We start from the raw sequence: 124397 nt of genomic DNA on the forward strand, positions 1-124397 counted from the left end.
CAACTGTTTACAACAGCTGTCAAAAGAGTATCATCAACACACAAATGACCCACATGGTTGCACACTATTCCTTCATTTTTTTTATAAATCCCACAATCGCAATCCAGCTGCAGTAAAATGCTCATCATAGCATAAGACATATATTGAAAACAGCTGAAAATAGTCCTAACAAATGTATTTTTTACTCCTCTGAAGTCATGTTTGCCAGAATCTACGGTTCACAGCTGTTCATTTTTGAAAGACTTGTAAAAACGTTTTGAGAGAATAATTAAGACGTTGGGTTTGGTCTTTTTATGGGGTTTGCTGACAATGATAAAAAATACAGAATGACGCCAGCCTTATCTGTGAACAAGACATAATGAGAAAGTGAAAAATTAAAAGCACAGAGTGTCAACAGAAGATAAAAATCATCACACTGAAGAATCAGTGAGTCAGAATGTTAAGAGCCAACCAATCTATCAAACTTAGTAGGACCTGATTTAATGATCACACATTCTCCTGTTTTATCCACTTTAACATCTGAAATTCTTCAACCTGGATTCCCCCCCGACTGCCACCATTTGCCTAGCAGCAGCCTAATGCTAATGAGACAACTATTTTACATTAATATACTGTCACTGTTAACACTGCATTAGTCTGCTATTATTATTCCCAATGGACAGGTCCATCTGGGCCACCATACGGTCTGACAGCATAGAGCATAGAAGAGGAAAGGAGATTTTTAATTTAATTTAATTTATAAAGCATGGGTATTTTCCCCACTTTATTACTTTATTCTCAGCATTGCTTGTCTTCCATCTTAAGAAACATGCTTTCACATCTTCCACAGAAATGTGCAGCTAGAGTTCAATATGTCAAATATGAACCAGCACCCTAATCCTGCATTCAGTGGAAGGTGTTGCAAGGAAACTGTGGTTCAGTCAATTTAAGACACAAGTTTCTAGATTAAAATCTCTGCACGGAGTGCCATGCTTTGTACGGTTTACAGCAGGAGATACAGCTGCTCTGCGAGAAACTTAAACCCTGCACAGAAACTCAAGTTCCCTCTGGTTAAGAGTATCAGCTAAATGAGCAAAAATGCAATTTTACACAAGAGTGAACTCACAATCAGTAGTCATGGGCTAGCAGGCTAGAGATCCCTGCTGCAAAAACACCAACAAAGTTCAACAATGGTAACTGACACATATAGGCAGTAGGTGTGGGTGAACCTTTCCACATTTCACTTTACACAGATACATGGCGACTCTATTCAGCGCTGCAGTGTATGTACAGTAAAAGAGGAAATATAATGTCGGATAGGTTGAGGATGCAGGCATGAATTCTGCATTTATAGATATAATATTTTATTATTTCCTAAAAGTAGCTTACAGCAGAAATTTGTATATTATTATTCTATGTGGAAACAAAGGGGAAACAAAAGGGTAATATATTATTAGCAAGTAAAAACACGAGTAAACACACTAAAAGCTAGAAGGGTACAAAAAGGATCTTGCATGGTATTATCAAGAGAAAAGTCATAAATCTATAATACTACTTATTGAGGCTAAAACCTGGGAATTGTTCAGGATGACAAAATGTTTCCACAGCGTTCAGATACAATAACAAGAGTTTTATGTTTATATTTTATCTGTATAGTTGTTACAAAAATAATCCATCACAGCTTAATGGATTTGCATTGTGATTTGCATTCTTTTCTGTTAATGTAAACCTTGTTTGGATTGTCTTTCTTACAAAACTTCTGAGTGTTGAATCACTAATGGAATGAAAATAAATAGTTCTTTGCAGCTGACAATGTTTATGTGAGATTTCTAAAGTCACAGAGATGAAAAAAGGCTCTGTGACTACTTCTGAATTCAATGTTTCCTTTCAAAAATCTTTCTGCTCAATTCAGCAAATCTTCAGCATTTCTCAAAAGGAATTAATTGGATTTCTGTGATTGAATCTGGACTGTGATGGATTAGAATTAGAATTAATGTAATGACATTGTTCTAATCATTTTACATGCAATCATGTCTGTCTAAACCCTGTAGGTTTTAGTACAGCAGTATCTTCAATTTTCAATTTGTTCAAATATTGAAAACAAAGAGAAGATGAACAGAAAATTGTTGAAAACTGAAATGAGGTTTATGTTTGCATGTAATTTCCCACATTGATAGTATTTGCAACGCTGTTTAACATCTGTCTCTGAACACAACCCTGGATCTATGAGCTAATGTTACTCACCCTTGCTTGGGCTTCGCACTAACATCACAGCAACGCAGCAAACACAACACACAGAACCCCCCAATCATCAGCCAGCATAACAATACAACAACTAAGTCATAAAACAGGAAAACAACAACCCCCCAAAGATCACTGCTGAGATTATCTAAACTGGCAAATGCTGTTGAATGTTTCCAAAATAAAACAAAGATATGCAGGGATTTAAGTATTGCTTTTCCATTTTGTGTGTGAGCGAGTGTGCAAGTGGATGTCTTACCTCCCGATTGTATTAGGCAGTGAGGTCAGCTGGTTGTCATCTACCTTCAGTGTTGTCAGCTTCTTCAACATTCCTACACCACATGCAAATACACACATATTGATAATGACACACAAACAAGCAAAGTTATTCGCTCTTACTGTGTTCTAAGTTTTATTTAAATAAATAAATAAATGCGCACTTTAATTATAGATTTGGAGACATTCTATATTTTTACATTGTTTGAAAAGACAAGAACTGGATACTGCTGGCAAGTATTTTCTGCACACCTCTTTACTTTTGAGCTCCAGCTCCAAAAACCCATCAATGAGCCACATGGTTGCATTGTTGCTTTGTTATGTTCTCTCCATGAACATTATAGTTTATTTTGAGTCAACCCCACCTGCTGTCATAAATATTCATAAGTGTACCAAATGCATGTTAATCAGTCAAAAACAGTCTCAAAACAATGTTGTATAATTTCCTGAAAATTAAAATGACCAGCTGTTTCAGTCATTTATATGTGACCTTTTTTTTTTAAGATTTAAAGATTCCTTACATCTTAAGGAATCACAGAAGTTAGAAAATTGTGTGTGATAAATAGTTTATTTTTTCTTTTCATGGCATTTGTCTCCATGAGGAAAAAAATACAGAATATCACCACCTTTAACCTTTAGTTAAAGGGGACAACTAAAACCTTCCTAGCCCTGGATATACCCACAACAACTAGTGCCTCCTCCACAGCCCCATCAGAAATGACAGGTTTCGCTAAAGCTTCATCAACTTGGGAACAGCCTGTGAGTGTGCCTGTGTGCATGTATGTGTGTGTACCAATAGAGTCAGGGAGGTGCTGCAGCATGTTGGAGGACAGCAGCAGGTCTTCCAAGGCTTCACAGCCTGAGATTTCTGTGTCCAACGTCTCAATACGATTCTTGGCCAAATCCAAGTACCGCAACTGACGAAGTTTCCCTATTGTCTGCAGTGAGGAAAGCAAGAGGAGACAATGTCATTTGAATGCCAGAGAAAAGAGGCATTAAAAAAAATCTCAAATGTGGCTTGTTTTTATCACCATAACAGCATTTCTCACCCCTGGTATAGACTGTAGAGAGTTGTTATCCAGCCACAGCTCCTTTAAGTTGTGGATCTGTTCCAACACCTCTGGCTATAATATACAAAGAGAGAAAACATAGAGATGCATATGAAATAATATAGCTAAACTCATCAGATGTATGACTCAGGGATCCTTGGTTTAGTGCATGAAAAAGACCAAGACTTTAGTAGAAATGAATAAAAAAGGTTGGCAGAGTGCGACTGCTAATGTCTTCTGTCACTTGGTTTAAAGCAGAATTCAGCAAAACTACACTGCTGCTGTCATAGTTGAATTTCTGTTTGACCCTGATTTCATGTCCTCCTCATGTCCTGCCTCCACCCAGCACCCTCTTTCTCCACCATGTCGCTGTTTCCCATTACAGGGTCCAGCTGAACCTGTGCTTCCTGCCTCAAGGCAGTGGTCCCTAAAGTGGGGCAGTATCTGTGTTTCTTTTCTTTTGCTGAGCTATGACATTTCTTTCTTTCTACCTTCTTGTAGGTAATTTTGTTTAAATGGATAAATGATAATATATAACAGCTAAGATATTAATATTATTACTGACACTTCTTAATAAATTATTTATGACTACAAAAAATATTAAAACTCTCTCCAGGCAAAAGGGATATTGTAACTGAAGAGACTTCCTGTTCAAATAAAGGTTTAAAAAAAAAAAAAAATCATTCTCACCAGTTCAGAAAATTCATTGCTACCCAAATCCAACCTCTCCAACTGTGTCAGTCTATGGATGGACCTAACAGGAGAGAATATACTGTTATTACAATTCAGTTTGAAATTACAGGTTAACTAGTTGCTCTGCAGAAATAGGATCTTTTGTCCCTCATTTAACAAATTTTTTTCCATGGCCCTGTTCTTGTTGAAAGTGGAGAGCCTTTAAAGTGCCCAAGGATTAACATGTGTCATAGCACTGTTCATTACACTGGAGTCAGAAAGAGAAATATTTGCTGCATCCTTTCGTGGTGTAATTCCCCTGCATTATTTTAAATCTTAGGTGAAGTAGTAGCGAGCAGTGGTAAATAGTATTGATCATAATGTTACTCTAATTTTAAGGGAAAATTCTTCTATTCGTAATAGCAAAAACTGTATTGTACTGGCATGAGTACAGTATTATCAGTATTTTATCAGTGTACTGTAATCAAAAATGTGTGTTTCTCTTCCAAATGTTACCTTCAGGACTGTTATGGTGGGCAGGTATGAAAACGGTGACTCAGTAGTATAATAGAGAATATGAAACATTTAAAACACATTACTGTTCTAAGAGGCCACACCTGCCACAGACAAATGTACTTTTAATCTGGACCCTTGGGAAAGCTAGAATACACTTTGTAATATCATGTAGTGTCTGTGTGTTTTGTGGAGTGCAGAGATTACAACTCAGACTCTCTTTTTAGCACATTTGTTGCACAAACACCCACAGAGACATATGGTGGCTTGTCTTACTTTGGCATGGTTTTCAGGTGGTTCTCTCTCAGCTCAAGGATCCGTAGTTTGGAGAGTCTGAAAAACAGAAATTACAAAAACCAAAACTCAATTTACTATATTATTTTTCTCTGAAAATGAGAGCACTTTCAAAATGCTTGTGTTTCTCATATTGATTATTCCACACAAAAGCCACATACAAGAACCTTATAAAAGGAACCTGTCCAGTGCAGTGACACACGTGTTCACACACATTCATAAGCGAGGAACAACTAAAGATGACATGTATCGGTTTACCTGCCAAAGTTTGCTGGCAGATACTCTAGGAAGGCATCATTTAAGAAGAGCTGGGTGAGATTCAGGAGCTGTGTAAAACCATCTGGGAGTCTGGAAGATTTAGAGCGAGAGAACACAACAGAGAGAGGCAGAAACACAGAAAGAAACAAAGGCAATAAGAACATATGCTAGAAAAATAAGTTTATATCCTTGAAGGGCCACAGTGGAATAAAAACACGGACAATGTTCTCATAACAACCAGTGTAGAAACAGTTTGCTGCTGTTAGCAGATGACTCATCGCCTGCACACAAACACACACACAAAGTAAAAGAAGCATTTATTGTCTGCAGTGTACTGTGTGATGTGGAGTCTAATTGTGCTTCGTGGACGTTACACCAAAAGGAAAATAGCAATTACTAACATAACACCTGACGCTCCAATAGCTTCATTAGAGAATGGTAAACAATGTCAGCCCTTTACTGTAGTAGTTACATGCAAGCCATCAGCTAACTATAGCTGAGCCAAGAGGAAATAAACACAGGGAAATGTACGACAGCATGGTACTATAGGTTCTGTGGAGCCAACTATTCAGTGTTGGTCTATTGATATTGGGCATCAGAAAAAATCAAATCAAGCAGTCAATTACATCTTGGGTCCAGGCTCACCCAGTCTGTGCCATAAATGTGGGACTGTTCAAAACCTTTGTCTTTTAATTCAATAGAAAATAGCTCACAGTAGTGATACTAAGTGAAGTGTTTAGGCCACGTTTGAATCTAGGATTATATTGCCATATTGTATAGCCCCACACTTCTCACTTTTTAGTTAGTGCTGCTGTATGACAACCAGGTGTTTGCACTGAAGAAACCTCTTCTGCCATCAATCCAGCAGAGCTTCAACTCTGCAGTGATATCAGCGTTGATACAAGACGTGTGTTAGTGTCTTACTTGGTGATAGGGTTGACGCTGGCCTCCACCACAGACAGACCTTTACAGCATTTTATATTGTCTGGGAACTCCTGGATACCTGTCAGTGAGATGTGGAGAGAGGGGAAATTAAATGAGTGATACACTAGAATGTAATTTAGAACTGATTTATCCATTAATAGATCAATAGAACAAATAATAATGAGAACAATGATGAATAAATGCTAAACTTTTTTGCTAATAATAATGATTTGAGTATGACCCTAATTAGGAATATGCAGGTATGAATAATGAATGAATGAATTTGCTTTATCTTATATACTGTATGTCTGGTTTGCTCAGGTTGGATTTTGGCATCTGTGGTATAGAAAGGATTAGGAGCCCACCGTTTTTACTGATGTCCAGCTCTTTGAGGTTAACCAGGCTGGCAATGGTGGTGGGCAGGTTAGACAGGTCATTGTCTGGCATGCTCAGTTTCTTCAAGGCCTGGCAGTTGAAGAGTTGCTTTGTGAACACAGAGGGAAAACAAAGGAATATTATAATTCGTTGGCAAAATCACACGTACCTTTAATAGAAAGGTACAAAAAGAGAGAGCCAGAACGTCAGCTGGAGGCATGCACCGCTTCATGTTGTGGACAAGCAGGAACATTTCAGCCACTTTCTTCCATGAATAATGCAAAATGTAAAATAAATAATCTTCACCATACAGTGGCCCCTCAGGACAAAACACATACTAGTATGGAAGGTTAACCAATCAGAAATGTGCTGTAAATAGAAAAGTACTGCAAATGTATCAACATACATTAAGTGAAAACAAACGCATAGAAAGAAAAATGCTTAGAATACAGAAATACCATAAATACTAACACCCAGACAAAAACACAGAAATGATGTGAAATATTCTCCATATCCAAAGATAAAAACAGTGATGGATCAGTTTATGACACAGCAGGAGCAAAGTTGTTGAGGCTCTCCCATGGAGGCTCATGATTAATAGAATTACAAGCAAGTGGGGGAAGAGAATACACTTTGAATGGACAAAATCTGGTTTAAAAAGTCACTCTTTCTTTATCAGTGTTTACGAATATAATCATCAAGTTTCTTTTATTTTGTGTCGCTTGTGGATAAATTTTAGTTCGCCTACTTGCTATGTTTTTGTTTTTTTTTACTTGCTCGGATGTGAACCACACTCACTCTTTCAAATCTGGCCAGTCCTCTACTATCACTTTCATACACACTCACTCCCGCAGCCTCAGCAACTCTTATACAATCTTGGCACACACACATACACATTATCAAGACTGAGCAGATTTTTTTTTTCCAGTTGAATGCAAGTTTGACCTGCTACTTACACAGCCCTATTAGACTGACTCCATTCAAACAGGCTATATTTAGAAATCCAATTCAACATTTTTGTCATTTAAACTAGGACAGGACATCAATAAAATGAGACAGCCTTCTAATAAACAGCACCTGCAATTCTCCTTGAATATTGGAAGGACGGATTGACTCATCACTACCCACACAGGGGGGTTCTGATAATTTTGGACAGTCTGGGATGCCACTGTGGTGCAGTGGTGTGGACAGGACCTGACCTTCTCTATCAGCTCATGTTTCATGACAACGCCCTCTATTCTTAGACTTTTGGTTTTAGAGGCAAAAACTTCATCTGGTACAAACATCTGGTCCATTTCAGGGAACTTGAGGGTCACTGAGGGTCTGATATGTCCTATAAGCACTTATGATTTAACTGCATGACTTTGTCACCAATCACAGGACTGACTCTGATCACTCATTTCTCCAACTACCAGCAAGAAAACAAATAAGTAAACAAAAGATTAACATATCAACAATTATCACCTTCTGTCGTGTAAGCCAAAGCTGCATTTAGTTTCCTCTTTCCCCTGAGGAACTATGTTAGCATCAGCAGGTAAAATGTCAAATATCTTATTCATATAAACTTATTTTAAAAAGGTGATTTTGTATTTGTTTATTATATTGGTGCAAAAATGTATTTGGTGTGTTTTATGCAATTGGTAATAACAGACATTCAGAATGTCAAGGACAAAAATAAATCTGGATGGGGAAAGAGTCGTGATTGGTCCCTCATTATCATTTATGAGGAGTCAGGTCAAGGTAGAGCTTATTTATTTAGCCCAATATCACAAAACACAATTTTTCCTCAAAGGGCTTTTGAATCTGTATATCAACACCCTGTTTTTAGACCATCAAATCAGATCAAGGCACCCATGGTCAAGGCCCCAACTGCTCCATTTGAGGCAATTATGGTGAATTGATGAAATGATTCAATTTCAGGTGTGAATATGTTAAAGTGTTTGAGTGTAACCAGGGCCCTCCTGATCTGAAAATCTTCATATGAAATGTGTAGGACCAGCAGGTTTGGCTCATGCAAAGATAGTTCAGTATTTGTCGATGTTACAGGTAAAACTTAATGGGACTTAAAAGTTATAAATGATGCAAAACAGGTCATATGATGGAGTCAAAAAGAGAAGGTCAGTAGGAAAAGGCTAGAATATGGTTCGGAGGTACCTTGGGTAGTTCTTCAATCTGGTTGGCGTCTAGATAGAGCTCCTCCAGCGTTCTCTCAAAGCTGAAGATTTCCTTGGGTACCTGCTGCAGGCTGCAGTGGGAATAGTCCAAAACTGAGATCACTTCCTCTTCACCACGGAAACAGCGGCACGGCACCAGCCGGCCAATCAACTTCCGCTTAGTGGTCATTTCCAGACACTGCACTGGAGACACAAAAAGAGGAGGGAGGTTAGCTTAGATTAATGTGGGACGGTCTGTAACTGAACATCAATAGGATGATTAAATCTCTACTGTTTGTTTGATCTCTAAAGGATAACAAATATCAAAACTAGAACTAAATATGTTTTTGTTTCATAAATAAACTATGTACTGTCACTGTTCCACCTGTGCATACTGGCCATGAAGAGATCCTTTATATGCAGTGTAAAATCTAAAAGTTAGCACACAAACTCTACAGTTATCTTTCTGAGTTATCATCTGCAAAAATGCATCCAAGTGAACGTCTGGAGTCGATTCAGGCATATTTGAAGGGTTTGGTATCAGCTAAACTGAAACAGATCACATGCTGATCACTGTGACTGTGGATTTTGTTCCCCATCACTTACACCTGAATTGCACGATGAAGAGATAATCTTATGGCCAGTAAAGACGGGAGAAACCATGACAGCAAACAGAAACTGTTGCAGCCCATGTGGACGTGAGTGCTGTGTAATGACAGAGAGGACCAACATTAGTGTGTGTTTTTATGTACCAGGTAGGTACAAAAGCTGAGGCAGATGGGTAATATAACTGTCCAATGCCAACCAGTGGCTATTCAGCTCACGACAGGCTGAGACTCAAATCTTTCTCCTACACACACACACACACACATACACATACACTCATTCTTTTCAAACAACCAAAGCCAGAGCCATATAATTAGACTGAATCCTTTGTAATTCTGTGATCACTCCATCACTCCATTGCCTGACTCCATTTAAAGCTGAATGGCATAACTAGGCTAACCATGGGTATTAAATCCTTGAGTGAGGATTTATCATTCAGCATTATCACTGCAAGCCCAAATGCTTACTACACTCAATTTACTGACAAATAAAAATGTTTTAATGGGAGCCCTTTCAAACAGAACAAAGAGTGAATTTTCACTTATCGGACTGCCGCCTCAATTTCCTGTTTGATCTGGTTGAGCGAAAAGCAGATGTGATTAGGAGATTAGTAATGGATAAGAGAATATGAGGGGGTGATGAAGAGTTAACAGCGGTATAAAGTGTATGACAAGAGTCAAAAAAGAGACAAGGAGGAGAAAAGGAGGAAGAGAACATGAAAACTGGAAGCTGTAGAGAGCAGAGAGGGGTACACCAGGAGGCTCAGAGATAAGAGCTGCAGCTTTATCTGTCTACTAACACACACCGGTCCAGCTGCACAGCGAAACCAGATGAATTCAGATGAGAGACAGGGTGGTCTTCGGCACTGGGAGGAAACAACCTGATATGATTGAGTTTGTTTGCAAAGCCAATCAAATCTGATAAAAAAGACTGCACATCCTACAGGACTGTTTATCTAGGAGAGCTGGACCATTAAAATCAATAGCTCAAAGCGTAATGAAGCGAGCCAGCATTTACTGTTTATTTACAGTACCTAGAAACCCAGCACTTTTCATGGTGCCCAGTCCTTGCACCACTGCTTGTCTAACCCTTCATGTTTAGAGCTAAGGGTAACCCAGTGTTTGTTCAGCACTGAGAACAGGTGAAGTATTAACCAAGGGTTACACAGTTCAGCTAAATGGGAAAACACAGCATGTTTTTCCCATTTCGAAGACTTTTCCTCCTTAGGTGGCTTAGGTTCTTAGACATCTGCAGGAAGATGCTGCAGGTTTTACCAAACTATGGTAGAAAGTATCCTGTTTTATGCTGCAGTCTGCTGGGGAGGCAGCATAAAGCACAGGGATGCAAGGCGACTGGACAAACTGGTGCAAAAAAGGGGATTGACTGGAACAAAGCTGGACTGTGGTGGAGAGATGCACACAGACCATCCCCTTCACAGCATCCTGATGGATCAGAGAAGCAGCTGCAGTAGACGACTCACCTCACTGCATTGCAGGTCGTAACAATAGTGGAGATCCTTAATCTCTACTGCCATTAGTCTATACACTTTAGCCAGTGGCAGATGACTCATTGCCATGACCTGGACTGTTACTGACTACTTTTACCACTTCGTACTTATTACTCTCCACTACAAGACTGCCTTCAGAAATTAATACAATTTATCTAATCTCATCTAATCTACACTGGCAAACTCTAAAATTTCTATTTTGTATTTTTATCTTCTGTTTCACATTATGCGATGAACCCTAATAATATTCAGTTAATGCTCCATTGAAAAATAGGATATAGATAAAATAAGGATATAGTGCATAAGTGAAAATTTTGTTACAGCATTCTTCTGCTCTTTATGGTCTATTAGATCCTGTATCCAAGATGCTTAAACAAAGCAATGGAAACTCTGAGTTGTGACACTGGACATTATTCTCTATGAGTATTAGTTTAAGGCATGGTACATGTGTTACGTCTCTGGTATGCATCAAACAGTTTATGGTTTCAGCCAACATTAATCTCCCCTTAAATATTTGGTTTCAGCATAGCTGCCCAACCAGCACACTTCAGGTAACATACTCTTTACTGCACCCACTAATCAATCACTTCCCATCGCAGCCAAGAACCAGATGGTCCAGTATAATGTCCCAGATAAACCAGCAATAATGAGTAGGGGCCAGTTTTACAAAGACAGACTTTGGATCTACAGTAACTCACACATTAGATAGACATTAAATGTATTTGTTGAACAAAGCTATTTAGCTCTTGATTATCTCAGGTAGAATTAATTTGCTATGAATTCTGGGTAAATTAAGGCATTTTACAAACATGTATGGCCAGACAACCACATCAAACAACTCAGCTCCCTTATTTTCAGTGGAAATCATATGTTTTTTAAAGTATACTGAAAAAATGGGAAAGAATGTGACAATACAACAATAACGCACTAAAAACCCTTGACCTTCTTACTTCTCATTCCACAGTATTATTAGTGCAATTATTCTACCATAGCACTCATTTCTATTGGCTGATATAGTGATTAGTCACATATAAGCAAAAATATTTCTTTTTGACAGGTAGTGAAGAAATAATTTCAGAATGTCTTTTAACACAGCCAAAATGAACCAATATAAAAACACTGAAAAGTAATTCTGTTGGTTAATGATCTGGCAAAATAAATAGCATAAACATCCGAACACATTCTGCCAAACAATCTGTTTTTATCAGCTACTGATGCTGCAGCTGCTTGATTATGCCCTCACAGTCTATTGTAACAGCTTAAATATTAAAAGACAAAGTAGACTAAAAATAACAGCAAGAGAACAGAGAGAGAGAGAGAGGGGAAGACAGGAGAGCTGTTGTTAGCCATTATTTAGACAAGCATGACAACAGCAAGGACGATGACAAATTTTAGAGTAAATAGGAGATTGTTTATGTAAGCAACAATGAGAGCTGACTGTGGTCACATCTGGGACACAGATTCCTCCAGCGACCAAATTTACACCAGGCAAAAACAAAAATATGGACAAAGATGATGTTGATCACAGCTGCTTAGACTAGTGTTTCCTCAAATCTGTGGATTTGAAGCCAGATAATGATGAGTCAAATGGCAAAACACCAGTAACTGCGCTTTAAAAACTCCATGATCAGCTTATGTTCATTCATTAGTATTGTGTTTCCTGGAGGTGAAGGGACACTAACGAACAAATAAATGTAAGTAAATGTAAAGGGGACACAGAATATTACCAAGCCTGTCCAGACTCCCAGACAGCCAAAGTCCATAGCAAAAGAAAAAAAAAAAAAAAAAAAAAAGCAGGAACAGAGTCAGAGTGATCGGGCACCAATAAGGTGGAACTAGGAAGTGAGCGTGGTTGGCTGTGTTGGCTCTCACTGCTGCTATGGAAACAGCATGACAGAGCAGGCTGACTGTGCAGAGGCAACACTACATGTTCATGTGCAACACACATATAACGATTTGATTTTGTTCAATACAGTGTCAATACAATGAGGATGATGTAAAACAAATATGTGAGTAGTGAGAAATTTTGCAAGAACTGCTGTAACACACACTCGCCCACACATGCTACACACACATGCAGCCACCCACACACATGCATACATTCACATACTGGGTAGCACTGTTGGAATAAGTAGTTAGATTCTCTTTACTCAATATTAGAGTATTGTATTCAAAATAAGACATACAGAACAATTAGGTAAAGATTTGAACAAGCAGTTTCATAGTTCATAGTAACATATACTGTATCATTGGATAATAACTGGTTTATTTATGTGTGAACGTTTTTGCTGTAATTGGTTTGGGTGTGGGATTTAAAGGTACTGTACGTAATTTATTTTCAGCTGCTAGAGGGTCTAGCCAGACTCATGCAGAAACTCCTTCCAGCTCTTTTGCTCTCCCACCTGTTTTTTTTTTTTTTTGTTCTAGCTATGATGTGAATTACAGATACCTGGTTGTGACAAATTGTGCAAAACACAGCCCCCAGTAACGTTAGCAAATAAATTGGGCTACCTAGTAGAAAGCTCTGTATCTTATGTGATAAAAAGCATAAAGTTACACAAAGCTCATATTATGCCCAAATTACAATTATATTAGATCAACACAAAGTTAAAATCATGACAAAGCCAGGTTGCAAACATAACCAAAAAAAAAAAAACTTTAGATACAAACGATCAAGAAGAAAGGACAAATTTGAGTCCACTCTCCATCTCAAAAAGCCAAACTGATGTTGCACCAAATCTTGATGTTTGCACTTTGTCTCATTGAGTAAATGTCATTAGTTACGTTCCAGCACGGCTACAGCAGCTAACAGCCAACATGCTGTCATCATCCTGACTCTCGCCTCTAGTGGTCTCTTTCCCTCTCTTCATTCAACTTTATGTGTGTGTGTGTGTGTGTACGTGTCTCCTCCAGCAGCTTGAGAGGGTGAATTCCCCAGGGTCCCATGCCAGCCATCTCTTCACGTGCAGCCTGGCCGTCGCCATAGTAACCGCTGCCATAGAGACCATCTCCCAGGAGCTGGGTGTATTTTTACTCATTCTCTGTCTCTCTGTGTCATAAAACAGAACATGCTGCACTCAGTGGGCGATCGCTCCACATTTGGCGATGCTTTACATAGACAAGAGCTTTAGAACAGCTTCGCCGTGTTTCTTGCTTTCTTTTTGTAAAGGTGTTAATGCTGTACTCTGCAGAGCTCACAATTAAACAGTCACACACTAACTCTGTAACTCCACTGACACACATTCAGTAAAATTCACACACACCCACACACACACACACACACACGCACACATATCAATCAATGACAACAGACACACATGTGGACCTGTTTAGTTTACCTGCATTACTGACAACAGGAAAAAAGGAAGATTCCAGTGCGCCACATTATGTGTGTGGTGTGTGTATACAGTAAGGCTGTATGTGGGAGGCATTAAGTCAACTAGTAGCCAGGAACAACTTATTCTGCTGCTCTGCATTCATTAAATAACCCCATATAATGGTTACCTGCACCGGGACATGCCAACAAACACACAGTTACATTTCAGCCAGCACCTTAATGCTTTACAAAAATCCAGGCCTTTATTAACTAAAGATCAGCAGAAATATGCTTGTCAGAAATCATTCTGTCATTACAGAAATGACCAGAAAACAATGGTACTGAGGTACAGAAGTACAGATCTATCTATGAGCGGAATGACAGAGCTTGAAAATTGAGGTGAAGTTTTACATTCACTGTTTTTTATGATACACTACTAAAAGTTTGGACACGCTTTCCAGTTTAATTCAGTAGGAAAGTGTGATGTTGTGTATTTCTTAATGTGAAGACGCACTGAACGCAGCATAACATGCAGCCAAATTAGTGCCTGTAATTTCCAATGAGATTAAAGTGAATTGCCTCTCTATGAATGTCACTGAGGCATAGTACATGATCACAAGACTTATCAGTGATGTGAAAAAAGGGACTGGTTAAAAGGTTTACTTTACAATTTAAGAAATTTGTCTGGAAGAGCTATAGTGAGTGAAACATGGAGGAGAAAGTTAATATTGCAGTTTTTATGCAACATTTTTTGTATTTTGATTAATACCAAAATTACAAATGGAAACAAATATGAAGTGCTATTTGGGATAATGTGGATCAATGTGCAGGATGTTTGCTAACAACCAAGCAACTCCATAGAGCACTTGAATGGTCTACTTAGGATGAGGCTGCCCAATTCAAACATTGCTATCAACAACAATAAGGGAGGTGACATTTCATTCAGGAATATCTGAATGAAATGTAGAAACTTATTTGTGGCTTGTGGTTTGTAAAATGTCATGTAAAAGAATTTAAAAAAGACCTATAGTTATAAAATAGATTATACCATAAGTGCTTTCATGGTTTAGTTAAATTAAATTTGATTTATGTAGTTCAGTGTTACACATTTGCCTCAAGATACTTTAGGAAGAGCAACAGAGGCGAGTTCTCTCGTCTTCAGACAGTCTTGCAATAGATGTCATGCAAATGTACAGAATGGACAATCAGAAAGGCAAAATGAACCCTTAATCCTTTGATTAAGGTGTGGTTACATGAGGGAAGAATCCACCTCCAAACTGTTCACTAAGAGCTGTTGCAGATGTAGAAAAATGCCTCAAGGAATAAGAATACAAGGAGTTTTCACACTCTCAGCCAGTCCAATCTGCCTGCCACTGTGGCTCCAGGTGGCATGTCTGTAAAACTCAATGACCCTTACATCAAAGATACTAAAAATAACAATCGACTGACACGAGAAACCACAGAACAGCTGACAATTCACCTGCACCCAAAATGCGGGAATCAGTTATGCTCAGATGCATGACTGAACATAAACACAAATGCACCAAATGGGTCAAACTAGTGTAACCTAAAGAACCACAAATTGACTTGAAAAGATGCTTCTAAATCTCTCTGTACTAGAAAAGTTTGGGACTTCACTGCAATCAGTGACAAATACTGACAAATGACTGAAAGTTAGAGAGAGAAAACACTGGGATATATATAGTATACGCAATAAAGACAGATAAACAAGCAGCCAGACAGAGAAAGCCCTCATGACTGAGAGCCAGAAACAGGAGAAAGGTCTGCTACCAGACAGGAACCTATCTGGGTTACTGCAGTGATTTTCTAACAACAGTTAAAGTCACACAATTCAATTTTTATAATTATATTCGGTTGTCAAGCAGAAATGCTAAAGATTTCTTGTTCTTGTTTCCAAAATGAAATTGAATACCTTTGGGTTCTGGACTGTTGGCATTTATCTGACAATGAAACAGTGAAAATATAAACAGGAAACATGGGGAAGGAGAAGTGCATCCCATGCAACAAAAGGCCCCACCTGAATTGAACCTGCCATCATTATATGGTATGTACTTTAATAACTAGGCCACCAGGACATATATGATGGGCAGCTGTCCCCATTGTACGCCAAATGAAAGACTAAAGCAGTGGCAAATGGCATCTCAATGGACAATTGCACAAACAAACAAACAATTGCACACAGAACGGCAACCAGGTTAAAAACTTTGGTCTGCAAACTGGGATTTGCACTTTAAACAGACTGAGTAATCATTTTACAAAATATCAAATTTTTCCAAGAAAGTTTTGCAAGTGAAGTTAATAACAGACAGTAAACTGGTGCAAACATTTCCAGACCAACATATTTGTTTTTTTTAGCTAAAGGCTTCACTAGTCCAACTGTTCCTCTGTATCTGTGAAGCTCACAGAGAAACGACTTTATGTGAGTCTCTCCTCTCCCTCCTCGCCTTCTGTCATGTAGCACTTTCTCTCTCCCACATGTTTCCAGGCCACTCTTATTTTTTCTCCTCTCTGTTCTTCCAAGGTTGTGCTCAGTGGCCCAGTTCTGCCCGAGACGCCCGAGCACATCTCTTTCTGTCTTCTCCCTTTTCCCTTTCAGGCTTTTCTCTCTTTCGCTCCCTCTCTCTCTCTATGCTCTTCCTCCTTCTGTCTTCTGCCTTATTTTATGTTCTCCTCTCTCTCTTCCTCCATCCCACCCTCTAGCCAAGAGACATAAAAGGAAGCCATCTTAAACCGAGCACAGTACTTTTACAGTAGTTTTCTCTCAAATGTGTGTTAGTGAGCTAATCCATTTTTAAATTCCAGGCGTTGATTCATTGTTTGAGAACTAGGAAAATTTCAACAGTAGATGTTTTCTAGAGGTTGTAAAAAGAGAAAAAGTGAATAAAAATGTTTTGTGCCATTTTGCTAAACTAAAGTTTGACTTTTCACATTGGCTGAACTCCTTAATCAAGCACACAGACATTCATGTCTTGCAGGTAACCTCATTAAGACTCATTAGAATCACCCGTCACTTGTAATGGTCAGGATATGACAGCTTGACAAATTCATACCTTGTTCAGGCTTTTAATACACATGCTCTGACTACAGATTAGCTAAAATAATAATAATAAAATATGTTGGGATGTACTATATGCCACAGATTTAGTTACATTGGCTTTGGCATTTGGATTCATTTGATGTTACAGTTTAATTAATCTGTTTCTCTAATTATACCTTTCCTTTGGATCCTACCAGCAATGCAGAGAGGGGGATCTTGATGTCAGGGCAGCCCAAGTTCTCCATATACTTCGCCAAGACCCATAGCACCCTGGAGAGGACACTCCAGCGTTGTCACAAGACATCAGCACAACACAGGAAGTGGCAGTCACTGGTTATAAGCTCCATCCGATTGGCATAGGAAGGGAGTGCCTGGGGTCACCTCTGATGGTGGGAGGGACCATCGCATCTCATTGGACAGCCACCACCTGCCTAAAGCTTTGCAGCCCCGAGCTAGTAAAGTGTTGTCCCACCACAGCTTGCCTGCTCCTCTGGGTGTGTGGGGCTTAGAGGTGGAATTCGACAAGCAAGCTGTAAATCCTGCACCTGGCAAAACCCGAAGAATTAAGAATGCGAAGACTCCAGCTCTTCGAATAGCAAGCTGGGATGTCTGGACCATGTCCCCTGGACTCACCAATGATCTCCAGCAGATCAACAATGCTCACAAGTTTGCAGTCATCGGCATGGAACTGGCAACACTGAACATCATCATTGCTTGCCTACAGGAGAGCTGCTTAGATGTCAGTGTTTGCTTTAGAGAGTCTGACTAGACCTTCTTTTGACAGGGGTTGTCACAGGACGACCGCAGGCAGCATCCTGCCGGCTTTGCTGTGAAGAACTCGTGCTCTGCAGCCATAGAACACAGAGAGACTCTTCACTCTCGGTATGTCAACATCATCAGGCACCGTTAACTTTCTCAGCATCTACGCCCCAACACTCTGCTCTACCCCCACAGAAGGAAGTTCAGTTCTATAAGGCACTAGAAGAGGCAATATCCAGGACTCCCAGCACTGCAAGGCTGTACTTTTCTTGGAGACTTCAATGTTAAAGGGGCGGCCAATTTTGAAGCCTTGCCACTCTGCTTAGGTCATCATGGCATAGGCAGGATAAATGAGAATGGACAGAGACTGCTAGAAATCTAGAAAGATGCCATCATGCCATCTGTCTGTTACCAATACTTACTGACTAACTTACTAAGTGTAAGGAGCTCCACAAAGTCTCCTGGAGACACCCCTGATCCCACCACTGGCACCAGCTTGACCTGATCATTACCAGGCGTGCGGACCTGAGTAGCGTCCTCAACACTAGCAGTTACCACAGCGCTGACTGCGACACAGACCACTCCCCTGTTGTCAGCAGAGTGAGACTAGTGCCTGAGAAGATCCACCATGCCAGAACCAAGTCTCCTGAACATTAATACCTGCTGCACAAATGACCCTGCAAGATCAAGAGCGTTTGAAGGCACCTTCAGATAGCAGTTGGAGACCTCCAGCACCAGTGACAACGATGTTGCCACCAACAGTGTTTTTGTGTCCACCAAAGGGCAAGCCAAAATTTCAAGTCACGCCTGTATTTATATCCATGCAAAATAGCTTGTATAGATGGGTCACTCTGTCAACATTTATTTTTATTTGCTAAAGCCAAATAAAATTTAATGAACGACTCTATTAATCATGAAAGATCTGACAAATCATTAGAAACTTCAAATCAACACACCCATTTAAACCAGACAGGTCACAACATTAAAGCTTAATGGAACTGAAAAGGGAGAGATGACGTCGCAAAATCACATCTGGTTGTCATTAATTCCCACGGCACACCTGGACTTGCTTCACGGCACGGCACACTCAGGGGGAACTACTGTGTAAGAGTGTATGATTGTCTGTATGGGCATCTGTGTGTTTATTTTTGTGTAATTTATTTAATGTCCCTTTGCCATGTGGGTGTCCCCAAAGCTTGTCCAACACGCCGAGCCACAAGGAGGGAAGACATGCACACATGCTTGCATGTACAGCATCATGTCTTTCCACTTCACACTGTTGACCTAGAAGTTCTGAACTATTCATAGAGCACACTAAGAACAGGGCGACACTTGTTATTAAAAGTTTTAGGTTAATTTGATTTAACACTTTGAAGACTAAATATGCACCCTTTGTCCTCGAAGTACAATGTACCAGTTCATGCACAGTACAGTCTGATCCACATGGATGTGCAGTGTTACCTAAATGTTTTTCCAGCTAACATGTAACACTCCAAGACCAACCATTTTAAGGATGACTTCATTTTTTTAAACCTGCTGTATATCTCCTAAATATCAGTATGGTGGTTCTATAGCTAAAGCTAATTTTGCTATTACTATCTCCACTCCAGAGATTTAGGGAAATGACGATTCACAATGAACAGCAACCATTTCTCATTCTCACTTATCTGAATGCAGGATCTAGCCATCAGAGTAGCCATTACAGACAACAGCATAGTAAACTAAATCTGGGGCAGCTTTCAGACTGACCTGTTGACCACAACACTGACATGCAGCATATAAGGTTGTTATGGTGTGGGTGTAACCCTAACCCTAACCCTAACCTCTGACATACAGAACATTCCTATTAATTAGCTATTTTGTGCTTTTTCTGTCATGGTCACCTAACACAGTCCGAAATCCACTCTCCTCCATAGAGGAGAACTGCAGAGTTGTAATGATAATACAACATTTTAATTCAAAAAACAAGTATTAACACTCAAACAAATGGTTACCTTGTGATTCTTAGTCACAGATGTGTTACTGAGTCCCCATATGTGTTGCTGTGTCAAGTTTTCTTTCCCTACAATATGATACACACAGGAACCCAAATGCAAGAGAGCAGTTCACCTTCACCTGAAAAACGCTCTCTGTACACACTGTGAGACCTGCTGCTATCTGGAACAACCTCTCTATCTTTCTGTCATCTTCCTCTCTCCCTCTCTCTCTCTGGCCAGGAGTCAATTTCTCTTTTTTACTGCGAACTGATAGCAGTGCATGACTATCTGGATCTCTGTTCATGCGTTCCCTCCATCTATCACCTGCTGCTGCCTCTGTCACTCCACTGTCCTCTCCTCTCTGTCTCTCTCTAAATGAAAACAGATAATTATGCCATGGCTTCTCATCTATACATTGATAGATTTCAGCGTTCAGCCTATGCTTTTATCCTTGGAGCGATCTCGACAGATTTACCGATTTGTCCAAGGACACTTCAGCACTGATGCACACTGTCTTGTGGAAACTGAACCTGTGACCTCTCAGTCACAGCATAGTTTCTCCTGGAAAAAGACTTTGCCTGCATGTCTGCAGGGTTTTTAACATTTTCCTCACAGTGCATGACAACACCCATTTGCATAAACACCCTTTAGTAACATTTATCCCTTATCCCTAAAGCTTTCCTTAACAGTCCATGAAAATTGGGCTGTGAGCAGTCGCCATGGCAACTGGGGAACTCAATTGCCCAAAATTACCATAAAACACTAATTAAAAAGCCCTGGCTAAGAGCACCATTTTGACAAGCTTTATGCAACACTGCTGAACCAGTCCCTCAGGTGAGAAAATGATCTGAGAATAAAAATCATTTCAACACCCACTGCATAATGTTTTATAATTCTTTGGACTGAATGTAAACTTAGTGTATCTGAGTGTAGGAATGCAGTTTGTGGCATAAAAAAAACGTCTGAGGATGAATTTTTCTGTGCCAGATTTTGTATGCTGGCTCGTTTTCAATAACTGGAGAATGGAGACACCCTCTACTCAGGTCATTAAATGTAAGCATCTACCGTATATGATAGGATCACTGTAATTACAAGTCAGACTGATTTACACTCATACATCTTGTTAGTCACTTGCCTCATTTTGGACAAAGCATCCTTGTGAAATATGTAGCTACAAAACAAAATGGTTTTAATTTTAAAAACATGAATGAATGGAGATATTAAAGTATTGCTTCAAGTTAATTACAAAATAATGTTCACATGAAGCAACTGTGCATCACAGTTCAAATCTCCTGCTCTCTTACAATAAATTCATTACAGCATGATCAGTAACACTTGTATTCATACTGCAGTCTTCTGTGAGCTGCTGAATACTGCTGAGAAGGACAGACAGAATATTAACTCATTAACTTAGGGTAAACAAGCAGTTTCCATCTGGACCACGTCTTCATGTCCAGTGTTGAAACAATGTGAAGGTAAAATGTAATTATTAACTAAATGATCTGAAGGTGCCTAGAAGTTCTGGCTCCTCATTTGCATCCACCACTGTTGCGAGCTACGCTGACTAACATGGTGTAGCTAATAATAAACAGTGAGACATGACATTAGTTTGTCTTTTTCAAACTCAAAACTTTAGGATTTCTGTTCTGTGCATGCCACAGAGACAGACTGCAGTTATTTAGTTCAAGCATGCACAACTTTACTTACTAATATGTAAAAACTACTGATTGACCTGAGAAGCATTTACAGCTGCACCACTTGTCTCACTCTGATGAAAGCTGGAAAAATCACCATATCCCCACCAGTCACCATCAGTTCTTATCAGAACCCAGCAGGCTCAGCTTGTTGTGGAGCCACTGACGCCTTTCCTGTCTGGACCAGGGAGACAGGAGGAGAGCAGTCAGAGTGAGGAGGCAGCTCCGTGAGAATATCGGTGTGAGGCCCACTAGTCACGACACATTTTCCCAATATGGAAAATGTTTTAACACAACGCCATCGCCATAGCGATGTGGGCATCACAAGGCAAATTCAGGCCAGTCAGTCAAGGGTGACACTTTACTCCCACATACCTGGACACCACTGAACTTAACCATCACGACTTACTGTGCTGGAAATAAACATTGGTACAGATCATGTACTGTCATTTTAGAACACCACACTTAATGAGGAATGAAGTGCAAGTTTTGTTACTGCAGGAAATTTTTACTTCACTCTGAATCTTCACACTTAAGTTGCAACTGTTCTTGTATACAAAGGGGAACGATACGTCAATGCCACAAACACGCTGTGGAAATGCACACACTCTGTACTTGCTATTTGTCACTCCCCTACCCAACTCTTCTCTCCCTGTTTTCTAACTCTAATGGTTTCAAACCGACATCCTTTTCAGTGTTAAGACTTCTACTTCACTGTAGAAAAACAATGACAGAAATGAGGTAACGTAATGTAATGGGACACATCATGTAGTTGCTTAAGCAAGGCACATTCATTCCAAAACATTTAAGTTTATTCAATCTTCTGTCTAAATCTGTATAAAAAAGCTGTGGCCATTTGCCTTTTCTTCTCATTAATCACCCAGATTCAGTTTTAGTGGTAATTCTTTGTTTTACGGTCTTGTCTTTTTGATTCATTTGGTTTGTCTGTCTCAGAAGTAAAGTAATATCTAAAAGGCATCCACTCATTCCCTACTTTATTAGGGACAATGATAATAGCTACAACTACTGCAGACTAGTATGACAACTCTGCAACAAATCTTATCTAAGTAATAATGGTTACTGGAAAAGGAAGGACAAAAATATAAAACTAAAAATAAACAAGTTTGCACATCTCTTTGAAATACGGGATAGTTTTATATCACTCCCCTCACAAGTGAAACAATTAAGAAAGTTTGCTGGGCAAATCATTCTTCAGCCCAATTGCTCATAAAACAGACATATAAACTCTGTGATGGGGCCATGATTGGATACTTCTTCATTTTTAGGTGCTCCCAAAAGGTTACACTGTTCTATATTCTGATATTTTTCCAATGAAGAAACAGTACTCTAAACAATTAATAATGGTCAAATACATCAGATCACTGGTGGGCATTTTTACTGGAACGATGGAATAGCTAATACACCCTGCAAAACATGCTGCCATGGGACCTGTGGAGCCATGATGACCTTAGGGAGCTGGCCTACATACATTCATATACTTCACACTAAACAGGTAGAAACATGGAGTTAATGATGAATAATGGACACAAGCTTAGACTCACATTTGTCTTTCCACACTTATGTGCACCCTTAAGGACACAATGCACTGACACCCATAACCCTAACCTAAACATAAGGTCACCTCCCAATACCCACACTTGTGGTATTTATGAGTAGTCGGGTTTCTACTTGAGAACTCCAACCTGGACAATCACTGAAGTTTTGTCAGACAAGATATAAAACTCAAACTGGTCCTCACAAACATCACCATGTAAGTACACACACACAAACACATCCATACTCTCATGCAGGTCGACACACTTGGTACAATCATACACATGCATGAATGGGCACTCACTAGACTCCAGAGTCACACAGTATACTGCGCGCACACACACACACACACAAACACACACACAGGTCTGAGGTCTCCCCTCAGTCATGTGTAGTGAAGCGGTCTTTTAACATTCTCCACACATTGGTGCCTACAGTGAGCCTTGGGATTCTGCTCATATGTGCAGAAAACACTGAATTGACACAACCATTGGGTAGAACATCACTCAAATACTGAGAGAAAATCATTTCTGTTTTGTTTGCTTATTGCTTGTTTGTTTGTAATACTGTAGTTATTAATGTCTGACATGCTTGCATGGCAGTAGTAAGGTTTACGGGACATTTGTTAATATTTTTTTTTTTTGCTTACAAATGAAGCCAAAGAGCAGTGAGTGGTGCAACTGTGCTGCTAAAAATATTATTAAAATATCAACTATCATTATGTAAAATTATTTAATATAAAATCAAACCAATTTTGACATTAAAACTCAACAATAGACCTTTTTCTAGTAGAAAACCCTGACCTTTCATACTAACAACTTTAATGGTGGCTCTTCTTTTAGGTGGAATTGAGACATCATTAATGTTATTAATCACAGCTTTGTGTTCCTCCAATGATATATCAAAATATCTGCCATGACAAAGGTCTACTGCCATTTGCTTTCAGGACCAGGACTTATTATTCTTGCAGGGATAAGAAGATCATTTTAAATGACAGGGCTTTCCATTTCATGCTCTGTTACACTTCTACACAACTACATTCCAGAAAGAAATACTAGACTTTTTACCCCAGTACATTTATCTGATAACTTGACACCATTACTTCTTCATCAGTAATTCAATCATTTAAATTGACATGAAATTGGGAATACTGCTTAATGCATGAGTGTGTTTAAGTAAAACTGCTGCCTAACTTTATATATGTATTTCTAAACTCTGGTACTGCTGCGTTCACTTCCTAATAAATCTGACCCCTGGATACTCTGACAGTTTTAGCATCATTTTAACTTTACTTTCTATCAACGCATTCATTCATTACTGACTGTTGCTGAAGAGAGGATGGAAAGTCGTTGCCTTCCTCTGAGTCTAAAAGGAAGTGGCATCATGTCAAGTCTCCATTTCCTCTCCTGATGCCCTTTTCATCCTGTGGAACATGCCCCATTCTGGCAGTAGATGAGCTCCTAGTCAAAGTCAGTACTGAAAAGTGGTGGAATACCCCTGCTGGCTAGTCAAAAACTGTTATGGCTATAGTCTGGAGGGATTATACATAGTTTACAAACATAATCTCTACCTTAATGCAAGTTATGGTCACGTACTTTTGACTGATATTCAATATTTTACTTAACTTCAACAAACAGCAATTAGGCATACATCTTTTCTATACAGCCAATGTCCGGTATACGCCACACAGCAGTATTTTTTCCAAAAACTATAAAATAAACATATTAATGAGCCACAGTGATGCACTGGGTTACATGTTTTTTCATTAACAAGAACACACACGCACACTGTAGTTTATTTTTAGTCAGTCCCACATACACCGTCCTGCTGCTGGAAATAGTCACTAGTGCACCAAATCTGCAGCTGAAAACAGTTTCCAACAAACACACCAATTAGTTCTGTTTTGAAGAACATCTTTGCCAAGCTTATTCGGAAAACTAGTAGGCTTTTCGAAGAATGAAAGTTTCTAAATAAATGAATGACCAGTTTATAGAGATGTGTGTGTCGAGTACAGAGGAATGAGTTGGGACTCAGAGAGTGCTGGTTAGAATTGTTAACAATAACATAATACAGAAAAATCGCAGCTTTCTCAAGGAAGAATCTGAACGAAACAACATAAAGAGATTGTGACTACAATGAAAAAAAAAAAAGCATCTTACTGAGATAATAAAATGTCAAAAAGCAGCAAATTTGAGTGAACACCGAGACAAGACATCTCTCAATCTCTTCATGTCTGATAACCAGTGACAGTTGAGTACAGACAGAGCAAGACAGCAGGCAGATGCTGTTGACTTGGAGAGATTATTGGACTGCTCTTGACTTCACACTCCTTCTTCTTTGCCTGTCTGTCTCTCTCTGCACTCTATATTCTGCTCTGCATTTTAATGGTTTCTCTGTTTGTGAAAATGATAAAGAAAACTGAGGATGCAACTACTTCTATTTACTCATTCATTGCACCTGTGTTTTTTAATTAATGGAGATTGTGGTATTTTTATACTAAGGTGCCTGTTATCATTCGACTGAGCAGGTTCAAATTACCTCCATGTTTAATGCTGTGAGTCTGAAATGGATGAGAGGATTTAAAAGAGTAACAGAGAGCCTTCGCTCATACACATCCTGACATACTTGGAGTCATCTGATGAAGAGCTCACACAAGAGGCTGTCCCATTAAGAAGAAAGTCACCCAAGGCAAAACATGAACAAACCAGCACAGGATGCAGTCTCCTTCTCTTCCCCAGTATAAAACAAATTTACTACAGCAAAATGAGCCTGTTTATTGTTTAATGTCTGTGTGACAGGGTTTAGGAAGTGTTACTCTAGATTGAGCCACTTTATCATTTTTTATTTTATTAAAAGCTTTCTTCAATCTGAGTTATTTTGGGAACTAAATTTGCAATCTGTTGTGCTGTAAGATACAAATGTTAAGGTTTCCCTTCCACATAAACCTGAAATAAATAACCAAAGCTAAGTATCCTGGTAGTTCATGTTCATGCTAGACAGTCAACTCAGTCAAGAGTTTATGAGCAGCAATTTGTTGCTGTTTTAACAGTCAGTGTTGTTTTACCAATCAGATGTGGTGCATTCTATGTACAACAGATGTGATTTTTATGAGGAAAGTATATGCAAGGTATGAGGTATCCTGCAGAGCATGGAGCTTGTATTGTGCGTTATAAACCAACCAGCAACAATTAAAAATTAAATTCAAATCTTTAAACTCCGAAAGTTGGAAGCTTCTTAATCTGAAAGATGAGAGAAAGATGAGAGAGTTCTTGCAGTGACCTACAAGCAGAGTGTATTACAGCAGGTTCATGTATGTTTTACAGACAAAGCTATGAAATATGTTCTTTTATAATTTTTCATTTTAGTTTTCCCAATGTAGATAAACACTGGGTGGAAATATCTGTACTCCTCCCATTATCATACTTACTCACAAAAAATACAAAGAATGTCCTACCGATTTCTTATCTGTTGGGGTCATGAGAATTTTAGGAATTAAAAATGAAATCACAGGTAAGAAAAGGTAGAAAAAATATGTTGCAAGGGCAGTTTCCACCAGGCCGTAACTGAGAAAACAGGAAACATGGGAGCCACCATGCAGGCAAATAGAATGGCAGACATACACACAGCAACCCGGCCTTTCTGTGTGGAGTCTGCATGTTCTCCCTGTGCTTGTGTGGGTTTTCTCCAGGTACTCCGGTTTCCTCCCACAGTCCAAAAACATGTATGTCAGGTTGATTGGTGACTCTAAATTGCCCATAGGAGTGAGTGTGAGTGTGTGAGGTTGTTTGTCTTTATGTGTCTCTATGTGGCCCTGTGATGGACTGGGGACCTGTCCAGGGTGAACCCCTGCCTTTCACCCAAAGAGAGCTGGGATAGGCTCCAGCAGATCCCCGTGACCCCGGCTTTCAGGAAAAAGCGGGTATAGAAGATGGATGGATGGATGGATGGATGGATGGATGGATGGATGGATGGATGGATGGATGGATGGATGGATGGATGGATGGATGGACATACACACAGCAGTGTATGCATCACTTCAGAGGACTTTACAATGATTTACTTGTATTTCTTGGAGACTTTCTCTAACCATAATCACAACTTGCCTAACCCGAACCATAAGCCAAGTCTTGACCATATAATGTAATGATTATAATATGGGGATTTGTGACTGTGTAAACACATTTATGTCCCCACAAGCTGTGGACCACAACATGAGCAATACAACTACATAAGAACACATACATAACCCTTACTGGGTTGTGTATGTGTTCTTCAGCAGAAACTCAGGGTCAGACACATTGGACAAGTGTGAAAGACTCAGCTCTCCACACACTTACATGCAGACACACACACACACACAGACGCTGAGCCTGATTATAGTGTGAAACACCTTGCTACAACCCTGCCAGGTTGTTTAACTCATGTTTCCTGCTTTCTCAGCTATGGCCTGGTGGAAACAATATTTTCTATCTTTTCTTACCTGTGATTTCCTTTTTAATGTGTGTACCTATGGCTTTTGCCAAACTATTTATTTGTTCATTATCAATATACTGTACAAGCACAAAACTGCCAATGCCACAAAAATTATTAAACAGTTTCTTGTATTTTCTATGTAAGAAAAAACAACAACAGTGCAGCACATGTATGGCCATGCTATCCAAACATTGTAATATTTGACCCTAAAAAGCTACATTGCTGCAGAATGTACATAACTTTACATGGCTACAATATCCTGACTTGGCTCTGATCTTGTCAGTGACAGGTCACCTTCCTTAGTGTTCTTGTTGCTGTCACAGTGGATAAGAAGAGACTTTTTGTTGAGACAAAAATACCAGATCCTCCACGACTTGCCCTCTTCACTGTACTGCCAGAAACATGCTGCCTGGTGAGCTACAGCTGTGCATCTTAAACCCTGCGGAATCACATGACACTGCTCAAACGGGCATTTTGCACTTGGAGACATAATTTGGGCTAAAACTGAAAACAAAAATAATGACAGTGACAAAGGATGGTTGACTCTGGATTCGTAAAAAAACTCCTGTACAATGCTACAGAAATAAAATATCTGGTTTGTTTTCTGGCTATTCCAAATAAGTTAACTTTTAACTTTTAAGCAGAATAAATTCATTAAAATCCATAGCTGTACAAAATAGGGCAGCATGAAGTGATTATTTTCAGCATCCATATTGATTTGTGGATTTTTTTTAATCAAATGATTATTATTATAATTATTATTTTTACATAAACTATTTTCTGATATTTTATATTTTATCAGAAAATAGTTCATGTAAAAATTACTGTTTAATTTCTTGTTTAATCTTAGCTGCATTGAAGAATCATTCTGTTCACTGATGAACATTTTTTCTCTTATTGCTCAATCTTTTGGTCTATAAACATTCTATAAAAAATAGTCAAAAATATCTACTCAAGACAAACATTTCATCCTGTCATTGACATGAACTCATCTTTTGTCAAATCTCTAATGTAACACATTCATTTTTGTGTGTCTGGACAAGTTGTTCTCTTCCTACACTAGAACAGCACCCCTCTCAAGTACCAAGACTGCTCCATGCAAGCAAATCTGACTCATTCTATTAAAGGACTACTTGACATAAAGTGAAAAAAAAAGAAAAAGAATTACACCACTGATACTAAATCAAGTTAAATATTTCACACCAAATTACATTTCCTTGTTAGACCGCACACCAACAGAATCCACAATCTCTAACTCAAGCCAAAACAAATTATGTCACCCTGGAGAGAACAATGTGTACGATGCAACCACAGCAACTATCACTGAGACTGGAGAAATGGCCGAATGGATGAATGAATCAATGCTCCCATATGAATCTATATTCACAATGAGAAAAAAAAAATCATATTAACAAATGAACAAAATGACTGAGATCATTTTAGCCTTGAAGAAACCAGTTTGGAACGGTTTCATGCAGCCTGTGTGAACCTACAGTACAGAACGTGCTGTGACAAATAGGATAATGTTTCTGTCTGTTCTTCCCTCTCCTACTCTCCTACTCTACTCTCTACTCTCTACTCTCTACTCTCTACTCTCTACTCTCTACTCTCCTCTAAAACCCTACAAAGGCTCCCTATCATGGTTTTTGTAGTTTTAAGAAAATGCAGCAAACTGTAGTGCATGTAGTTTATGCTTAAGCTCGTAAAGTCATACTTCATCTAAGATGTAATGTATATTTACTCCATGTAGATTGGAAAGTTGCCTGTAAACTTTTGCAGCTTTGGTCAGTTTGAGCTCAATGTTACAAACGTTTCATAGGAGAAAAACATAGCAAAGTATCCACTAGGGCTGCAGCTAACAGTAACAATTATTTTCATAATATTTTGATTGTTCTTTTTCACTTTGATTAATTGACTAACTGTGAAATTTGAAAATAACTTTAAATGTTGCCTGAAGACTAATCACATCTTCAAATGCTTTGATTTGCAAACTGCAGTTTGCAAAAAAAAATCCAAACATATTCAATTCATAATGATATAAAAATGCAAAATGCAAAAATGTTCACAGTGGAAAATACATTTTTCTTAATTTTCTCAATAATAAAATACCATAAGTGAATACTTGACCAGCTGACATTTTCTGTGCTAATCTGCTAGTTGTAGCAGTTTAATCCTGCAGCGTTTTGCCTTCTCAACTGATAAACTATAAACTCAGTGTTTCCAAACAGTTTTAATTTTGCACAAAAAATCTAAATACACTGTTTTCATACTGAATTATTGCCTTTTTGAAGTTTCAAAGCTCTGACAAAACATTGTCACATCATGGCTAAAGATGATCTTCTATATAAAGTGGCTAAATAAAGATGTTTCAACTAGACTCTTTATCACTTTCTTGAACATCATCATTGCCATCACCAGAACTGACAACCCCAACGTATAACAATCATGGCCACTGTGGTCATCATTGTCATGAATAATATCACAATTCGTGCTCATCATTATCACACTGCAGATGTATTGGTATCTCTGTCCCCCTTCTCTCACTGGGTCTCTTTCCCTCGGCCCATCACCATGACGATGAGAGCCAGTTCCATAGATACAGTCACTAGGCAACCAGCAGCATCAGCAGCAGCAGCAGGGGGAGGAACAGCAGTGTCCTGTCAGAGCTGTAGTTGAGCAGTGCAGAAAGCCTGAGCCATCTTTCTTCCTCTTAGCTGCACACAAGTTTGCTCTTTGCAGAGAAATTGTAAATGCATTTATCATGTCTTGGATCTGTAGTCTTGTCCATTATGCTCAACACTAGAGCTGCTTAATTTAGAATGGCATGAGTGAGTAGACTGCTTAACTATAGATAGACTAAAAGAGGTCTAGCATGTGTGTAAAATGGAAAACAGTTGATGATAGGATTGTGAAAGGACTCAATTTCAGACTAAAATGACCTGATCAAATATATTTTCTTGTCATTGTACAATGCTTCTAATTTTAGAAGCTAATAGTATGTTTTGTATGGAAAATTAATCTGCAGGATTAATGCCAATGATAATGGAAAACTATGCAATAAATGTGCAATATTTGTCTCTAAAAATAAGCACAATACTAGTTGTCAGCAAGTTCTTAGGTTCATGCCACAACAGCCACTAAAACATATTTCTACCAGGTATTTTAATACTTTTGGTGAAATGCACACTCGAAATGTGATCGAAAAAGACGTTAACCTGTCTTCTATCTCCATGCACCAACAGAAAGACAAGAACATTGAATGCATACACAACGAAAGAGATGGCAAAGCTGTCTTGGAAATGAGGCATGACAAGTATTAGAGCTTACTCTGCATTTACTCTGCCCACTGTGGCCAAATAAAGAGACCAATACTGAAAACACATCATGACATGTTTGCAAAATGATACAAAATAAGGCCTTTAGTAACGGCTGCAAAGCACTGCTAAAAAACTGCATTAATATAACCTCAGTCTTTTGAGCGAAACAGACATGGAAGCTCTGAAATACCTTCCATTGAAGCCTGTAATTACATATTCCCTTTGAATAGAAGTAGCTCTTTTTGCATGTTGCTGTAGTGCCATGCAAGTCAGAAAGATGCTTAAAAAGACGACTGGACAACTTAGGCCCATAACATGAAAAATTATAAACCAGCACATAAAACAATATAACCATAACCAGGTGTACCCCTGCAATAAAGCATTTAGCCCGATGCTCAACAAGCCTGTGTCACTACAACTCTGTAACAAGCATCCCTAATACAGCTTAATAATGGACCAGATATGCCAATAAGTTCCAATACCTCGGGCTGACACATTTAACAGGTGTGTGTGTGTGTGTGTGTGTGTGTGTGTGTGTGTGTGTGTGTGTGAGAGAGATAATGTGTTCTGCTATGATAGCATATACTGCTGGGGACCACATGTCAAGACAGGAGGGTCACTGCATTATATATCATCCAAACACACACACACACACACAGACTCAGACGCAGACACAGACACACACACACACACGCATGCACATGCACATGCACACTTTCTTTAGCTTCCTGCAGTCATGGTTGTTTCATTAGCTCATCACAGAGCCTGAAAGGCCTGTGGATGAAGGGATGAGGGGGTTTTGATTAAAATGATCATATCAGGTTTGCAGTGTCAGGTCTTGTTGCTATGTACTCCCAGTACTGATTATAAGAATAAATAAAGACCAATAAACCTGCCACACGATTCTAGACAAAAAATATGGACAAAATATGAGGAGATCATGGAAGTCCTGTATCAAAATGTATAAGCATATAATGCAGTAGTTCTAAACGACATACTATGGCTTTTTGTGTAATAAGGTGACAGAGATAGTGTAGGAATTATAGTAATTATTCTTTAAGGGACATTACTAGAAATACTGCAGCAGCAATGTGTCCGTGCATGTTGCCTTACGTTGTAAAGTAGAGTAGTTATCCATCTGTCAGGCTGCTGGTGTCGGATCCGCTTTACAAAAATCACTGTGCTGGCCCCTGTGCAGGCTGCACCACAGCACCGGATAGGATCAGTCTACCGGGACGAACCGGGCCGATGTGAAACCAGGACAGGTACCCGCGCTACCAGCCGCATCTCTACTACCCTCGGGGCAAGAAATCGAATGATCTGAGCACATCAACCCGGGCAGCGTGATTCATTTCAGGGTCATTCGGCAACACTTTAAATCCACGTCGGTTACACACACTCACATAACGCAGTCAGGTCTCCTCCTCGGTGCGTGTCTTTACAAGGCGCCTCGCTCTTCCCCCATGTTTTAAAAAAAAGAAAAGCCAAGATGCGGCCACACCGGGGAAGAGAAAGGTCAGTGTGCGGTTATGAAAATCACACTGGAGGATCTGTGACCCACGGAGAGGAGCGGTGTCCCCTTTCTTCTTGTGCTTCTCCGTTACCGTAGATCCCCTGCAGGGAGAACACATTCAGCAGGAGCGTCTCCTCCCATCGATCCCCCGTAGAGAGGGAGAGAGAGAGAGGGAGAGAGAGAGCGAGAGAGAGGGAGGGAGAAGGAGAGAAAGTGTGTGTGTGAGAGAGAGAGAGAGAGGAAGAGAGAGATGGATGAAGAGAGAAAAGGACGCCAGAGTAGGTGCGTTTGCGCGTATGCCTCTGCATGGTGTAAGCCAAATTGCGCATTAATGTGTGTGTGAGTGTGTAAGAGAATGGGATTTTTTTTTAAAAATTCATTTCGTGGAGACTAGTCCCAAACTGATGGGGACCAACATCTGGTCCCAGCCAGGAAGGCGAGTCCCTACAGTGTAAGTGTGTGTTTCAGTGGAGCTTATCACCGAGGCTGTTGCCATGCTGCCGCTGCCTTTTCCTGTGAGAAAATGTTTCTTCTGTGGACAAAAATAGCCCAATGTTGCCAAATGATCATAATCCAGTAAAGAGTTTTGTGTTTATGAGCACTGGATGTTTTGTGTATAGTGGTTTGCAAATATGTGTGCAACCCTGAACAAATGAATTTTGAAGCAACAATAAGTAAATACAATCCCTGCAGTAAACACAACCTATATATAGAAATGAGCCTTTCTTTCACTGTTATTGCACTAGGGCTTTTACTGTTACTGCACTATTAAGCACAGTGGTGGAAATATTCTTTTGGGTTGTGTGGTGGCTAATAGCACTGGAAACACTGCACAGGGTGAATTCAATTAAATGTTAGCAAATCCAGGATGCAAATGCCATGCAGTCAGTCAAATAAATGACACTGTATTCTATAAAAGGACAATGATCCAAATTTGATTTTAAAATCCACCATGAACTACATCACAAAAAAACACAATCTGAATCTTTTGGAATGGCCCCCAAAGTCCTCTGACTTGAACACTGTCAAATATCACTGGTATGGGTGGGGCTAACAACTGACTTAATCAGGAGTCCCAACTTTCGCACATGACAATTACTGTAAAAACACATTATCATTGGAACAGTTTTTTCTGTATATTTGATGCAAAGGCTGCATTGCAGCTACGTGCATGATGTTTACATTAACCAGTAATGGTACTTAGGTCCACAGGGCTAATTTGCATACAATAACACATGGCTAAATAGCAAACCAATACAAAGTCATTTCTATTATAGTCATTATACAATAACACATGCAAAAGCTGGAGTTAACAAATGTAGCTACAATATAAACACTCTTAATAGTAACTTGTTCTAAAGCAAACATTTGGCTCATACACCAGCAGCATCACAGCAGTTAATACACATTCAGTCTTTATGGACTCTGCGTCCTGCTCCATTTACTTTCCGTTAAACAGCTACACTTCAAACTTCTCACAGCAGTTGTCTTCTCCCTGTCTTCAACCACACATCATTTTTACTTCCTTTCTATTCCTCTGATGTATTAGTTCATGTATTTATTTTTCCATATATAGCTTCAGAGAAACACCCTAACACTATGTAATGTGCTAAAACACCATCTGTCTCGTTAGACAACCTGAACTTGAGTGGCCCAGAACTGTCATTTTATTTGTGATAATACAGTATTTGTTATTCAGTGTAATACTGCCTTTTAATTAATGTAAGTATATATATACTGCTTTTACTGGTGAACAAGCAAACAAAGCCCAAACATATTTCCATGGTATAGCTCTGATATTACTAGTAGTTCATTAAAAGTATTCCACAGCAGTGGACCCCTGTTGGTTTTCTAATGGACATAAACGATGTTGCTGTAAGTGAGCAGCTATACTCTGCACTCAGAGTTTAGACTGTGGCAAATTGCTGCACAAAGTTGGTAGCCTTCTAAGTGAGTTGCAATTAAATTCTGTTTCCTTTGGTATTAGTTGGTAAAGCAAAAAAAAAAAAAAAAAAATCAACATAATAGACATAATTTGTTCCGTCTTGGCAAATCGAGTTGGCACTAAATTATTTGCTAATCTTCTTCTTAACTGACAAAATGTAGTGTTTTCATGCAGGTGTGACATGAACTGCCTACTTAATTTCACTATTTACTGTTTCTTATTTTGATTCTTGCCTATGTACTTTGAATTACTCTGTGTATGAATTGTGCTATATAAATAAACTTGCCTTGCCTACTTCCTCAGCTCAGAGGTTTAATCTGATGTGTAATTTGCGTTCAGTTACACATCTAGCAGATACAGTGCAACTTTATACAACTCATTTAGACCCGTGTTTCTGGCCACCTGATGAATGTAAGCCCATGTTCACTCTGTGTCAGCTGTGTTTTAAGGCTTGATCACCTCCCAAGGTAAATATCCAGCTGTTTAGCTGCTAAATGCTCTATTATGTTCACCTTGTCAGTTTGCTGCTGAGCAGGTGGGGTTTTCCCTAAACAACACAACTTCCTGCCCTGGAACTGAGCATTGATGCTGGACATAAATTGCAATTCTCAGGGAAACTGGGGTGAAAAGTAGGTTTGTGGCAGAAATATTTCAATTTTTCTTTTTTAATAAATTTGCAAAAATTTTTACATGTCTGTTTTTTTCTGTCAAGATGGGGTGCTGAGTGTACATTAATGAGAAATAAAATGAACTTTTTTGATTTTGGCAAATGGCTGCAATGACACAAAGAGTGAAAAATTTAAAGGGGTCTGAATACTTTCCATACCCACTGTATGATACAGTATGAGCACTTTAGCTTAGCAAAGCAACCCAAAACAAAGGTAAAGGTCAAAAATAAAACATCGTTAAATAATCATTTAAATCCAATCATTGATTTTATACTGTGATCAGATTTATATTCAGTTTATGAAGTTAGAATCACCGTTGTCCTTTCCAATTAGTGCCTCAGTTAGTGGCCAAAATAAACAAAGAGAGCTCCCTCCAAAAGGGCAGTGTCAGTCAGGATGTGTTTGTCTTGAAATCTCTTCAAATCTCATGATCCAAATCCAAACAGCACAGACAATAAATTATACTGCAGGAAAAGGACTGCCAAGCATGGACCACATTTGGGGACGTCACAGAAACAAAGACCACAATGACATTAATATAGTGTGTATCTAAAACACACAGTGAAGATTTATAGCTCATTGTGACCTTTTCTAGTAAACAAGGTGTGGGTTGTGTCATGACTCTGACATTTGAGAGTGAAAAACAATTCAGGTCTTCAGCTCTACTTCATTCTACTGTACTCTACTCTAACAGATAACACAGGATCCTAAAACCATCTGTGCCAGTTGGCAGTGCCAGAACAAAGCTCCAGTTTAATCCCAGATGGCAGTGCTGGGATTCTCCAGGATTAACTGAGTTTGTGAGAAAACAGTAAGATGGCCAGCCACTTACTGTGTCTGTCATCAAGTCATATTTCTCTTTCCATCATCTCGTTTTCTAGGTCACCTTGAAGTTTGCCTGAACCAATTGCAGTAGATGGTAAACATCAACTTCAACATGGACCTTTCAGGTTTCGCTTCCAGGAAAGAAACCTCTTTTGACTGAATTTCCAGTCTTGTTTAACAGCTGGAATTGCATTTGTTGCCTGGCAACAGCACAAGAAAAAAATATAGAGAGCCTTGAGGTTAATACAAGTTTTGTTACCTACAAAAGATGTCAAAACAATGATAAAGTAGTCTCGGTTTTAAAAAAAATTAATGACAGTACAAATAGAAACATAAAAACGATAACTGGTGAAAGGATGTTAAGTAGCATCTTTTCATGACTTGCATACAAATAGATCTATAGAGCAGAAATTGTGTCTGATGTATCCTCATCTAGAGTTAGTATTGTGTGTAAAATGTTAAGGAGCCATTGAAGACTTGCTATAAAATAATATTAAAGCTTACACCCACAAATACCTACTGTGTGCCGTCAATCCTGCTGTATGTGCTGCAATGTCCGTGTATTTAAGTGGATTGTTTTTGTCAGATTATATGTTGAATTAGCTACAGTATGAGCAGTTTCTGTTTTCAGTGCAAGCATGGATTCAGACATTTAACACTGGATTATTTAGATAATGAAGAAAACTTCGAATACATTCTGAAGCATCTTTGAGGTTTATGATATTTATTTGTGAGACAGAAGTAATGACATCCTTAGGAAGTATACATCAAAACTGAATTTTGTCAGTAGGTGTTTATAATTTAAAGTCCCATAACAGTATTTTTCCCTCATGTCTTCCACACTCACATTTTTATTTTTAACTATAAAAAGTCCAATTACTTCCAAATATCCAAAATTTAATAAAATGTTGCTGACAGGCTCTAAAGTCTGATTAGAACCTTTTTCAAAGCTTTTCCAAACTCAGATGAGTAGCTGCCAAAAAAAGAGAAACAGCACATTTTATACTGTGTAACACTTTTGTGGACCAAACTCATTTTATGAGCGCCAGTTTTGAACCACAGGTGCTATTTCAGGCAGCACAGATTCAGCTGATTTTGCCCACATGCCTCATTTTTGGCAGCCCTGGACCTGCTTTAAAACATAGGTCACACAGCTGCACATTTAAAGAGTTTGCCATTTTTGAGCACCGAATTACATCTCCTTCTCCACACCTCATCGATGTTATATTTCCAGCTAACACTCACACAAGAAATATAACAATGGCGTTCATAAAATCATTGTGGCAGGATTCCCTGTCCTGCAGATACAAATGACCACAGAACTACAGTGTCCAATCTTTAAGCAGAACAGGGTAAATTCTGTACAGGACCAAGTCTGTGGGTGCCTTTCTATCCGCAATCTAGTTATAAAGTGAATACGGGACTAACTGTAATTAATTTGGTGATCCATCAGCTTTTAATGCAGCGCCATGATCAGCTCAAATTTTCACCTAATACCTGCAAAACTAAGTGCTAATTAGCAAATGTGAGCTAAGTAAAATGTGAATATGATACTAAACTTCAGTATATATTAATATTATCACTCTAAGCATATTAGCACACCAATAATAGCATTTAACTAAGCACACTGCTGCGCCTGCGTACCGAGAGCTGCTAGCATCACTGTTTACTTCGTAATGGATTTTGGTTCTCAGAGGACTGTTAAAGGTTTGATTTTAGGGATAAGGTAAAAATTAGGTTAAGGTTAATGCCGTTGTATATAGTCAGTATATGGTCATGTAAAGAATAGATACAGATGTGTGCATGTCTCAGGGAGGGATAGTTGTTGACAGAAGTGTCATACAGAAATCGCTTGAGACACACGCACGCACGAACACACACACACACACACACACACACGCACACACACAATTACATACCAGAGGAACAAAATGCGTATGAGATGGTACCCTTCAGGTAGCAGGATATCATGCAGTGAGGATGCTGGATGCTGGTGCAGACCCAAAAAAAATGAGTTGTGCCATTAAATCACTGAAGCCTCAAAAGTTGCTTCCTGTTAAGATGTTCACTGAGTTAATGTTGCCAAGCAATAAATACAGTTCCAGCCAGGATGGTGTTATAAAAAAAAAAAAAAAAAAAAAAAAAATTCAGAGGGTTCCAAACCTCGCATCAGGTCCAAAATGTTTAACTAAAAGCAAACGCAGAAATATTAAAGGCCATGGCAGACAGAACTCTGACAAACTGCTGCGTACCTGAACGGAGTCAAACTGCTCTCACTTTAAACATATACAATACCATAACCCTGAAAGTGTCTAATATCATCAAGAGAATTACATCAACTGACTACAAAGTATGAATGCATGTTGTTCTGTCACAAGTTGGTTTCAGCTGACAATACACTACAGGAGAGCAGAGCAGAACATAACATTATAGTGGTGTTCAGTAATAAATGGGTAAAATCACCTGGAGCATTAAATATGACAAATAAACTTTAAGCAGTTGCATTTATACACTGCACACATGGCACATGATGGTGCATATAGGTAACAATTGATTGAGGTTTCTATAATTCATAGGTCTATGAATAAGTGATATGTGTAAATGTGATTCATGAAAACACTAAATCAACATTAACCACAGCAGTGAAGGGGCAGTGCCACACACACACACAGCACAAGCATTCCCCTGACAATCTTGAGCCGCTAAAAAAGGAAATATTTCCTTTTGTCCCTGCAAGAAGCACATGCACAAGTACAATTATCTCTGGGTTATATTTGCATAATTGAATTTCTTTTCTCTAACTCTTCACCTCCACTGATGTGATTTAAAACTGTGGGAAACCCACCAATGTGACCACTCCAGTAATAACCCTCCTCGGAAAGGAAAGCGAAGGTTGAAATAAATTGAGTTATTTTGAAAAAACAAAAACCGTTCTCCATTTTTTGGTAAAGCCAAACAAAAACAGTACAAACAAAAACCATTTTGTGTAAATAAATACTCAAATTATAACACAACACATGGCCTGACATCTAAAAGTTGGTAAATGCAAGAAAAGCAAGGACAGAACAGCTTAAGCTGTTTAGCTGCACCAACATACAATAAGCTGCTTTGGAAGCAAAAAAAAATAAAAATAAAAAATAAAAAAGTAAACCCTCAGTAATTTACTTTGAGAAATCACTCTAAAATATTTCTAAATACAGCAACTAAGTTAGAAATAGTAGTGAAGACTATCCCACTGCCGGTTTCTTTAGTTGATTTAAAAAAAAGGTTGTATATGGGATTAACAGTAGAACTGTTTTGAGTGTCCGTACAGTGAAATAAGCCTCAACATGTCTGATTCCTTTGCAATCTAAGAATAAAACAAGAACTGATTAGAGTAAAAGAGAGAAGACAGAGCCGAACATTAGGCAGCTTTGTCCCACAGTGTTCTTCCTGCCAATATGAAATATCCATGGTTACCACGGAAACAGTTTCATGAATCAGTATGTTTTTTTTTGTTTTGTTTTTTTTCTGGGTCCAGAAGTTGCGGTTTATAAAGCTGTCTTGTGCACAGGGCTCATTACTGTCTGTATTGTAAGCCTTAAGATCTGTTAGGTATTAGGTGTGGGAAGAGACCAAGTTTTAGTCTGCTCCCACTGAGATGACTAATTGGCTGGCTGGTTGGCTGGCTGACCAACTCACTGACAGTGGAGAGACATGGTGAGGAAAGACGGGAAATACATGGGATTACATGGTAGGTAGGAGCTTATATTTGGATGACATAGAAAGCTGAAACAGTGCATGACAGATAAAGGAATTTATAGAGAGCAAGAGGATGCAAAATCATCTCGAGCTTAGGAAGGTCTCTGAGGATGCTGGCTGACTGGACTGATGATATGTTAGGGCAACAATCCTGGTACTGGACTGTCTAACTTGTAAAATGACAAGTGAATGGGCCAAACGAACTACAATTTTGCAGTCATCAGTGTTTTAAGTTGCAACCAACCAAGAAACCAGAAACATAGTTGTCTTTCTCATCATCTACTACACCGACCATTTAGGACGTAGTATTTACCTTCAAAAGCCACGTCTACTTAATGTCCCCTCACTTGCCCTTTCTCTCTGAATCAGCCTACATACTGCGCTATGCTTTAAATGATATTTTGTGAATGGGTGTTGCTAGGTAACTGTTGTGCAGTAAAGCATAACATCTTGGTTCTTGTATTGAGGATGATGAGAACAGTTTTAAGCACTGGATCTGTGTACTGTAGCCAACAAGAGGAATTAGAGTTGTAAAAAAAAAAAAAAAGATATGCTCTGTTTATATCTGTTGAGAGCAAAGCAAGATTTTTGTCCAGTCAATCCAGACGAAGATACATGACAGTTGATGTTATTCACTGTTCCGTCAATATGTTGTTTGGTTTGCCAGCGGGTTATCATCAAGAGTTTTTTTTTTTTCCCCAAAATTTTACTAATTTCCAAGCTGCATGGAAAACTACCCCTGTAGTTCTCATTTTATACTTGCAGTTTATGATGAGAATAATATGTTTTTCTCTGTGGTCTTCATTAGGGTCATCTCCCAATAAAAACATGTTTCTTTAGTTATGTCTTTTATAACTAGTTTCTATCCAGTCGTATCAAACTGATAATCATAATTTAATGCATTCAGTTTTTTTAGGGAGCACTTTCACAGCGTTATAAAAATTTAAATATTTACTTGCCACATAAATTATGTCCTGAAACTATTAATGAAGCAACAGTAAACTTCAAATGAAGATTAATCGAATCTTTATACAAAGTGATGACCCCTCACTGTTGGTCAAAAGAACATCTTACCTGAGATGCTGTGTCTCTGTCTCTGCTCCACTACCTGTGTGCTCCTATTAAAATAAAACATGACATTCAGAAACAAAGCTAACAAACACTATTTTTATTTCGTCACTGTTGTGAACAAAAAAAGGTAGCTACTGTTTTTACTTACACTGTTTAACTCTTGACTCTTCAAGAAAAAACTTCACATATCCATCTCCTGTTTTAGAACATATTTCAGTGCTGTAGTGTTTTTCAAAAACACAACTTAGCTTGGTGCTAATGATAAGAAAGGTGAGCCCAGTTTCAGCAGCTTTGACAACTTTAGAAGTTTCTTAAAATCATCCTGTTTCCAGGTTTCAGGTGAACTGAGAGAGGTTATTCATACCTTACACTGTGGTTAGCACAACCAAACATATCTGTCACCTGCTCCACCTAAAACCCTAACCCTGAACCCTGACCTGCACAGGTTAATGAGCATGCTCAGTGCTCTGCAGCTGGAAGGAACCAAATACTCTAAACAGGGGGGGGGGCGAGTCTGTCTGTACCAATCTGAGTTACATCAGAATATATACCTAAAGAAAAACGTCTGTGGCTTTTAAACATTGTTAGTAGCACTAAATAAAACACTTACTGAGAAAAATGTATGTGGCTGGGTTGAATAGGAATCATGCTGCTGATTATTAAATAAAATAATTTGTAGTCTAAGATGCACAGCTGTAATATTTAAAATATGTTCTTCTTTTTCACTGTTGTAAAATAAGACCAGTTTTACCAGTTTTCCTGCACATCAGAGTGAAATAAACATTGTTTTTGAGTTTTAATAAATGCCGTGAACAAGTCCAAATAAACAATAAATAAATAAAAATAAAAAACATAGGCTATATCTTGTCCATACCATCTAGAATGAGTATAGTTAGGAAAACAGCACCTTTAACCAGTAGCACAAACCAGTATTGAAAAATAAATGTTATGATACACTCAAATAACAGGGTTAGGGCCTAAAACGGCTCAGCTTTTGAAAAACATCATTGTTCTCATTGGTTTAATGGACTACTGTGTTAAGGCTGATGGATCCTCAACATTATTGTTTCAATTTTAAACGTGGATAATATTATAGAACAATCTGATTGTCCGATTTAAGCTGAAAATGAACAGCTGTCTCTGGTGGGTCAGAGGTTTTGTCATTAATTACTACAGCCACTAGAGGGATTTCTTTCATGAATGTAAACATGAGCACTTTCTGACATGATTGTCCATCATTTCTGATAAGGCAGTTTTTGTGTGGATACTTTTTGTAGCGCCTGGGCGAAAGACAAATCTCTTGTTAAAAAGTTATGATTGTGGTTATTTTTACCAAAGATTTCAACGTACAATGGTATTTTGGTATCTTGTCAGTACAAGAGCAAACAGAGATCGACACAAAAGAGGGCTGGAGACACTTTGACATAGGCTTGCATGTGGGTATTACTTTAACAACATTATTTTCATTTGCATATGCAGATTGAATTGCCCTTTGATCCTAAATAAATCTTGCAGAAATGAAATGCAGTTAGCATTGCTTCACTGGATGAAAAAAAGATGAGAAACTAATTGATTTTCCCTGTCCTCTTTTCTAAGTCTCTACATCTTTCCAGGACACTATCCTTTCTTCTTTTCTGCCACTCTTTTCTCTCCCTCTCTATCTTCAGGATGTTTAATCAGCTGATGTCACCATTAGCACTCTGGATGGATGGATGGATAAATAGATGGTCGAATTTCTAGATTTCTTTCTCCTCCTCACACTTTATCTCACACATCCTGCCTCTCACTTTCATGCCTCCTCTCACTTGCGTCAGCACTTCTGCCTGTTGATGAATATATGAATGAGATTAAAACAGACACACACACTCATGCGCAAATGCACACTCTCTCCTTCTATAACACGTAGCCTACACCACACGAGCACATAAGCATTTATTATTTCCATTTGGCATTCTGAGTATCCTCTGACTTTTTCAGCTGTATTAAAACCATGTTTGGTAGTTATTTCAGGAGAGATGTTATTAAAATAGAGCACCTATTTTGCATTTAAGAAACTTAGATTGGGCGGATAAAAAGCAGAGCGAAAGCCGTTAAATAGTGAGACAGCTTACCAGCCATGAGACACCCTGCATAGCCACAGCATCCTTAGCAGTATGTAAATAATGCAGTTAACAAGCAGTTTTGACCTTAAGCAAGAAGCCATTCTTCCCTTTTTACAATAGAGGAGGAGTCTTGCTGCATATAGCACACAAACACACAGAGTGGAAAGTGCCATTGTGTGTATCATCAACCATGTTTCCCAGACCCAGAAGGTATAATTGGCCCTTAACTCCAGGACACAGAGGGATAGATGAAGGATTAGAGATAAAGCTGGAGGGATGGAGAGAAGGAACAGATTAAAGCTCCAGGAAAGCCATCTATGTGAAGAAAAAAAAGAGAGAAAACACAAATGTAGAGAGAAAGATAGACACTGTGAGGCAAAGATGGGTGAAGTGCCACTTTCTTCCACTCTTTTCTATTCTTTTCTTTTTATTTCTCACTTCACTGTAGGCTCTCTGTTGCTATGGCAACCGCTCCTACCATCGCAGGGGAAGAAAGGATACCTGGGGAGATGAAGAGGAGGATGGCAGAGGAGCAAATGGAGAGATGAAGATGGATAGAAAAGAGATGGATGAAAACACTTTCATCATTTTAGATGATGTTGATTCATGTGATGCAACATTATCTATTTGAATTAATAAAGTACTGTATGTAGTTTAGCATGAAAGCGAGTATTGTACCAAATTTAGTTATTTGTCTCAAAAATATATAAATCCATGTGTCAAATATTTTCTCTATTGCTGACCCAACTGTTCAGATGGACTTCACCAATGGTTGCACAAGTTCTTACTTGTAAAGTGCAACTTTTCAAATTACACTAGCTGACTATAATCTGCCAAAGAGGGAATTCCCATAAATGATTCAGTTCAGCTAATGAGTGGAAGCAGTCCTGGTTGTTTTTTCCTTCATTACCTTTCCACCTTTGAGTGTTTTTCCACATACATGTAACTCTTGCCTTTTTAATCTTTGAAAGATTCCTGTTCTTCAAATGTCTTTTGACCATACTGTCTCTCAACAATAACAGTAAGTTACTGCAATTATGCTTATGCTTATGCATAATCACATCATAGCCCCAGAGTACGAGAACAATGCCAGATGTATAAAACACAAGATAACTACCACTTACTGTAATAAACCAACACATTTGGAATTATAATTCTATTATATTAATTATAATTTATACATAATTTGGAAATGACATTGAAATCATTTTTCTGAAATAAAGTCTAAGAAATAGCGAAACAGTATCACAAACTGTCTCTGACTCTCTCTGTGTGGGTCTAAGCAGTTATGTTATTATTTCATGGGTATAGTCGCAAAGCCAGAGGAGCTAATGTGCACAACAATGTTGCGTGCAGACCTGTGCATCAACCAAGCTGATTGAGACACACCCACATAAATACCTCAGAACAATCCCATTGCATGTTTATGCTTATAAAGTGTGCATCAGGCCAGAGAAAGATATTTAAGCTTTAAGATGATATGTTCATCGATTCGGTCAAGACAGTCATGAATCACACTATCAGAACAAATTATTTCACAGCTCTGCAGCAAATTGAGGGTGATTTGCAGTTCGTTACATTACAGTACTATTGACAACAGACATGGTACATTCAACAACACTCCCTCTGTCTTGGAAAAACTCTAAATTGCTTTCTTAAGTGGGATTAAAACAGGATTTTCTCATTCGGCTGTTCCTGTAATGTGGCCCCAGGAGTGAGTCACACAGGAGCTGTTCACAAAAGCTATTAACTTTGTTCAGTTCAGTGCAGACTGAAGATTCAGTCCCATGCGATTCATTTGCAATTGCTTCAATTACTATGTACCTGCCAAACTGTTCACTGTTGCTGTACTGTCCTCTTCTATGGAGAAGAAAACGCAATCACAAAAGAGTCGTTACGCCAAATGCATTCACTAAGGAGACATTTAAAAGAGCATTGTGCCCATAAGACCAAAATCCGAACATTTGCAAGCAAAATCTTGTACCAACCATATATTGTGTCTTCAATCTAGGTTTAGTGTAGTAAGTCTGCTTTTATGGTTTAAAAAATACCACAGGTGAAACATGCCAGTTCAAATCACAAGCACAACTGGCCCATAAAGCAAAGACAGTAGCTCAATCAGTTAATTATCTATACTTGGAGTCAGTCAAGAGCAACTGAGTACATTGCTTCAGTTACACTGGTACATTGGTCCATGGCAGTTATTACTCAGCTTGGGTGGTATCTGACCGATTGTGGTGAACCAGTCCAGCCCTGTCTACAGGTTATTTCTTATGCCTACTACTACACCAGGCGGCTTTGCTTTGTTTATTTACTCTAAAATAATACACATGTAGACTACCATCAACACAACTACCATGACAAATTAAGTAAATTAATATCATAAGTAATCAGCCGTATGCTGTTTTTTTTTTATCTTCTGGGAAGGTGCTGATTTCCATTTGGTACAGTTTAATATTAGTGTTTCCTTGAAAGGTGTGCAACACTCAAGACTCAAAAATCTGAAAATGTTAAGGTCCCTGCTGAGTACGTACTGAGGGAAAACAGCACTCAAACATCCCAACACTACTACTACTGTGTTAATTACAGCTCAGTCATGTCGGTGAGTCCCCCACTGAGTCTGAGGGGCACTCTGTGAGAAAAAAAATAGTTCTCAAGGGATGAGGTAATTGTATGCTTATGTATATTTTTATGGTAAGATAAACAAAAAAACAGCACTGTAGCCAATTACACCGTAGCCTGCAGACACAGGGCCTGGCTGGAATACACTGATGTGAGTTAACAAATTTTATCTAGACACCTTTAATTTCACTTGTCTCTGCATGATGTTTAAAGGATTGACTGAAAGCAAACAATACCAGCTAAAGCTCACTAATGGTATACTTTTAAAACATACAGGTAGCTGGTAACTCCAGCTATACTGTATTTATTCGTTCTTTCATCCATCGTCTATACCCACTTATTCCTTAACCAGAGTCACAGGGATCTGCTGGAGCCTATCCCAGGTCTCTTTGGGTGAAAGGCAGGGGTACACCCTGGACAGGTCCCCAGTCCATTACAGGGCTGTACTGTATTTAATCCTCCAAAAGGAGAGTAATATTAATCTTCTCATCTAAAGCTCAACATTTCTGAAAATGTCGAACTATTTATTGTAATTTTCTCTTGCACCAGGGGGTTTGACCACAGACAGTCTTAAGTGTGAGCCAATGAGTTTTACATTATTAAGACACGAGCAGCTTTATTTGATTGAATGGGAAGAATGTCAAGGCTGCTAAAACATGTGTTGGGAGTGGAGCATGAGATGAGTATTTAAGCAACTTTTTTCCTTGGATGATCAAGTTCCCATTTTACCTTTTAACTTCAGATCTTTAAAAATGAAAAAAAGAGGTTCGAATCTCACTAAATCCACCACCTACTTTATATCTGCATATAACAACACCTTGAAGGAGCCCCAGGGTCAAACGAGATATCGGTGAATTGCTACCTAAAGAGGAAGCCTTCCCCCTAAAGAAAGCCAGTCACAGTCTGCACTGACCATGAAAACTGAATGTGGCTCTGTATTTCCACAAACTGCCACAAGCACCTTGATGCTGTTTTGTAAATGAGTCTGAGATGCCACCTAGTGATTGTGGTAGGACAACCCCAGACAACCTACACCCTCCGTTTCCTGACTCAGCGAACAGGGACGAGTAGGATTGGTTTCCATGGCAACAGCAGACAGAGAGAAATGGAGAAAAGGACAGAAAGAAAAAAAAAACACAATGAGGCTGCTACACTTAACTTGGCCTGTGTACGCCTACACAAACACCTACTCAAAAATAAATACTTACACTGTTGGTTTTAGCTATATGAATATTACAGATTAGTGGTTACTCTCCTTTTTAATTCCTTGTTGCGGCATCAAAGATTTCAACAAGACTTTTGCAGGCTGGTTAGCTATTAATGCAAATTGTGCTGAAAGATTTAGAGGAAGCACAATGGGAAATAATCTTTCATTAGTCAGAGATGTAACTCATCTTTGTCTGTGAATCCTGTGACCAATAAACTTTATTCCCAAAGCAGAAACTGGGAACTTGATGAGAAATTCTGTTCACAAGAGTAATATAACCTCGCTTTGGTGTCTGGTTGATTGTATAGGTATTAAAGAATGGAATTCTGTCCTGAATTTCCCCTTGGGGATGAATAAAGTTTATCCTAGCTTATCTTATTTTATCTTATAATTTTTAAATTCTAAAGGCAATGACTCCAGTTGTGCGACTATTACTAAATGTGCACTGGTGAATTTATTTATTAGCCATATTATGATCAACACATTTGACCTCAGGCTCATGGAAACAAGCTGGTCTGGGTGGATCAGCTTCCTGAAATAATTTGCTCTGGTGCCTCTTCAAATGAGACACCAGCTGTACCAACAACTCCTCAAAATGTCTCCATCCTGGAGTAAGTTGGAAAGAGGCCATCGTACAGATATAATTCCTGCACCAACCACTGAAATGCTTTCTCAAGCACCATAAATTCTGTACAGCAGAATCAGCAACAGGTAACTACTCCTTGATGTTGTCTCAGTGTACTTATGAGAGCAATTCTTAAAACTTGCATAACTGAATCACAATTCATGTAAATATATGTGATGCATTGAATTTTCCTTGATGATGTAATTATCAGTCACTGTCATTTACTTCACATCTCTACTAGGTTTACCAGTATATGGTGTACTTTGATTGGTATCAACAATATTATTGTGTTTTTGTTTGTTTCTAACACCTGTCTAATAGAACTGTCAGTTTAACTTGCTACATAGCTGTGCCTCTATATGTATAAGTGCAGAGAAGACATCACATACCACAAATGAAGTGCTTAAATGGAGTCTGAAGTACCAAACCTGTGCACCTTACTGACGTCAGAAATAGCAGGACTGTGTCTGACAGGAATCACTCCCAGCTCGTGCACCAGCTGACCAGAAGCAGATGTGCAAAAGTGAGAAAATATGTAGAATCTGTGTGTACAAACTAATGCAGCACATCCACTTTGTTCTCTTCCCTTAAAATTGACCTTGTTGCCATAAATTGTTAAATCTGTTTAACCCTTCCACTCCTTTTCTATCTTTTCACACTTAATTCTCCTCAGCCCTCACCTCCTTTTTTGCCTCCCTTTCTCTAGCTGCACAGTTAAGGTGATAATTAGAAAAGCTGCTGATATTGACAAACACAACTCTGAGAACTTCAGATACAAAAAGTTCTCCTCCTCTCTCCTCTCCTCTCCTCTCCTCTCCTCTCCTCTCCTCTCTTTCCTACCTGTACTGTGGGCCAATAAGGTTTTAGATGCTGGCGTATTAGGCGGTGGTCCAGCTGTCAGTCACCCTGGAGATCAGTGACGGGTGGAGCTTATATCCCCGGGTGACGGCCTGTGGTTGGTCAGGTTCATCTCTGCCTCCTTGTCACCCTGCCCACTGGGCCTCTGAAAGGCCTTATGGGTACCACACTCTGCTGAACATCTTCGTGTCTGTTCGTTGTTCAGTTAAGCAGTCAGTGGCTGTCTTGTTGAATCTCCTTGCGTCCTCATACAGATTACCTGTGTGAAAAAAAAATTATCATTATGCACCTGTAAATCAATTAACCATTTGCTAAGCCCCACCTCCAGTAGTTACGCTTGCTGCCCCTGTCAGACTTTTATTCTAACACAGCACAGCTTACATTAATTAGAGGATTTACCACTCAAGTTTTGTTGTATTGTAATTCTGTAATAATCACACTAAAGATAACAACAGCAAGCTTCTTATTTTTATGTCAAAGGTTGCTAGTTGATTTTATAGCTAGCTAACTAAATAATGCTAACCTCATATTGGCTGACAGCTCCATCTTCAGCCGATTTTTTTTTTTTTTTTTGTGGCTTATTTTTACTTTATGGCAGAAGTTCCCCATCTCGCTCACTTCCATAGAAGGCATAGAAATGGATTATTAATAATTTTACTCTGCACTCAAAGTTGCATCTCAACTCTCACACAGTAAATTCCCAATTGGGGATTTTTCTAATTTCTAGTTTACTGGTTGGTTAAACATGCTCCTTCTTATGTTGAAACTGATAAGACACATTGTTGTTCTTAATCCATTCACTGTTGTGTTAGTTGTTTTTTTATATTTACAGGGATACATATGATATATTTTATAAACCCCTGAACTACAATAAAACCTTGATGCTGACTCCATTTTTCCTTTGTCACTTAAAATAAAAAAATATGTCAACGCAATCACAGCTAATACATGCATAAAGTCTCAATGTGACAATTTTGGATTGACATTTTGTCACTTCTGCGTAATAACAAAGTGTTTTGGCACTGATGGAAGACAATAGCAAGCTCCAGTAAAGAGTGAAATACTGGTAATTTTCATAATCAGCCTGTTGCCTGCACACTTCTTACAGTATGATAGTTTTCTTTTATCTGACATGAATCACTGCAAACAGATTTTCTGCACTTAAAGTCAATCAAACTAAATGATAATCCATTTATTCCTACCTAAAGTTTCCAAACTTCCCACATTTTAATAACTGAATGCTCTTTGTGTGTTGGATATAACTGGATGTTCATTATTGTTTCTACATGTTGTTATTCAGTTAAATATTTTAAACATTTATGAGTTCATAGAGATTTAAGTAGCCACTTCATTTTGCCTCTCTACCCTGCAGACGTGCACACGCACTGTACATGCACATGGGTTTAACCAGCACATGGCATCCTCTCTTTTAGGAATAAAAACATAAAAAAGATCATTCAAATGTATTTTTAAAAATTGTACTACAATACATTTTTTGTTGCATCTAGTGATTAAATATGAGGCACTGAATGGCTGCTTGTTGCTGCAACAACAACTTGTACCTTATTCCTCCTTTTTTTTTTGAGTCCGTTAATGGCAAACTAAATCTCCTCAGGCCACATATGAAATTAAAATACTGCCCAACAATGCAGAAATAATTTTTTTGTTCATCACGAAATGAACAATAAGTTGAACTAACAAAGAGAAAACAGCAGCAGCCGCTTCCTGAGTGTATGTCACTTTGTCTGTCCAACTAATCCAGATGACATCCAATAATGCGGGGATGCATGTCACCATGGCAACACCTCATGAGTCTTTGCAAGGTTCAAGATGTAGACAAAAGGCCTGTGTTGAACATATGATTATGGTTAGAAACAGAGTGTTAGCCTGGATACCAACACACGCGCATGTGCAAATATTGTACATAAACACAGAGACAATGTACTCTCTGCTTTGTCCCCTCTCTCCAGTATGCTATTCCAAAATTGTCATCATTCTCTTTCTTTCAAAATAAAGGCAGCTTCTGGGGTGAAATTGTCCTATTTATACTTGCACTCTTTCAAGGTTAGTATTTCTCTTACCACTCATGACTTTACAGAAGATTTTTTAAACTTGAGATATGAAAGTTCTGTCTGCTTCCAAATAAAACATTTTAATTCATGCTTTTTAAATTTTCTAAAATGTACTTTAAAGCCTTGTGAGTGCCTTGTACTGTACACGCATGTCTCTTTTATTAATCCGAACTAAGTGTATTTAATTCAAGTTAGTGAGTGGCAGGAAGGATTTCTAAAAACTTCAAAAACAATAAAAATAGATGGGAGAGGATTTCAAGTCTGTAATGTCTTTAAATGTGGAAAAATCACTTTTTGAATCTATTGCCTATGTTATGAGGCAAAAAATATTGAGAAAGATTATGCAAAACCCTGTATTTTTCAAATTCAAACTTCTACAATCTGCAAGCTACAGTTTGGTTAGGGTTAGGAAAAACTCATGATCATGGTTAATAAGGTGAACTTTAAACCTGGAATGAATAATTTTCTGCCCACTTGGTGGAAGCAGAGAGAAGTTGTGAACATAATATGAACATATTATCTTTTAATTTAATATGATGAACTTGTTATCAGTTATTATGGAGTTGTGGTTCATTTGGAGTTGTGGTTTTGGCCATTTTTTGAATATAAAGGCCAATATTCACTATTTTAGCTCTGTTTTTGGTCTCCACCAACTCCTAAGTGAAATGTGCCTTGTTCTTTAGCTACTTATGCTCCACTGTTCATCAGCTAGCTAAAAACATATGTAACACACCTTTTATTGTACTGACACTGAATGTTGGGACATGATGTAAATCATGAAGTTCAGAATCTGGGGTGCGCTGGGTATACGTCCTTAATGGTCATGCACAAGACAAAAATAGTTACATCCCCAGTTTCTCACAGTAATAAATACATACAAATTTTGACAGCGCTAGATCATACCAGTGAAGCACATTATTCTTAACAATGTCATCAAAATCTCAGGTACAGAGTCTATGATTTTACACCAAATGGATGAATACATGAAAAAATGGAAAGAAATTGCTCCTTCTTCCTCCCCTTAGTCCCAAAAAAGCTCACATAGACTACATCTTTTTCTCTCTAAATTCTCTGAATGCTGACTCCCCTGCCCACCCACAGTCTGTTGGCTGCTTCACCCTGTTCTTATCTGTGAAGAAGACAAAAAAAAACCAAAGCCAGTGCCTCCTGTTGGATGAACAGTTTGTCAAGGTGCAGAATAGTGCAGTTTATCAAAGATGAGAGGAATTATCAGACTGCTTTTTAAAATAACCCAAATTTTCAGTGTTGTGAAAGTCAGACACAAAGTAGTGTACACTGTACTTTATGTCTGACATACAGCTCCTGAATATAAGAGCCAGATGGACAACAAAAATAAGTGTTTTCTGTCTGTCTCGACTCAACCAAGTTGTTCCCTTCCTTCTGTTTGTCCTCCCTTTCCTCTTTCACCTTCCACTTTCTCTCTCCCTCCCGTCCAGCCTGGCAAACAGAGAGGGAGCGAAGGGTGAATTAATAAAGGAGTGAAAGTGGAGCACAACTCCCTGAGGTCCATCTTTTCTGGGACACTCAGACAGAGAAAAAGACACATACAGTATACACACAGGCACACACACACCCTCACACACACACACACACACACACACACACACACAATGACAACACAATCTACATAGAGACCCTTTCACATGTTTACATGTGCAAAAAGCCAGATGCATCTGGTCATGCATTACTCTGAAGGTGAGATGAGTAGAGGAAAAGACACAGAAAGGGAAACAATCCATACATCCCATCATCTACAAACTCCTGCCATAGGGTGGGAGGGCCATGAGGAGGGAAGAGAGGGGGAGTGAAGTGAGGGCAAGAGCCACGTGAGGAGGGCTGCATGGAGAGAGTTGCCCAGGGCGGCAAAACTCACAGTGGTCCGAGATTCCTCTTCTCGTCTCTCGTTTTTTCTAATTCCTCTCATCTTCCCATACTTTTATTTCACTTTTGATCTTTCCTTTCCTCTCCTCTTCCATGTCCCTTCTTTTCTTTTCTCCCTTCTTATTTCTTCTTTGCTTACATCTGATAAATGATTTATTTGTCCACAATACTGCATGTAGATTGGTGCAAAAAAGAACTTTATACCTTGGAGTATGATTTCCTCGCTCATTTAGCATTTAGACAGCAAAGGTTAAGTCTTGGTGTTCAGTTTTGGTGGGGTGTTAACACAACAGTACATTAGCACAAATCGAACAGTTAAAGCATTGCACCAAATATGATTTACCTAACTGCATAATACAAGATTTGCATTGACAGATTGCTGTACAGCCAGGAAGGGATGTATTGTTTATTAATGGCCTACACCAATGAAACCTGTTAATAATTAAGCCCTCTTTAGGGAGGAGGGGAAAAAGCATCCCTTAGGAGTTTCATTGTAATTCAAAACATTGTAGTGGGCACAGTCAGGCACTGGGGATCAAGCCAGCAGCTCTTGAACTGCTCACTAGGTTTTCTATCAGATCTGCCAGCCAGCAAGCTTTTCCTCCCTCTGTTCCATTCATCTCTCTCTTCTCTCTGTCACTTTGTTTTTATCTTTTTTCCCCTGCAATCTGCTGACTGAAACAAAGAAGGAAAAAACTGGAAGAAGAGTAAATGAATGAAATCGGTGAGTGAAACTAACTAAATGAACAAAGTTACAAAAGCTACAAAAGTTAATTAATTTTTCTTTTGTTTTTGAACTTTGCGTTGCCAGGAATTGACAGGTGGAGTTTTTCCTTTAACAAACTGCTGTGAAATGTTGGTTGTGTTGTGACACATGCTAATGATGGCAGAGAAAAAAATAGATTAAATAGAGGAAAAACAAGCAGCTCTAATTAGACAGATCAGAACTGCATTCACCTATTAGTTTAATTTGTTCTGAACTGTGACTCACTTAAAACCAGAACCCAGTCCAATTAAAGGGACCGCCCACCTTTTTAATACGTAGACACGTGCAACATCACAAAAGCTGGTTACGTAATGTACAAACTTGTCATTTAGTTACAAAAAGGATTTCATGACTGACACTTTCTGAAACAACAAATAAATAAAACAACTATCAAGCACACTAAGATTGTATTGTTACAAGAGGTTAAATTTAGAGGTGGTTATGGTTAGGACTAAGGTGCCTTTCATGCTGGGACAACCACAGTCTTTTAAATGTTGCACTAGTAATTTTAAATGAGCACCTTTACTGCAGCTCTTATATCAGTTTAAAAGAACCAGCAAGTTGATTTGAAGGGAGAAAAGTGATAAGAGATTAAGAATTGGTTAAACATCCAGGCATGAGATTGAAGAGTCCTTCCCAGAAAACGATGTAAAACTCCACATAGTGGCAGAAAGGGGAACAAAAACAGATGTAACACAGCCACATGAACATGATGAAGGATAACGCTACAAGCATTCAACAGATCATGAGACCTGAGAACAATTCAGGAATAAAACTTATAAAATAAAACACTCATTTAAGTCTTTAAGTCTTTTTCTCACTTTGTCACAGAGGAATTTGAGCATATTTGAAATGATAAAGAAAAAGGCAAGAAAGCAGAGAGAACAAGATGAAATCAGTGAGGAGAAAGAATGCTAAAGTGATAACATTCAGGAACAAAGGCAAAAGAAAGAGGAGTCACAGATAGAAACTGCAAGAGAAAGAAAGAAAGAGAGCCTCTTGTAGAAGCCCAGGGGGTATCCTGCAATCCCAGAATGCTTTGCTCTAACCTACTTTGGTATTTCTGTTTCTGCCTTTGCCTCTGCAGCGATCTGAGTGGGCTAGCTACTTCATGCACACCATATCTGATGAGTTTGTGCATTTGTTTGTTCTTGTGTTTCTATCCTTCTGAGGACCACGTTATTAGGACTACACTGTTCATGTGTTTGTCTGTATGTACCTGGGTTGGAGATATCATGCCAAGCTTCGCATCGCTGATCACACTATTCCTATAGGGGGATCGTGTAGAAGAACACATAAAACCTGCACACACATTCAGAGTTGAAGATGCGTTTCCCTGTGATATAAAAGCCTCAGAACATCAAAGCCCTCGTATGAATGTAGCTGCGTGTGTGTATGTGCATTTCTCTGTATGCAACTGTACCATTAATGTGCCTTGTGTTGTTTGAGTCAGTGCATATTTGCTTATATGTGTGTCTGCGTTAAAGAGTATCTATGAGTGAATGAGTGTATGTTCGTGTTTGAGAGCTGTGCGGCCTGAGTGGGCAGCCTCCGACCAGCTCAGCAACACTCTGTTACCATGGAAACTAATGAGTGGAGCAAGGAAGAGAGGAATTTCATCCATCCACCTATCCATCCATCTATCTATATTTTAATTGAACTCAGTAACCTGCTGTTTTCTCATATTAATATGGAAGACTTTAAATTGGATAATAGTTTATTACAAATTAGAAACTGATACTACAGTACTGGCACAGTTCTAAGATGACATTGTTTTCTGGAACTGAGTTTTTGAAAAGTCAGACTTTCGTATTTAAACAATTATATCTTTTGATGAATGTTGAATTATGAGGTGTTTGTAGTTTTAATGTCACAATAACAAGTGTTTTCAGGTACATTTATAGTGAGTTAGGTAGGGTAGGGTTAAGATTCCTTTATTGACATATAAAGCTCTACATGGTCTTATTCCTGAATACGTTTCTGAATTGCTCTCCTTTATTCTGGTTTTAAGGCCTTTAAGGCTTTCTGATAAATTATTATTACGGTTTTGGTGATCGGGATTTTGCTACAGCTGCCCAACTCTCTGGAACTCTCTCCCACTTTATATAAAGTCCTTGCCCCATCTATCTAATATTTATCTAACATCTAAACATTATTAACATGTCTTCTTAATAATATGTGCTATATAAATGAAATTAGTTCATTGTACATTACATCGATAGGTCAGTAGCATATTATTTAAGATGGAGTTTAGAATAATGTTTGCTTCGGTTGCTTTCATGCTCTTTTAATAAGCTTTTTCCAAGGAAGTAACATACTGTGAATCAGAGCTGAGCTGAAAACAGTGTGCTTAGTCACCAGTGAGAAGCGCCACTGTTACCATCAGTGACAGCAGTGATTCATATCCCTACTCAGTTCTCTATGAAAATGTATTGAAAAGATTTGTTCGTACATGTACTGAACATATCTCAACGCCACCAAAGGATGGCCCTCATGGAGGAGAGGGATGTGATATTGGTTAAAATGCAGATAACTGCATATTTTCAGACAGAATCTTCAGGAAGGCATTCATAGCATTGCACTCGGTTATTTACATGAAAAGTAAAAGAAATAGGTGAATAACAAATGAAAAAAGTGAGAGTAATTAGAAAGTGTTTAATTCATAAACAGCCTGATAATTGGGATTGTTCCTATAAGCTTGGTTGTTCTCATTGTTCTTCCAATAATCATAAAACTGTCTCAGAACATGTTTGTGATGTTCAAGGGTCAATATTCAAGCAGCAGGTCATCTCAGGAAATACAAAAGTGTCTTGGATTATAAACTATAACTGCTGCATAAAAAAACAGAGTTATTACAAAAAACTAACTGCAACCTAAATTTTAGATAATAAATGATCAGATAAAAATATCAATTTGGGATTTTTTCTTTCTTTTGTACTTCTTCATATGTCATTTTACAGGTTCTATTGTTCAGTATGGCTGGGAGAGTGTCTAAACAGCAGTTGGAAGATACTGAATATATAAACAGGTTTTAATCCCTACAGTGTGGGCAATATACACACACATAACTGGCCACTAATCTGTCATAGCGACGCATTAACATACAAACTAATAAGTGTGTTCAAGCTGAATAAAGCTCTCCAAACTATCATCCACATCACTCGTGACTGTGCATACAAATCACGCACGTCTTTTCAGCTCCATGTTCAGAAGCTGCGTTTGTAGCCTGCTGTTAAACCCTACTCCACACATACAAGCACTTTAAACACATCAGTAAGGAAGCAACTGTGTTACGAACTTAGCTGCTCAACTTGATCACACATATTTTCTTTCCACCTGCCCACACCTGTTGCCTTGTTTGTGCTGAACAACTGAACAAAACTCCATTAACTTTCTGACCGACAACAGCCCACGCTGCTTCATAGCCCTTCTCGCATTTGCTGTTAAAACGCCAACAACCGAAACCACCGCTAAGGGCCTTTGTTGCAGTTATTTTGTAAAATATGTATTGAGCTTTTATTGTTCAAATAAATACATGTCTCCAGGACATATCACTGAATTTAGTGATCAAAATATCAATGACTAGAAAAAGTGGTAAAGAAAAATAATAACATGGACTATGTTGCATGTTCTGGTAAGCAAATAATAAGTTCTATTTATTGTGTTTATGAAAATTGTTGTGTGCATTCTTCAGACCTATCCTCCACAGTAAAACCTTAATAAAGACAACTTTTAGATATTTTGAAATCCGCATTATTATTTTGCATCCACAGAGCATAAAACTAAATAGTGACTTCTTTATCAAAAAGATGTTGTGCCAGTAGTTTTAGATATAACTGTGTAACCTGTATGTGTTGTGTAGATAATTATCTAATACTCTTACGTCCTCCAAATCCACATAGATTATTTAATACAGTAAATACTGAATGGAGCAGACAGCAGATGCTTTTCTGAAAGATCACTGGCAACTACAATAGATGGGCTGCCAGAGCAGACTGTCCTCCTCTTTTTTTTACCTCATGTCCTTCCTCTAATCCTCTTCGCTTACCAACCCCATGTTTTTCCTCTTTCTCACTCCAAGTTACAGCATGTTTAACAAAATTTCATGCAGACAAGTATGTTGTTTAACTTATTTCACTATATACATAGAATTATATGAAACATGCTTGAACTTAATAGGATAATTATATATTCTATGTATTTTCCAATCTTGGAATCATCCTATCCATTTTGAGGGACTTGTTAGTTTGCACAATATTGAATTTTGATACATTTACTTCTATTTTGTATACATGACACTAATGTATGGTCTATCCATCCTGAAAAGACAGAATGTGTTTAAGTTATACCTTCCTGAGGTTTCTCCCTATTCTTAATATTTTGTGGAATATTTTTTAATTCAATTCAAGCACACTAAGGATAGAGATTATCGCATGTTATATTGATCGTAAAGCCCTTTATGACATTTCTGATTCCGAGCTATATAAATAAAACTGACCTGAGCTACTTAATCTATGTGTTAAATTTCAGACATATGTAATGCTGTCCACCTAAACTGGCCTATTCATGGAAAAACAGCAGGCGGTAGCCACTGTCAGCCCCTAACCGCCCCATCTAATTGGGTAATGATTGGGAAGTCTCTCCTTCTATCTCTTAAATGCACACACACTCACAAACAACAACACACAAATTCCAGTGGCTGCTCAGCATTTAAACAGAAGCAATCAGGTCATTCAAAGAGACAGAAAGACAACAAAGGAAACACAAGACATCACACACATTAGTGGTGTGTACTAGCTGGCTACCATCAACAACTGGAGGGCCTGAAGGGCCTCAGTCAGAGCCCACTCTCCTCTGTGGATGAGTGTGTATGAGTGTATGTGTGTCCATCGGCATCCTGTGTGTGTGGGTGGACAGTGAATCTGAGTTCTCATGTTGGGCAGAACATATCTGCATATTCATAACCAAACACCTATGCATTCAAGTTTGTGCACACATAGAAACAGAAACACACAGGTGAACAAATTCACAAGTAAACAGTATCAAAAATGATAATGGCATCGTGCTGAGGGGACCTGCAGGAGGCAGAAAGCACAGCGAAAAGGACGAGGTAGATAGAGCGAGTTAAGACACAATGACAGACTGGAAGGAGAGAGAGAGAGGAAGAGAATGAGTGGTAGGCAGGAGACTGTGTGGGTTGACTTTTTCTCTCTCTGGTGCTATGGTAACCTACAGGAGAGGAGAGGAGAGGAGAGGAGAGGAGAGGAGAGGAGAGGAGAGGAGAGGAGAGGAGAGGAGAGGAGAGGAGAGGAGAGGAGAGGAGGGGAGGGGAGGGGAGAGGAGAGGAGAGGAGAGGAGAGGAGAGGAGAGGAGAGGAGAGGAGAGGAGAGGAGAGGAGAGGAGGGGAGAGGAGAGGAGAGGAGAGGAGAGGAGAGGAGAGGAGAGGATACAAAAGAGGTGGCGAGGACACAAGAGAGGAGACAGGAGAGGACAGAGGACATGAAAATTTTGGTACTGACCTTCATGTTCACCTCAGGATGAATTCTAATTGCTAACAAATTTTTTATGAAGCATATTCATCAGGTCAAAATTTGAATTTGTCCAATACTTTGATTTATGTCCAAACACCTAGAAAACTAATGTCATTTCCATCAGCCTCAGCTGTTCTTTGTTTAATGATTATTAGCAAATGTTACAATGCTAATAGGCTAACATGGTTTACATTATAACTGTTTAGCATTACGCTGTTAGCATTTAGCACAAAGCCCTCCTGTCCCTCAATACAGCCTTACACAGATGCTATTTGTCTTGTTCAGTCACACAAGATTCTTCCTCTAATAGCATATTTAATGTTTTCATAATGGAAAAATTAATCATGAACAACACTGGAAGATAAAAGGCTTGATGTTTTATGATTTATCATGATGATCAGTCATTTGCAGTTATTCCATTCTGTCATTAAACTGTAGTCATTATAAGTGGGTTTTGTGTTTTTAGTTGGCAGATGATATTAGCTGCAGAGGCACACATGTCAGGTGGATTGCCTCCCCTGCAGCTATATTTTTAGCTCTTCAGTGAAGTGTTTTGATGGCTTGTCCTGATCTAAAGTGTACTGATTCGTAACAGAAGCAACAGTTAACTGATCATAATAACACACACACACACACATGCACACACACGCACACACACAAATAGTTGTAAGGCACTGAAGCAAAAGAATGGGCCCATTGGTATATTTAACTTCCCTTTTCAATTAAAATAACAATATTTTATTGTAGTTTATGAGCCTGTTTCTCTAATGGTAGGCAGTTAAAAAAAATAGACCAATACAATGTAATGAGGATGCATTAGGATATAATGTAACTACCAATATCTTTGAAAATGTCAGGAGAAATGTATTTTATATATTTTATTTATATTAGAACTTGTACAGTGCAGTAGTAGTATCTGTAGTAATGCTGCATCTCTTAGTGGTTATTTCATCAATTTTTCCAAGAACAAATGTTGCCTATTGCTTCATACAGATACTCTGGTCCTGGGAAATCTTGACCTCTGTCTGGTAGTCTCATTCAATATTCCCTCCATGATAACAACTATCTATCACCTTCTGACTGTGGTCAGGTTTGCAAGGGGCTTTTCAATCTATGACCTCTGGCCTGTAGGGGAAAGATAGGCATACTGTCCTTATTATATTTTTATATATGTAAGATGAAAGCAGAAGAAACAAAATGTTTGTTGCCTATGCCTACAATAGCACAATAAACACAATTCTGGTGGAAACACGTACCAAAATGATCCTGTAGTAAAAAAAAAAAGACAAGCTGATCTTTGCACAGAAGACAAACAGGAGAGAGAAAAGCATCGGTGAGGGCCTAAGGGATGACTGCAAGCTAGAATGATTGTATGCATTTCAGATCCATTGAAAATGAATCAAGAAGTGATAGTAAAAAACATTTCTGTGAAATGAAAAAAGACTTCTCTAACATAGATTCTCAGTGTTGTGAATGCTCTGACTCCATACTGAAGGTTTAATCTGACACATGCTGGTTATCTAAAGCTGTAGGACAACCAGAGACACTGATTATGGGCTGTTGTCAGTTAATCACAGATCAACATGCTTCACATTCAATAATGGACACTGTTTAAAGCTCATTATTTGTGAGTCAGTCTGTTATAATTAAAGTCTCCACAGCTGTGTCACCATTTGATTTGAAAGATTTGAAATTATCACTATTACTATCTATTACCATATTAAATGCACATACTTAGTTGCCATTAATGTGCCACAAAAAATCTGTGGATACCTGGTAATCTACATTTCTTTTATCTGCCCATCTCAGACCTTGTCCTCCTTTGTGTAACTCTTTCAGTCCTCTCACTGCACATTTCTCACAGTTTCATAATCCTGCTGAGAATGATGCAACCATACAGTAACTTTACAGACAGAAAAGACAACAAGCAAACACATATAGTGACACATGCGTACAGTTTTTCTGAAACCAGATTTAAACCAGAATAATTTCATCTACACTGACTTCATTCACAGACAACTTTCAAACTGAAGCATAGTAAAGTCGAGAAGGTCATTTATTAATAATTACTGCTGAAAGCACTGTAACTGTAAGCAGTGGTGGAAGAAGTATAGTACAGTACAGTACAATTATAGCACTGGAAAAAATTATCAGCAAGTAGTATCAAAGGTAAAGTACGCATCCTCCAATACCATATAATTCTACCTGACACACACAGATTTTTAAGTAAAGGTTTAGTGATTCATCACAGTATAAAAGTGTTTTTGCAAGTGCCCCAAAATGATGTCTCAAAGTGCTCTAATAGCTGCACGAACAAAAGAAGTCAGGCCATGCTGTTTAGGAGCAACCAGGTCCACGGAATGAGGAGGTCACTAGAAATAACAAAGTACCCAAATCAAACTCCCCTCAGGTAAATATTGCAAATAGTAGGAAATGCTGCAGACTATTGACACAGGTCAGCATGCCCCCAGCTGATGCTCCACAACTAAATGTTACCAGGCAACAGATACAGTTGCATCCTTAGAGTTTTGGATGATATTGTTTGGAAACTACATTTGTTTGTAGGGTGTTAAAACGGAACCCCATGGTGTTATATGAATGTGATACACTTAGGGCCACAGGGGTGTCATTGTGAACAGATCGCCCATCAGAAAGGCTGTGTAACCTTGAAACCAGACAGGATCATCGTCTGGATACAAATACATGCACACAGAAACAATTCACAGCACATATCCAGGAATCTGCCTATGAGAAAGAATCCTTGCCTCTATCAAACATCAGTTTAACTTCTTCAACTCTAGATTTTGATAGTCACAGACAGTATTTTCTGTATCTTCACGATTAAAATGACAATGCTTTGTTTTTATTGGCTAAATAAAAATATTCTAGATGTCTTGTGCAAGCAACTCCCAATGATGGCTCTCTCCAGAGTGGGGCCTAAATAATGTGTCAGCTCAGCGTCACCCAACACCAGCTACACCTCTTATGTGACTCACTCAATTTCATTGCTCTAAATGTCACAGGAACATAGACGACTAACTCACAGCCAGATAAATTTCAAGTTATACCCAGAATCTGTGGTTTTCACAGTAAAGCTGTTGTTTAGCATGAAAATTCAGACATATTTGCTTGGGATCTTAAATAAAAAGCACTGGGAAATGGATCAACAAAAAACTCAAGTTTATAAAACTGCAGTCACCAGTGAATAAAATAGAGTTAGAAAATACATCAAAGACTACTCACATAAAGGTCTAAATGACACCTGGAAGTCCACACATCAGAAAATAGCCTCTAAGATGAGTGGCAAGACATTTTCAAGACTATAATATAAAGTTAGGTTGCGTTTGACCTAAAAAAGAAGAAGTCTTTCCACAAAAATAACATTTGGTCTTAGAAGTTTTGCAAATAGCAAATAGAGTCCATGCTGTAAAACTGACTGAAAGACAGACAGCATGGACTGACTGAAAGACAGTCCATGCTGTAAAACTTAATCTTACAAACCTAAGAGCAGACTATAAAAGTAACATTTAATATTTAATTATCATTTTTGTCCATATTCATTATATAATTAGAACCAGCTATTTTTGCCCATTGTGAAACTAGCCTAGTAATTAATAAATAATCAGCAGCCAATTTTAGGAAATTATGAGGAAACATTCCAGGAAATAATCTGAAAAATACAGGATCTGTCAAAGTGTTACCAAATATTTCAGTATATTTTCCAGTGTAATTTGGCATTATATTTTCACCTCCTACTGATACACTGTCACTTAGACACTGTCATTCTGTGACTGTACAAGCTTTGCAGAAACATGGTTGAGTTTAGCCAAGCCTGTACCTGTCCGCCTCAACTAGTAGAGATCTGAGGTTCATCAGGGCTCAGGCTATAATCAGGACTGATGATGTATCTCTGAGCTGTGGGGCAGCCCAGTGAATCTGTGGGTTAAAGTGAGAGCCATTTATTGATACTGTAGGCTAAAATGTGGTTCCTGGTTCCTGGACTGTCTAGTCCTCCCTTTCCCTCTCTCTGTCGTTTTCCCTGCCACTGTTCCGCATACACTCTAATGAAGCAGAAACAAATCCCAAAGCTTGAAATCTGCAGAGAGCTCTGAAGATTAGATGTTCCTCCTACGCAGGCAGGCAGACAGGCAGTAGCTCTACAGACCCAAATACCTCCAACTGTAGCTACTGTAGCATTTTGGAATATCTTGATTAACTTTCTCTGCAGCAGCGTCCATCTGAGCTGTTAGCTGAAAGATTTACCTGCAGTGAGGATCTGCAGAGACAGTGGACTGTTCTCAGATCTGAAGTAACAAACAGATGACAGCTTCATGAGTTATACCATGTGCGGTATTACTATAGGTAGTCTATGACCTGTTTGCAAAACCTGCCAGCCTGCCATGTTAGTGCTAGCTGTGCTCCAGTTATCAAGACGGAGCATAGTTTTTATGAGTTAACATCAAGATGGTTGGAATCAAAATGTCTCCATTCAGTAGAAGTAGTACGCTGTCATAGGCAGAGGAAGCAGAACATTAAGCAAATCAATTTAATATATTAACTATTGGTTTGTATATAAAGTCAAATATGAGATTTGAGATTTACAGTTATTTTTATTATTTTTATTTCCAGTATTAAGGTAGTTTCTTGTTTCTGTTAACTGATTTTAAGTACAATTATTTTAGAAATACCAAGGTTCCCTAGAACACGTTTTGGACTACACTCCAACTAAAACAGTTTGGTCTAAGCCTAGACAAACTTTCACATTTCTGTTGTTTTTTCTGGAAAGTGTGTACTCCATCAGATAAACACTTTTTTGTTAAGCATGTAGATTTTTGCCTTAATAACACCTTTTGTCTAAAAAATATTGAAATTAAAACATATGTAATCTGTCACCAAGGACAGCACAGTACAAAAATAAGTTATAGCTATAGTTTATATGTGTTGAAAAATCTGAGCAGGATCAATTGCCTTGGGAACCTTATGCTTCAGACATAGAACCAGATGACTTGTTAAAGCAGATTTCAATTAACAGTTTCTGTATGATTTATTATTTAGCAAGGCTGTTAATTAAAAGATTCCAGTGCACCAGGGCAAAGAGGCTTCCAATAAATAGACCCTGAATATCATATTATGATAAAATGATAAAAAACTACACAGTAATAGAGTATGATGGAGTGCCTTGAGTGCTAAAATGCCACTGAATCTAATCTGTAGATATTGGTACTAGGGGAAACTGTCTCTGATCACTGTGCTCCAACCCGCATCTCATCTCAAACCCAACAAGAGGAAAAAAGCTATGAAAGTGGAAAAAAGATGCCATCTAGATGAAAGTTTTCACACCTCATCTAAAACAGCCTAAAAGTGCCTGTGATGCCTGCAGGTGGTCAGGCAGAGGACATTTGGCAGGGAAGCTGCTAAGCAGAAAAAAAAATCCCACATAGTGGAGAGCTTAGTGTGGAGGGCACAAGGGAACCAGCTGTTGCCTGACCCAAAGTTACTAATGGGAGACTGATAATGGAGATTTTAGGGAATCCTGGTGGCAAAGAGGCCTGGAATGTATGCCATGCAGTTAGTGCTACTCGAACACATAACCTGTGTCTCATTGTCTTTTTATGATAATTGCAAATAAAACATGAAGGATCAAATTTTACTTGCTAACTCACACATCTGTCCATACCAGTGATGTGTGTTTAACCACAAACTGAGATCAGGGTGCTACACAGAAATATATGCAAGCAGATATGTGGATTCCTTTATGCACGAAATTTCCCTTCAAGTTGTGACTACCCCATGAGAGCCAGCTTCTCTGTCTTCTAGGTTATGATAGAAAACAGACCATGCCTCTTTTTCTGGACTAGTGGGACAGCATGATGCTGCACAGCCCTGATCGGGAGTATAGATGGAGCGTTATGTAATTAATACTCCTCCTCCTATGCAGATACAGTAGACAAGCCTAGAAATTCTGGCCTCAGCTTTAACTATAATCCTGAAATGACTGGTACAGCTCTAATATATAGCAGCTTTTTGATCACTGATACATTAGCATATAGACCAGTGGCTCTTGACTCAGCTAAAGCCTTTGCATAACTGATACTGTAAAACCGGCATTCACTGTAATGAAGGTTTCATACAGTAACACCAAACCCCCTTCTACAGTCACGCAGCATACAGACAAGCTGTGTCTCACACACAAACATAACAGCCTGCAGGACTCTGTTTACCTGTTAGCTCATAATTCAGTGTTGGCAAAGCAAAGAGACAAACAAAAGTAGTGTGTGTGAGGATTCTCTTACCAACAAATCCTGCTTCTTCAGGAATCCTTCCTTTCTTCTCCCCTTCAGCTGGCTTCTTCCAGCGCTCCAGTTTTCATCTTTCCAGACAAGAGATCAGGATGAAGAGAGCAAATGACTTTCAATTATTAGCATTCCTCTTGCTCTTGTGTTTTCTCTCTGTCTCTCCTCTCTTCCAGATTTCTCCACAGTCTCCAGGGGAGAAGCAAGAGCATCAGTGATAACACTGCCTCGCGCTCCGCTGCAGGAGGCTAGATGTCAGTCACACAGGTAACCTAGGGAACCACTGGGCCCGCCTCCCCAACCAACGCTGATTGGTCAGCTGATGGAGAACCAGAAGTCACAAGTCCTCGCAGATCCACAGATGGGTACCAAGAGCTGTGGTGGGATCATGTACAGAGCCAAACAAACAGTAGAGGATTGCAGTATTTGTGAACTCTTTCTCTCCCATTGGTCTCTCTCTCTCTCTCTCTCTCTCTCTCTCTCTCTCTCTCTCTCTCTCTCTCTCTCTCTTTCTCTCTCTCTCTCTGACTTCAGTGCATGCTGCTTTATTTTACAGTTGCTTAGCAACAATCTGGCATGTGTGAGTGTGAGATGCAGAGCAGGAGGAAAGATGTGGGAGCGAGAAAGGAGTTCAAGTCCTCAACACACTCTGTCTCCGTCTATGGTATAGCTGATGTTGAATATTCTCAGAAGCAGCAGTCTGTGTCTGTTGTAGAGGCTGTTGGTGATTTAGAGCAGCCTTGTTAAAGGACAAGCTCACAGTTTTTCACCTGTCTTAAAACAACAATTAGGTGTCCAAATAGACATTAAAACAGGTTTTGTTTGCTGTAATCCAGTCTCATGTTATATAGAGTGATAAAGAAACAAAAAGGCTGCACTGTACATATTACAAAGTTTATCTATTTGCTTAGTTTGCTTAGAGTTTGTCAAATAAAGTTGATATCATCTGTTGTTAGTAATACATTTTCTCTTTGTGTTATTATCCCTCTCTTCCTGCTCAACATAATTGTGAATCTGTCCTCAAAATACAAACTACATTGCCCAGTGCACCTTAGATTTTAAGGTATCATTGCAGAGAAAGCAGCACTCACTACATCCTTTTGAGGCAAGTTTAGATGTGAACTGAAAGCAATGCATCATTTCATGAAAGTCAAATAACACATTTAATGCACCGGTAACTGAAAGACAAATACCACAGTTTGGGTTTTTGCTATTGAAATAAAGACTTCTTTAACATGACAATCACATCGCAAAAGTAAAAGCAGGGGTTTCAACATCACAACCAGCATCTGCTGGCAATGATGATGTTTGAGATAAAAATGTTATCTTTATTTATAGTGCATGAATTCTTTACCCAGGATGTCAATAGTCTTGTAAGTCTATAGTCAAAGGTGCTAATCCAAGCACGTGTATTTTTTGGCTATGAAACACATGACAGCTTGAAATGTGCTTTAACACATTTGTTGTTTGTTTCTTGGATTCACAGCAGTTACAGAGACATGAGAAACATTCAGACGACTACTGCAACAAGATCCACATCTGTCTATCATCAACTCAGTCAAACTTTACACAAATTGGTTAGTGTATGTTAGAGCCCCATCTCAGCTCTTTATCAGACCCTATCCTGACCTGATAACTGCACTGACATTTTACAGACCCAAGGCTCCTCTGTAGTTTAAGGTCTGGAGAGAATTAAGAAGGTATACTGTATGCAGAGTATTAAGAAGTACAGCTGGAGACACAGATTTGTTGTTACTGCAGCCCTGAAGCTGCCACAACCTTCAGTGTTAATAGTAAAGCTGACTGTACACATATCTGCCAGCAGGGGGCACTATTTCCACTGATTCATTATAGTGTGTGTGGGATAGCATTAAAAAAACAAACAAAATCATGTTTTGGTGCTTATTACAGTATTTTAGTCAAACAGACCATTAGACTTTTACAGACCTATACTGTATATGTATACTGACTCAATTTGGACGATCCTGCCAAACAAAAGCTGAAGGACTGAAGGCAGACACACACTTAAAACTGAACTATGTTTGTAGATGAAAATATGAACCTGCAAGCAGATTTAGGTTTGCCCTCTAGATTTAAAAACAAATAAGAAAAGCCTGTAAGAAGCAGCCAGATGTGGGATCCTCTTATAGGAACTTACCTGATAGTAATAATAATAATAATAATAATACATTTTATTTCATGGTCACCTTACAGAGAGAAAAAGGAAGCATACAGCATGAAATACATAGAGTGCATTAAAACAACAATAACAACAATGCATAAACAGAGGGCCAGAATGTAAAGGCAAAAGTGCAGAGCATCCAGGAAGTGGGCGATGTACAGCAAAAGCAAATTGAAACACAGAAACCCAGATGACAGAACAACAAATATGAAACAATATGAGACAATATGAAATAGGCAGAGGGTGGTAGAACATCACGGGCTGCTTTGAGAAGTTAAGTGAGTTAGGTGGAAAACGCTATACGGAACAGATACGTTTTGAGTGATGATTTAAAAGTTGATAAGTCCGGAGACGACCGGATGCGATGAGGGAGAATGTTCCAAAGGCGGGGCGCAGTGTGGCTGAAGGATCTAGCGCCCATGGTGGCCAGGCGCACTGTAGGGGTGCAGAGGAGAGTGGAACTGGAGGAGCGGAGAGTACTAGGCGGAGAATAGATATGAAGTAGATCAGTGATGTATGGTGGGGCAATAGAGTGGAGGGCTTTGTAGGTGAGAAGGAGGATTTTATAGTTTATACGGAAGGACACAGGGAGCCAGTGAAGTTCTTTAAGGACAGGGGTGATATGATGTGAGGATGGAGTTCTGGTGATGATTCGGGCAGCAGAGTTCTGGACAAGTTGAAGTTTATGAAGTGAGTGGAGAAACTTCCCTTGTAGAGTCCATCCATCTATTATCTATACCTGTTATCCCAGCTCTCTTTGGCAGGGGTACACCCTGGACAGGTCACCAGTCCATCACAGGGTCACATAGAGACAAACAACCACACACACTCACACTCACTCCTATGGGCAATTTAGAATCACCCTTGTAGAGTCCTGAACATAAATTCCACATAGCCACATTTATTATATATACACAGTTCACTATGTGATACTGAATACCTCAGAGAATTGAGATGAAACAAATAAAAAGGGTATTGGCTGAACATTTCAACATGGTCAAGATAATACAATGTTTATGACTTATATCTGCTGAGTTTTATCATGGAGGCTTTATTGTTTTTTTGTCATTAAAGTCAGATTTGAGTTTGAGTTGTAAGAGTGAATATACTCACAGAGATCCAGCCTTTTTCTGATATTAATTCAAAGTCAGACCTCCACTAAACAGCTGCAGTCAGCCTCTCAGACTGCTCATTCGAGGGTGAGAAAACATAACAAAGTCTGAAAATTAACAAAAGGCATGTTATGAATATTCGGATAGACAGAAGAAAACATATGGGCTGTGTTAGCTTAATGTGAATGGAGCAGAATAACTGAGCAACTGCATACAGCTGGATATGTACTGCACTCAGCTCATAACACATGGGATTGTTGTTAATCCTTGTAAATAGACATCTGAGTGAGCCCCCCTCATAAAGCTAGGAATTGGAGGACTACATTTCTGATGTGACAAAAACAGTTACAGTGGGTATCAGCACTCAATAATAAAGATAAATCCTCTGGTTTTATGTTTAGGATGGATGGAGATGGAATATGGTGACATGCACCATTAGTTCTTTAACAAAATCCAGAGTCTGACATCGTCTCCCGCTGCTGGTGTTGCATTTCGAATAATACATCACCTCACATTATTATTATTATTTTTTTAATAAAATCAGTTCAGCTCTGTTCTTTGGGTGCAGCCTAAAAACATGGCCTTTTGTTATTCATGTGTAACTAATGCTGCCATTGTTTTAAAAAGAAAAAAATGAAGTTGCATGGTTTTCACCTCATCCCTACAACAAAGTCTGTAGCATGGTGACAGTTACCAACAAACATGGGAGCCAGTTACTATGTAGTTAAGGAAAACACCAAACATGTTTTACAGGCTTTAAATTCACTGATGCTTCTACGTAATTTTGAATAATTCCTTAACAGGACTATATATAGAATCATCTTTGCAACTTTTTGGGACTTAATATTGTTGCGTTTACTTCATTTAAATGTGGCGCTCTAAGAGAAATCCACTGTATGGGTTGCTTTTAAAAAGCTAACCATATTTTATTCCACCTTCGTCCCAACATCTTTCTGCAGCTCTGTTTGGCTCACCAGCTTTGATAACAGATGGAGAAGGGGTTAATCTGTGGAGACTGTAACATGGTGTTTCACTCCACCAGCCTGCTCGAGAAACATAAAGCACTGTTCTGCATTGGGAGTGAGATTGGGAGCGAGATTGGGAGCATTCGGGTGCAAAGACACACCTCTGAAACTGTCATGAGAAACAATGCTGGAGGCATGGACCCTAAACAAATGAGAACCCCTGATCTTGTTCAGGTAAGTAAGTCAACAGGTTAAAAGGTTAGTAGTAAGTTACTGATGTGATTCTGCTCTGTAAGAAAACCATGAAAACAATTAACGTGATGTGAGGAACAATTCAATTATCTGCACTAACTGGACATTGTTACACACAAGTGATTTAGAGGCTGATTCTCATAATAGATGCACAAGAAACTTTATTTGTTAGGAGCCTTAAAATATTGACGTGAATTTACTGTAACTATGACAATTGTTGCTGTGGAAATAGCTTCTGGCAAGAGAAAGTAAAAACAAACTGACATGATTGTGCCCTTCTAGGACATTTTATACATATAGTAAATACATTATATTGTTTTGATTGCAAAAACTATTATATAATTCAATTTTACCTAGATTATTTAAAACCCTCACCTACAAACCTAAAAAATCTGTGACCCATGTATTTTGGATTAAAAAAAGAAAAACAAAACTATAAATACAATACGCTTCAGTCCAACTGCACCTTTAACTGTCAGAAAAAAATTACCATAAGGCTGATTCAACATATCTCTAACAAAATTAAATAATGGGAGCTCCAAAAGATTAGATTTATTTCAGGGCTGCAGTATTAAATTGCTTTTAGTTTATGGGTGTATCTGACAACCTGAAACTGACAGTTGTATGCTTGTGCAGTATCTCAGTGGCCAAAAAAATAGATGACATGAGTGAGTTCGGTTTTAGGACATTTTCTTTATCACACAAAAAATGCTTTTCTTGTGCATGAAGATAAGAAATCAGCCAAGGAACATCGGCAGGTGGAGGAGTGTTGACGCTGAGCCAAAGTCAGGAAGAACAGAAGACAAACCAATGGCCAGTCAGACAAACAGTGCTCTGCAAATTCTCACCGATGAGGTAAAACAACCACTGCACGAACCATCCATCCTACAACAGTACTACTCTGTCAACATGTGAAGCAGTTTCATCCAGCCATTGTTAATTCCCGCTGAGCCAATACTGCTTATAGTCCTCCTCTAAATTTTGCATTGTGGTGATCAACCTTCATGTGAACCTTACTGTGATAAACACTTCACTGCCGCATTTTGTAGGCATTTCATGGTCTTTGATTAAAATTTCCTATTTGAATATCATGAGTCAAAACACACCAGAAAAGCAATTTGAATAAATAAAAGCACATAAATATGTGCTTGCATGTATGGGTTATTTTATATAAGGGTTTAAAATATATTCAAATTCATGATTGGGTATAAATTATACTCTGGAATACAACATAATTTCTCTCTAATTTTCAGTTTCACAAGTTGAGGATGTCCATTGAACAAAATCTGCCAAACTGGTCAAAGGGAATCACAGATACAGAGGTGGATTCAGTTTTATTTCTTACACTCTACCCTTTTTTCTTTAGCCCCTTTCTTGGTAAGTTTCAAGAATACAAGGTGATATAAGTGCTCACATTTTTTTCTGTTTCATTAAACTCTTTATGAAAAGATTGTGTCATCAACCCATGGTGACAGAGTGAGTCACAGGTCAGTGAGTGAAGACTCAGGGAAAGAGTACTTTTTAATGACGCTGGATTTCTGGGTGACATAGATTAATCCTTTTGGTCCAGGGTTAACATTTAAGGTTTAAGATCCAGCGCTGTGCATAAATCTTTCCATTTATAAACATTATCTCTAGGTGAACAGGCATAAGCTGGGTCACAGTGAGAAACTGAAGCATATGAGGGAAATGGCAGCAGTCCATGAGCACCAACTGGCCCTGATACATGCTCACAACCAGCAGCTGGAGCAACAAAGAGATGGTGAGGGACAAACTCCGAGATGTGTTTAAGACCTTGCAGGCCAAGTATCTTTCATTTGGCCTTGTATCATATTCTATGCTGAGAATTTATCATTTTCAAATTCAATTAAAATCAATTTATTTGTATAGCACCAAATCACAATCATCTCAAGGCAGTTTACAGATAAACTCAACACATCCATTGGTTTAAGGTTAGGTTTAGGTTAAGATTAGGGTAAGGCTGCGGTAAGGCAAGTACTCATTATGGCTTAGGTTGGGGTAAGTCTCCAGTCAATGTAAAGTCCTCTTGTGTGTGTGTGTGTGTGTGTGTGTTAGAGTTGGCCCATCAGGTAAGTGTCCTGTCTGAGCAGAGCAGCACAACTCACCTGGAGATTCTGCTGATGGAGCTCAGAGAGCAGGAGCAGAGAAATGAGGAAACACTGCAACACCTTGCGGAACATCTCCAGACATTACAGTAAGTGTTTATGTGTAAGCATCAGTGTACACTAGATTAGATGTTTTATGAAAGCAAACAAAGCCATAGCCTGATGAGTAAAGGTAGTCATCTATGCCACATTTTTGACTTACACATCATTTATAAAAAGGGTGGTAGTAGTAGAGTTTAACTCTACTTTTTGTAAATATATTGCTCTTTGCATTCAGATCACCATCTCCATCAGATTATTTTCAAATATATTTTAATCTGCAAAATAACTATAGCTGTAAAATACACTTATTTTCTTTTAAAATGTAACGGAGAAAAACTCTCGCTGATGGATGACTCAAAGCAATAATTATGTATTTCATTATGCCTGGGTAGTTCCTTATTGTAGAATATACTGAGCTTCTTTATTGTGAATCACTGGGAAACTTTCCATATGTGCAACAATTTGATTTCATATAATTGATCCTCTCCCTGTTTTGTTTTCTTTTTAGCGAGCAACAGGTCTCTGCACCTGCCAATGAGACAGGTCCACACAAGAATGAAAAGATCTATCATCACAATTTGGAGCTCATTTCTGTAGATGGCCCTCTTTCTACACAAATTAGGTACATGCTGAAATTTTCAATAAATATACAATTAAGAGGGAAAATGCAGATTTCACTATTTGACTGATTACCAATAAGCACAATTAACATGTGACTGACTTTGTTGTAATGAGCTGCCACATACATGAGTGTGAATCAAGTTTCTTTGTTGCAGAGCCCTGCGACAGGCATACATGCAGTCAGGTGGGTCAGATCCATCTATTGTGGCACAGATGATTGACCTGCAGGCAGAAGCCCAAAGTCTGGAGAAGAATCAACCAACAGCCACCACCAAGGCCAAGAAGAAGAGTAAGAATCAGTGTGATTTGAAACACAGCTGTGCTCAGTGGAGACTTTTAGTTTAGGCTACAGGGATTGATTTTTCCAGCCTAAAAACTAATTTCCAAAACATACACACTCAATTTGGTGTATGAGCAACAAAAATAATGATTCAGATTTGGCCCAGAGACACATCAACGCTGTTGTCCCTGTGTCCAGAGATAAAGTCTCCTCGGAGGAGTCTGAGCTGGGAGCTGCTGGCTGTGGAGCAGGAGAACCAGAGACTGGAAGAGGAGATCCTCAGGATCCAGCTGGCCAGGGGCAGACACCATGACTATGAAGGTTGGACAGTCATCAGAATAAAGCACAAAGTTCGTATTTTTCTAACAAACCAATGTCATTTGTTCATCCCAAGGGAGACATGATCATCGTTCTCAAAATTCATGTCTTGAGATATTTTGCAGGATGAGTGGGAACTTTAACCTGCTGGTGGGACTCACCAAAGAAAATAATATTCATCCTCTGAGCAACATGGCTATCTAATTTCATGGGAACCCACCCAGTAGTTGTCTAGACGTTTTACTAAAAGCCAGAAATGCCAAACTGCTCATTGCAGGGGTCAACAAACACATTAAGATCGGCCAACCTGTGGAATTAGGACAAAGCTTTGACATTTAAGTCTAGGGCTAATTAAATACATGGAAGCTCCCAGATCTGTGTAAACTAAATACTGCACATTAGAAAACACACCTGGGTCAGTATAACAGCTACACAGATCTGCTGTCAATGGGGATATTTTTGTCACTTCTCCAGCAGCGTTGACAGCTGAGCTTGAGCTGATTCAAATGGATACCCTGCAGCAGATTACTGGTCTACAGGCAGAGATGGAGAAAAGCAAAGAAGCTCAGAAGCCCCGCAGACCTCATCCTCTACCTCCCCATCCATTCCCACGCCAGGCCAAGTCTCACATACATGCACCTCTGTCGCTGGTATACAGTTCACAATCTTTGAGACGTCTGGTTTTAATTTTGGGCAGCCATTTTGAGTCCCTAGGTCAATGACTGTTTAATATTTATTTACTTATAGTGTTTGTCATGCCTGAATAAAAATCTTTCAGCTCCCATTGAGGGCCTCCCCTTCTCCATTAGGAAGATGCATGATGGACCCCGTGGACTCTCTGGGCCCAGCCCCATATGATCCTGTGTCAGTTTGCCTACAACATCCACATTGTATATTTACAATACATTAAGCCATCCATTAACATGTCTGAATTCATACTTACACATCAAACCAATTAACATGGAGTTAATATCATCCTCTGGTGTTTCAGAGCTGGATTTGTAGTTTTCTTTGACCTGGTGACTGGAGTTGATGTCTCTCAGAAGGCGTTGCGTCTGGTGGCAGCTCTTTACTCAGACAGTCATGAAGTGGGAACGCTGACTCCGACGTCCCCTGTCCAATGTCTGACAGGAGCGTCCCCGCCTTATCTCCACAGCCTGGAAAACTATGCACTTTTGTCTGTCAAACTGCCTGTACTCAGGTAGGGGGCCCCACCTAGGGAGGAACAGTAATTCCACTGTAATTATCATCTACAGAAAAGAAGAAAAGATGACTGATTTAAAATTTCTCAAGAGCAAGCTAAATAGAGTTCAGAAAAAAAGTGAGCAGTACCTAAAATGTCTACAAGGGAAGGAGACACAGTTCTCAATAGGGAAAAAGTAAAAAAAAGTTAAAAAAATTAAAAAAAAAAAGCATCAAATCTCTGTGTCCAAAAATGACATGTTCATTCTCCTAAAAATGAACAGTTAATTGAATTGTTGTCACAATACAGTATAAATACAAACAGAGAGTAGGAAATCAACACACCATTATTTCAAGGAAGTATACACAAAGTAATTTCTGTTCCTGAAAAAAGGAGGTCAGGTTACAGAATATTGGAATGTAACTGTAGGTAATGTGTTACACTTTCTATAGGTAGGTACATAAATGTAATATTATCCTTCCTCTTCTGTAGGACCCATCCATCACCCTCCCTCTGCCTGGTGGTTGAGGTGCAGGCAGTAGGAGATCTGCATGTTTCTAACCTGGAGGACTTCAAACTGGTGTCCTGTGGCTGGACACAACTGGAACTATTCGATGAGTATAACCAGGTCTACCTGCATATTCAGTGACTTGTGATACTTCAGATACTGCTTTGGAAATTAGTTCAACACTATCCATAATTGGTGCTACTGTAATGCTCCAGTCTTCTGTTAACTGGACAGTTATACCTCATTTAGACTGGAATACCTGAGTAAAACTGGCCTCTAATTTGCAAACTGCAGTATTATCTGCAATTTTCACTTGGACAGTGATACTATGTTGTTTTCAGCTGAGATTTTAACCTTTTCTCTGTACTAACAGCTCCGTAGTGGCTACTGGAAGATGCCAGTGCGCAGTCTGCCTATTAGACCCACCTTAAGCCTTGTCCAGCTCAACACAATACCTCAGGTATAAAGACCTTCACAGTTCAGTTTACCTGATTTATCATGTTCAAATTCCTGTACAGTAGCAGTATCTTCATAATCAGCACTGCCCTTTATCTATGTGCATTTGAGATGTTTTAGTCACAGAGTGGCTTTATATGGGTTATATGGCATTTTTGAATATGAAGTAAACCATGGTAGCTGATTTTATGCCACTCTTGTGTTTCTGTAAACCTAAGGTTGGCAACATGGAGGTGTGCATACGTTTGGTCAACGGTCGAGATGGGGATGCGCAGTCTTTGGCGAAGCCTGATCCCACCTGCACCAGGCTCTACAAATATCCAGCTGTGGTAGTTTGTTTTAAAAAAATCAGTGAACTAGTATAAAGTTGAAGGCTTTCACAATAAAACCCCATAGTGCATTGAATTATTGGGTTAGCATATTTTCCTGTTTACTGGAAACAGTTGTAAGCTTGATTTTTTAAAATGTGGTGAGGGCATTGTACCTTCTGTCAACACAGGTGTCCTCTCTTCGTATGTAAATGTAGTTCTGCCAGGTTTGGTGCGAGAGCCCACAGGTGTAGATCGTCTTTCCTTGCTGCTGCCTTTCATTGAGCCAAAGGGACGGCCTCCACCCTCAGATGAAGCCAGTCAGAAATAAATAGGGAAAAAAAAAAAAAAAAAAAAATTCCCCAACAATTGCTATTCAGCTATCTTAACAGCTCATACGAACTTTTGATTACTCTGTGCAAGTGTAAATAAGGGCTCCCCTTTCTTTCAGTTGTATAACAGATGAATGTGTAGCAGCACATTAGAAAACAGGATGAGGATTTAACATTCAGTTCAAATTAAGACTACACTAATTGTATGTTCAATAAAATGTGAGAACCAAATGTCTGTGGAAATGTTTTCAAAAGTCTTATTTAGCCTACAGTGCAGCTATCCTTTAAAACCTTGGAAAAACTAGAAATGTAGTCAGTTTTATGATGAAACCACTGAATGTTGGCAGATTTACATTTGACAGTATCACCTGTGGCTTTGGCTGTAACAGTTTTGGTGAAACAGTTTTGTTTAACCTCCCCACAAAAAAAAAAAAAAAAAAAAATTTGGCAAAGTGGTGTGGTTAAACAACTGAACAACTGTGCATGTTCTAGTTTATTGCTGCAAATTCTTTTATTTTTTTTTTTACTACAAGTATACAAAACTGGACAGACAAATCTATGAAAATGGATCTTATTTACAAAAACAAATTGTTGAAGGTGGCGAAGGGTTGGAGAGGCATGCTGTGCTGGTTTTGGAGATCAGGAACAAGAGGTGGACCGGTCATGCTGAAGACTTGACGGGGGCTGACTGGTTAGCAGGCTACAAGAGGAAAAATAAATAAATAAAATCATGTAACATAACTGCAGAAAAGGCTCCAAGTAGGTATTGCTGTAGCTGTGAAAACCTTCCATATAAGATGACTGCAACATCTTAGCTTTTACAACAAACTTAAACTTACGGAAAAACCGGAAAAACAAACATATGCCTGAAACACCAACACAGGCCACTTTCAAGTAGTCACTACTGTATGTTCTGCTATCCCTTCCATCAAAGCAGAACAAAGTCATGACATGAGCCTATCACTCGCCTCCTGCGATTTTCCTTCCTGGACTCCACTGCCGTTGCTGGCACTAGAGTCACCGTTGCCATTAACTGTAGCTTCCTGTTTCGCTTGTTTAGCATCAGTGTCCTTTACTGGGCTCTCCTCCTCTGGTTTCCTCTGTGTAGAAACAAAACCAGGACAAAGGGGGAGGAAGAGAAGACTGAAGGACTCTGTACAACTGTAGGAAAACCGAAACTTCACACTAAAGGAACTATCATTGTCACGAACACACATCGGCCCATATCAAAGCTTGATTTCAAGCATTAAGCTCTACCAAAACAATCACCTACACACATGCACATGCCACAGCTACGCTACGGTAGCCAGCACAAGTCACACTTCAACCACAGCACGGGGCACAAAAGCCACAGCACACCAGCTTAGGGCATTTGCAGAAAGCAATAACGGCATAGCCAAGAAAACCAAAGCAAACAGGCACAAATCACAGGTGATTACAGCCACAAAAAGTTAGACTGGAGCTTTTATTGTTCCCAGTGAGAACTGGGACATCATCACATTTAGGGTGACTGTGGCCTGTGATCTTAAATCATAAAGTGGGCTCCACCTTTTTCCTGACGAGATGAGAAATGTCTGAGACTGCTTTGGAAGACGATGCACTGTCAGATGATTTAACAGGAATCTGAAACAGAATAGTTAGGTTTGATTGCTTTGCATGAAGGCACAGATCTTAAAACATCTGTTTTCATGAGGTCATACTTTTTGTCCAACATGAATTAATCTCTCAAGGTTTTTACCTGGGTAGCTGTTGCAAATGCTGAGGATGATGAAGGGCCCCCATTTTCACATAGGAATGCTGATGAGGTTGAGGCACCACCCTACAAGAAGTTAGCCAGGGCCCAAAAGTTGTCAATTTATTCATTTAAGAATTAAAAAAAAAAAAAAAAAAATCACAATTACCCTCTAGGTGGATTTTAGACTAGTAAATACCAGCAGCATGAGGCCTTGCAAGACATAAGACATGAAACAACTTTCATGTTCATTAAACCTGAAAATTTTATCCCCCGTTTGATTTTCCAGCCTTACAGTTTATATAGCTGCTTTGTGTTCTGTGTACCCACTAGTGTTTGTTGGATAGCCTGGGAGGCAGCGCTGGCTGTTCTCTGGCTTTCTTTAGCATCTTCCACTTTTTCCCTGATTTCAGGCAGAAGCTGCTTTAGCTCTTCCATCTCATTCTTCTCCTCAGATGCAGCATCTGCTTCCTCTGCCGCATCTATCACCTCCTGCAACATGGCTATACACATCACAAGAAAAACATGACATTTAACACAGTCCCAGATGTTTGCCATTGTGTTCAATCAATGTACATATATAGCTCACTCCTCCAATGGTTAGTTGTCCAATTTTTATGTACAAATGATTAACTACTGAGGTTCACATGCACAAGGCCAAAGTGCTGAAACTCTGGTCTTCCAACAAAGAAAATCTTACCCAGGCGTGTCTCAATGACTTTTATGGAGCTGTTGTAGTGCTGGATGGCCTGGCTGTACTGATCCATGTAGCACAGTGTGGTGGCGACGTGGTAGTGGGTCTCAGCCAGAAGACGACTGTGGGAAGGCAAATGCTTCAGCTGCAGGGCGAGACACTCCTGGAAGTCTTCCAGCGCCTGAGGGTAGTTACCTAGCAAAATATATTAAACTCTGCTAAACTGCTACAGCATTTGATGAGACAATGCTACTAGTTGCCACTCTAGTGGTGAATAAAAGCAAGATTAAAATAGTCAATGACAACAATTATAATGTTCATGGCAGTGGTCTGGTGAATGTTTACTGTGCAACTTATTAGACCCCCTATACAAACATGACATGTTTGTATCATTTGATTACAAATTGCAAAACAGTGAAGGCTCCAGACAGGCAGCAGCCATTAGAGAGGAACAAAATTACTGCACCACTAAGGTTTTACAAGTTACAGATGTGCTTAATTCAGAGCGAGGGAAAAAAATGGGCTATCATGTGAAATATCAAGTCCATTCAGGAAACCAGTCCGCTGCTGCAAATTTACCTGATTCAGCACTGACTTCTCCAAGCTTCAGATAGGCTTGGGCTGCCATCAGCTGGCCATCTTTGCTTTCCTTTCTGTGGGAATGAATCAGATAAACTGTGTGGAAATGTTACCTTGCCATTATTCACACTGACATCTAGCTTTTTTTTTTTTTTAAAAAATAGTACCAAATCAGTCAAAGGAAAAAAAACAAAAACAAAAAAAAACAAACAAAAAAAAAAGGCATTTTACATAAAACCCCAACAAAGCTCTTCTGAGCAAAGTTGGCCACTAGGCAGAGAAAAACTAATTTTCAGTGAAGAAACTCCAGCCTTGACTGGTTGCAGTGAGAGGACAGGAGAGAAAAGAACAGCAACAAGACACTGAAAAAACACTGCAGGGTGATGCATCCATCCATCTATCCAGGAACAGGGATACCTTTTGAGGTCACCAAACTCTCATTTTGAAGTAAGCTACTTTGAATACAGTATGTACATTATAAAGGTTTGGTACTTAAATGTCAATGACAGTTTTGTGCTATTGTTCTTATTCAACAACATCTTAGTGTTGTCATTACCTTGTGTAGATGACTTTAGCCACTTCCAGCATCTCCCATGCCAACTGCAGGTTGCCAACTTCATCCTCTTCCTGAGAAGCAGAAAAAGCACTTTTTTTTTTTTTTAAAAAAAGACCTAAATTGTTTCCAAGGGACTTCTAAGTATAGGACTCACTTTATCCTGTCCATTTTTCTCTTCATCCTCATCGTCTTCATCTTCTTCATCATCATCATCGTCATCTGTGGAAGCATCAGGATGACATTTACACATTTACAGAGCTTTCATTTTTTGTACAAAATGTACCAGAAGCTGATGCCAAATGTACAAAAGAGAGATAATTCCTCAAAGTGCCATAAGCGCATGCCCCAGTAAGTTCCCATTCACCTGTTTATTAATGTTGACATTTTATTATCAAGAAATCCCAACTTTGTGCTCAACCCATCCACACCAGTGTTTCGTGTTCACACATTTACTGCCCTCTGATTCCTCCTTGTCCTGCTCAGCCTCTGGCTCAGACTGCTCATCTTTTCCTTCCTCTGGCTTTGCCTCAGTCACATCGCCATTCTGCTCTTTTGTATCTTCCATCTTCTCCTCTCTTACAGTTTCCTTTTCAGAAGAACTAGCAGGACTTTCCACCTTAATGTTCACAAGAGCAGCTGGGCTCAGCTCAGCTCCATTCACATCAGCCTCCTGGCCTGAGTTCCCCTCTTCCAAGTTCACAATAGAATCTGAGGGATTCTCTGATCCAGTCACAGCTTCGCCCTGGGACTTCACACCATTTTCTTTTTTCATGTCTGCAATGCTCATTGGATCTTCGGCTTTAATATGGCTGCCAACTGGCTCAGTCTTTTGCTCCGCAGCCATTGCCTCATACACCTGCTTTCGTAGCTCATCTCTAGCTTTTTCTGCACCAGTGTCACACAAGGAACAATCTCTCAATAAATATTAAAATGTTGTGCACTATAATTACTATAGGCATTGTGCCAAATGATGAAAGTGAGCCATGCTGATCAATAAGTTCTGCTTTTAAAATGCATAAATTTAAAAAAAAAAAAAAAAGCTCAGTGTAGGAAGCCATGCTTCTTTAGACCTTATTTTGAGAGTTGGTGTTTGATAATATGACTGACAGTTCTGAAATTTTTCCTATAAGAAAACATTATTTTTATATGCAGAAATCATAATCAAAGGTAGAATTATTATACAAGTAGGAAGCTGTCAAAGTCATTTGTCTAACAATCTTGGCCCCTTAATCAGGCAACTGTATGGAAAGCATAATTGGAAATTCTTACAATGCATACCATCAAGATTGTTGGCACTCTCAATATTTGAGTTGTCAGGCTGCTCCTCTTCCTCAGACTCTTCTGGGATTCCCTCCAGGGCATTACCAAGGACACTGTTCTCCATCCTAATCAAAACAAACAAACAAACAAAAAAAAACCAAAAAAAAAAAAAAAACCAAAAAAGAAAAAAAAAAAAAAAAAAAAGACCAGGTCTCCCAATCCATTAAGACTTTACACTAAATTCTTGTCTTGAGCAATTTTAATAATATATAAATAGGCTACCAAGGTTACCAATTTAAGTTAACTAACCTAGCAAGTTCCAGGAGGGACTTCCCACAAAGGAAGAAAGCCTCACCACACTCCTCTGCAGTGTCACCATACTTTGCAGCCCTGACAGAAAAAGCAGGTGTTGTTAAAGAGGGTCAGAGTACAACTTAACGTTGCGTCAAATTCCTACAACCGGAATGCACACACCGAAACTCACATCTAGACATACATCAAAGTGAGCGGCCACTTTTATGCATACACATTGATATTAGCTGTTTACATTAATGTCTGTTCTGAGTCACTGACAGTACTCACAGCATGCCGCAGGCATCCTGGAAAACACTGACAGCAGAAACAACATCTCCCATCACTAGATGCCTGTTCCCTGTGCCAATCAGTTTCTTCGCCTCCTCCATGACATCAACAGAGCTGCGTGGAAAATAAATCAAGTATTGCTTAAGACTCGCTGATGTTGACATTGATAATCATTTTGAAATTAAAAAAAAAAAGGATACCTATGTGATTTAACAATGGGGAGATGGAGCTTATTATAGACTCACCTGTCTGCTACAGCTGCTGATGAGCACGGCTTCTCCTCCACACTGCAAAAGTTCAAGTTAAAATTAGGTCAATGTCAATTCAAGTCACCTGAACTTATACTCAAGTGAACACCTGAACTAATTTTTACTGCAGTATTACGTCCGGGGATGTTTAGCTAACCCTTTAACTACTGTTGTTAGCACTGTTAGCCAACAAGCTTGACAGTTGACGGTGATGTTCGTTAGCGGCCTTCATTAAGTATAGACAACGAGCCTGTTTCTTTAATAGTCACTGGTTGCACGTTTGCACACTCTCAATATCGAGCAACCAACGCCAAACACACAAGATCGTCCCCGTTAACCGCGTTATGAAGCTAAAGGTTAGCTAGCTGCGCTTTCCCAGCCCAGGTTACAGTAACTATAATGAGAAATTATGAGCGACTCTTACCTCTCAGAGCTAGAGGCGGTAGGCGTTTCTTCCGGCATCTTGTTAGGACAATATTGAAGACAAGGAGGACAAAAACAAACGAAGTAACGCGCAGTAAACAAGTACAGATAAACCTCCTGTGATAGTCTTTGTTGGCGCGCTTAAATAGAGAAAAGAAGGCTTCCTATTTCCGCTTAACTGGGAACGCGGGAGATTGAAGTTAAAGGGGCCGAGGCCAATATCATGATGCATTCACTGACCGTGTGGCTTCAAACCAGCTCACTAAGCAGTTTTCTGTCTTTTCAGTAACCGTAGCAGGGGGAGTATGTAACTATAATTAAGAAAGAGAGTTGATAATAGTGACAGTTTTTAATTACATCTTGAAACAAGAGTTGACCATTGATTGTGATTTTCTGCCACTCAGCAAAATGGTTGAATGCTTCTTTATGCTAAGCGAAATCTGTCCTTGAACAGTCCTTGAAACCGGGTGCAGAACTGGGGCTTGTATCACTTTAAAAGAAAATATGACGTCAGGATGCATTCGAGGAGCCTCGTTGGCGCAGTTGGCAGCGCGTCAGTCTCATAATCTGAAGGTCGTGAGTTCGAGCCTCACACGGGGCACTTTCTTTTTTTCCTAAAGGTTGTAACAATACTGCTTTAGAAAGACACTGCAAAATACCACGCTTGAATTTTACACAAAGCACTAAATTTGCCCTGTTGGACTATTAAACTTTATCTTATGTTTCCTTCCATAAACTAACGTTAGCATCTGTCGATTTGGTTGCAAAAGGACTTCACAAGTTCTCCTATTAACGTTAGGCTAACCTAGCTAAGGTTAGCTAATGTTAATCAGCTGCAGTTTAGTCGTATGTTGGAAAACCTACCTTCATTAGACCTCTTGGTTGGGGTAACATCGAAGGAAATCTACTTTTTTATAATATTGAAGACAGAAAATAGTAAGCTCCTGTATTAAGGCACAACTTCGTCGAGTTTCTGTCTTAGCTAACCGATAGAACAAGCTAGCAACACATGAGTGCGCAGAAAGAGAATTTGCATCAATTATGGTAATCGTTGAAGTCATTTTTATGCAAAAACAAAATATTCCATCTTCTCAAATGCAAGCATTACCTTCGTTTCTTTAACATTAAATTATTTAAATCACTATAGTTAGGTTTAAAAGCTTGTACCACTCTTTTCAGAAAAAAATACCAAACTTTTACTCTAAACAAGTAGGTAGTTAGCTGATTTAGAAAATGATAAAACATTAATTACATTTTCATTCAGAAAATTATTAGTTGCAGTTTATATTAAAATACTATACTAATACTAATTACTTTAACCACTTACAACAGCAACACACATGCATGACCGATGATAATCTCATTATATCAAATAACAATAGTATATAGTTTAAATAATGTCTTATTATAGGCCTACTTTTACTTAAGCAACATGTTCAAGTTCCAATGACTTTATACCTTCTCCACCACTGGATGCTGTTTTAGCCAACAATAACTTTACTCATCCTATAGAATTAATGACAATAGTTCATCTATGCAGGAGGGACTATGCATTTATATGCATGTTTTATTATAATCATGGGCTGGTGGACTCTGCTATAACCCAAAGTAACCAGAAGGTGGCGCCCATGTCCGTCTTTTTAAATCGTATCTCCCCGATTCCACTTCACAAAAATCAGTCAAGTTTAATGGATCCAATTTGTGGAAGCAGCTGCTTTAAAATGAGAGATAAACAACGACAACTAAAAATAAATGACCCTATAGTTTAGTAAAATGTGGGTGAATCTCTTTCTTTGTGACTGTTAGTGACAGATATTATCTTTTTGTGTTGTGTCTTAGCTGTAGCCTAGTGAGTTTTTGTGAATATAACGAGAAAACGAAATGCAGCATTTTGAGCGCACTTGTCAATTAAGTAATTGAGCTGAAGTGAGTGAGAGAGTCGGAAAGAAAGGGGGGCGCTCAGCCCGGCAGTGGGCTACAGACACACTCAGTGGCTGCAGATGAAGTTTTCGGTCACACTGCACCGTACGAGACTTGTAGCAATTCACATTGGTCACACAGACTCTATCTTCTGACTGAGATGTTGCGATGGTCCGTGCTGCCTTACAAAACGTGGACTTGTTCTGGGTGATTTTTCTGTACTTTGTTTTTCTCCTGGCTGGCTGCAGATCAGCCGATGCGGACAGCTGTCATGAGGTGAAGACAGCCTACATGATGCGCCAAATAGGCCCGGTGGAGCTGGTGCCAGACAGACCGAGAACAGGTCAGTCAGCTCCCTGGAAACGTCATTGTAGAAATTGTAGGAGACTTACAAAGGATCATGAATCAACATGTGCTGAAGCAGTGTACTTCCATGTAATTCTGAGCTACTTCTACTTTGATTCAGTATTTCCATTGTATGCTTCTTTATACTTTTACCATAATACATTCCTAAGGCAGATTTTGTACCTTATTATCTCGCCTGTGTACTTGTTACTTTGCAGATTTTAAACAAAAAATATTCACTGTTATGAATTAAAAATAATCCGCTCCATCAGAAAGTTGTTTGCATATTAACGCAGCAATAAGGTAATACTAGTCCAATAATGTGACACAGATATGACTTTTATTGTTTTTATTTTTGATATTTTAACTACATTTTTTTACTGATACTACTCATACTTTTAGTGATGTGAGATTTGGATACAGGACTTTTACTTGCAGTATTGTTGCAAAGTCTTTCTCACCGTAGTAAAAAGGATGTAAATACTTCATCACTGAAGACACTTAAGGTCACTCCAAACCACAGCATATAAAAAACACCATGAAGATCTTTATGGATAAAGTAGAATTGAGTGTAAATGTTGCGTGATCTTGATGCTGATGATTATCATACATATTAATATTTACCAGCTGAGCATGACAAATATTTAAAATAATTGCTCTGTTTTCCATATGTTTTCCTCCTGAAATCACTATAATGGAAAGAGGCCACAAATGTTTGGCCCCTTAGCCTTGGAAATGCAGGGCCAATTTCCAAAAAGAAAGGCTCATCAGTGTGCCACAACATGGCTTAGACTGAGAGATTATTTCTGTTCAGAACTAACCTGAATAGTCTGGACCACTTCAATAGAGCTTTTAAAAGCATATTTAACTATAAGCGGTGGTGTTAAAGATGTTCTTTTCTAAATGCTCATCTGAGATTTTGTCTGGCATATGAGGGTTTCTTTTCACACTCTAACTGATCCGCACTCAGCTGCAACTGCTAGTTGTGACCTTTTCTGAATTGCTCTGCAAAATATCATCCCTCTAAGAAATGCAGCCAAGAAGAACCCCTCTAAGTGCAAAAGTGAGCAACCAGCTGATATAAATAACACCCATTCAACTGCAAGAGAGGTAAAACTGTTAGATCCATAAACCTTCTATGAAGGTAAGGATTGGGGTTTTGGAAGAGTTTGCCTGAGTGTGAAGTAGCCAAACAAGACACGGTAATGTTATAAGATGTTACTGTTACCGGTGACCCTGGGTAGACCCTAAATATGTTGGAGTCAGGGGTGCTCTAGGAAAGGGCTCTCTGGACTGCCTTTCTTAACCTGCTTCCACTGTGACCTGACTCCAGATAAGCATCGAAAATGGATGAAATGATGATACAGAGTTCCCTGTGCTTGTGATTCTTTACAGCTAATTATCAATATATAATAGTGATCTTAGCAATATCTGATATGTCTGGTAATTATAGATGGTTATAACAGCAGAATCATTGCACTGGCTTTGAATAACATTCCTAAAAAGCCACAGTATTTTCCTCTGGCATGCAGTGATTTGCTGCAGCCATGGATGAATTAGCTTGAGAAACATGTCATTTTAAATGGGTTTTACATATAGATGACTGTTTGAACTAGACATCCACATATTAGCCTGCAGTTGATTGGAAAACTGCACCATTCCCTCAGCTGTTTTTGATCTTTGCTTCCAATATTCAAATGAAAAAGCAAGGTGGTGGTTCTGGAAATGTCAAACTTCTCATAGACTATGCAGCATAATTAGCTGATGAATAATTTTGGGACAAGAATGGATGTTGCGCAGGTTACTGAATTATGCTGACTGAATTAGTTTTGGAGTGCTTCTTTCTAGACTTGAATCTTGTAGCAAAAACTGTGCTGGCTGTGCTAGGCTTCCAACCACCTTGCTGGCCTAAGTGGAAATGAAGAAATCAGCATATCATTAATAATAAATAGTAATGTAGGTGCAGTTGTTACATAGTAAGTATAAGTAATAGTAATAGCAACATAGGTAATATATTCCATGGTCAGCTGACACTAATATGAATAGCTCATTGTGCACACATGTGTGTCAGGTCAGACATAGGTGAATCTCTCTCTCCCTTGATCTCAGTCAGCTGCTTGATAGCTTGTCTTACAGAAGTACACACACACACATGCACACACATACATTCCTGCCTTACCAAGGGCCACTAGCTATTTTCACAACAAGAAATCCAATTTTTGCAGTAAACTATAACTATTTAACATTGTGCTTTGACAGATATTCTCCTAATAATCATCCAGTACCTCACTTTACATTAGTGTGGCCAAAAGGCACAAATATCTAGAAAAAAAATATAACTGATAAGTATCTGCAGTGTCTTTATGCACTGTAGATTCCTTCTACCCATCCCTAGCTAAACTACTTGTGTGTGTGTGTGTGTGTGTGTGGCATGAGAGCCAGCTGACATTAGATGAATGGTACTATAAACAGGTCACCAGTCTATCACAGGGCTGACTCATAGGGAGAGGCACTCACACTCACATGGGCAATTTTGAGTTGTGAGTTAACCTAACCTGCATGTCAAACATGAAATATTGCTTTCCATGTACAGTTCTATGTTGGAAGAAACTTCTCTGTGACTGAAAATATCAGGAGGTCAGTGGTGATCTGTCCAGGTCTGAAAATATTTCTTGTGTCTCTCTATCTGTCTTTTAGATGAGTCTCTCCAAGTGTGTGTCCACCCTGGGCCCACCTGCTGTACAAGTAAGATGGAGGACAGCTACATGGCGGCTGTCCGTAGTGAAACACAGCAAAAGATGCGATCCTACAGCTTTGAACTCAAGTACCTGATCGCTGGACACACCAAGGCCTACCAAGGTGAGAGAGAGACATGGGATTACTGAAGAGAAAAACATACTGGATAACTAAAAAAATTTTTTTAATTTACTGTTGAGGTTGTGGAGGCAGATACAAGGTCCAACAAAGGCTGATATGATTTTTTTTATTCTCAGTTAATTTTATTTCTTTTTATTAAAAAAATGCTGAAACCATTTGTTAAATCAATTAATCAAAACAAACAAACAAGTAATTCCAGGATGTCTTCTTGAACACTGGGACATGATGGGTAGTTTTCGCTGTTTAGTGACATATCTTATGCTAAATGATTGGAAAAAAACATCTGTGGGTGGTTTAAGGACCATAGTTAAATTGACCTAAGTAGCATTGGTGATTCTGTCAAGTGCCTGTAGGCGCCTGTCATTCTCACTTTGTGTGTTCATCATGAAATAGCTAGTATGTGGCAGGGTGGTGGTGTGAGGCCAGTTTATTTTGTGAGGCGCCACAGTGGCTAGCCAAACAAACAACTGATGTTCGATTGAGTCTTTGAGAGAGCAAACTCTCAGAGGGAGCAGCGGAAAACTTTGTTACAACTCTCCGTTCTCTTTCTCCATCTGTCTGTCTTTGTCGCTGCGATAATGAGGTTTTGTTCTTGACCAATGAGAGAGCGAGGGATGGAGAATGTTTACATTCAGTACGTATCCACAGTAAAGTGTTGTTGCTGTGGGCAACAGCCGGTCTCTGCTCTGAATAGGAGGAAGAATACTCTGCTTGTCCACTTGTCTCTCAACGCTTATCACCAGTGTGTGTATGTATGAGAGAGACCTTATGTGTGTATGCGTTTGCATGCATGAATGCGTGTGTGTGAGTGGTTGTGTATTTTGGACATTATAAGAGGGAGAGAGCTGATGAAACCTAGAAGACAGACATAGCAAATGTACCTCTCTGTTTTCTTTTTTCTATCTCTATATCTCACTCTATTCTGCCTGATACATCTAAATGCCTTCAGGCTCAGTTTCAGCTGCTACTTATGCCCAATGGATGGATAAACCATCCAAGGGTAAAATTAATGCAAAACGCCCATACACAAACGATGGCTCAAACTTCACCAGGTAAGGGAAGAAAAGTTCAGAATATGTAGTTTACTTACATTTAAAAAGGTTTTATGTGTTCAAGTTTTATAACATCATTATCTGTAACTACTGCAGCCACAGCAATACACTGTATATAAATGGGATTTTGATTGCGCTGCCTAAAACACTGCAAACATTGCATACAACAAAACATTCTTCAGGCGGAGCAAAGAGGAAAGCTATGTTAAAAATCAGATCAATCTATCTGTTGGTGAAAGGATCCATACACCAACAGGTGCTTGAATGTTTTGATCACTAAAAATGTGCTGAAAATCCAGGAGAACTTGCTGGCAGTGTTTTCCTGAGCTATTTCTTTGGTCGAATGTAATACAAGATATTACAGAACTTGGACAAGTAAACCCAAATCCAACAACAGGCTACGCTTCTTGTGATCTGGTTGAACCTACCCTTTAATTAGCTAACTTAATTTTGCTTGACAGCAGTGCTCCTCAACAGCTGAGCTGAATCTCATAGGATCCCCTCTCAAAAGCACAGACGTACCCAGAGTGATTATATTCAGGGTCTATTTACACACTTTGGATTACTTTAGTGTGTGAGTGTGTGGGTCTCTGTGTGTGTGAATATGTGTCGGCATGCTTGCGTGTGTTTTTCCTGTAAGACCCCTGTGCCCTCTCCTCCATGTTGCAGCTGTCTTCCAATAACATAAAGTAAAGAGTCACATGACCCCAGAGTAAACTTTGTAGTGTCACTTGATGCTGTCTGCACTTCAGTTGCTATTGCCATTACATGGGTATGCCAACACATAAAAGTGAGATATTCTCACTCAGTGTTTTAGTCCAAAGAGGCCCACCACTGCTGCTCTACCACATCGTTCTCCAGACATCTTTTTTCTCTACTTATTTCTCTGTTTCTTTTCAGATAAAAATGACTATCAACGTGCAAAATGACTGGAACAGGAACATGCATGTTTTTAAAAACCCAGCCTATTGCCTCTTTGTTGCAAATGATTTCCTAATGTAGTACATTTATGAGTCATTTAATAAATTCCTTAATAAACTGCTGACACTGGGAGAGTCAGGTGGCTGCAGCTGTGACAGTGCAATACAAAGCTAAGACATGAAGACACACAAACATGCACATTGACTGACTTGGTGAAAGTCAGATAAATAAGTTTCTCTCTCTCTCTCTCTCTCTCTCTCTCTCTCTCTCTCGTCTTTCACTCACTTACTCTCAGTAGTCTCTGTCTCTGTATTTGTGTGTGTGCGTGTGTGTCTGGATGCCAGCAGATTGACATCACTGTTTTTACTTGGCAAGTTTCAACCATAGACAGACACACACTCACACAAGCATAGAGCCTCTGTTAAGGCACTGTCCACTTTCTTAGACCCTGTCAAACAAAGGAAAGGCAGTGGGTGATGAGATTGGGTCTCATTATCGCCTGACTATAGATAACAGGGTAGTGAAAGTGAGCTCAGGGATGAATTAAGTTGTGAGATATTTTGGCTCATATGCAGCAGAATAAAGCCTGGCCAAGGTCAGTTAGACTGAGACTGTGTAATAAGGAAATCTAATATATGCAGAGCTTTGGATATAAATCATATCTATGTCATTTGTGCCCACATTCAAAATTAGAACCGTTTAAATATACTTTGTGTATTTAAGATACACAACACATTGTATACATGCACTGTATTCTGTAAACTGTATTCCATTAACTTATTTTTATGGCAGTTTATCATGGATGGTACTCATAATTGGACATATTATACCAGCTATAAAATTACTTTGTCTTGCTTTTTCTTTCTCTCAGAAAACTTTGAGTCCCTTGTGACTTTCACATCAAACCTGACCAGCACTCTATTCGACAGTGCCTACTCTGCCCTGGCATCCGACTGTCGACCACTTGTGTTTCAGCTGTTCAGCGACATCAAACGACACCTCTCTGGCGATCCAAATTCTTCGTTGGACAGTACTGTGCGTCAGTTCTACAATGATCTTTTCCCTTTGGTCTACCGCCGCCTCCTCAACCCTGGGATTGGCCACATGTCATCCCAGTCTCTCTCCTCCACCTCCAATCACGATGATTGCCTGCGGTTGACACAACAAGATGTCAGCCCGTTTGGTCTCCATCCTCGCCTACTGGTCAGCAGTTTGTCTCGAGCCCTTGTGGTGGGCAGGGCACTGAGCCGGCTGCTGAAACTAGCTGGCGAAGTTATGAATGTGACTGAGAAGGCAACGTTATCCAGAGAGTGTGGACGAGGGTTAGTGAGGATGCAGTACTGCTCCCACTGCAGAGGGCTGACACTGATACGGCCATGTACTGGTCTGTGTATTGATATTATGAGAGGGTGTATGGTAAGTGTTTGAATATTTTTGTATTTAATTTTGGAATGTGTGTTTATATATGTGAACCGATGTCTCCACTATACAGTTACTTTTAAAAGAATAGCTCAACATTCTGAATCTGAAGAAAAAGTTGATACCCCCATCATGTCTTTGCATTAAATATGGACCTAGTGGAAAGGAGCAGTTAGCTTAGCTTAGCATAAAGAAGCAGAACGAAAACATCCTGGCCCTGTTCAAATCTTTAGCATTTTCCTACCAGCAAATTTAAATTACATAGTATTGTATGTATATATGTTCACAAAAGAAATGTAAAAACAATTTGTGGTTTTCCCGGGAATAATGTGAAAGCAAACAAGCAAATTTCCCTCAATGTCAAGTTTTTTTTAAATGAACTTACCCTTAAACCTCCTGCCACTTCCACAATAAATGATTTTAGATATATCACTGATGTTTTCTCCACTGAATTAATTGAAATCTCCCAGATTTAGAATATAGATATTAGCAAAAGTTAATCAATGATTAATATTACTGAATTAGCTAAAGGTAGCACGGGTATGTGTTGTAGATGATATTGTTTCAGATCCATGAAAGGCCTCATGGTGTATCTGTCTCCCTTTCTCTCCAGAAAGCCAATTAAAAATAGTGTTTTGGTCCAATCTCTTAAATTAGTTATTCACAATATTTTATCAGCAATAAATTATTCCCACATTAGGTTTAAGGCAAGTCACAAGAGCATTGCCAAGAGAATTGGCAGTGCTTTCCCAGCATCTTACTGGGCTAGCAGACAGCTTTAGCAGCACGCACAATAGGGAGACTTCTTTATAGTACCAATCTGGAAGATAGCACTGTTCATTCCACTTGAGAGTTTCTTGGAAGCAAGGGAAGTGTGAAGGAAAAACAATTCCCGACATGTTTGTCCTCTTCAGTGAAGGGAGCAAAAGAAGAATACAAATATCAAGCCAAGGAGGGACAAGTAGGAACATTCCTACTGTGACAGTAACAATTTGGTTCATGGGAAATGTTGTCTTGATTATCCTGTCATGAGATTCTGCCAGTAATGTATGTAGCGCATTTAACACAATTTTCTCACTTCTTTCTACCCTTTCCCCAGCCCCACCATGTAATCTTGCTTATCATTTCTTGTCTTTCCCTGTCAAACCTCCATTCTAGGTGGGTATGTCAGAGCTTGGTGCCCCCTGGGGACATTTGGTGGTAATGCTCCAACGGCTAGCCGCCACTTTAGCAACCAGCAGCAACCACAACAACATGGAATTGGCTCTATTAGCGATCCGAAACCACGTGAATGATGCCATACTGCATGCTCAGCTGCATGGGCCACACATCACAGCCACAGTAAGTGGAAGGGATGATGGGATTGGAGGTTAGATGTTACAAAGAGCTATAGAACTATAGTTATAGTTCCACAAAGAACTAAATTAGGACCAACAGAATGATGAAACATCCCTACTCATATACCCCAATAATAAAGTCATTTGAATTTTGGACACAGAGTGAGGAAGGCCATGGGTTTCTTTCAGCCTGGCAGTTGGATCTCCTCACAAAAGCTTTGCACCTAGATGTGCTAAAAACAGCCTCATTCTTCAGAGAATCTGGGGTTCCCCTCACTCCCCAGCGAGTGTGAATACAGATCCAGTGCCAGACAAAGACTGTGGTTGGCTGGACAACCGATACCCAGAATGCAGCATGGTTCTGAGTGATGAGAAAGTTTCTGTGTCTAATCTCTGGACAAACAGACAACACACACACACATTTATGCATGCACACACTTTAAGAGGAAGAAATAGAGTAGCTGTGCATCTTTGAGAGAACATTGTGGGCTTAGTAGAGTAGATTCCTCAGAGGTAAACAAACACACACACACATAATTGCACTGCTAATTGTGAAAATGCCACTTCATTAAATATTTGATCTGCTTTTCATTCATTAGACACATCGCCAAAACCCTAATGCAGCATGCTTGGTTTTGACCGAAATTATTATTTCCAATCAGTGGTACTTGCAGCATTATTATAACTTTTCTTCTTCAGCCTTTACCAAACTCTAACCTGCAAACTCTCTCCTCAGGTAGAGAAGGTGTGTGGTCCCCAGGCGGCTGGCCCCATCACGAGTGAAAATCACACCACCTTGCATGTTACAAAAGCTGTGACTCCTGCTACACTGATAACCTCAGAGAGACAGTCATCTGTGACTTCACCGCTCTCAGTTAGCCCTGCCACTCATCTGAGTCTGCAGCTGCAATCTCGAAGGTGAGTTACATAAATCTATTCCAACATATAAGTTCCTGTTAGAAGCGAGAACATTTGAGAGGTTGAGGTTAGAATTCAGCTACTGTGGGCAAGTTCAATCGGGGAACAGAGAGATAGAATTTTTTTTGTTTAAAACTTCATTCATAACAGAAGAAATCGGTTTAAATGTGTGTCCACGTATATCCCGGCAGGTCCTTCTCTCTGAAAGGTTCCAGAGGTGACAAGAGCCGAAGCCTGAAAAAACTCTCTAGGTAAATTAAGTATTAATCAATTGCATGTGTGAATTATTGTGAGTTGAGTATTACACCCCACGCAGGTTGTTTGCGTTATTCACATACTCCAATCTGTCCATTCAGTAGCAATTAAAGAAAAGCCAGTGTCAAAAGAAATCTCATTAGAGATCTGTGAAAAGATCTGTGTAAATATTAGGCAACACAACTGTTTCCACTAAGAATTCGAAGAGAATTAACTCTTAATTCTAAAGCTTTTATGTGTCATTCCTTCGAGAGTGAGTTGTTCTCTTCCCTGTGTTGCTTTCAGTAACTTAGCACAGTCAGAAGGGATTTCACAGGGAATTGGACATGACAAGTCTAAATTGGAACAAATAAAAGCATATGGTACATTGGTTTTACTCTTACTTACAGCAACCCAAGCATTCAACTGTGCACATTCTATCTCTTTTTCTACTTTGACCTTTTTCTTTCAGGGAGTTTGAAGGCTCTATCCAACGATACCAGTGGTTTTTCTCCGAGCTGCCAGAAATGCTTTGTGAGAGTGAGATGGAGGTTGAGCAGCACACATGCTGGAGTGGCCAAGATGTTGTAGAGAGGTTCGTGTGTTGCATTACTTGCATTACTTTGTAGCAAAAGTGTTTTGCTAGGAAGCACCAACTAAACACCAAGCATGGAGAAATGCACCAAAACTGAGAGAATGTGAAGTTTGGTTGTTGATATTAAACTCAGCATGGTGGAAGACAGAGCTACAGAAACATTTTCATTATTCATATGCTGGTTTGAATATGTGTATTAGCAGGAGAAATACATGGAGCAGGAGACAGCTTTGATGTAAAAATATTGACAGTGGATCGTGCTCAAAAATTTCATCAGGTCTGCTCAGCAGGCCATGAAAAATCCAAACTGTTGCATAGTTAATTTGTAAGTCAATGACTGAAATCTAAGTCACTATCATTCCTCTACTTAGTGTTTTTTAGTAATTGTGTCTCGCCTGCTGATTGAACAACATGTTATTTTAAGCATTTTGACCTTCTGGCTGTTCAACAATCTTTAAATCCTTTACAGCCACCCACACAAACGTTATATCAGCCACAGACCACTTTTGTTGGGCTGCTGCCATGTTTCTGTTCCTTTCGGAAAGTTGCCACATCATCCAATGTGGGGCAGACAGAAGAAAATATTTATTCCAACAAGCAAGAATTGATCGGATCAAGTGTTTATATTTCTGATATTTTCTTATCAAACACATGATCAAAGGTTTACACCACCTGCAGACCAGCACGTTCTAATTGGGTGGCTACATGATGCATTCATATTCTGACTGGGATTTTATTGTGGTTGTTAGCAGAATATCATGGTCCATATAAATGCATCTACTGTGAAATCTGTTGAAGTTGAGAATTTCACCTTTCATCCATTGGGTTTGCATTTTCTACATTGTTTGAAACAAAACTTCATGAACATTAAATGCCAGTCATGGATGCTTTACTAGAGACATTCCTAATAAGTTTGGTCAGAATAATTTTACATTTTAAAATATCAGACTGAAATGCATCATATTAGTGTGTGTACATCTGTTTGTGTGTCTGTGTGGTTCCTAAAAGTTGCCAGAGGGGTGGGTGATTGGGTTGTGAAGGTTAGAGAGTTTGTTTCCAGACTCTTTCTCATGGTGATTAAATTGGCAGTGTAAACTGGTAACAAGGCAAATGAACACACACACACACACACACACACACACACACACACACACACACACATACACCATCTACACACACCTACAGCTACCTTTGTGAGGTCATTCATTGATATCATACATTCCCAAGCCCCCTACCCATTTAAATGTTAATTTCTATTCATCTCAGCAACAATTTAAGGGGATATTAAATAACATATTTGAAAGCAAATTGTCCAGAGTTGAACTAATGGTCATATGATGAATGTCCGTTTCACTGCAGGGATTCTAAAAAAAGAAAGAAAGAAAGATCTTGTTGTTGCTGTGATGGAAAAGGTGTTTTTATTAATGGTCTATCACCCATATGAAACAGGCCATGTAGCGTTTCAAGGACATTCTACCCAAACAGACACTTTGCTTTGTCACCATCAGCAATACAAGGAAGGACAGTAACAGTCATATTTAATGGCTCTGTTTTTTCTTTTTTGTTTTCTGAGTATTTAGAAGAGGAGCAGGGATTACTTTAAATATATAATTTAACTCAATTATAGCAGGAGTGATTATTACATTCTATGACATGCATGAATGTTTATTATAGGTTTAAGATGATTATACACTCAGTAATGTTGCAATACTTGTAGTTGGACATGTATCCATGTAACCATACATAATAACCATCCAGTTACTACTACAATTTTATAGCTGTAACTCAAAATTTATTCTTTAAACTTGCCTAAACCATGTGTAGTGATTAGATTGTAAATGATTTAGTGTGGGTGTAGTAATCAAAAGACTGCAGCAGACAAACGCTGTAGTTTATCTAGTATACCTGTATAATGAAAAGTAAGCATAAAGGCTAAAATGTCATCTGTATGAAAACTGACTCTTTTTTTTTGGTGCAGATGAGCTATCTAACTAGTCTGTAATCTTTTTTTCAAGCAATTCATTCTGGGTCCAGACTGTAGGTTAAAAAAATGTAATTGGTTCAGGGATTTCTACAATCAACTGCTCAGCCACTAATCTCATTTAATACAATGTCAATGATTAAAATTTCTCCAATGAAACAGTCCTAGTAAATCATTCTTCTTACATGTAAGCCAAATCTCATCTGATTCTATATACCAGTAATAGAAGAAATCCTGTGTATTGCATTAGATTGTTTTGTTGGTATGTAGCAAAGGCTGGGAATCAAACTGTGGATACTGCAGTTATGTGTATGTTGCATCTTAAGTTTTTCATTTAAAAAAATGCAACACAGATACAGACACAATGTCAATGTCAGTTTCCTTCCTCATCATCCATCCATTTTCTATACCCGCTTATTCCTTAACCAGGGTCACAGGGATCTGTTGGAGCCTATCACAGCTCTCTTTTGGGTTCCTTCCTTATCAATCCACACCAAATAAGAAATCTGTGAGAAGTCAGTAAGGTGAGGTTTCTAAACATAAAACAGAAATCTTCAGACTGTCATCATCTGTGAAGTGTGTCATTTAAGGGGTGAAGTTTTACTTAGAGGGTTAGAAGAGCTGTTAAATTTGGCCTGTGTTGGAGTCCAGTCAGTCTGCACCTCCCTGACCTCTTTACATCTTTTCTCTCTTGCATCACTCCATCTACCCATTGATTCATTAATTCAGCCATCTATTCATCTCTCCATCCTTCTATTCAGAGCTCAATTCATCTCCTCCGCCCTCTGACCCACTTCACTTACAAATGTCTGTGTTGGTGAGAGTGTGTATGTGTGAGATCGAGAAAGAGGTGGCAAAACACACAGAATAAAACTCTGAGCGTGGATGATAAAGCTCCTCTTTCTTCTGGGCTTACGAGATAGCCTGACAATCAAGATTACACCACTGTCTAGGGAAATAACAGTGTCATTTCCTCCACATTCCCCAATTCAAGTCTTGACATACCAGAATAATGCAGTTGAAACATTTGGTCCTATGAGCATATTATATATATCTTGCAGGAATTGTTTTAATCAAAATGAGCTGCCAAAACAAACAATTGCAGGAAAATTGTGATGAAAAAACTACATTCATACTTCAAATAAATATAAACAGAAGAAAACGCATACAAAAGAAAAAGTCAATTACTCCTACTTGCAAGAAAATAAACAGGAATGACAGTGCAGTTTTTCATTCAGTCTCTGTTAGCAATATTTACAATGTTAAACAGCTTGACAACAGCTTGAGTGTGAGAATATCTTTACTGACAGGTAACCTTGAGCAACCTAACAATTTGAAACCCAGTGAAAAAACACTATTATGTGCCAACCCAAACTGAAATCCCATGGCCATATATAAATAAGATGATGGCAGGACCCAACTGGCAGTAGACTGTCAATCCCCCATATCCACAACTACAACAGAGAGTTTGCGATACCTGGTTGCATAAACATTTTTCCATGTCTGAGAAAATAGATCATTTTAGGTCACAGAGATCTGGGTAACTGTCATGTAAAAAATCACAGGAATGTTGGTTCAAAGAATAATTAAGATTCCCATCCCGCTGATGGTACTTTAAGGTATTTAACAAATTCAATGCAACACATGCCAGACATTTTCATGTATCTTACCAGGACATTACAAGGCTTTGCTAAAAAATCTTGAAACTAAGCCCATACTTGTACATACGACCTAAAGACAATAGGTCCCTGAATTCAGTTTAACCCTCCTGTTGTCTTTGGGTCAATTTGACCCATTTTCAAAAGTTAATATGTGATAACTTTGTTTTCTTTCTGTATAATTAACTAAAAATTGCATGGATGGTTCTTTACTGTAAATGTAAAATATATGTTAATATGTTGGAAACAAGTTCACTAAAAAGGTGAAATGGTGATCATTTTATACCTCATGCTTTATAAGCAGTCAAAACAGACAAAAGGCGTGAAGTAAATTTGAAGACAATACGACAGTGTGCAACATGTCCCTTGCAACATACACACAATAGCTCACAACAGGTTTTTTTAACTAAAAGTGAATATAAGCTGAAGTCAAACCTGTCTTATGCCTTTAAATTGGCCTCTGAAAAAGATGATTCAAGTAGGGTAAATTCAGAATGTCAACATTAAATGTATGTTTTTCAGCTTACACACTCTCGTTCTGTACTTTATATGTAATAGCTGATTATCTCCAGAAGAGGGAAGCATGTAATCACTGTCTTAAGTGACAAGCTATAACTCTGCAGCTACCTCTAAAGTTCTGCCACACCCAGTGTTTTGATGTGCTTTGCATATTTTCATAATGAATGAATATCTGTTTTATATCAACCACTAATGCTTCACAGAGGCAGGGAACTGCTGTTTTAGAGAAAGAAGCAGTTGAAAGGAAGAGATAGACAAAGTGATACTGAGTGCAATTTTTCTGTACCCATCCAAACCACACCATATCATTTCCACATCCGATATATGGCCCAGGTGTCACTATAGTATGTTTTTGTGGTTGTGACAAAGGTATGTGAATATGACCCCCACAAGAAGGCAGCTAGATTTACAATTAAGGTAGTGCCTCATAAAATTACACACATCTCTGAGATCAGATCTCAGGTAATTTTATTTCCACTGTGCTTTTGTAACTGTGTGTGTGTGTGTGCACACCTCAGGTCCTTTTAATGTTTGCTGCAGTGATGGGATAGTATAATGTACCCTTTGTGTGTATTACTGCAGTAAGCGAGGGCAACAGCAGAGCAATTTTGTCGTTACGGTCTTGATGATTTATATCTGTCGTTCTCCAGATCTTATTACATGTCACTCACAGTTACACCTCTCTGTGTTGTCTCCAGCACACTTTCTGCAACAATATCATCTGGTGACAGACAGAGGACCTGGACACTGTGTCATATGTCCAATAGTTCATTCACTGAACTGACAGAGCTGACAGCTTTCAATACTTTCAGCAGGGTAATAGACAGTGGACAGAAGAAATGCTTTGGCTATGTGGATAAACACTGTATTGAAATATACAGGACATTCTAAATTGTCTAACTCATTACTAAAAATAAAAAAAAGATTTGGATGTTTGTCAGAAGGTTATTACACATATGTGATCACAACCTGTTTATCAACAACACCCTTCTTTGCACAAGAACATAACATATAATTATTTTGTCATTCTGAACATGAACTTACTCATTTTAATTACCGAAAGGCTGTCAAGTAAAACAAATAAAACAAAGAGAGCCTCCAGCCCATGATCTCTAATATCAGAAAAACAGATGACAGTTAAACCATAAGTTAGAATGATATCTGTTCAGGTTTGAACAGATGTTTTGTTGCTGCTGGTAAGCTATTTTAAGAGTGTCTCCTTCTGCAAATAGTTGTATACAGCTACTCTGGTTGTCTGTTCTCTATTGGCTTTTCATTGCTAATCTGTTTTAGGCTCTACAGACCATAGGTGGTTTTAGGCCATACAGACCATAGGTGATTTTACAGAGTTTTGTCCAATAATAATTGATCATTCTATCTTGCATAGTCAGAGTCAGAGGAATTGGCATATGTGGTTTCTCTGCACAGGTCACAGTTGAATGGAGACTAGAATATGCCTAATTTTTAAGTTGTCCTCTCTGTCATCTATCCTGTAATTGCTAATCAATAAGAGGTGAAGGCATTTCTTTCAGAGAACCGCATGCCAATCATGTTTTGTTTTTAAAGCTATTTATAGTACCAATTACTGGTTTAAACTATACAGATATTGACATTTATTTATAGTAAGGCTTATAGCTGTTTATCAGACAGACATGATGGTGTGAGGGTGTAGACAGACCAGTGTGTTTTTCACAGGGGTCCATTTTAATAGCCTGACCAACCAAACCCACTCCTTTCTTAGCAAAATAATGTTTTTAATTCTTTGTATAGAATACAAAAAGAGTTAGTCTGGCTGGCCAGGCTACCATTTTAAACCATGACCTCTTCACCATTTATTTAAATGCTTCCATGCTTAATTGTTATTTTACTCATAAACACATTTCATGCAAATACCAAAAAAAAATCATGCTGTTCTCAAGATCCTGAGATATATGGTGCATTTCAGTAGTTTGCACGTCTCCAGTGTGACCAGTTTTATTATTGAGAAGGTCACAGAATATGAAACCTTGAGATCTTTCTTTCTGAGAAATTTACATTTAAATATAATCTAGAAAATCTTGTTAGTTAGCTATAACAAAAGCCTAGCTTGCAGAACACGGAGTAAAAGTAAAAGTTGTTTTCCTCAGTTCTTAATTATGGGGATTTAATTTATAGACTTGCCACTGCTTCCACCTTTAGGACCTTAGATTCCATTTATCATTAAACTCTCCAATTCATTTCTGAAGATAATTACAATACTCACTGCTGCATTTTTCATTATTAGGTTGGTTGGTTTTTCTTTGCTGAAAGACACAATAAACCTTGGTGATTATATCTACAAATGTCTGGTTGGAAAATTGCCATCTCTTATATCTTTTAATGCTCTTAAAGGAAATGCTGCATTAGTATTAGTCTGCTGGTAGTTTGAAAAAATCAACGAAACTACTCAGAAATCCAAACATTTTATATGTCTCAATAACTTCAAAGCCATTCATAACAATCCTCATACCTGCCTGTAATACTTTGACTAATACTGTTAATTGTTTTGTTTCTGTCTGATCTGTTTAGACTAGTTCATTTATTTTTCAGCATAACTGTAAATTGCACTGTTGTAAAAGGTCGTCAGCCAACCTTGGATAAATAAAGGTCAAATCAGCCGTTTGTCACCCTTGGCTGCATTGTTACTAATGAAGTAGAGCACATTCTCAGCCTGAAGTAAGGTAAAGGAAACCATGATATTTGGGATAATATTTGTGATGTGTTGACAGTCTGTCTGTAACTAATTCATTAGATGTGTGGTGTTGACACTGATCCCTAAAATCTTTGCTGGAGTCTGACGAATCTTGGGATTTCCCCTGGGGCAAAGTCTGTGGTTTTTTATTGAACTGTTCTTTCTTTCTTTTCTTTTTAATTCTTCCTCCTCATCCTCCTTCTTTCCTGTACTGCTCTTTCCCTCTCATATTCTTGTTTCCATGTCCTCAGATTTTATAGATCAGTCCAGGGTGGGCTGCTGAGCTTTCATTCACATATGTTCATGCATTTACATGTACAGGTAGACCAATATCCTGTTATTGCACAGGATATTCATGCACAAAGGCCATTCATTATGTTTTGGCCATGTTGCATTTTATCCTGTTTTTACTTTCTCACCCTAGATATACAGTAAAGGAAAAATTAAATTCTTTGTATAAACAGAGATTAGCAGAGATCACTTTAATGATCTTTTGCTGTTCACTGGTGCATCTCTGTAATCAATATAAGCAGTTTCCATAGTGACAGTGTTTCAAAGCTTTCTTTTGTTTATGTAGGAGAGAACCATGGAATATGGTCTGTCTCCTAAAGAAAAGATTAGTGGGCTAGCATGATAACTTCAGGCTAAACCCAGGTTTCCAAATGTGTAAGTCTTGCTCACTTTGGTTTCCACAGTGTGTCTAACTTCCTCTGGGGCATGTCACAATCAAAAGATGTGATAAAAATGTATTAACATACATGCATTAACACCTACTAACATGCCTGCTCACCGCTTTAACTTCCACAGTGTTTGTTATGGGAGCAGATTGATCATACTCAGATATCAGATTCTTGCATGATATGTCAGTAATTGGTCTTCCTGTCATGTGTTTGTCAAGAACTCCAGAACATGAAATCCAAATGTAAAGTTTGCTCACTAAGGCCAGTGAGAAACTTTAAGGTAGTTGTCTGGCTACAGATGTCTGTGTATAGCTACATGTCGGATGGTGTGTGCGTTCTCAGAAACACAGATGTACAGTAGAGTACCATGTAGGGACTGTACTTGGTTACTTGGACTGTTGTGTTTCTCTAGAGCTTTCTGATGCTGGTAAGGATTGTTGGAAGCAACATGAAGCAAGTTGACAAAAGACTAATTTCTTTGAGTAGCTTACATCTATTAAACCTTCAGCTTATCTCCATCACATTAAATTAGAGAATGTCAACCACACCTGCTTATCACAATTTAAATGAAAGAATTTTAACTGTGAGATATGGCTCATTAATGTCTAGACACGTACTGTATGTCCATCTAGTGTTGCATTGGTACTATCAGCTGATGAATAGTTAAAGCTAAACTATGAATCACACTTTGCTGATTGCTGTTAACCCACTGCATCACCTTTACAAATGTAAATGGTGTCACCACACTGAAATGTAACTCCCTCTAATTTATGTACAGTGTTACAGACACACAGACCTTCACTTTTCTTGTAGCCATTGTGTTTACCATTTACAATTCACCTTTTCTCCACTAATCCTTGACAACAGAAACATCATTACCGTAATAATACAGCTCATAATGAAGCATAAAAGCAAAACTGGTAGTTACACTAATACTGCTAGGCTACTGAATAAGTAGTGTAAGCATTATAACATTTAATTTCATTATGTAGTTCTGCTTTTATTTATATAGTCTCTATTAAAATAAATACAGTGTGCAGCTCTTGATCTGTTGATGTATGGGATTGCCTGAATGTTTAATGTGAACATTCTCAAAGCTGGATTGGAAATTGTGCTTCACTGAGACCAGTTCATAAGCACCTCTCTTGGAGTAGTTATCATGGATTGGCAATATCAGGATTAATGAAGCCAAAATAGATAAAACTAGACTAAGTCAAACATGAACACTTTGACTTGAATAAGACCTTTTTATCAGAAAAAACGTATGCATGAAAACACTAACTGTGTGAGAGTGGAGCAAAGTTTAGAGAAAATTAATTAAAGATCTCATGCATCAGACAGACGTTTCTGATGAACACCACACCATGTCTTGGCAAAAGTCAAGTCATTTCTGATTCATCTTCCATGTCTTTCTCTCTGGTTCCCACAATCCTTTTTCCTAATTGCCATAGCCACAGAGTGTTTGTGTTTTTGAGGGTGTGGAGTTGGTGGCTGATATTAGCTAGAAATGCTGGTTTGGAATTTGGAAACTTGAAAAATATGACTCATGAACTGTTGTTTCTTCTCTTTTGCTTTTCTCTCACTTCATCTTTGTTTAGATCCACCCACTCCCACCCCCCACACAGATGAAATGATGTTTACAGCCCACAACAGAAAGAAAAACCAATGTGCAAAATGATATGCAAAAAGGATTATTTTCAGCAATGACGACTATGTTCCACTTCCAGGCTACTCAAATCAAACATTTAAAAATGCTCAGTATAAAGTCCTTATACTCAAGTAACTGTACAAAAGTAGCACTAAAAATCAAATTGAAACATTTCTGTTAATACTCCATTTAAATAAATGCATGTGTAATGCTGCTTAATAAAAGTAAAAACAGTGAGGATATTTTGACTTGTCCTCTCTTTCTAACACAGGAAACAGAATGTTTGAGGCTTAAGACTTGGTTTTAGGTTTAAGGTTAGACTTAGACTCAGGTTAGAGTAGGGATTGGGGTTGGTCATTTAGGGTTAAGATCAGGGTTAGGGGTAGGGCTAGGGATAGGGTTGGGTTAGGGGTAGTTATAGTGTAAAGAAAAGGTAATGCATTACTATATATCAAAGAATTTTATGCGCCTGCATGTGATTGTGCACATGAAATGAATTATGACATTCAGACTGAGTGAACTGCTGTAGGAAAGCAGCACACATATACACACACATTCAGTGCTGGGACAAACAAGTAATGCATGTCTCTCATGTATTGTGTCTTTCTGTAGTCATGCAGGTCGTGTGGTTGGCAGCACTTTAAAAGCCCAGAGAGAAAATCCAGAGATGACCGTACGTAATACAGATCCTGTCCTGAAGGGGATGAAACAGAGACTGGAGCAGCTAACACAGGTACAAAAATGCTCATAAATCTCAAATTAAGAGCAGTGAGCAATGTCAACATTATCACTACTTCTTTTTTTGAATTGTATTACTTTTTAATAGCTTCACTTACTTTTCTTGAAAGGCATACTATTCAATAAATCAATCAGCAGAGAAAATAGTCCACAAATTTATTAAATCAAGTAAATCAATTGAAAAGCCCTGAATATATTAGTTCCGTATCCCAACATTAGAATTCTAGCACCCGCCCTTTCTAGATATGATTATTCATATCCACAATTTAAAATAATGATGCTATTGTGAGTTTGATATTCAGATGTGATTATTATAGTGAAATATTGTCACTCTTTTGGTGTTTCTCTAAAGTGTGATGTAAGTGTGATACTGCAAAGGTCAGAGTTGTGTGCACATCTGTATGTTTGCATGTGTTTCTATGGTTGTGTGGAAAATCTTTTGTTGAAACCAATCACCTCTTTGAGTACATTCGTACACTATGAGGATAAATGTGGTGTGTGTGCATGTGTGTGTGTGTGTGTGAGTGAGTGAGATGTGTCCTCATCTTCATCTGGCATCATCTCAATCATCCATTATCACCTCACGTCTGAAGCACTGCTTATTGCAATAAACTTAAATGTCAGCACTCTAAACAGATGTAGATAATAATGTGAAGCAATACATTTAATAATTCAGCAATTAAACCAGATTTATGCAGCACTTTCAAAGCTCTGAACAGCATGGTAAAATGGTGATATGACATGCATGGGTGATTCATAGAATAATATGAATATGATCCATAAATATGGTGCATCAAGGTTATTCATAATGATGATTCACTGTTTGAACTAAAGACCGTGTTGAAGAGAGACACAGGAAGGCAGACGGGTAACCACATACTTCACTTGGTGAAAGACCAAACAAAGAGGTGCCATCAAAAAATTCCATGAAAAGACCAAAGCCAACAATCTCTTATTACTTTTCAACTTATCCCTATCTGTGACACTCCGAACATTTTTTCATACTCAAGATTTTGTTTTTTTAAAATATGACTTTTTTAAGAATAATATCCTAAAACAGTCAGGCAGTATAATTTTTAGCAAACATTACTCAAACAAGAGTAAATGGGGCATTTGTTCTGGGCTATTGTTAGCGACAGATATGCTGCACAAGCAAGAATTTATGGCAGCAGGACACTGTTGTGCTGCTCTACCTCAGTGTCCATGTTCATTTTAATGAAGCAATATGTCACTTTGTTCAACAACATTACACTGATGTGTTTTTTGGATTATAGCACAGAGGAATAAGCTGTTTTAGACTTTGGATATATTGGCCATTGTTGTTGTTTGGTCTTTTCATTGGGTTTGTTAGAATAATTAAAAAATATAGAACATCACCAGGCTTGTTCTTTAATTTGTTTTAGTCATCATCATGAATGTTTAAAAGCCAAACACCATATTTGAGAGTTTGTCTCTATAGAGTAAGGAATATACAAATGATATGTTTTGATGTAGCACCAAGTTGTTTCAGCGTCGGCTCAGTGCTCAGTCATAAGGTCAAGAGTGAACAACATTAGTTTGTCAAGAAAACTGGTAAGTTGTATTATTAATTAAGTGTTGTGGTGGTTATGGAATATTTATGGAAAAATCCTAGGATGGGACATACTATGGCTCATTTTTCTCTTTTTGTTGGTGAAGCTCTGCACTCTGTCTAATTTTGGTGGAGAGTCCATTAATCATGTTGCATTTACATAGAGGAAATGCCAAGTCAGCATCCCCCTCTGTCATAGACACAAGCACACACCCTATGTGCACCATGTAATCATTTACGTATGAGATCTGCTTTTTCAGGCCAATTAATTCTTTGTAACCTGTATGTGTCCTATCAGTCTATCCATCCATCCATCCATCCATTATCTATACCCGCTTATTCCTTAACCAGGGTCACAGGGATCTGCTGCAGCCTATCCCGGCTCTCTTTGGGTGGAAGGCAGGGGTACACCCTGGACAGGTCACCAGTCCATCACAGGGCCACATAGAGACAAACAACCTCACACACTCACACTCACTCCTATGGGCAATTTAGAGTCACCAATCAACCTGACATACATGTTTTTGGACTGTGGGAGGAAACCAGAGTACCTGGAGAAAACCCACACAAGCACAGGGAGAACATGCAAACTCCACACAGGAAGGCCGGGTTGCGAGCCCAGGACCTTCTTGCTGTGAGGCAACAGTGCTAACCACTCAGCCACCATGCTGCCCTCCTATCAATCTATGATTTAAAAAACAACACTGAAATGTGAGTTTTGCAACTTGAGCACATGAATGCCAACACAAACTACTAATGATAGGAAAAGTCAATAAGAAGTGTCTTTGCCCCGTAAACACTGTATTTGTAGTATATGCCCATGGGACTTGCTGTGCTAATGCTAACCGGCCACAAAATTACACAAAGGGAAAAGGAAGCTGTAACACAACTCATCTGCATTGGAAATTATTTTCATTCCAAAGGATTGGGCAGTTTTTCCATGTTTTTGACAGAGTGAGAGAATGCAAGTCTGTGCACATAAACTCTGTAAGTACTGTGAGCTGTTATTCTTCTTTGAACAGGTTTAGAGACACCTTTGGAAATCCACAGTCTGGGCTGAGCTTCTTTTATGCCAGCTGTTTTCTCTGTGGGTGAAGCCATTCATCTGAGGCACACACCATTTACTAATTATTATTCATGCCTGTCATGTGTGCCATTTGTGAACTTGCAGAGCTAGGACAACAGGAGGAAGAACATGTGAAATAGGACAAAGAAGCATCCTTGGAATTTTAATTATTTCATCAGCTGTGTTGGGAAGTGTGTCTAACTCTCTGTCTTTCCCTCTGTCTCTTCTTATCTTTCACTGTCCCAATTTGTATTACATGTTAATTAGACCATTGCAGCAGCGGGTCCTGCTTTGCACAGACTATGCCCTCTAATGGGATTCTATTAGCGTAGCCACTCACTTTTCCTCACAATTAAAATTTGTATGTACATGCGCAGCCAATCAGGATGGGACTAATCAACCCTGTGAGGCCTGCCCCTGCAAGGAAAGAGCCGTGGTGTCACCATTCCTCATCTACATTTTTTCATACGTGAAAGGAGTTGGTAGTTTGTTAAATCTGAATTTTATTATGGAGAAGAGAGTTTGTGTCACAGACATGCTATTACTTTATTCTTTGATTAAAGAAATAAGACCGGGATCGTGACATCATTTCCACTGAAAGGAGCCCTTTCTTGAGGATTTTCAGGAGAGCTGTTTAAGTTATAAGCGTTTTAGCTCTCCTGCATTCCTCACCTTACCCACTAACTGTAAGTTTCTTATCCGTCATTAGTTAGATAGGACAGACCACTCTGGAATAATTTCTCTTGCAGGTCTGTTAGTTTCACTGCAGTGCTTCAATGCCACATGGCCCAGATTCTGTTTAGATTCTGGCCTTTCCACATGACTAAGAAAACACAGCCCTGGTGGAAACATTGCTGTAATGTATTTTTGTCCTCCCTCAGCCCTCATTTGCAGTCCGATGACATGATGGTGAATCACCACACAGAGTCTGGTCTGCCTACATGTCCCCTTGGTCATATAATAACCTTGCTTCTCCTTGTTTTCATGCTGCCCTGCACTCACTGTACAGTAGAAGCCCAACACCCAGCATCGATTTAGAACCTATATGACCGATATACCTTTGACTTTTAGGTTTTTCCAAATTTGTGAACAGTAAAGCAACAGAACAGCAGTTGTTTAGGTTTGAATATCATATACATAATTCTTCAGATGAATGATCTGTTTGCCATGCTAATTTAGCACACATATGTTGTGATCATGTCTGTTTACATGATATATTCTTCTCCATAAAATACTGTTAATCCTTGATCCTGTCAATCACATATAGTGCAATATAATTATACATGGTGCTCATTGAGAAAAACATGAAGCATTTGCTTACTCATTCATTGTATGTGTCACTTTTTGCAGCAGTAACAGCTTATCCCATACCTTTAAATGTATGTGTTAAAGGGATTATGTTTGCAAGCTAGATTTAAGCCATGTTTAAATACTGGAAAGCAGGATGGATTTAGACTAGCACAACAGTGTTGTGGAAATATGACTTTGAAGTTCTGCAAAATGATTACACTTGACTCTTAGTTTGGCCTTTATAATATTTAATTTCCTGGACAGATTTTTCTTTCTAAGGTAATATTAATCATTACACTAGATCTTTGTGGCATCACAGTGTATACATAGAAATGTTATGTTAGGGGAAAATGAAATAACATAAAACTGGTGCCTGTTTGCCTTATCTCTGTCCTCAGCTGTAATTTATAAATTACCTATCGTGACTCTGTACAATACAGATACATCACACTGACTCAATTACATGTTGCTGTCATGTATGCGGAAAAGCATGAGTTTCATACTTTCTTACTTCGACACAAAGTTTGCGTTATTACTATCCAATATATGGATTCATGCAGAGAAAACATTGTCAATTATACTGAAGTGTATTCTCTGCCCTGTGTGTGTTTGTGTGTGTTTGTATTTTAAAGATTGAAAATGTATCTTCTCTTTAGTGTTTTAGATGTTTTTGTGCGTATTTATTGACTTCAGAGGGAAAAATCATCCCTTATGTGTTTTAACATTTCTCTTTTATGATTTCTGTAGTATTGTTATTTAAGGAATCATTTAGTCTTTTATGAAATATTATTATTTGCTTCGTTTTTAGAGTTAAATAAGAAGCTGGATAGTATTGTCATGCTCTGTCTGCCCTCACTTCATGATGAGCAAATCAGCAGTTAGCAAATCTTAGCATAAAACCTGTGATTGTTTTTGTTTTTATATTTTTGTCTTTGGATAGCTAACCACCTGCTGCTTCTAGCTTCATATTTATTATGTTTTCTTACGATTTTAAATATGAGATTAGTATAAATTTTCAAACTACTTTGTTAAAGCCATAGAGACTCTGACCTTTGATCTCCTCACTATTAGCTGTTTGTAATGTTTTGGATATGTGGGTCTAAAGTTTATTCCCCTCTGGCACTCACTATAGTTCGTTCTGTGGTAATATATATCCGTGAATATGAAACAATACTTCTTTCCTTTTGAAAGTGTATGTATAATATGTGTGTGTGCTATTTAGGAGCTGTTAGTGCAGCTCGGCTGGGAGAGCAAAGCCAGAAAAACGGGGGAGGAAGAGGAAGGAGGGAGTGCACAGACAGACAAAGGAAGCGGTGACGACTGTGATGATGAAGATGGCTGTGAAACATCTGGTGAGGAGACCAGTGAGTCACCCATGTGCATGCACACACACACACACACACACACACACACACACAGACACACAAACAAACAAACTTACAAAAAATAGAGGAACAAAGATTAGCAAACATACACCCCCATATATACACAGGAGTTGATGCACACCTGATTCTAATTCATACATAACACATCAGCCACCAATATGTATATGTATATGTACCCACTGTACAATGGCATGTTTAAAACATTTCCAGCTCCACATATCCTTTGCCAGCAGGTAAATACCAAGAGGGAGGGTTAGTACTGAGAAATGGATTCAGCTGTCTCTCTCTTTCTCTCTCTCTCTCTCTCTCTCTCACACACACACACACACACACACACACACACACACACACACACACTTTTTGTCTCTCTTTATGCTGGACTCAGCAGTTTATTTTCTCCTTGGCCACAATAAATGCCCTAAAACCAGGTCACTCCAAAAACAGAAATGATAAATGTATTATTTTACAGGTCTAGTATATTTGTGCAGTAATTTCTTTGTACTTGTACACAGTCTTTGTACTTGTACACAGTCTATCTGTATTTCATTTGTCCTCCTAATTTCTCCCTGTCAAACCCACAACAGGATCCTGATTTTTAGCTATGGTAGGCTATCTGTATTCAAGGTAATCAGCTGGGTCATTAGTAACTCAGTCTGCATGTGTAGCGTTCTTTGACCTCACCTGAACCCAAGAGTTCCCAAGCAACTTTTGGGTTTACAGTTGGGTTAGTTTAAAATGTAATTTATCAAGAAATATCTCTCTTTTTTGACTGTGCTAATGATCTTCATGCATGCACGTTATGAATGTGTAGTAGATGCCCAGAGGGAAAACAGTAACTGAACAGCCAACCTGAAAGCAGGTTGGATTGGGGCCTCAAATCTTTCACTGTCAGTCAGCTTCAGTCAGGTTGTAGTTTAATGAGAATGTCCTAAATCCATAGAACTTTTTATTTTGGTTATTGACTCCCACCAGCATCTTCATTTGGATGGACATCAATATGAAAACTATCCATGGTGCAAATAAGAACCCCTGCTTTAGATAAATATTAATGATTGCTAATCTTAAGTGATTTAATGTAGTGGTGGGCTGGGTGAGTAAATTATTGTTACAATTGAAAAGTGTCCAATTGTTATCTCTGTATCAACATTGTGATCATGCTTCTCCATGGCTTCTTTAGGTCACATCCTTAAAGGTATTTGTTGGTATGGTTCTTATAACGTTTCTTCCAACCTTGATGTGTCAGGTCTGTGGATGTGCCTCTCACTGGGCCTAAATCCAGCACCTACACTGTTTGGACAGAAAACCGCTGGTTATTATTTACCAAGCTGGTTGCGGGAATGTTGGGATTGTGTCTTTTAAGTGATGCACGAGTGATGCATTATCAACAACACTACATAATTCATAGAGATAGGCTTAAACAAGTCATTTATATTTTTGAATTATTTCTACCTTTTATACGTGTATGATACATTAAATCCCTTGTCTTGTGTTCATGGACAAATAAAATACAATCAAATTTAGGGGATTGATCTGCCACTAAATCTGTTTATCCACACTCCCTGACTCTCACTCTTTAAAATTCTGCTTACAAACCACTTCTCTGAATCAGAATCACTAAAATGTGGAGCTTATTATTTCACAGGAAAGAAAGTGCAAAAAAGCAAAACTCAGCTTGCATGAGGAGCGTAGTCAGTGTGTGGAAGCACAAATGGATGTTTATGGCCTGTTGTTGGCCTAAGTATGACCTATGTGCTTTATGTGCAAGACTGAAGTGTGCTTGCTTGCAGTACATCTGTGTCTGTAACGTCTTTGTATGTAATCCAGTATATTTTATGGATTCTGGTTCATGGTCTCCCTGACTGAAACAAATCCAGTAGTGTGCTCTTTGTTGACTTATAATGTGTTTCTCAACATCGACCCGCTTTTTTCTTTAACAGGCATGATTGAGCTTAGGTTTTCTCTCTCCTTCTGTTTAGTGTTAGGCTGCAGATACGAACAAGAGATGAATCAGAAGAGAAAAAATATGTCTTCCTTCCTCATAATTAATTCTCTTGACATTTAGGCTTTCTTGAATCATGAGGAAGGACAAAAGAAGTGTAAGATAACTGGAGGTGGGTTGCCAGACACTGAATTTAAGCCTCAAGTCTTCAATGTAACACCAAGCCTGTGTTTTATTTATGTGGGCCACTTATCACCAAGCGGTTATTTTAGTCATGCTGAGAAGGCTCTTATTATCTAAGCATAATTTCCACATCAAGGCAGATTGATCTTAGCCCAGAGAAAGTGAATTATTTAGCAAACATTGTTCACAGATCAAAAATTATGGAAAAAGGCATCCTAACATTTGAGCAGTTAAAAGCAGTGAGTTGTTTTATAATAATGTATATTAGGATTTTTTAAGGACAAGATAATGAAGTCCAAGCCAGAAAGGCAGATAATTAGGTATGTTGTGTTACTGTGCAGTTGTTGATTTGCAATCACTGCTATATACAGTGTAATATAAACACCAGTCAAATGCATGTTTTATATTAAACTTTTTTCATTATTATTATTATTATCTGTCTGTCTTTTATAACTGAATGTTATAGATGCCATTACAGAATGTGTCAGAGTAATTAGTTATTAGTTATTACTATTTTTAGTTTTTTCCATTCTTCTGTCTTTACTTTTCCATGTCTCACCACTAAGATTAAGTGAATTGATTTTCTCTCCTTAAATGAACACAATCACTTCTTTGACTGTCTTTTCTCCAATCTGTCTCTCACCCTCTAGACATATCCAGGTTCTATAATGTCAATAATGTAAATGTAATCACAGCTTCTCTTCTCCTCTCCTCTCCTCTCCTCTTCTTTTCTCTTCTCTCCTCTCCTCTCCTCTCCTCTCCTCTGCTCTTCTCTTCTCTTCTCTCCTCTCCTCTCCTCTCCTCTCCTCTCCTCTCCTCTGCTCTTCTCTTCTCTTCTCTCCTCTCCTCTCCTCTCCTCTCCTTTCCTCTCCTCTTTTTCTCTTCTCTTCTCTTCTCTTCTCTTCTCTTCTCTGCCTTCTCTTCTCTGCTCTCCTCTCCTCTCCTCTCTTCTCCTCTCCTCTCCTCTCCTCTTCTCTTCTCTTCTCTTCTCTTCTCTTCTCTTCTCTTCTCTTCTCTTCTCTTCTCTTCTCTTCTCTTCTCTTCATTGCTGTGCTCTTATAGTAGCTGATGAAGGCAATGGGAGTGTCATAACCTCACAATACAACTAAACCACTAAAGCACATTTTTGTCTTTACTTAAAACTACTACTACTCCACTACAGACCTGTACATGGTGATATGTCCAGGGACTAGGTATCTTTCCCAAGTACAAGATGTATTTGTGTGAGAGTGTACCATATGTAAGAGAATGTGTACTCACAAGGGACACTCAATCCCTGTAACCATGGTTACCAGGTGGTCTGTCCTCCCATGGGTCCCTATTTGATGACACTGAATAAAGAGAAAGGGAGGAATAGATTTAGAGATAAAGATTTAGGATTTCTTTCCTTTCAAGGAGCAGAGGCACTGAAACCTGGTTAAGCAGTGTGCAGTTAAAATGCTTTTAGTATGTGGTTCATAATTCTACACTAAACAATAACACAAAATCCTTGTATGTTGTTAGGGCATTTTCTTTTTATTGCTCTGCTTCCATGTATCTTCCCTCCATCATCTCTGCCTTGCTCTGCTGGCTCCCCTTCTTCCCTGGGGCCAGATTCACAAAGCCCTTAGAAGCTATTTCATCTTAAAGGGAAAGGCCAGTGTTTTCCAGGCTTGAATATTTGGCCCCTTTGCCTGAGGACAGTTTGATCTGTATTTGTATACATCCACTGCTGTCTAAAGGGAGCCTGAAAGAGCAATGAAAAACTCTGGCAAGGTTTCTAATCTGACTATAAAGTTCCAGAGTGGACCACTAGATTGGATTGGTCAGTACTATAAAAAGAAACTGCTTTCTTACATGCTTGCACTGGGGAACAATATGATGTAGAACATGCTATGAATGCAAAGGGTATCCTAATGATACATCAGCATCGCTCTGCAAATCTAGACTGAAGCATTTTCTCCTTCTCAAGCCTTTTTTTACATGTATTCAGAAATGTATAGTCTATATTTGGGTGGAGTTTCCTGTTCATAGTGCAAAATGACCATACTGAACATACCCAGCAAAATATTCATCATGGACTTACTTAAACACAGAAAAGATCAGTGCTAATTTAAAGAATGAGACAATACAGGTTCAGGTCAGTCTTTAACTAGAACCCTAAAGATATATACATTAACACAATGAAAACAGCAATTCCTTTATCTTACAGTATAGGCTGTGGAGCTTCTTCTTGTGCCATAGACCTCAATTGTTGTCATTTGTTGTCACAAGTACACATGGAAAACAAATCAGTGAGCCATGGGCACTGCAGTTTTCCTTTGCCAGGCTGCTGTCATAAGTTCTTACCTTGACTGAAAATCATTTCCCCAAAAATACAGTTTACTCCCTTATGAGTAACATTTGCTACTAGCGACTAAAATTTGTATAATCATTGAAATTTCTTGCAAGGCAGGGAAAGTTTATTTGTATAGCACAATTCATACACAGAGTAATTCAGTGTGCTTTACAGAAATAAAAGACAAGTTAAAAGTACATAGGCAAGAATTAAAATAAGATATAGATTTTAAATAGAATAAGAAATGTACCTAGAATTAAATTAGAAGAGAAGAATGAGTGCAGATAAAACACTTTCAGTTGTGTTATTTTTTGCTGCTTTTCTCTTTTTATTACATCTGTAGTCTGACTCGTTGCCTTTGGTTTTATCTTGTTTATGTTGCCCAGGTCTCACAGCTTGGGGTGTATTGACTAGAACTGCTACACACACATAAATAGCACATACTGTACACACACATAAGCACGCACAAACTGATGAAATGAAGTAGAGAGAAGGCTCAGATGCAGGGAGGACAAGAGCAGGTGCAGAGAGAAAAGGAAATCATAAATGATATACTCTCACATGCTGTGTGTGTTCAGCGTGTGGCAACGGTTAATAAGCAGAAGAGTTAAAATGATAGACCCTTAGGGTAGGAGATGTGGCTCATTAAAGAATTACACATTCACTGCGCTCTCACTCTCTCTATTCTTCAATGGCTAATGACTCTCTGTAATGTGTGACACATCCTAAGATAAAATAATTTAACTTCACATAAAATGCTGCACACAACGATACTGAATAACAAAGTGCATGGTTGATTCCTTGCACAGAAGCTAACAACATACCCATAATCTATAGAAAGCATCTTCGATATTTGCTGTCATGTCTATCCTCATGTTTGTTTACTGTCTGTTTTTCTGTCTGACTCCCTGCTTGTCTCTTCACCTGAGTGGGTTTTTTCATCCAAATCTGATTAGAAACATTGTCTGTTTATTAGGCCTCCTCTCCGCAGAGATGCTGTTAATCTCATATTTGACCTTTGAAAGAAGCCTATTGCCCTTGCTTTGTTTTGCTTTGTTGAACTGCACTTCCAGCTTAATTACTCACATATTCAAATGAACTTTCACATGCAACAAATGAAACAGGCAACATCCTCACTAGTCTGTGCTGATGTACAGCCTTCAATCTGTCCCTGTGCTGTATTCATCCACTTCCAGTAACAATGCTTTGCTGCATTCACTCTGCAGTCTTCACCTCATGTTGGTTTTTTACGTTTCCCCCAAAGGTTTTATGATTCCTCAGGAATCTTTGCTTAACCTCAGTGAGTGTGACCTTGAGCAGTTGCTTCAAGTAAAAGCTTGAACTGTTATTATAGTCATTTGAAAACAGGCTCTGGCCATTAACCTGGATATTAGTTTTTAGATGATGTTACTGCACCATTAATTTTGGACCAGTGGTAATGGTAATAAGGGTGCCAATGCAATAAGATGACCAGGGTGTTGGCCACAATAATTCAATAAATACACACATTCATAGATAAAAAGCGTGTTTTGGGAGAGTAACCTGTGGATTAAATTGATTATGAAGCAACAACACCTGTTCATTAATCTGAGATACTGTAGATCATTACAGCACATCAAAATGTAGTATGTTATAAAGAAAACAGTGTAACATTTATACCATCTCCTCTAAGATAAAATATGTTTTAAAAATGTATTATTTGTATTCAAACTGTACTTTTATATTCAAGTGAGCAATGATGTATTAATTGATCTTTAATCACTATTAATGTGTTATATTTTTATTACTAGTAAGAAATTAGGGACAAGCAGTAATCCATGAAGAAACATATCATTTGTAATAATGCATCTGTTAGTAGCTCAACGTCTATTTTTTTCTAGCAATGAAAATTTCACCACTTTGGTTTAGAAAAATTTCTCAGCAACTTTCAGAGTGATTGTAATGAAATTGTGTAGATTTTTTAAATTTTTAATAGACAGTGCTGTACTTGTTGCAGATTGGTCTTAGAGTATGGAAAGGAACCCAGAGAAACACACGCACTAAGTTACTGAAGCAATGGAACAAACGCCAAGATTTGAGAAAACTCAAATTTTAACAAATTAACAAATTTTCATTGGTGCTGAGAGATATTACCACTATTTTCATCCATCCATCATCTATACCTGCTTATTCCTAACCAGGGTCACAGGGATCTGCTGGAGCCTATCCCAGCTCTCTTTGGGTGGAAGGCAGGGGTACACCCTGGACAGAGTACCTGGAGAAAACCCCCACAAGCATAGGGAGAACATGCAAACTCCACACAGAAAGGTCCCTGTTGGGTTTTGAACTGGGAACCTTCTTGTTGTGAACAGGGAACAGTGTTAACCACTAACTCACTGTGCTGCCCTATTACCATAATTTATTTACTATAATGTTCACAGTGCATAGTCTACTGTGGTGTTCTTTTTGATTGTGTTATTTGGCTGTCCTTTGTTTCTGATTTCTGATAAGTTCTAGCTGAGGGTATAATCTACAGCTGCCTTTTACCATGCTCTTTGTGCTCTTTGTCTGTGTGTGTGTGTGTGTGTGTGTGTGTGTGTGTGTGTGTGTATGTTTCGTCCCTGAGGAGCTGAGGCTGAAGTAATGAAATGCTCATTACTGATTCAGCTGGAAATACTAGGGATACATTTACACACACACACACACACGCACCTACACACACACACACCAGTTATCCAGATGCTTTTCAAGGTCACCTTGAATGATTTGTGTGTATGTTTGCATGTCTGCGTGTGAATGAGCACAGATGAATGAACAAATTGAACTGCAGCAAGACTGGGCATGATTGGGGTCCTAGGTGGACGGTTCTGTACAATACACCACAGGCATTTGATATTAGGCACAATCATTAACTCGGTATTTTGAACTCTCTATTTCAAAGACACACACACACACACACACACATAGCCATACAGTATTATATTATTCACTGTTTTCTGTCGCTGTTTTAATGCATCCCTAACACTTTCTATCACTCCATCCACATGGACAAACACACATGCACACGTATTGTATATCAAAAATAAAAACACATTTATCACCTTGTGAAGCAAGACATGACAGTACAAATGCTCATCTTACTTCGTCAACACACAGATTTTTTTTTTCATTCAGTTCCATTTTACACACAGATCTGTCTGATCAAAGCATAGCTAACATGTTTCTGTGACACACACTGTAGTTACAGACACACACACACACACAGCATTTATTAGGAAGATGCTGTGTAGCCAGTGGGATATTGTTTCAGATGGCACACTGGAGGAATGCATGAAAGAGAATTAAACAGTTATGCTGAGGTTTGGGTATTGGCATGTCTGCAATTGGTAGTTTTTTTCTTCCTCTCAGTGCGAAATGCTAAAGCCTGAACATTATTGTGGAATGAATAGCCACAGGTGCAAAGGTTGAATTTGAGGTGATTTCAAAGTACAATCTTACAATACAAAGTATGATAAAACGTAAAACTGTAAATGTTACACAAGTACACAAGGAAGCATTTTCTCAAACAAGCATAGTTTTTGGCCACTTCTTACCAACCATAGCTGAAAAAGTAATGGGCATATTATTCAATACTTTACTTTTGAAAACAAAACTATATAATACTACAATAAGCAGGAAGAAAGAAAGAAAAAATATTGTAAAAGCATTTTTGTAAAATGTATTATGATATTTAAGTATTTGAATATACAATACTTGTATCTAAATGTCATATATTATAAATATCACAAATTACTGTGGATTGCTGATTTTGTGTTGGGGGGGGTTGGACACCATTAGATAAAAATAGCTGTAAAAGTTTAGTCTCCAGAAATAGACAGTTTTGTAAAGTTACACATTTTAACCACTGTCTGTGCCTTTTCACGCAAACAATATTTTGACCAGGCCCCTAACAGTGTGTGTGAGGGACAGAGAGAGAGCATCTAAGTTGTTTACTGTGGGTCACCACACCTCTGATTTATGGCTCTGCTTGGGACCCTTACTGTCACCCCTGGGCGAATGCGTCGTTTGAATCCAGTTCCATTTTTACCTTATTATTTTGGAAAAGTATCTAAATTACCATTCAGTGGTAAAGCTGACACATTTATTTGCTTGGAACAGAGGGGATGATAAATCACTCTCCTAATATTTTCACCAGTTTTCCTCCTCAACTATTACAGTACATGGTGGCCATTTGTGTTGCTCCTTGTAAACTGTCAGATCAGCTCCTCTGGGGATGCAAACAGCACGATCGGAGTTGGTAGCTGTTTATAGGCTGGACGTCAGTGAAGAAGGCTGAAAGTTTTGGCTGCTCTGCCGTAGCACTGACCTGCATACTGCAAGCTACTACCACAGTTGACTGACAGGATTAGGCAAATGTCAGCCCTGCATTCCTATTATCACCCACACAAACACACAATCACACACTCATTGCAGTAAAGGTTAAACTACCCCATGAGTGTGACCAGTGACATTGTTCATCACCTCTGTAAAGGTAATGCAAAGTCTTCATGATGTGTGTGTGCGTGTATGCACGCGTGTGTGTGTCTGCCATCCATGTTCAAGACCGTTGCTAGGAGACAAATATGCTGAAGGGCGTGTAGGAGGAGATTGCGTGTTGCCACCTGCTTATAAAACACACACTCTGCCATGCACACACACATGCAGACTTTCACAAAAGCTTGAGTGACACTGAGTCACAGTGTAATTTTCAACTTCATCATACTTATGATTTGTGTTGGAATAACATTATTCATTAATAATAATCATTTATTAAGCAATAACTATGTTTTTCAGAAAGCTGTTCAGAAGATACAAGCTCTTGAAAGTTGTGGTGGGTCAACATAGCTTTTAATTATAACGGTTATATTTATCAGATTTAGTATTAGCCTGGTATTAAAACTGTGCTTAAGTAAAAATACAGAGCTAAATACATGAGCTAAAAAGTATGTAAAGTATAAATAGTATATTTAATTATTAAATATTGTATTTATTCATTTATATTCCTTTATACTACTTTGCCACAACAGTAGCATTTTACTGTTTCAACTTAACATTTTATCTAGTGTGGTCTATTAAGTTATTATGCAAAGTACAGTAGCTGTCAGATAAATGTAGAGTAGCAGTAAAGTGGAGGAGAGGTAAATAAAGGGTCTGAGTAAATATACTTGCTTACATTCTATAAGTGCATTCTGCGCTTTTAAACACAAACACTGTCTCACATGATCTTAACCTGGTCATTCTCAACCACCCTCGGGGGTGTTTCTCATTTTAACACAGATGTTTCTGCACATTATGCACTGCACTTGGTTGTAGCTTTCCATGTATGCCCTGCATGCTAGCATCTTACAGCCTGCTGTTATGTGCTGGATTGTCTCAAGGGCCTTCTTGCACAGCCTGCATCCTGCCTGGTGTGACAGACCCCAACCTCTATTGATCTTGTACTTAGAGCTTGTCCCTGTGCTGCCATGATTAGTGCCTCTGTGACATCCTTTACTCCAGCTGTGTCCAGCCACTGGTAGGATTTTTCAACATCTGCACCTTCTTCTATCTGCTGGGGGTATATACTGTGCAGGAGCTTGTTCTTCCATGATGGTTTTTGCTCTTCTTTTTCCATCTCCTGGGGTTTCTGCCGCCTGAGGTATTCACTATGCACATCATCACTTGGGGCCATCTTCCTCATTTAACAACTTCAGTTACATTCAGATATGATAGAAATTCACTAAACCTGCCTTCCATTTAAACCAGCTCATTCTAATTTGTTAAAGCAATGATGAAAGAACACATATTGTACTGAAATTGGCATAAGAATTTCTCCCACTACACTTGCTGTTGTGGAAAGCATTAATAATATGATCCAGTAATGTTCCCTAAACAGGTTCACACCAGATGTGACACAAAGTTTTCGGTTCAAATGGGAACAGATGGACACAAACACACACACAGACCCAGAGACAGGCAACCACATAAACACACACACATTTACACAGCTATGAAGCTAGTGTCCCATACACAACAAAGGACATATGCCTAATGGGTAAACACACTGCTTTAAGTGAATCATCAAGACATCCCATCTCTTCTCTTACAGACATTTTAGAATTGGGCATCTGTCTGTTTTTTAGATTTTTTTTGTTTTGTCTGTGTATGCTTATGTTTATGTGTCCATTTACACAGGTGTTTTCCTACCTTTTTAATGTCTGTATTATTATAACATATAATACATCAACAAACTCTGCTCATTCCTCAGTGACTGAAAGAGGTTCTTTGTCTATTGTACTGTAGGACAATGTGTATTGTAAGATAGAATCGGATTTCTGCCCAACTGGATTTGTGTGTGTGTGTGTGTGTGTGTGTGTGTGTGTGTGTGTGTGTGTGTGTGTTTAGGTGGCAGCACAGTCTGCCTCCCTGCTGTCCTTCTCCACTAATTTTCCTGAGTTTCTCCCATGAGGGGCCTGGATGACAGCCTATGCACACACATTTGTGCACAAAGTCACACACACAATCACACATGCATATGAAAGCATTAAAGCAGCTGGTGAAGTCCGGCTCTATGCCCATTAAATGATGCAACATTTCACACATCTGTGTTTGTGTGAGTAAGGTGACAGGATTGACACTGTGCGAAGCTGTGGGTGGGTGGGGTGACATCCATAAATCTTTCAGGACTAAACAACAACATAACAGCCATAAATAATTCAAGATTTTGTGCAACCATGAGACTAAAAACAGAACCAAAAATGACTTCCACAAATCTTGACTCTTAATTTATGGGTTTAAATATTTATGGAGATATTTTTAAATTATTATAGAGGCCTCAACTTTTTTTGGTTCGTTTATTTGATCTTTCTCCACATCTGTAAAGGAGCTTTTAAAGGAATAATAAAAGTAGATTAATCAAATATTTGTTTTCTTATATTTAGGTTATTAGACATTTACAAGACAGTTACAACATCAGACAATGCAGAAGGAAAACAAACTGTACAAACTGTCCTGCATTTAAAACTTGACCAGTTACATATATATATATATATATATATATATATATATAATAAAGTAACATTTAAAAAACAAAACAGTAGTAGTAAAAAAGTTGCATTTAGTTATATAGAATTTAATCATATTTTTTATCTGTTCAGGTGAAGATACATCCAGTGGTCATAGTCCAGAAACGAAGGTCATGGCTCCACCTCATCACCCCATCCCTCCTATTCAACTGTCACCTCCCCAGGTAGGTCATACTCATGCATCCTTTTAGATTTTGATTGATCAATGGAGATTATAATTACATCTGCAGTCCTCATAACACAAAAATGTAAGATTTATGAACAGTTACACAGTCCAGACAACAGGGTTTCCCCTAGGCAACTGGTTAGTGGAGGAGGTAATCGCTCTTTGCACATTTTAAAGACTGAAAATGCAACAAAAAGACTTCAGGCAGTGTTGTATGTGACAGAGAGATATATTACTGTATTTGGAAAGGTCTGTTTTTGGCCATATTGTTTTTTTCCAACTTTCATACAGCATTTGTGATGGATTTGTATTTGTGTATCTGTAGAATAAATCTTTGACTGTTTTCTAATACTTATCAGTTTGTTTTCCACCCCAACTTTGTTCCCCCAACGCTGCAACAAGCAGCTCTGATTTATGACTGTGAATTTAGGGTTTGATCCATCCATCATCCCCTGCTGGTCTCACTCAGGCAGATCCTTATGTATGTAGCTTATGTATGGGCATTTCCAGGATTTAGAAGTAAAGCATTTATCTGGAAACCCTGTTGTTCACCATCAAACTATCCCAAAACCAGATATATACTAAACATGCATATTTTTCCTGAGGTTTCACATTGAAAAAGTCCGTGGCTCTGACAAAATCAGTGGCGCTAAATCTGCACTCTGAACCGGGGGGGTTTCCTTCTCGGAAAGTGAATAATTTTTTCTCATTACTTTTGTAATTAATTCAAGGTACAAAATTAACATCACGTAGATCCCCTGTGAAGCATGGGTGTAGACATCTCACAGAGGAATGTTCACTGGAAACTTATCTAGAAAACACAGCAAGAAAATCTGCTTTAGTTAAATACACATATATCAATACCTACATGAACAAATGCTTGCACACAGACAGTGATAGGCATTCTAATAATCAACAACTAATTTTTCATTTACATGTTCTGAGTCTCCTTCTGTCCTCTCTTATTCCCTCCTTCTCTTAAGTTGTGCATAAGTTTTATGTGATTGCATTTCTCTGTCAGGTGGCTGTTGGAAGCTCAGCTCACACAGTGACCATTGCACACTTACCTTTGACCGTGGTGACCCTGCTGCTCCTGCTGCTCCTGCTGCTATCAACAGGGGACCTGTGTGGATTGTCATGAGACAGGTCCTGAAATGGACAGAGACAGAAGGGACTAAGAGGCGATCACAGGGTGTATGTTTTGTGGTGAACTTAAGAATTTGAAGTTTCTGTAACCATGTGTTCAGTGTGTGCCAAGCTGTTGATTTATCACAGTGGCAGGTGCACAGTGTGCATTTTTATATTACCTGTACTGACCTCTGCACATGTTTATTTGTATTTACCTCTAATGGAATAGATTGCACAGCCCTACGTTTTAAAGAAAGATGTAAATAAAACTTATATATATATATATATATATATATATATATATACCTATTATATATTTATATAAAGAGACTCTGTAGGTAACGCTGGCTTGATGTGTAAATAGAGATTAATATAGGACGAAGCAGACAGCCTTGGATGGTGAGGGATGGTTTTTATGGTTTGACCTTTATGTGATGTATCCTACACAGAAATAAAGATCCAACAGCTACTGAAGCCCTTCATTGTGAACGCAGCAGTGTAACTATAATGAAGGCACACTTATGAAAATGTATTAATATTAAAACGTATTCAGTACACAGCTACATATAGTCTGGAAATGGACATTAAGGCACTATCTCGTTAGGCAAAACAATCAGTTATGTGATACTTAAGACTATTCACAGATGGTCATGCAGCATAATGAATTTGACAGTTTGGCCTGTAAGTCTGTGCCGACTGACACCCAGCCTGCACTTTTTGCCTGCTCTTTTATTCATGCAAACTTCCAAAAAACCTTCCAAAATTGACTCTCAAGAATGTGTCCTCTGCTAGTTTGTTATTTCTGAGTGTATAATACCTTAGTAGTAGTAGTTGTGGGAAAATGAGTAAAAACATTTTCTTTTTAGAATGTACAGTATAGTACAGTGTGCCGAGTTCAAAAAACACTACAGGGAAGTATATATCAGTTTTCACTTCAACTTCAATTTCACTTGTAAGCTGTCACTGCAATCCTTAACAGGAGGTTCTGTTAAAATAAGAATATCTTAAACAATAAAAGTGTACATGAAAAAACTTAATATTGCAAACATTTAAAAGACAGAAACTACTATATTTTTTAAAAGCTGAGTTTGAAAAAACTGGTTTAGAATGACCAGCTTTTTAAAAGCTTGTGAGTGATCAAAGTACAGCTGAGCTCAGATCCAAACATATGAATTAAATTCAATTTATAATTCATGTTGATTTGGATTATGAAGTCCTCCCAGCTCTCTGTTGAGTCTCAAAACACCAGAAGTGCTCACAACAGCAGGACAGACAACTGGAATATTGATTAATATGTTGAAAATGAACCACCTAAAGAATACTGTGTGCGTTTCTGTTAGTGACAGAGTTTCTTCTCACATATATCACACTGTGCTGCATGTATTTACTAGTTCAGATCTATGTAAGACCAAGACCTGGGTCTTTGAAGTGGCACACTGTAGGCTGTGTCACAGTCTTTGTCAGTGATTTTGTGCTGCAGAATTGTAAACTCTCTTGAACATGTCATACTTTTATCGCCAAGACAGATTTTTGTGTGTGAGGAATGTGACTGACAGATGAGACAGTTTAAGAAATACCATTAAGAGCTTTAGTGTGTGATTTATCTGGGCAGCGAGCCCAAATACCATGTTAGCCAGCGGGATGCTTTTACAACATAATCTGTCAAACAAATGTGCTATTATCTGATTACAGTTTAAACGTTATACTTAAATAAGATAAGATTTTGGACTCAATCCAATTCTTTCCACTTGTCAAATACATACATAAACTAACACACACGAATGTACATAGGTAAAACGAGAACAGAATAAGTGACTAAAGAAAATGGGTGGCTCCACAGTATGTTATTGTAACCTGGGATAAGACCAGTGTGTGCTAGTGATAGGAATTTTGGAGATTCAGAAAATGTAAAATGATGAAACAGATCATTTGGTATCATGATTTTGTGGATGCTCACCTTCACATGAATGCTACAAAGCAGAGTGGTGATAGGTGTGTGAATCTTGACAGTACATATTTTTATGGTCAAGTTATTTTTTCATGTCCAGATCTCATTGAATGTAATTTATCCAGCATTAACAGCTCTCTTAGTTTAGTAATGTTAACTTTTTGTCGTAGCAGCGTACTGGGCCGCCAGGATGCAGAACACAACCTGGTTTCTCTCACCACGCTGAAAATCACTGTGCTAATGTAAATATAAGACTTTAAATAAAACTGTTTCCTGCTACTCTGTTGTGTCTGTAACCATCAATGTAATATTCTCCATAATAAATTGTGTTTTTAAAATTATATTGTACTTTTTAATATTTGTCAGTGTAAGATGCATGTGGGAGCCACAAGAAGTGAAATCTTAAACCAGTAACAGTACATGTGATCAGTTTTTACAAATAATAATCTATGTCAATTTATTAACATTTGAAGAAAATGTTGGATATGAATGTAACTAGAATGTCTGGGATCACCACTTGAATGTAAACTAAATGTGAATTAGATTTGACCTACTGTATTTGACAGGACTGTATTCTCTAGACTTTGAGCTGTAATTGTGCCACTTTCATGGATGAGTAGTTGGGTGGAATTACTGCTTCATATCTTACCATAAATATAAGATGGAAACTTCGTTCACAAACATGTCTTGGTTGCTTTTGTTCAGCAGTGTATTTTAGCATTGGTTCTTTAAAAAAGGGTTTAAACATATAGGAGTTTGGAGCCATCAGAGCCTTATGTATACGTTATGTATATGGGAACACAGCCACAGCCTCTTTGGCCAGAGGCACTTTGAGAGATTACTGTGATTGAATTGGCTTGGTAGGGAAGTTGGCACAGATTGTGTGGTTGGCACATGAAACTGCCAGGGGATGATGGGAAATAAAGACATCATTGAGTGCAAATTGCCACAGTGAGGAAGACGCAGAGCCAGAGACAGAAATCAGGGTGGAGAAAATCTGTGAGGATCAACCTGATGTTGGCTCCATGAAGACACACAGACTCGGAAATATGTACTGTTCCAGCCTGTAAGAAATTCCTCAAGATTTTTTTTAAATGCAACATATTGTAGTTTTTTTTTATTTTTCATTTGTTTCTTTGATGGGAATTTTCTGTTTTTCCTTGACAGTGTAATGTGCTGCTTTGATTAATTACCCTGAGGCGAATGCCTGACGCACCTTAGTCAAGAAGGACAAAGGGCCAAGTATACTCTGCACAACCCTGAACACAAGCAGGAAT

At 38.6% G+C, this 124397-nt stretch overlaps 4 protein-coding genes and 1 non-coding gene across 6 annotated transcripts in view; 3 read left to right on the top strand and 2 right to left on the bottom strand.

Moving 5' to 3' along the window:
• Positions 1–32495, bottom strand: part of lrrc7 (leucine rich repeat containing 7) — a 58442-nt gene extending 25947 nt beyond the window's left edge. The window contains exons 1-10 of the mRNA XM_026323306.1: positions 32108–32495; positions 8736–8938; positions 6572–6689; positions 6207–6285; positions 5283–5372; positions 5007–5063; positions 4236–4299; positions 3546–3620; positions 3290–3434; positions 2480–2552 (exon numbers count right to left, since the gene is read on the bottom strand). Coding sequence (XP_026179091.1) covers positions 2480–2552; positions 3290–3434; positions 3546–3620; positions 4236–4299; positions 5007–5063; positions 5283–5372; positions 6207–6285; positions 6572–6689; positions 8736–8938; positions 32108–32132 — 929 coding nt within the window. The 5' untranslated portion in view covers positions 32133–32495. The remainder of the gene's footprint in view (positions 1–2479; positions 2553–3289; positions 3435–3545; positions 3621–4235; positions 4300–5006; positions 5064–5282; positions 5373–6206; positions 6286–6571; positions 6690–8735; positions 8939–32107) is intronic.
• A 36284-nt stretch (positions 32496–68779) lies between these two features.
• ccdc17 (coiled-coil domain containing 17) lies at positions 68780–75419 on the top strand. Its single transcript, XM_026322902.1, has 15 exons — positions 68780–69228; positions 69976–70101; positions 70500–70568; positions 70885–71008; positions 71323–71461; positions 71923–72036; positions 72191–72324; positions 72514–72636; positions 73108–73283; positions 73412–73497; positions 73625–73834; positions 74309–74444; positions 74698–74784; positions 74999–75109; positions 75255–75419. Exons 1-15 carry the CDS (start codon positions 69019–69021, stop codon positions 75417–75419), a joined length of 2010 nt encoding a protein of 669 aa, XP_026178687.1. The 5' UTR covers positions 68780–69018.
• A 487-nt stretch (positions 75420–75906) lies between these two features.
• On the bottom strand, positions 75907–81677 carry nasp (nuclear autoantigenic sperm protein (histone-binding)). Of its 2 annotated transcripts, XM_026323822.1 has the most exons (15): positions 81496–81677; positions 81069–81110; positions 80824–80937; positions 80551–80631; positions 80260–80366; positions 79435–79866; positions 79136–79200; positions 78982–79052; positions 78426–78499; positions 77853–78041; positions 77483–77655; positions 77159–77239; positions 76969–77043; positions 76389–76520; positions 75907–76120 (listed from the first exon to the last, which is right to left on the bottom strand). In XM_026323822.1, the coding sequence occupies exons 1-15, from the start codon at positions 81531–81533 to the stop codon at positions 76082–76084; spliced, it is 1713 nt and encodes a 570-aa protein (XP_026179607.1). In that variant the 5' UTR covers positions 81534–81677; the 3' UTR covers positions 75907–76081. The 2 variants fall into 2 exon arrangements, with proteins under 2 accessions (XP_026179607.1, XP_026179606.1); XM_026323821.2 differs by lacking the exon at positions 79435–79866 and having other exon boundaries at positions 81496–81671.
• Positions 81678–82022: 345 nt separating this feature from the next.
• trnam-cau (transfer RNA methionine (anticodon CAU)) lies at positions 82023–82095 on the top strand. The gene has a single exon. It is a non-coding gene; the product is annotated as a tRNA-Met (tRNA).
• A 1475-nt stretch (positions 82096–83570) lies between these two features.
• LOC113139603 (glypican-5-like) lies at positions 83571–121185 on the top strand. The gene is made up of 11 exons (XM_026322901.1): positions 83571–83757; positions 86457–86618; positions 89481–90025; positions 91187–91369; positions 92102–92283; positions 92475–92534; positions 92990–93112; positions 102921–103041; positions 108195–108336; positions 119951–120042; positions 121066–121185. Exons 1-11 carry the CDS (start codon positions 83583–83585, stop codon positions 121183–121185), a joined length of 1905 nt encoding a protein of 634 aa, XP_026178686.1. The 5' UTR covers positions 83571–83582.
• Positions 121186–124397: the final 3212 nt, after the last annotated feature.

Source organism: Mastacembelus armatus, chromosome 4 (assembly GCF_900324485.2).
Source record: "Mastacembelus armatus chromosome 4, fMasArm1.2, whole genome shotgun sequence".
Classification (NCBI taxonomy): domain Eukaryota; kingdom Metazoa; phylum Chordata; class Actinopteri; order Synbranchiformes; family Mastacembelidae; genus Mastacembelus; species Mastacembelus armatus.

What these genes read in the sequence shown, in the direction of transcription:
- nasp (XM_026323822.1), bottom strand. Translation starts at nt 81,533, where the DNA reads ATGCCGGAAGAAACGCCTACCGCCTCTAGCTCTGAGAG. An exon ending in GAGTGCCAACAATCTTGATG is followed by an intron (nt 79,867 to 80,259) that starts GTATGCATTGTA and finishes ACACTGGTGCAG; the next exon opens with AAAAAGCTAGAGATGAGCTA. An exon ending in CTCATCTCGTCAGGAAAAAG is followed by an intron (nt 76,521 to 76,968) that starts GTGGAGCCCACT and finishes GTTTCTACACAG; the next exon opens with AGGAAACCAGAGGAGGAGAG.
- LOC113139603 (XM_026322901.1), top strand. Translation starts at nt 83,583, where the DNA reads ATGGTCCGTGCTGCCTTACAAAACGTGGACTTGTTCTGGGTGATTTTT. An exon ending in GGCCACACATCACAGCCACA is followed by an intron (nt 91,370 to 92,101) that starts GTAAGTGGAAGG and finishes CTCTCTCCTCAG; the next exon opens with GTAGAGAAGGTGTGTGGTCC. An exon ending in GGCCAAGATGTTGTAGAGAG is followed by an intron (nt 93,113 to 102,920) that starts GTTCGTGTGTTG and finishes GTCTTTCTGTAG; the next exon opens with TCATGCAGGTCGTGTGGTTG.
- ccdc17 (XM_026322902.1), top strand. Translation starts at nt 69,019, where the DNA reads ATGGAGAAGGGGTTAATCTGTGGAGACTGTAACATGGTGTTTCACTCC. An exon ending in GAACATCTCCAGACATTACA is followed by an intron (nt 71,462 to 71,922) that starts GTAAGTGTTTAT and finishes TTTTCTTTTTAG; the next exon opens with CGAGCAACAGGTCTCTGCAC. An exon ending in GTCAAACTGCCTGTACTCAG is followed by an intron (nt 73,835 to 74,308) that starts GTAGGGGGCCCC and finishes CCTCTTCTGTAG; the next exon opens with GACCCATCCATCACCCTCCC.